Source organism: Paramisgurnus dabryanus, chromosome 2, assembly GCF_030506205.2.
Source record: "Paramisgurnus dabryanus chromosome 2, PD_genome_1.1, whole genome shotgun sequence".
NCBI lineage: Eukaryota > Metazoa > Chordata > Actinopteri > Cypriniformes > Cobitidae > Paramisgurnus > Paramisgurnus dabryanus.
In genome coordinates this window covers 10,155,284-10,299,462 of record NC_133338.1, presented here as the reverse complement: position 1 = coordinate 10,299,462, position 144,179 = coordinate 10,155,284, and the positions used below count along the sequence as shown (strand labels likewise).

Genomic DNA, 144,179 nt, shown 5'->3' with positions numbered 1-144,179 from the left:
GATCCTGTAAGGTGAGATGTCAGTGCAGAGCATGTCTTACTTTTATTCACACAGGCTTTTACGGGAATTATTTTCTCAAAAGGACACCTGAATCCTTAACAGTTCACAATCTACATTTACCAGGAAACTTTCGTTACAGAAGATAACTTAATTGTGTAAGTTCACTTACATGGTGTCATAAGTCTTATGACAATGAGTTTCACTGTACAGTAGATTAAACATTTTAAGATTATATTATTTATTTGAGCAAGCAACACTATTAACATTATTTCTCATCTTTCTAAGGTCAAGGATTTGAACTCCTATGTTTGTACAACTAAAACATATAACCAGAAAGCAATGCCGTGTTAATCACTCACAAAAGCCTAGAGGCAGGGAGTTTTTCACTGGTAAGCATCACTCACATTTTTTTTTATCATGGATATAAAAATCATGCCTTCACTGTTATTAGTGTTTTATGATTAAGTTCATGTCTACACTTTATTTGCTTATTTATTTTGATTGCATTTGCCCTTAAGGGTTAACTGGAGTGTCACTTTAGCAGTTGCGAAGTTGTGATATTGCAGCCTGTGGGGTTAAGAAGCATTAAAAACGCTAAGCCAAAACCTTTTATATTAAAAAATATATTTGGGAAAAACACTTTCTCACTTTCAGTGCACAAGGTCAAATAATATTGTAAGTTATTTGCACATTGGGTGGCATGAAGCGACTCCATGAAGTGTCACAAGTGTGTGACGCAGTGACGTGCTGGAAAAAACATTATATTACTCTGAACCCATTCATACTGGGCGCAATCAGTCGTGGAGTGATCGTGTGGATTTATTTTTATGCCCGGACTTGCTGTTGTTTCACAGAATGGCAACATAGGGAGCTCAAACACAAAAAACTCAATTGATATTATAGAGAAGACTGGAACAATGCTGAGCATAAGTACAAATATATAAATATTTTCTTGTCTTCAATATAGAAAGAGTTCAGATGCAAAAGCTGCTAAATGCCACCTCCGTCAAAAATAAAATAATGATTGTTACCAATTGCTCTCACACGTACTATAGTTCATCGAATACTTTCACATCAAATCTGCTTAATCCTGCTCTCAGGCCATTCAGAAATACTGTTTTTTTATGAAGAATCTATTAAAAGTATGCTAAAAAATGCTAATTAACAATTAATCAGTGCCAGACACACTTAGTGGGTTTTATATGTCATTAAAATAATTTTAATGCAACATTGTGATTTTCAGCCCAGAATAAATAGGCAATCAGTATCAGTGGCGGCTGGTGCTAAAAAAATTGGGGGGGCGCAAACACACTCAAAATCAAACTTTTACTGTAGTAATGCAGTACTGTTAATAGTCATTTATCAGGTGATGAATATCATTAGGCTACTGCTTAGCTAAAATGCTGAAAATGTTACAATTGAAATCAAACACACGAAATAGGCTAAATGTACTATGAATATGTAATGAACTAATATCAAGGTAATCATTCACTCACACACACACACACACACACACAGAGGTTGCGATAGACTTTTTCAATCTCCGTCAGTTTTTTTGATAAACAGCGTTGTAAAGAAGAGTCCGTCACAGTCAGTTATTATCCGTCATTTCATGTTTTAAGTATCTTCATTTTCGTTCACATGTCCATTTCTAATCATAAATTTACAAGTCAAATGTGTTTATTTATTTGTTTAGAGAACAGATAAACGGAGTGACAGTGGATGCGAGCTTTATACTGAACAGGCAAATATGAACAAATCAAATAACAAAATACTACTGCGATTAAAATATCAATAAACATGTAAAAATCTGAATTGAACTAAACTCATCTGAAACCATCTTGTGTAATAAATGCATGAAGGCAGATTAATGCAGACTCTTGTCATTAGATTTTGTATCTTTACCTTAGACAGGCGTCTGGTTGCATCATACCTGTAGTGTTTCACTTCAGAAGCGATGCGCAGACCAATCAGTGTATGACATCAAAATATCGCGAGAAAGTTTAGAAACCAGGGCGTCATTTGAGCAACACACTGCAACCAACTGGACATAAATAGAAATTACATTCTCAAGTTAAGTTGTATGGGCAATCTGCCAAAATGGCATTCATATTTTTATTTGCGAACGAACACACACAAAAAGAGACACTAAAGTTGCCTAATCCCAGGCTCGTACATTTCTTTTTGCTTTTATAGCAAAAGCACAAGCAAATTTTTTCCCCTCACAACAGACTTAAGTACATACAGTCCATCAGCTCAATCTGCATGGTTCGTGAAGTTCCCTTAAAAACTGTGGTTTTTCGTGGGTGCTTTTTTAAACTCTACAACAACAAAACTAACAACAACAAGTTTACCAAGCCACGGAATATACCGGATTATATATGAGCTCTCGATCTCATTATGTCCACGCAACGGCAGCTCAAACACGCCACAAAATTTCTTGTTGTGCACGTCTATCATGCATTCAGACTTTAAAATGGCAAAGAGGGAAAAAATAAAACTCAAGACTTGATATCCAGCTAGCCAACTCCGTTTGCCATGAGAAGTGGTGGAGCACACAGACTGCCATCATTTCACTCCGTTGGTCGATCTGGTCCAAGCTTCTTAATCCTTTATTTATTCATTCATCAATTGAATACCTTTTATAGGGTGATTTTGTAAGGATAAAAGCATATTTTCCTTTATCTCAAGATATTTCACTTGCTTTCACTGATCTGTACTGTAGCTATCAGGTAACACAGCAATCTGCAACACGGTTATGAGACTCTGAGAACGGTCCAATCACAGGAGATAAAAAACATTAAAAACAATATTGATTCGCTTACAACAGAAGTGGGAGGGTTTGGGGCGCACAGTCCTGCGCCCCAGAGCGGATCCAAAACAAGCCAATTAGAGCTCAACCTCAGGTCACGTTTTTACCCTTTTTACTGACCTACATAGACACTCATTAGGAGTGCGTCCCAGACACACAAACATGACACACACACAACGAACAGTTTTGATTTTTGATTTTTTTAAATAAATTATAACATGACTAACAGTGAAATAGTACAACTAAACAATTTTATTTTGTATTAATTTGCACTATATATTTAACTGTTTGGTAACATGTTCAAGTAGCTTTCCCCTCTGGCCAACTTTAAGGGGGCGGCGCCCCCTAGTGACCAGCCGCCACTGATCAGTATACAAAGTGCTTGTTTATGTGTCCTTTCTTTTAAAACATTATTTTAGCATTATAATGTCACGTAGGTAAAAATATGATTTGCTTGAATACTTTGTAGGGTTGCGCAAGGCTAGTTGTAAGATGGACTGTTTACAATGTTGCACAAGGTTGAGCGGTTTGTTTTTCCGGTATTTTTTTCACGCTGCCAAAAGACGATCTCCTGCAAATTATTAGAAATGTATAATGTTTTTTCAGATAGTTATTGATGAACGAGTGTTTTATTTATTTATTTAGTCGGGACAGTGCACATTGATGAACAGCCTAACATTCCTGTAAAGACTGCAAATGAGCCAGATTATAGCATAAATGCTAATTTTCACCTGTAGTCCCGAGGCAGGAAAACAACAACATACAAAATAGTGCATCACGACAGAATATAACAATATACATTTAAACAAGAATCACATTAACACGCATTCAAACAGATTATATTACTTCAGTAAGATTAGTTAAAATGATGACAGAGGTGGGAACTTTTAAGAAATTGTTTAAGATGGTTTTTAAATGTACAATACGTTGGATATTTTCTAATGTTTTTTTGGGATCCTGTTCCAAAATTGACCTCCTCTGATAGACAGTACAGTTTGTCTAAAGGTAGTTTTTCTATCCGGGATCTCTATATCTCCTGAGTAAAGCTCTGGTACAATAACCTCAGACCTTTTTTTTTAGAAAGTGATAGCGGAGCAAGTCCATGAAAAACTTTATAAATTAAACAACTGTTTTTAAAATGAATAAAATGTTTAAAATTGAGCATATTGTATTTTCCGAGAATATTACACTGATTACACAAAGGTTTTTGATCAAATATTTGTATAGATTTTTTTAATAACATTTCTATGGGTTTTAATTTTTGTTGGCATTGTAAGTACATTTTTTCATCATATGTTCTTTTCGGTTTCTAAGTTGTGTGTGTAAGATACCAAAACCCAATGCTATGTCATATTAATCAGTGTCTTGTTGACTAAAACATAGCATCGTTTTGAAATGTCTGCTGCTCTTTGCAACTTTTTGGGTGATTTTAAAATATTTTGCCGTTGTTTTAAATAGGCTACACACAAATGACTGCTGGCTGCCAATAAAATAAATGTGCCTGTTTTATCAAAAATTGTGTGTCAAATTTATTTTTGTTCATATCTTTAATTTTGATTGAGTAAGGACATGTCAAAGATTGAAATCATAATGAAATGAATGGCTAAAATCAGACTTTGATGCTCACTATCTCAGAATTTGATTTTGAAACCGTAGTATGGTTATGACAGACTAGGTTATAATTGTGCTGCTTTTTCTCACATATTTAGACATTTGTATCTATTTATAATTTAACTATTGTTAGAAAAGGGTTGGATGAATGAATACAGTGTGGATACCTGTCTATTATAGACAGATATAAACAATATCCACTTCAATTATATAGACAAAATAGTATTGAAATATTTCCCTGTAAACTTAAGTGTTACAACTAACCCCCTGCCTGTTACAATTACCCCACCTATTGTCACGGTAGGATAAGTCCATCATGAAGTGTGCATGTGCGTGTCTGATCACTAACGATCTGAGTGAGTGCAGGTGTGCGTGATTGCTTTACTCCAGCTGGCGGTGGTTACCCAGACGGCATATATACTCACTCATTCTCTCCTCTCACTGCCAGATGATTACGCTACGTGTCTTACCAGTGTATCGTGTTCGTGTGTTCCTGTGGTCTCGTCTTCGCGTGGAGTTCTGCCTGTTTGTGTATCCGGTTTCACCCGGCAACCAGTCTTCACCCACAAGCACCGGGATTAGTCACCGCAGCCCTTGTCTGTTCAACCATTTCATCTGTGTCATCTCTTACAATAAACTGTGTTCATCTCATCCTGCATTTGCTTCCTAATTTACACTTTCAGTCATCACAGAATCATCTGGCCACCATGGAAGCAGCAGGTAAAGGATCCCCGGCTCGGTTTGAAAGAGTTTATCGCCGCCGCCATACATCGCTTCACCACCCAGGATAGCCGGGTTGAGGAACTGAGCCGGGGAATGAAGGACATGACAGACAAGGTGTCCGTGCTCACCCAGGCGATCCAATAGCTGACGCTCCCCACTGCGCCACCCACACCGTCTGTTCCTCCTACACCACCCGCGAGCGCGTCCCGTCAGGAACCCAAATTATCCACGCCAGAGAAATATGCAGGTGATCCAGAATGTTGTAGACCATGTCTATCTCAATGCTCTCTTCATTTTTTCCTTCAGCCCCAGACCTACACTACGGAGGAGAGTAAATTGGGATTTGTGTTATCCCTGCTGACGGGAAAGGCGGTGTGGGAGAACCACGACCCGTATACCCAGAATTTCGAGGCGCTCTCCGCTATGATGAGAAAGGTGTTCGATTGATCTGCAGTAGGGAGAGACGCCGCCAGGAAGTTGGCCGATCTACGTCAGGGTACACGGTCGGTGTCGGATTTTGACTTTCGCACGCTAGCTGCGGACACACACTGGAATGAGGAGGCGCAGTGGGATATTTTCCTGCATGGGTTAACCGGCCGCATACAATGCGAGTTACAACATGGGGAGATCCCAGCCTCCCTAAATGGTCTTATTGATGCTGCCATCCGAGTGGATATTCGTTTGAGAACAATTCCTGCTTACGACGATGAAGTGTTGTCCCACACTATTTTGGAGAGAACGCCCTCGTCGAGAGAGACTGCGGCCGGTTCCTCCCTGTCCGATCCGGAGCCCATGCAGGTGGGTCGAGCTCGGCTTTCCCGGGAGGAGAGGATTCGCCGTCGATCATTGGGGCTTTGCCTGTATTGTGGGGAGGCCGGACATCTACTCCATCGGTGTCCGGTAAAAGGCAGCGCCCGGGAGTAAATCTGGGGTTACTTTCGGGCGGAATCTCTTCAGCAAAGACCCCTCTAACATCTACCCTCCTCCTGGCGAAGCTGCGGTGGCGTAATACACATCTCACCTGTGACACACTACTGCACTCGGGAGCCGAGGGGAATTTAATCGATCATCACTTTGCACGTAAGCTTCAAGTTCCGTTGTCATATCTTTCCAAACCCATATCACCCTTCGCACTCAATGGAAGTGAGTTATCTGTCATCACCCACATCACAGACACCGTCACCATCTGTATTTCTGGCAACCACTCTGAGACTTTGCAGTTTTTTGTTACGGTTTCCCCTCTGGCTCCCATTGTACTTGGACATCCCTGGCTGCTCAAACACAACCCGTCTGTCAACTGGAAGCTGGGTACTATCACCGGTTGGAGTGAAGCTTGTCATAAGTCTTGTCTCTGCTTGTGTACCTGTCTCTGCGTCTGTGTTTCAGGAGGAGACGATGGACTTGACTAACGTGCCCGCTGAGTACCATGACCTGAAGGGAGTGTTCAGTAAGTCCCGAGCCGCTTCTCTACCTCCACATCGTCCCTATGACTGTGCTATAGAGTTACTGCCAGGTACGTCTCCGCCTAAAGCCAAACTTTACTCTCTTTCTGTTCCTGAGATGGAGGCCATGGAGAAATACATTTCTGATTCTCTGGCAACCGGGTTCATTCGCCCTTCCTCATCTCCAGCGGGGGCGGGGTTCTTTTTTGTTGGTAAGAAGGATGGGTCCTTGCGTCCTTGTATTGATTACCGAGGGTTGAATAACATTACGGTAAAGAATACTTATCATTTATCATTAATGTCTTCGGCCTTCGAGAGGTTGCAAGGAGCCTCCGTCTTCACAAAACTGGATTTACGCAATGCTTACAATTTGGTCCGCATAAGGAAGGGGGATGAATGAAAAACTGCTTTTAACACCCCTAGAGGCCATTTTGAGTACTGCGTGATGCCTTTCGGATTATCTAACTCGCCAGCAGTTTTCCAAGCACTCGTTAATGACGTGTTGCGAGACATGGTCGATCAGTTTCTGTATGTCTACCTGGATGACATACTGATTTTTTCTAAGTCTCTCCAGGAACATGTGCAACACGTACGACGAGTGCTTCTTAGGTTGCTAGAGAATGGGCATTTTGTCAAGGCGGAGAAATGCGAATTTCATGCACAGTCTGTTTCCTTTCTAGGGCACATCATTTCGACTGAGGGTGTCCGTATGGATCCGGAGAAGGTTAAGGCTGTGGTTGATTGGCCATCCCCAGAGTCTCGCAAAGGCCCTGCAGAGATTTCTAAGGTTCGCCAATTTTTACCGGCGTTTTATTCGCAATTTCAGCCAACTAGCCGCACCTCTGACCGCCTTGACCTCCCCTAGTACGGCGTTCAGGTGGTCGGATGCAGCCCAGACTGCATTTGCCAAACTGAAAGGCTGCTTCGTTTCAGCCACGATTCTCGTGGCCCCTGATCGTAAACGCCAGTTCATAGTGGAGGTCGATGCGTCAGATGTGGGGGTAGGAGCCGTGTTATCCCAACGCACATCCTCAGACGGAAAGGTGCATCCCTGCGCATTTTACTCCCATCGCTTATCGCCTGCTGAACGTAATTATGACATTGGTAATCGGGAGTTGTTGGCTGTTAAACTAGCACTGGAAGAATGGCGTCATTGGCTTGAGGGGTCGGATGTGCCCTTCATAGTCTACACTGATCACAAGAACCTAGAATACATTAAATCTGCTAAACGTTTGAACTCTAGGCAGGCTCGGTGGGCTTTATTTTTCGGTCGTTTCGATTTCACATTGTCCTACCGTCCAGGTTCTAAAAACACCAAACCTGATGCTTTGTCCCGCATTTTTGAGCGTTCCGATCGTGTTTCCTCTCCCGAGCCCATTTTACCGGAGACTCTATTCATCTCCGCGCTCTCATGGGAGATCGAATCGAAGGTAACTAAAGCCTTAGAAGGGGTAACGCCCCCGGCCCGTTGCCCACCGAACCGATTATTTGTGCCAGAGGGACTGAGATCAGAGGTACTTAAATGGAGCCATAATTCCAGTATAGCTTGCCATCCAGGGGTCAGTCGAACCAAATTTTTGGTTAAGCAACGATTTTGGTGGCCAGGGATGGCTCGTGACACACATGATTTTGTGTTGGCTTGTTCGGTTTGTGCTGTGGGTAAGTCGTCTAATCGTCCTCCTGACGGATTACTTAGACCGCTGCCTTTCCCTTCGAGACCCTGGTCCCACATTTCGCTCGATTTTATTACCGCCCTCCCACCCTCCCAGGGCAATACGGTGATTTTAACCGTAGTGGACCGATTCTCGAAGGCGGCTCATTTTATTCCCTTGCCCAAATTGCCTTCTGCCAAGGAGACAGCGGTCGTTATTGTAGACCACATATTCCGGTTACATGGCCTCCCAACAGACGTGGTCTCCGATAGAGGTCCCCAATTTATATCTAAATTTTGGCGAGAGTTCTGCAGGTTGCTAGGGGCTACGGTTAGTCTGTCTTCGGGGTTTCATCCTCAAACCAATGGTCAAACCGAACGAGCCAATCAGGACGTGGAGAGAGTGTTGCGATGTTTGGCTTCCAAGAATCCTTCCTCCTGGAGCCAACAACTCTCTATGGTGGAGTACACGCACAATTCATTACCAGTGTCAGCCACGGGCCTATCTCCGTTTAAGTGTAGCTTAGGGTACCAACCACCTTTATTTCCCAGTCTGGAATCCGAGGTCGCGGTCCCCTCCGCACACGCTTTCGTCCAGAGGTGCCGTCGCACTTGGAGTAGAGCACGTGAGGCTATACTCCAAGCGAGACTACGCACCAAGGCTAAGGCTGATCGCCACCGGTCTAAGCCTCCCGTTTACGTTGTGGGTCAAAAAGTGTGGCTTTCTACTCAGAATATTCCGATGCGTTCCGTCTCAAATAAGTTGACTCCCAAATTTATCGGCCCTTTCTCTGTTGCTAAGATAATTAACCCAGTAACAGTCCGTCTTAATCTCCCTCCTGTGTACAGACGAATTCATCCGGTTTTCCACATTTCCAAAATTAAACCCGTGTTTAAATCTCGTCTTAATCCGCCTGTCCCGGTTCCCCCCCGCCTCGTATCGTAGATGGGGAACCAACTTATTCGATTAATCGTATTCTGGACTCTAGACGGAGGGGACGCGGATTTCAGTACTTGGTGGATTGGGAAGGTTACGGTCCGGAGGAGAGAAGTTGGGTTCCTGGCCGGGACATATTGGATCACTCCCTTATTGATGATTTCCATCACAGGTCTAGGAGCCCGAGAACGTCAGGTGACGTCCTTGGGGGAGGGGGTACTGTCACGGTAGGATAAGTCCATCGTGACTTTCTGTGTTGTGTTTGTTTGGATGACTGAAGTGTGCATGTTCGTGTCTGATCACTAACGATCTGAGTGAGTGCAGGTGTGCGTGACTGCTTTACTCCAGCTGGAGGTGGTTACCCAGACGGCATATATACTCACTCATTCTCTCCTCTCATTGCCAGATGATTACGCTACGTGTCTTACCAGTGTATCGTGTTCGTGTGTTCCTGTGGTCTCGTCTTCGCGTGGAGTTCTGCCTGTTTGTGTATCCAGTTTCACCCGTCAACCAGTCTTCACCCACGAGCACCCGGATTAGTCACCGCAGCCCTTGTCTGTTCTACCATTTCATCTGTGTCATCTCTTACAATAAACTGTGTTCATCTCATCCTGCATTTGCTTCCTAATTTACACTTTCAGTCATCACACCTATGGGGTAAGTTGAAACGTTTGCACTTCTGTCACGTTTGGTGTAATTGTCCAAGAATGGTAAGTACTAGAAACAAACTTCAATTGTTCGTTTGTAGCAGAGATGTGTGTTTTGCTTCTTTAAAAATATAATTAATCAAACTCAAATATTTTTTTAATGATTGAGCCAAAAACAAAAAGCGTTAGGTTGTGTCCTGCTCTCCCCTAAAAATAACAATGTAACCAGAGCTCATTTTAAAGGATTAGTCCATTTTCTTAAAAGAAAAATCCAGATAATTTACTCACCACCATGTCATCCTGTGGGCGTGACCGCATTAGAGATAATGAGCTCAGCCAGGAAAAACTGTACTCTCTTTACTTCAATGGAGATTATATATTATATATATAGAAATATTTGTTTTTGATTATAATTAGCTTGTTTACATTTCAGGCTTTCTTTGGATATGTGTATCATGTTTGTGTGACGAGTATTCGCGGAGTTTAAACTAATTTTTGTAACGTGATTTGAGAAACAGCTGGCGGAGACAGAAATGTCTAAAAGCGTACCCTGTTTCGAACACGTAAGTGTTTGATTATTAATGATGGAGTATTTTAAGTTGATTCTGCTATGATAAAGAGAAAACACGTCAAAACGGGTCCCTGCGTTTTTGGACCCCTGGGGGTTAAACCACAACTTCTCGTCATGTAGATCCGGTCATGATGCGCCAGCTGACCCCACGCAATACGTCATGACGTCAAGAGGTCACAGAGGACGAACGCGAAACTCCGCCCCAGTGTTTACAAGCGTCTTGAAAGAGGACCGTTCCTACGTTGTTGTATGTCAACTGATACCTATTAATGTCTTTGTGGCAGTTTATTGTTTAAAATAGTCCGCAAATGTGCGTTTTATATATGTAACACTTGACCTACGTCACTACGCATTTATGTTAGGTCGCGCTGGACCAGACCTACACGAAAAGTTGTGGTTTAAAAGTACATATTTTTATTTTTATTGTCAAAAATGACAATCGTATTGCTAGATAAGACCCTTATGCCTCGTTTGGGATCGTTTATAGACCTTTGAAACTCCGTTGAAAAAAAGTGCTGAGTTAAGTATTAAATGTTGGGCTCTATTAAAGTCCATTAAAATGAGAAAAATCCTGCAATGTTTTCCTCAAAAAACATAATTTGTTCTGGACTGAACAAAGAAAGACATCAACATTTTGGATGACATGGTGGTGAGTAAATTATCTGGATTTTTCTTTTAAGAAAATGGAATATTCCTTTAAGTAAATAAATTTGGATGATTACCAATATCTTTATGTAACTTAGTATTACTTACAAAGTGCCAGGAACACTCCAGCCATAAAAGTAAAATATTTTAGTTAAAATATGACATAAATATCTAAACAATTCTTACATTTGAACTCATGTTTATATGTATAATGATAATTCAGCATTTTATATCATTCAAAGTAACATCCTGTGGTTCTTCAAGCACAATATTAATTTATTATTAAAGTTATCTGCACAGTTCTGTGTGTGCATGCGCGAGGCTCATTGTCTATTAGTGCCATCGCTTCATCAAATTGCAGTCAATCTGTAAAGGTCTTCAGAAAGAAAGAGAGAGGAAACAAACTCTTTATATATATTCTGGGGGAAACCTTTTATGAAAATTTTTCACACATCTCTCCTTCCTGTCCCTCAGATTAACACCTTCCTGAAGATCCATTACTGGACTGGCAAGGCATTCATCACCAGAGAATGCCTGGTAAGAAGATGGATAGAAGCAACCAACTGTTAGGAAGACATTTCATTAGTTCAACAAATCCTTTGTGTTTTATATGTCTTATCTCCTGTATGTGCTTGTTTTTATTACATTGAAATCATGCTCTTAAAGTTCCTATGAAATCAAAATAATTCTTAATTGGGGAATGGCACTTTCCATTTTCTGGATCAGTACTATGCAGCTCAACTTATTTTGCCTTACTTGGGCTTGGTTTGCTTTTCCATTGAGTTGAGTACTTATTCAGAGTAGGTGGGATTATAGGCATGATATTATATTTGCGCGGCCTACTGATGTGACATCATACAAAAAGTGGGAGCAACAGAGCATTGATGCATTCATTCATTTGTGTCAGTATGCCAACAAATTCAAAATTGAGGACAAGACAGGTTTAGACTCCAGCTTTTTAAAATTTAGCAAGGTGTAACTGTACTCTTACTCAAGTAATGAAGCTGTGTACTCTGTCCGCCTCTGGCAAAATCACTAAGGATGCAACTTGAAACATTGCAAATAACGAAAGTCAGAATGTAATAATGAAGAAACTAAACCACAAATTAGGGAGAGTTGAACAACAAATGGGTTGTATTAAGGAAGCACTTACAAGGGACTCAAGTTTAAATGTGATCCACGGTCGTTTTGCACATCGTAATTCACCTTTTGTGCACTCAGAGGACAATTTAATTTTTTTTATTTTAATATCAGTATCTAATTTTTGAAAGAGGTGAATGAATGACTTTGACCAACTGTCAAGAATAAAACTTCTTTAATATTGTTTAATAGGCATCTCAGGGTGAGACCCCAAGAACCAGATTGATAAAATGCCAAGAGTGCACTTTTAAAAAATATCTTCAAGGTGCTAAAATATAAAAAGAAAGATTGTTTGGATGTTTTTACAACATAAACCTCATTGTTACATTTCTGTTAAATACTCCATAGTTTTGATAAGATAACTATTAGTCTAAATTGTGAAAAAAAAAACTAGAATTAAATAAATGAACATAAACTTTTGAATGACATTGTATTTAATGCTTTGAACTGTTTAATATGTACTAATCAATTGAAAAGCCACACTGATAATTGGTCAATACATCAGCAAATTTCTGTAATGGTTGATTATTGATTGGGTCATGCCAGAGATGTTTGCTGACCTAGTGTTCACCTCACAATTCATGCTTTCTGACTTGATAGCAGCTGCCTCAGTGTTAACGCTCCAAGAATTTGGTGACAATGTTCACACTTCCATAGCCACTTGTTTCTGAGGAGAGCAAAATGGTAATCTGAAGTGGCTGGTGAGTGTTTGGATGGGCAATTTTGTGACTTGTTTTTCACATGTGTAATTTTTTTATCTCTGCTTCTTTTAACATCCATTTATTCCTTTGGCAATTATTGTTTTTATTGGCTGTTTAATATTTGCTCTCATACATTCACACACTAAATAAATTATAAAAATGTGCCAAGGTGTGTGTATTTGGTATATTCTCCACCAAACACATACATGATCTCTTTCAAAGAATTTGTGAATTTCCTATGTACAAAGGAATTTAAGGCATTGCTTATGAAACAAGGCAATGCTAGTGCTAACTCATTTGAAATTAGTTGTGAGGAAAGTCTCTCATGTGCATTACACAGGAAGCATTTTTTCTTTTAGTTAGTTCCAAATTGGGATTCTTGGTCAGTCAAGATCCACCAAATCTTCTGACACCCTTGACAAACCCTAAAAATAAATTTTATGAGACAACCTCGCCTTGGGCAACTTCATGCTCACCCTTCTTTCTTCTCAAATACATCTGCTCACAAATGTTGTGACACACACCATTTACTAACACATGCTCAGATCAAACCAGAGACCTGGGCACACACACACACAAATTTAAGTGCATATATTAGACTCAGACACATACTAATATCTGATGTCACAAAACTTTTCAAAATTTTAATTGTAATAGTTATGTTTCCTGCAAAAATTAGATAATCATTTGATCGGAATTTTTTTAATCGAGTTAATCGAGTAACTCGATGAATCGTTTCAGCCCTATTACTAATACATTATTTAAATCTTGTTAGCATTAGTTAATACACTGTGAACTAACATGAATAACCATGAACTTTAACAAAAAGTATTACCAATAATTGCATAGGCCTATAGAAATGTTATGCTATTTGGGGGTTAGGGGGCTTCGAGATACCTCCCTGAAATTAATTTTGAAGGTTGGAACGTCTACTTGTTATTAGATGCTTTTGCTTACTGAATACCTGGAAAAAGTATTGACTGCAAAAATTATATTACTGTCAGTAACCATGCAACATGGTAACTAGAGTCCTATTCGGACGGGATAAGTTTTACAGGGGTAGATGGCGCAATGTAATTTTAACACAGGACGTCTGTAATATTAATAGTCAATTCGAACGGGATTAGAGGTCTCAGTAAAACATTCAAAAGTGGGAGGGGTAACTTGTTTGTGCAGCGTGTCACCTCTCATCACATGCACTTTACCTTGCTTCCTGATATCAGATATGCAAACAACATGACACAGACGAGGAAAACGTGAAACACTGTGATTATTTTCAGTTTGGGGAGAATGTCAGTTTCAGAAACAGTTCCGTGCCTCTGAGAATTAAATTAGACTTTTTTTAAAGTTTGTGTCGTGTTATTCAGGAACTGACTTGCCACTGACTTGTTTTCCCCCTAGAATGCAAGTAAATGCTTTTTTAAGCACTTTTATTTTTAAAAGAAACTCGCAAATTAAAAGGAAATGACGCAATTTATGTGTATATTTACAGCGGGTTTTTTCGCACTGGATTAGTATTAACTGAGGTAATTTCTCCGGACCTTTTTACAGAAGGTAAAAGTCACCGTAATCTTTTCTGACATTGTCCGTAATGATTACTGACATGGAGCATTCGGACAGGACTAAAATCACTGAGAAGCTCTGATAAAAATTGCTTTACCCCACATCCCTATGTAAAACTAATCCCGTCCGAATAGTACTTAGGTCTCAGTATAAGTTTAAGACCACTGTCATGTTGGCATTAAAAATATATAAATTATACACTTAATACAGCGGTTACATGTGCACCTATAATAAATTGCTTAAGCTTTGTTCCAGTTGCCAAACTCAGTGGTTCTCAGACTTTCTCTGCGTGCGACCCCATTGTGAATGGTGCATCCCTTTGCGCACCATTTCAAAACTTTACATTTTATTTAAACAAAACATATTAAATTATACAATGTATTGCTGTTGGTTAGTAGCCTTATTTTACTGAGGTTTAATAACACATTTTTTTGATGAATTAATGTACTTTAAATGTTATAAAACGTGGCATCATCTTACGTTTGAGAACCAATGGCTTAACTTACTTAACCACTTTACCTTGAGGAATCCCTTCAGAACTCAGTTCCACTTCGTTTAGTAGATGTTTTAAGTCTGTGCTGACAGACTCTCAAACTCTCAATTTTAACAAAGGGAATGAGGCTTCTCTTTAGGTAACTCAATATACCAAAATGCAACTTGATTGTGGCAGTGGTGGACAGTAACAAAGTAAATGTAATACATTACTGTACTTGTTTTTTATCTTTATCTGTACAGCATACGCTTTGTTTTAAATGTTTTAAATGTGCTCTAAATGTATACTTTAGCGTGAATACACTGTTTATGCAAGTGTCAGTGCAGCAGTCTACCAGTGTATAATTTAAAGAGTGAAACAGCATTCATAAACGACGGAGGAAACCATGGACTCGCCACAACACCCATGGCCTTATTGACCCGAGTTGAAAAGTCGTCATCGACAAGAAGAACAAGACATTCTCTGCCTGCCCCGAGATGACAGCAGGTCACGTCAGCAGCATGTGCCGTAGTCTGCTCGTGAATGCTCACTGAATGACTTGGAGGAGAACAAACTGTTTACTAAAATCAGCTTAACCTCCAGGGCATCCAATAAGTAGGTGATTTTCTTCAGTAGAACACAAATCAGTCCCTCCAGTTTTTCGAGATTCTGCGTTCACGACACACAGCGCAATATCAACAAAATGTTGCATTATTTGCAATCCTGCATAATTTGTTATTTAATCACAAAATTATCACAAAAAATAAAAAGGTCTACTTTTTTTTACGAAATTATCTGTTATTCTGTTATGATACAAAATCATGGTGCTGTTGCCGTGGAAGTAAGAGTTGGCTTTGATTATTGTGCCTTGTGTATATGCAATGTATCCGAATATATTTGAATATCTAGGTGCCCCCTGCGCGCATCAAAAAAAGAAAACGTAATGGAGATTCAATTTATTAACAGTGACAGTCATAAACGGGGCAGTCTGCATTACTTTTTTTTTACTTAATGTTTGAAACAGCAGGTTATCAACTTATGAATAACAACGACTCAGAACAGGTGACAACTTAAACTGCAGCAGGAGTAAGGCATATAGCCAACCCAAACGAAATCCGCGCCCGCAGATTTCGGCGGAAAACTCCGCTGAATTAAAAAAAAACCTGCGGATATAATGCCCTTCATTGACAAGCACACACATCCCGCGCTTGAGCCTGTTTGTGAGAAGTTTGATATTTGAGATTAAATTAAACTTACCGCTGAGTTAAGCAGATCTCACTTGACTCTGTCTATGTGACGCTCGACAGTCAGCACATGATCATTTAAAATCCGTTTACAAGACAAATGCTGTTGTTGTTTAATATAAAGTTTACATCGTGTTGTAAACATGATGAAATTATCTTCATACATGCTAATTTCATAATGCAAAAGTATTAACACAAGCTTTTTATTCTGCTATAATATTTAACACTATAAACAATAATGTTATTTTTTATACAAACTATAATTCTATCTTGACATGCACATTAGGTTCATGTTGGTCCAATTTGATTCCCTCTCTTGCGCACATTGCTGTCGGTCTCACTCTTAGCCTCCTTCCTATTACGAGGTGTTACTGTAAAAAATGAGCTAAACATGGCATTTTAAATGCCTGTGTACTTACCTGCATACTCACCTGTAAGTCCGAGAGTTTAAGCCCTGTGTACTCCCTTGTATTCCCACCTGTAGGCCCAAGAGTTAAAAGTCATGTGTACCCACCTGTACGCCCAAAAGCTAAAGAATGTGTACTCACCTGTATACCCACCTGTACACCTAAAAGCTGAAGCCCTGTGTACTCACCTGTATACCCACCTGCACGCCCAAAAGCTAAAGCCCTGCGTACTTACATGTATACCTACCTGCAAGCCCAAGAGTTAAAGCCCTGTACCTACCTGTATGCCTACTTGTGAGCCGAAGAGATAAAGCCCTGAGTACTTATTTGTATGCCCACCTGTGAGCCGAAGAGATAAAACTCTGAGTACTTATTTGTATGCCCACCTGTTAGCCGAAGAGATAAAGTCCTGAGTACTTACCTGTATACCCCTCTGTATGCTGAAGGACTGGAAACTCTGTATTCTTACCTGCATGTCTACCTGTGAGCCAAAGAGTTAAAGCCCTGTGTACTTACCTGTACTCCCACCCGCAAGTCAAAGAGTTCACGCCTGTGTTCTTGCCTGGGGGCGGCCTCTACCAGCTGCCTGGAAGCCGAAGAACTAAAGCCTGCATCCTTGCTCGCAATCGGAGGAGTCACCGCCCAGTACCCTGAGTGCACGTTGTGTCTTTTAGCCTGGCCACAGAAGATTTTAATTATTTAACCCCCCCTCCCTTTTTATTCAATAAAGCTCTGTTATAATTTTATTCCTCTTGTCCGTCTGTTCTTTGGGTGTTTTGGGAACTCCTCTGGGTGGAAATAGAGGGAGGAGCATGACTCACAGTATTGGTGGTTCGCTCCGACCTGTAACACATCTGTCCACTATCATCTCAGCATTAGCAAACGTGTGCATCCCGCCTGTCAGCGCGTGAGGTCTGAACTGTTTTTCTTTCAGGCTTTGCACTTGAATGGGCACATACATGCATAAGAATAACAACACACAAGTAAACATATTTTAGGGAAAAGGTAGTTTTGGACTTGTGGCTATTTTGCATTACTGTAGGTCAGTCGTTTTCAAACTTTTTAAATAGTGACCCTAAAAAAATGTGATTAAGCGACGCCCCTCTTTCAGTGTTGGCGATAAGGTTGATTCATATGTTTCTATGAATATCAAACATTTCCGCGGCTGAAGTGGTTAATTATTTTAATATATTTTCCTTAATTCATCCTAGCAACCCAGTTTTTAAACCACTCTGTGACAGCTGTCTATGTTAATCAAAAAAACAAACATCTGTATCTTGAAATTATATTTATTTGTAATTTGATCGCAAAAATCACAAAAATAAATTGTGAAATCCTGTAGGGACTGACAAATGTAGATTTTTAACTCCAGCCGTTTTAGTCTGTCAGACTTATAATGCATGTTAATGGTAACAAAATCTGTGTTAAAAGACATGCAGAGACAAATTCAAATTAATCCCTGCGGCGGGGCGACACATCAGTGTCCTAAGACACGAATCGATCAGTTTGTGCGTGAATTTTTTAACCTTAATACAACACTATCCCCAAAGCAATATGTGCATTTTACCATGAGGGAGAGTATCTAGTTTTAGTCAAATATAGTGTTGTTTTTGGCAGCCTGTTTTCATTTTAGTTTTAGTCTAGTCTTTGTGTCAAGCTGTCATTTTAGTTTTTATTAGTTTTAGTCATGTCATACTCTTTTTAGTCTAGTCAAGTTTTAGTCGACTAAAATTCTTGCCATTTTAGTCTTATTTTAGTCAGATTATCCATTACTATTTTAGTCTAGTTTTAGTCGACGAAAACTGATGACATTTTAGTCTAGTTTTAGTCAGTGAAATTGTATTTAGTCTCTTTTTAGTAATGCAATTCTATTTAACCCATATAGTATAATGACCTAATAGTATTATAGACAAAACAATATTTTCTTTTAGCCAAACCCATTTCAAACAAAAGTTATATTATTGTTACCTTATAGACCCAAGAATACATTCATTCCAGACATGGAAGATGCTCTGATTTGAATAGATATTTATTTTACTATCCTCTGAGTGAGTGACTTGACTGTTCGTAAGAGTCTACATAAAAGTCTACATAATCAAAACAAAAGTAGTCTAAGCAAACACACACACACACACAAACAAGGTCAAATGGGTCCCACACAACTATAGTATGTGTGAGAATAGAAATATGCTATTGTTAACATTTATAATTGTATTTTGACAGCAGCACAAACTACAATCATACATATGTAATTATATATTATTATAGTTTATATTTCTGCATCTGTACGTTACCACCAGTGTACCTAATGGACTTTGGCTTAATCTAATGTGACAAAGCTGATCTTAAATGTCAGTATAAATCCAAGCAATTTTGGAGAATTACTGAATGTTTTTCTTGTAAGTAAATTAAAAGTCAGCTTTAAGAAAACATCAGATGTCTATTTCACGAGTTCGCATTAACATGTAATCGATAGGGAATGAGATCAAGCATATTTGGCGTGCTGTCCGAGGAGAGGGCTCCGAGCTCGGAATTTTAGCCCGAACCCAGAGTACTCCCCTCTCTTTAACTGTGATGAATGAATCTAGATGAGAGTGAGGTGATGGGGTGGCGGAGGGATGCTGCAAAAAATCTGTCACGGGACAGAGGTGAGGGACTGCCATTTATAGGCACCTCTTTGCACTGATTGGTTGGATCACATGACCATGCTCCTCCCGAACTTAGTTAAATAAACTTCATTAAGAAAAGCAAAGTTGGTATGTATGGTTATGTTCTCAACAGTACAGGTGTTTGATTGATTTAATACTCAAGTATTCAGCGAAGTATGTTTTGTTTATTTAAATAATAAATAAGTGTAGTTATTAAGCATATACAAAACAACGAATGTCTTTAGCATAGATATATTTACAATGTTTCAAAACGCAACGCAGCACAATGTCATTTAAACAACTGTTACATCAGTGGTGTAGTCTACGTGATACGCAGGTATACGCCGTATACCCACTAGAAATGGTCAAGGATTTCCGTATACCCACTAAAAATAGCGCGAGGATGCGTAACAGCATGGTTTTGTGACATATTTTTAAACTTTTAGTCATAATATAGATGTGAAGCACTGATCATTAGCATGCTACACTTGCCACTTTAGCGGGTTGAAATACATATTAGGCTAAATACTTCCTGTCGAACTGCGCGATCCGATCGGCGTATGAATTTCTATGAAATCAAATTACTATAGTGACGCGAAAGTGACTGGGGAGCAGACTGGTGTGACGCCACAGGGAAGTGACAGCAAAGCACCGCGAGAGCGACTCCAGTTATCACATGGAGAAATCTGCTTTGAATCGCTCTCGCGGTACTTTGACATCACCAAGAGGTCTGCTTAGCGCCAAATGAAGTCGACCCTGCAGTGTAGCTGCTCACGCGACACTGAGAAGTGAACGAGTGAAGCAGTGCTGCAACATAAAATACATAGAGCTTACAACGCACATGTGAGTACAACATTTAAATCATCAGTCCAGTTTATTACTTTATCTGGAGGTAAGGCTCCAAGTGCAATAAAATAAGCCCGTGATAATATCCTGATGGTTTTTAGCTGCCTTCAGTTCCTCTGCATGTGTTTGCTTGTGCTTCACAGTGTTAAACTTTCCTTCTCTGTGTTCATTTATATATCTGCGTTCAAGATCATCTTGACAAGATGTATATGATCTTAAACTTCTGTGAGGAAATTCATGTCTGCGTTGATGTTCAGTTTAGACTTGCAAATTTTAGGCTACAGGATGGTCTTGTAATAATAATTAAGTATAAGCCTATTTTCATTTTTAGACAATGCTTATATTATATGCAAAAAATAAGCTTTAATATCAATGACTATGCAAATTATAGTTAATTCATGGTCATCTTAAATGTGTATTAATTAAAAACATATAGTTGTCAGATAATATCTATTGAAAGAGTGAATATTTTTTTCTCCTTCAATGCATGTGTTTGCCACAGATTGAAGATTTATTTAATTTTAATTAATAGTTAAGTAACTTTTGTTCCTGAGTTAGATGTTGATTAACACTAAACCAGTCTAAAAATCAGTCCAGTTTCCTCAGCTGTAAACCCATTGGCTCTAAAGTCTTTTTTTCTTATAATAAACTGACATGTTGAGAACACATTCAGTTTATGTGTTTATGAGTACACTTTCAGAATGCTCTAAGTTACATGAATATCTTTACTGTATGCATCTGTGAGTGTGGTGGTGCTTATGAGGTGTCGCGCTAGGACGAGTGAGAGGGAAAATCACAGTATACTCACTACAAAAATCTAGACTACACCACTGTGTTACATGATATAAATTTGTACATTGTTATACTGGTGGTGTCAGCAATCAAAGCTATACATTTTAACAGGCTTGTTGAACTGACCTGAAAGTGATGCACGGGATTTATTTTGGACTTTTCTTTTACATTTGGAGCAAGAATGCTGGATCTTCCCGGTCGGAATCGCCGCGCGGCTACAGCTTTTCTCATGCAGTGGAAGCGTTTTGTGCAGCATTTAGTGGAAATGTGTTTATCTTCAACAGCGACTGCCATGAAGAGTCGTGTCCGTAAAAGGGAGAGGATCTTAGGTGCACGAGCAAGGCTTGTGGACCAACTCTGCTTCACCTCTGTAACCGCCCCCGTTTCTCCGCTTTCCGCATGTCTCACGGTTGCCGCGTACACTGTTTGAAATGCCCATTAACGTGCAAATGGAGGCGTATGATTTCAAAGCATCGCGAGAGCAGACTGCTCCTCATGCTTTCTACTCACTCTCGCGGTACTTTCATGTTTTGATTGATCTACGCAGCGCCAACAACACACGTGATCACCTGCAGTCAGGTGGTGGGGGCGCGCATAGATGGGGGCGCGGAGATGCTGAGATGGGTAAAAGACGAAATAACGTTATAACATTTCGTCTCGTCTCATTTTGGTCAACGAAAATGAAGAGACATTTTAGCTTAGTTTTTATTTTGTAAACCACTTTTAGTCTCGTTTTTATTCGTCAACAATATTGCATTATACATTTTATTATAGTCATCGTCACATGACCAGCATTTTCGTTACGTCTCGTCTCGTTTTCGTCACGTGAAAAAGGTTCGTTGACGACTATATTTCGTCATACTTTTCGTTGACGAAAGCAACACTAGTCAAATAAAAACGGAAAGTTCACTCTCAGTAAAGGGAATCCACCTGACATCCGAGTGAAGTGGATTAAATGCGCTCTGCAATATCACGCTCTTGATAATTGTCAATAAAATAAAACGTCATATACAAACCACATCAAATAAAGTTTTATACATGGAGAATATCTCGTGTCTGGAGCACCCACGTGATAGGTGCCTATGGCGTACTGTACTGTAAACAAAGTTACACTAAATTAAACACAGGCATACAGTAAACAGCAGTACTGTCAAAGTTATGGTTGAATTTAAAGCTGTGTTAACTCTTAAAGGGATAGTTTACTTAAAAGATGTAATTCAGTCATAGTATAGAACAGACTGTCCAAACCTTTATGAGTTTCTTTATTGTGTGGAACACAAGTTATTTTGAAGAGTGTTGGTAACCAAACAGTGTCTGGTCCCCACTGCTCTCCATTGCATTTTTTCCTAGTCAGGGAACACAAAATTTTTTGTTGTCAAAATAATTTCTTCTGTGTTTCTCTCAAGAAAGAAATCATTAAGGTTAGGAATAATATGAGGGTGAGTAAATGATTACAGAATGTCATTTGTGGATGAACTATCATCCACTATTTAACAGGAATATCACTATTTAAGTGTTTGTGCAGATTTGCTAAACTTTGGAGAATACAGTATTTAACATTAATAATGTTATTAATCACCATGTATGGTACATTTTGTTAAACATTATTTTATTCACGTTTATAATTATTTTTAAAGCAGATTATGGCAGGATGGGAAAAAGTGAGTGCAATGTGCAGCATGTTACCTTAAAAGTTACCAAGAGGGGTGTGTGTGTGCGTTCGTGTGTGCGTGCATATATTAAATTATATGTTAAAAACCAGTGTTCTAACCTTTTGGCTAGTAGACATACTGTACTAAAAAAAAAATCCAAGGTTGGGAGGTCTGAAACCCCCTTTAGGGTTACAGTTATTTTATATTTTAAAATGAAACAATATGTTATTTGAACAATTAAGCCTTCTTGAGCCCTCGATGTAGCAATATTTTATTTTTATTAATTAATTAGAATTCCAAGCACCATAGAAGTGCTTGTCCCCACAGTCATGTACAGAGGGAAAATGCTTTATTTTGAGATCAAAAACAGTGTTTTCTTTCATTTAAAATACAATAATGTGTCCATAACTGTCAAATATTTGATGTAAATTACATTAAAGAGCACCTATTATGAGATACATGTTTTTAAACATCCTTTTGTGTGTAGGTGTGTATTAGTACATGCTAACGATATTCAAAAAGTACATATCTCAAAGAAAACGATGACGCGAGTTAGCGTCTCTAACGTTCTAGGACTACAAAAAACACTCGGATTGTAGGCAACAGTTTACTTCCTGGGATTGGTGACGTAGACAATACCAACATTATCATAGTTCAGCCCTCTCTGCTTTGCTTGGGTACGCCCTCAAAGACGGGGGTGGAGAGCTCCGAAGAGAGAGCTAAAATGGCGGAGGTTGGGAGTCCATCTGTTTCGGGTGTGTTTGTAAACTCGTTTCATTGTTTAAGCGATTAAAGCTCTCGAGAAGACGCTGTCTCTTTAGATGCGAGAGCAAAATAACACTTTATGGACTTCCACAGAGGCATCATGTTTAATACGGTTCCGGCAAAATCCAGTCAGAAGTTGTTTGTAAGTTCATGGAGTTTTCACAATGACTGCTTCATGAACCGAAAATGGATTTACGCGACGTCTCCTCCTGAAAGTTGGATTACTGTGCACTTCTGGATCACAGGCTGTAAGTATCCATGTTTATTATTTATCTTTTATGTTACCAGTTACCGGAGCTTAACGTGTGCGTGTAGAGCTGAGCTTGCAAGCTAATTGTTTTGTGTTGTAATACTGTATTTCATACACAACGTACCATATTTACCCACGTGTATGTTGAATTATGCAGACTATCGTTTTTTTTATCGATGTTGATTTAGACGTGTTTACAAACTTGCTTAGTTACCAGCTAAACTGTTACCGGTAAAGTTTGTTCTCATGATCAAAGTTAAGAAACTCTAAGTACAGATGATTTTTCATATATATTTTACGGTTGTTTTTACTTGAAGCTTTCTAAGATTTTTAAACAAAGTAAACACGTCATGTGTGTTGCGTTGGGGCATGTAATATGTAATAGATGAACGTTTTAATGAATAGTCTAACGATTTATAGTCGTTGTACCCTATTGTTATAATATTTCTTTTTGACTGATTACATGTTTGTTTTATTTGTCTATATCCTAGATTCGCAGCAGGACACATCCTTCTACACTGTATGCAAACATGCAACATCATTACACACAGTACAAGGAGTCAGACTGGCATATGAGGAGCAAAGGTATGTAACACATATGATGTATTTAGCTAGGGATACCACTACCAGTCTTAAATGTATAACTGATGATGACAAAGTTTTTTTTCTCTGCATAATCATAGGAACCCAGGCAGTAGCATTGTTTCACAATGTTACCATCATCAGTGGATGCCTTTTCCTTCCATTGCCTGAGATTTCAGATTTGCAGCAAAAAAAAATGGATTTTCCCATTTATTGGAATGCTGTGCAGGTATTTAAGTATTTTAGTAACTGTGTTAAAAAAAAAAGAAGTATTTACTTTTATAATAAATGTGTTGCTTTCTTTATATTTTTACAGGTTGTACCTTGCAGCCATCCATTACAATGTCACCAACCTGTAACAAAAGCAGGAGAGGGAAAGTACAAGGCTATGTTCCCAAAACACACAAGTGACATACTGTAAGCAGTAATGTTTTTATTTCAAATATATTCATAAATAAAAACTTAATCACGGTTTAAGAGACCTTCAAAGGAGGATGTGATTGCATGCCATCTTCAGTGTAGGTGTCACGGTAGGATAAGTCCATTGCGACTTTCTGTGTTGTGTTTGTTTGAATGACTGAAGTGTGCATGTGCGTGTCTGATCACTAACGATCTGAGTGAGTGCAGGTGTGCGTGATTGCTTTACTCCAGCTGGCGGTGGTTACCCAGACGGCATATATACTCACTCATTCTCTCCTCTCACTGCCAGATGATTACGCTACATGTCTTACCTGTGTATCGTGTTCGTGTGTTCCTGTGGTCTCGTCTTCGCGTGGAGTTCTGCCTGTTTGTGTTTCCGGTTTTACCCGTCAACCAGACTTCACCCACGAGCACCAGGATTAGTCACCGCAGCCCTTGTCTGTCCAACCATTTCTACCATATCATCTGTGTCATCTGTTTAAATAAACTGTGTTCATCTCATCCTGCATTTGCTTCCTGATTTACACTTTCAGTCATCACAGAATCATCTGGCCAGCATGGAAGCAGCAGGTAAAGGATCCCCGGCTCGGTTTGAGGAGTTTATCGCCGCCGCTATACAGTACATCGCTTCACCACCCAGGATAGCCGGATTGAGGAACTGAGCCGGGGAATGAAGGACATGACAGACAAGGTTTCCGAGCTCACCCAGGCAATCCAACAGCTGACGCTCCCCACTGCGCCACCCACACCGTCTGTTCCTCCTACACCACTCGCGAGCGCATCACGTCAGGAACCTAAATTATCTACGCCAGAGAAATACGCAGGTGATCCCGAATGTTGTAGACCATTTCTATCAAAGCTCTCTTCATTTTTCCCTTCAGCCCCAGACCTACACTACGGAGGAGAGTAAAGTGGGATTCGTGTTATCCCTGCTGACGGGAAAGGCGGCGCGTTGGGGAACAGCGGTGTGGGAGAACCACGACCCGTGTACCCAGAATTTTGAGGCGCTTTCCGCTATGATGAGAAAGGTGTTCAATCGATCTGCAGTAGGAAGAGACGCCGCTAGGAAGTTGGCCGATCTGCGTCAGGGTACACGGTCGGTGTCGGATTACGCCATTGACTTTCGCACGCTAGCTGCGGACACACACTGGAATGATGAGGCGCAGTGGGATATTTTCTTGCATGGGTTATCCGGCCGCATACAACGCGAGTTGCAACATGGGGAGATCCCAGCCTCCCTAAATGGTCTTATTGATGCTGCCATCCGAGCGGACATTCGATTGAGAACAATTCCTGCTTACGACGATGAAGTGTTGTCCCACGCCATTCTGGAGAGAACGCCCTCGTCGAGAGAGACTGCGGCCGGTTCCTCCCTGTCCGATCCGGAGCCCATGCAGGTGGGTCGAGCTCGGCTTTCCCGGGAGGAGAGGATTCGCCGTCGATCACTGGGGCTTTGCCTGTACTGTGGGGAGGCCGGACACCTACTCCATCGGTGTCCGGTAAAAGGCAGCGCCCGGGAGTAAATCTGGGGTTACTTTCGGGCGGAATCTCTTTGGCAAAGACCCCTCTAACATCTACCCTCCTCCCGGCGAAGCTGCGGTGGCGTAATACACATCTCACCTGTGACGCACTACTGGACTCGGGAGCCGAGGGGAATTTAATCGATCATCACTTTGCACGTAAGCTTCAAGTTCCGTTGTCTACTCTTTCCAAACCCATATCACCCTTCGCACTCAATGGAAGTAAATTGTCGACCATCACTCACATCACAGACCCTGTCACCATCTGTATTTCTGGCAACCATTCTGAGACTTTGCAGTTTTTTGTTACGGTTTCCCCTCTGGCTCCCATTGTACTTGGACATCCCTGGCTGCTCAAACACAACCCGTCTGTCAACTGGAAGCTGGGTACTATCACTGGTTGGAGTGAAGCTTGTCATAAGTCTTGTCTTGTCTCTGCTTGTGTACCTGTCTCTGCGTCTGTGTTTCAGGAGGAGACGATGGACTTAACTAACGTGCCCGCTGAGTACCATGACCTGAAGGGAGTGTTCAGTAAGTCCCGAGCCGCTTCTCTACCTCCACATCGTCCCTATGACTGTGCCATAGAATTACTGCCAGGCAGTGGCGGAGCCAGAGGGCTATTTGGGGTGGCAATTGCCACCCCAGACGAAGTCCTTGCCACCCCTGTTGCCACCCCGCTGAAAACATTACTTTGTTTGATTTTTACGAACATTTCTCAAATCTCCCAGCGGACGTGAATGCATCCTACGCAGCACGCACAAGCGTGCTGTTGCTGCTATCTTTTCATTACGCTTGTTCGACTTCATGCGGCGCCACAAGAACCGACTGCCGGATGATGTCAAAGTTCCGCGAGAGCGATTTAAAAGCAAACTCCTCCGTATGATTTCGTGAATCACTCTCGCGGTACTTTGACGTAATGCAGCTGTCTATTCTCGTGGCGCCGCATGACGTCGAACAAGCCTATTGGTTAAGCTGACACGCAGCTCGTACTCCAAAACATAACGCGCCAACACGCACATGATCGATGAAGAGCGTTTTGCTGGTATGTACGGCTTTTATTGGTATTAAATTAAACGAAGTACTGTTTTAACGGGAAGTAAGGAAGACATTGCACTGTAGTGCTTAGCATTAATACTTCAATGAGCATTACTAGTCTTGTGAAACTGACTAATACTGTCACGCCTGCGTGAAGATGCTTAAAACAATAAAAAACTTGTAGTTAGCAAATGTTCAGCAACAATCGGGTAGGCTTATTCATATTGTCACGTGTAATGCAGCATATTGAACTTAATAAAACGACCGTGGGTATAGAACAGGGTTGTAAACAGCGCGCTTTTCGGCGCCTCACGCTTTTTAAACGTCAGTTTGGGTGACTTGGGTCTGAGAGGGTTGGATTATAATTTCACAAAGTCATCTGAAGCCATTCCATAGCTTAATGTGAGGGACAGAAGTCTATTTACATAAGTACATTAAAGTTAACGGAAACTAGTTCCCTCCTCCCTTAACATAACATGTCTAGATGTCTGTAAGCAATTTTCCTTGTGTTGTCAAATAGGCTAGACCTCAATATACTCAGATTTTGTCGTGGTGTATTATTTTAATATTTGTATTATTAGTAACGGTGTACTTATGGTAAATAATAACAAGCAAATTGTTCAAAATTTTGGTTTCTTCATGAGGTGTGTAACTATAGGGACGACATTACAAACTTCTTTCTAAAGAAGCAAAAGTCAGGTGCAGATCAGGTCCAAACAGATCCCAGTTGTTCTATTTTTGCTGTATACTTAATACATATATAATTGTGTACATTTTGGAAAATTAACAACTTTAATTTAATCTATATACAGTGTACTTGAACACTTTGTATATTGACCCCCCAAAATAATACCTCGCCACCCCTTTGCCACCCCTGTTTTAAAAGTCTAGCTCCGCCACTGCTGCCAGGTACGTCTCCGCCTAAAGGCAAACTTTACTCTCTTTCTGTTCCTGAGATGGAGGCCATGGAGAAATATATTTCTGATTCTCTGGCAACGGGGTTCATTCGCCCTTCCTCATCTCCAGCGGGGGCGGGGTTCTTTTTTGTTGGTAAGAAGGACGGGTCCTTGCGTCCTTGTATTGATTACCGAGGGTTGAATAACATTACGGTAAAGAATACTTATCCTTTGCCGTTAATGTCTTCGGCCTTCGAGAGGTTGCAAGGAGCCTCAGTCTTCACAAAATTGGATTTACGCAATACTTACAATTTGGTCCGCATAAGGAAGGGGGATGAATGGAAAACTGCTTTTAACACCCCTAGAGGCCATTTTGAGTACTGCGTGATGCCTTTCGGATTATCTAACTCGCCAGCAGTTTTCCAAGCACTCGTTAATGACGTGTTGCGAGACATGGTCGATCAGTTTCTGTATGTCTACCTGGATGACATACTGATTTTTTCTACGTCTCTCCAGGAACATGTGCAACACGTACGACGAGTGCTTCTTAGGTTGCTAGAGAATGGGCTTTTTGTCAAGGCGGAGAAATGCGAATTTCATGCACAGTCTGTTTCCTTTCTAGGGCACATCATTTCGACTGAGGGTGTCCGTATGGATCCGGAGAAGGTTAAGGCTGTGGTTGATTGGCCATCCCCAGAGTCTCGCAAGGCTCGCAGAGATTTCTGGGGTTCGCCAATTTTTACCGGCGTTTTATTCGCAATTTCAGCCAACTAGCCGCACCTCTGACCGCCTTGACCTCCCCTGTGTTCAGGTGGTCGGATGCAGCCCAGACTGCATTTTCCAAACTGAAAGGCTGCTTCGTTTCAGCCCCGATTCTCGTGGCCCCTGATCGTAAACGCCAGTTCATAGTGGAGGTCGATGCGTCAGATGTGGGGGTAGGAGCCGTGTTATCCCAACGCACATCCTCAGACGGAAAGGTGCATCCCTGCACGTTTTACTCCCATCGTTTATCGCCTGCTGAACGTAATTATGACATTGGTAATCGGGAGTTGTTGGCTGTTAAACTAGCACTGGAAGAATGGCGTCATTGGCTTGAGGGGTCGGGTGTGCCCTTCATAGTTTACACTGATCACAAGAACCTAGAATACATTAAATCTGCTAAACGTTTGAACTCTAGGCAGGCTCGGTGGGCTTTATTTTTCGGTCGTTTCGATTTCACATTGTCCTACCGTCCAGGTTCTAAAAACACCAAACCTGATGCTTTGTCCCGCATTTTTGAGCGTTCCGATCGGGTTTCCTCTCCCGAGCCCATTTTACCGGAGACTCTATTCATCTCCGCGCTCTCATGGGAGATCGAATCGAAGGTAAACAAAGCCTTAGAAGGGGTAACGCCCCCGGCCCGAACCGATTATTTGTGCCAGAGGGACTGAGATCAGAGGTACTTAAATGGAGCCATAATTCCAGTATAGCTTGCCATCCAGGGGTCAGTCGAACCAAGTTTTTGGTTAAGCAACGATTTTGGTGGCCAGGGATGGCTCGTGACACACACGATTTTGTGTTGGCTTGTTCGGTTTGTGCTGTGGGTAAGTCGTCTAATCGTCCTCCTGACGGATTACTTAGACCGCTGCCTGTCCCTTCGAGACCCTGGTCCCATATTTCGCTCGATTTTATTACCGCCCTCCCACCCTCCCAGGGCAATACGGTGATTTTAACCGTAGTGGACCGATTCTCGAAGGCGGCTCATTTTATTCCCTTGCCCAAATTGCCTTCTGCCAAGGAGACAGCGGTCGTTATCGTAGACCACGTATTCCGGTTACATGGCCTCCCGACAGACGTGGTCTCCGATAGAGGTCCTCAATTTATATCTAAATTTTGGCGAGAGTTCTGCAGGTTGCTAGGGGCTACGGTTAGTCTGTCTTCGGGGTTTCATCCTCAAACCAATGGTCAAACCGAACGAGCCAATCAGGACGTGGAGAGAGTGTTGCGATGTTTGCCTTCCAAAAATCCTTCCTCCTGGAGCCAACAACTCTCTATGGTGGAGTACACGCACGATTCATTACCAGTGTCAGCCACGGGCCCATCTCCGTTTAAGTGTAGCTTAGGGTACACCAACCACCTTTATTTCCCAGTCTGGAATCTGAGGTCGCGGTCCCCTCCGCACACGCTTTCGTCCAGAGGTGCTGTGCACTTGGAGTAGAGCACGTGAGGCTATACTCCAAGCGAGACTACGCACCAAGGCTAAGGCTGATCGCCACCGGTCTAAGCCTCCCATTTACGTCGTGGGTCAAAAAGTGTGGCTTTCTACTCAGAATATTCCGATGCGTTCCGTCTCGAATAAGTTGACTCCCAAATTTATCGGCCCTTTCTCTGTTGCTAAGATCATTAACCCAGTAACAGTCCGCCTTAATCTCCCTCCTGTGTACAGACGAATTCATCCGGTTTTCCACATTTCCAAAATTAAACCCGTGTTTAAATCTCGTCTTAATCCGCCTGTCCCGGTTCCCCCCCGCCTCGTACTCAGAATATTCCGATGCGTTCCGTCTCGAATAAGTTGACTCCCAAATTTATCGGCCCTTTCTCTGTTGCTAAGATCATTAACCCAGTAACAGTCCGCCTTAATCTCCCTCCTGTGTACAGACGAATTCATCCGGTTTTCCACATTTCCAAAATTAAACCCGTGTTTAAATCTCGTCTTAATCCGCCTGTCCCGGTTCCCCCCCGCCTCGTATCGTAGATGGGGAACCAACTTATTCGATTAATCGTATTCTGGACTCCAGACGGAGGGGACGCGGATTTCAGTACTTGGTGGATTGGGAAGGTTACGGAGGAGAGAAGTTGGGTTCCTGCCCGGGACATATTGGATCACTCCCTTATTGACGATTTCCATCACAGGTCTAGGAGCCCGAGAACGTCAGGTGACGTCCTTGGGGGAGGGGGTACTGTCACGGTAGGATAAGTCCATCGTGACTTTCTGTGTTGTGTTTGTTTGAATGACTGAAGTGTGCATGTGCGTGTCTGATCACTAACGATCTGAGTGAGTGTAGGTGTGCATGATTGCTTTACTCCAGCTGGCGGTGGTTACCCAGACGGCATATATACTCACTCATTCTCTCCTCTCACTGCCAGATGATTACGCTACGTGTCTTACCTGTGTATCGTGTTCGTGTGTTCCTGTGGTCTCATCTTCGCGTGGAGTTCTGCCTGTTTGTGCATCCGGTTTCACCCGTCAACCAGACTTCACCCACGAGCACCAGGATTAGTCACCGCAGCCCTTGTCTGTCCAACCATTTCTACCATATCATCTGTGTCATCTGTTTAAATAAACTGTGTTCATCTCATCCTGCATTTGCTTCCTGATTAACACATGACAGGATGATAACCTTATAGTGTCGTCTTAGATAGCACCAGCTGACAAAGCCTTGATATGCCATTTATCTGTATAGATAGCTGAAAGAAGTGAATTGAAAATTTTTTGAAAGAAGAGCACAATATGGTTACTAAAGTGTGTTTATTTGTATATTGTTTAACATTTAAATATATATTTGTAATAAATAAAAAAACTTTTGACTGAGTACTATATTTTCTTTATAGTTACATCTTTTGTTACTTTGGGTACTTTGTTACTATAATGCTACTTTAGTGTTATTAGTTTAAAAATGTAATAAAACTGCGCCTCAAAGGCCTAAATTCGGTACAATAAATGTTCTGTGTGTAGGGATTTAGACAATTTGTGCAAAACCTGGATGATGAATCAGGCAGGTAAGAGGCCCTGGAACCTGTTGCATTCTCCTTAAAACCTAATAAGTAAAAACATAGCACTTATAAGTAAGCAGTCTTTCATAATAAAGTTTACTATAGTAAAATAATGCAGAAATAACATTCATTTCAATGAATCCTTCATGTGCTACATTTGGTGTTTCCATATAGTTGCACAGTAATATAGTATGTAAGCAGTCTTTTATAATAAAGTTTACTATAGTAAAATAATGTTAACAAATAAAATAACCAGGGGTTAAATTGGGATTTGTTATGTGGGGGGGCTCTGCGAGGAGGGGTACTTCGAAGGGTAACATGTTTAATACTGATGGCAGCAAACCCACTGGTGTGTTTCAATGACATTCTGGACCTCTGATAGGATTTGATAAGTTTCAGCTTTAAATCTGTGCCAGAGGTTCACCCCAAATATTTTAAAAAGAGCATCTGAATTTTAAATGATGCAAATCTATGAGTTTGACACCCTATATCCATTTGTTCCACATGTCATATGCACAATTGATCACATTTTAAAGGAAGTTAAAAGAATCAACCTCCTTGAATAATTCTAGGCATAAGATGCCCAAAAAGACTCTTACATGTCTTATAAATTATAGCCATAGAGATTCCCTATGCTGGTCAGCAGCTAAAACAATCATATAGTTAGGTTTGATTTGTGTTATCAAAACACATTATTTTATTAAACTATGTCTATACAATGAGTTATATCCAGTGTTATCCAGTTAACATACTGTAATTAACTGAGTGACAAATACTAATCCTTTACACGTTTCTAGTCTTCTATTAAGTTTTCTCGACGTGGGCACCATTCTTACCTCTCTATCTCTCGCGTTCTTGAAGTTCTGAGTTTTTTCGCTTGAGTTGCATAACTTGCGTGAAGACGCGTTTAAAGGGGAAAGCGCGTGTTTTCGCGGCAATTGCGCCGCCCAATTCGCGTCATTTGCATTGCCCTGTGCGAGGACGCGCCTGGTTGCGTCTTTGCATTGACTTTGTATGTTATCTGCTCGCGCAAATCGTTAAATTTGCGTTGGTGAGTATGCCCTATAATGAATGGAAACGCATTATTCCCTTCACGTCAGTGCACACGCACCAGTGCAGCGAGTGCACGCGCACAAGCGCAGCTGGTACACTGGCAAGAGCAGAGCGAGACCTTCAGCCTATGTGCCAGGGCTTAGCCCCGGACGGTCCCTGCCCAATTTAAACCCTGAAAATAACAAATTAAATCGTTTTATAATCATTTCAAAAAATACTTTCTATGTGCTACATTTGATGTTTCCATATAGTTTGCACAGCAATGCAGTACATTATAATTACCTTTTGGATGTTTTTGCAACACATTTTCGTCTTCCTTCCATCATTCTGGCAGAGCTAAAGACACCTAAAAAAGTTAAATCCAATCGCGTTCATTGACGGACATCGTTTATATCGTAACGGCTGTCTAAACTCTCTGGATCGAGCTCGAAGTGGTAAGACAGTACAGACACCATCGTTTATAGAGAAATATAACTGCTTGTTAACATTCATGTCTGTGAATCTCAGTCAGAACCGGAAAACCCACGTATAGTCAGGGGCGTAACCTTCCAAACACACGCTGAACCCAGTTGACCAATAACAGTTGAGTAGGTCATCTAACCAATCCGAGTACACTAGACATTTTGGGAGGCGGAGACAAGAACTAAATCCGAGCGTTTCCCAGACAGAGAAAAATCAGTGAGGTATGTAAGCAATTTATAAGACTCATAATGCATTAGTTCAAGTTTTAACAACATGTATGTACTATGGGATATTACAATAACGTGCTAATTATTAGCATAATAGGTGCTCTTTAAAAGGCAAAATGCTAAATAAATATTATAAAATATATAATGAAAGTAGTGGTCCCCTGGAGTTATGTGCCTGGTGTTACTGTGTTTTTTTTCTTTCACATTAAATAAAATCTTTCACAAGTGACATGATGATAATTTTTAATTCATTGAATTCTGGTACACTTAAGAATCAAGCTTTAAAGCTGAAAAAATAAAAAAATATATTTCATAAACACCTTTAATATTGCTAAAGAAGTAAGGTAACACCAGTGACAAAAAAGGTCTATGCAGTCATGAAGTACATGCACACAAAAAATAAAAAATCATTAAGCTGTCATTTATGTGTACTTATAAAGTCAAAGAGTAATCTAATAAAGTTGAAATGTTAGAAAAATAAATACATTTTAAGACATCTTGCCACACCAAAAGTGAATGTTTCTGTAGAATGGCCCTCATACGACTGAAACGTTTGCAGTAAAAAAATCTACATTTGTGTTCTACTGAAGAAACAAAGTCGCCTACGTCTTGGATGGTTGATAAACATAAAAAAAATCATTTTAAGATGAACTATCCATTTAACTTAAGTACATGGCTTTTCGTCCACCACTGGATTGTGGTATCACAGCAGATTTACCTGCCCCAATCCACACAACTGTAAAGTATGATATAAATAAAAGCTATTTAATGTTATAAATGTCATGAGACTTACCTGTACAATTATTGTATTTATTATAGCATGGTTGTTATGAATCACCAGCACAAGCTGCTTCCGATCTTTTGCTTATGGATTTGATTAACTTTTTGGAAACAATTTCTCTGATTGCTGATATTGTTTATCAAAATACTTCTGATATTTTTAAGGACTTTTAATGTTGATTACAACTCTCTGTGTAGATTTGAAAAGCTCATATGCAAAACCCTGCGTCTGACATGTTTTTTTGTAAACTATTTTTTTTTATCAGACTCTTACTGGATTTTGCCAACTAGCCGATATTTCCTGAGGCTGGGATTAAGCAGATTCGAATCTAAAGTATTTGATGAATGTATAATATTTGCCGAGAGCATTCAGTTAATATCATTATCTCATTTTTGACCGATGTGGTTTAGCGGCTGTTGCATCTGTGATGCAGATCAATGACAGCTGTCACTGTCTTCCTAACCTTCTTTCTGTCTTTCTTGTGTGTGGATCATAAACCTAATGATTATTTTCCAGAAATCCTGATCAAGTCTTTGCCCTTATCACCATAATTGCAGATTTTCTGCACTGTTGATGAAGATTTGTCACAACACTTTTAAAGGTGCTAAAAAGGATGTTTTGTTTTATACATTGCAATATTACTTTAAACTGTCTTTTAGAGGTGTGTCGTTCATGAACGATTCATTTTGAACGAATCTTTAATATGACTCGGGACTACCGAGTTGTCTCAGAGAGTGATTCGTTCATTTTGTGTTGACCGCGCATGCGCATTGCGCAACATATGGGCTCTGAATCTGAAACAGAAATGATTAGTTCATCGTTCTCTTGAGTCTCGAGTTCGGGACAGGTTCGAGTCTTTTGTTCTTCCTGTCAGTCCCATAGAGGCTACACTACCAGTACCGGAAAGAGAAATGATTAGTTCACCTTTCGAGTTCGGTCGGGTCCTTTATATTTTGTATTTAATTTACTAAATATAAAACAATATAGGATACATTCAGACGCAATCAATAATACGAATCTAATGTTGTATTTAATGTGATATACCAGCGGTCACGTGACATAAGGACTCGGACCCGGCCGAACCCGATCTCAAGACTTGAATGAACTAATCATTTATCTTTCCGGTACTGACAGCATAGCCTCTATGAGGCTGACAGGAAGAACGAAAGACTCGAACTCATCCCGAACTCGAGAGAATGATGAACTAATCATTTCTCTTTCCGGTCCTGTGCTGTATATCATACGGCACAGCCTGGCCAAACACAGTGAGTCAGTAATACAGTGACGAGTTGACAACTAACATCTGTAAGTTAGACACGAGAGGAGGCGTACAAATGTGATAAATATGGAGTTCCGTTTCTTATATTTTGGCTTTGGCTGCATTACCATGACTTGTACACGAGGACTGACTTAGGAGTAAGCTAATAATTTCTATCTCTTGTGTATGTTTCAGAGCTTGTGTCAAGAAATAATGAAATAAGGATTTTTATTTCTCATAACTTGTTAGAAATGTCATATTTGTTTGCATAAGTGGTTATTTTGGGGTAATTTGTGAAATTATAGGTAATCATATTTTAAATGAACGAAAAGAACGAAATGACTCAAAAAAAGATTCGTTCATTTTGATAAACGAGATTCAAAGATCCGAATCAAAAAAATGATCCGAACTTCCCATCACTACTGTCTTTACTAACCGATAAAAGACTATTTATCAGGTGCACTGAAAGTAATAATATTATTATACGTCATCTGTGCACAAGGTAGGGCCTTAAAAAGATCAGCCAATCAAGAAGGCCAGTGACGGCTCAGGGCCACGACGAAGGCTGTCCCAATTTGAAGACTCCTTCACATGCAGCCTCCAAATTCAGCCTTTGTTTCCCCTTTGTGGACTTCAGAGGCTGCAGCCTTCAAATGTGCAAGTCCACGTCCTTAGAAGGATCCAGCCCCTGAATTGGGATGCACACACCATTGCTGCGTCCGAAACCGCCTACTTCATACTATATAGTACGCGAAATGCAGTAGGCGAGGCGAGTAGTATGTCCGAATACATAGTATTCGAAAAACAGTATGCGAAAAGTACCCGGATGACCTACTACTTCCGGTTACATTTTGCAGTGTGCATACGATGGACACTTCACTATCCCATGATGCCCTGGCAGAGGAGTTATCCAACGAAGAAGAAGAGGCATGCGGCAGTTTTCGTGCTGGAATGACATGACGTGATGACGACGTACGTCACGTGATGTAGCAACATGGCGGATGTAGTACGTCCGAATCTCATTCATAAAACCAGGATTCATACTATACAGTACCTACTGTTTTACCGGCAAGTAAGTAGGTACTTCATCTTATTCAGTACTACATTTCGGATGTACTATTTTGGACACAGCCCATGTGTTCTCTGAGATTCAATCCCATGACCTTTGCACTGCTAATGCAATGCCCCACCAACTGAGCTACAGGAACTAAGGTTCTGCTTAACTGTTCTGGGTTGTTGCCAGAATTTTGCTCTTTGGTAATGAGTTTTGTGTGGTTGCTTATTGGTGCAGGTAAATGTTTTGAAAAAAAGTCAAATTCAGGGGAGATGTGGCTTAATGCTTAGAGAGTTGGGCTTATAAACCGAGAGTTGCCCTTGAGCAATAACCTGTCCCCCATTGTTCCTTGGGAATTGCCGTGATAGCTGTCCACCGCTCTGTGTGGTGTTTGTGTGTTCATGACTTGCAGTGCGTGTGTTTACTACTGACTGGATGGGTTAAATATAGAGGTCACATTCCAAGTATGGGTTACTGTACCATTACATCACTATAACAAATGGCAACGTTTTATGCTTAGGGCTAAATTAGGGTTTAATTAAAAATCCCTAAACCTAAGTAAGCAAATGTTATTGCCATATCCAAGAAGTCGATATAAATTTGACTTCTATTTAATTTTATTTATAATTATTAATCTAGAATGATTGAATAGATTTTCGATCTCATCATCACCGTTCTCCTTGTCATTCCATACAGAACATTGTGTCCGGGTGGGGCTTAGTGAGAGAGTTCATGAAACGGTCACTGCGCATAACCAGACTACACTCTGACTCACTGCTGCAAAATATGCCATGGTGCATTAGTGTTGTGCTGAACTTAGGGTGGGGGTGGATAAGTGCAGTATAAATGAAACAGGCACATCTGAAAACTTAAGAAACTATGAGAGAGAGGCAAAGAGAGGACATCAGCGCACTTACTTGCACCTGCAACTCTGAATGAAGATTGCAAAATGGGATTAATCAAATATGTGACCCTGCCTGTACAAACCCAGTTGAAGTCTTTATTTGTGATTTTCTACATAAAATCATCCTACGTCTTGTAAAGAACATCTGTGAAAATACAACCTTGATATCTTTAATATTACCGAGTAAGACCATGGCAAAGACTGATATGTGAAATTAGTAATTAAAATTTGCTTATAATAAGATTATTGCCCACCTCATTTCAACATCCCACCATATTTTAGGAAAATAGTTACTACTGTTTGTTTTATGAATTGTATTTTTGTGTCAGTGGTCAGCAGTATTTATGTGGCTAGCGCCCCCTAGACACCAAGAGCTACTGGGCAAACATTACATCACAATGTGAACTGATCCTTTAGTACTGTTGTTATAGCTTCCCCTAAATTCCCCTTAAATCTGCATCCTTATTAATGTTGCCCAATGTATGTCAGGAAAAGTCCATTAATAAAATTGAATGATTTTCTCACTTTTTTCACTTGAGGGTGATTTTCTCCACTGTCCCCATTTAGCTCTTCTACAAAACTGATGCCAGATCAGAGATAAACTTCTCAAAGAACCTGAACCTCGGCTAAGCCCTGAATTTATTGTTGCAGCTGCATGACCTTATAAAAGCAAATCTCTAAAAAATATAGCATAGTTTGAGGGCAATTAAAGATGTTAGGATCAGTTTCTATTGACATATCAGAGTGACCTCTTTCTGTGCCTTCAGGCTCAAAGCGACCCAGAAACATTCCAGCTCAGATCATCAAAGTGTACAATACAGGATCTCTTTCTCCTGTAATATAAAATATACATTAGTTGTATAAAATCTTATTTATTGATTATTAAGGGTATGGTTTGTAAAAAGTCTGGACACCTGCTCTCCTCTCTTTCATTGATCATCATCAAGCATCTGATGCCTCCCGGCAGAAATCATTGATCATTGAGGGACCACAGAGAGACAGATAATGTAACTATGATTCATATGATTTTAAGTCATGTCTTCTGCAGACTGAGGGAGATGCATTTTGATGCTAAATGTGTAAAATCACCTGTAGCAGCCGTTTAAAATGAGCAATAGTTTATAGTACACACACTGTCACAGCAACCATAAAGAAAGGTCAGACTCAAAACTACTACAATAACATTAAATAATTAGTTTCTCTTTTCTCTTTTTTTTGGTAAATTTTTTCAAGATGGTGCCAGTGTACTCGGCATGCCATCTCTCCTCTGTGTCTTGGTCAGCAGTTCCTGTTCGTTTGGTGTCTGTTCTGTTTGTACTGTGTGTAGTGTTGCACTGGTATCTGGTAGATTCAGTGCTGACTTATGATCGCCAAGCTTTACTCTACATTAAATCCTGCATGGAAGTAAGTTACTGGCAAAATTGTAGCGTTCCTCGCTACGGAAATGTCGTAGGAAGAGGGGTTGTCGTGGCAGTGTTCGGGTAAGAATCAGACGGACTATAGCTTCTACTTTGCAGTCTTCAGCTCAGCTTCCCCTGGATACAATAACCCTGAAGGATTATAATATGGTGAGACGTTCTTGGGACTACAGGTATGGTTTTCATCTCTCAGTCTATCCGTTTCTTGGTGAGCCATCTATGCCCTGCGCTGCCGCGTTTACGACTACGTAGGAGAAAAGTGAAATATGTAAATCTGCGCCAACTAGAGTTCGTTCGGTTGGATCCGAACTTTTTATCATCACAGTCTTATCTCAACATGGCTCTAGTTAATTCTAGGTCCTTGTATAATAAGACTTTTATTTTAAATGACTTTTGTAACGGCCATAATCTGGACATGTTATTTCTGACAAAGACTTGGACCTGTGCAGGTCAATCGTCAGTCTTTGATGAACTTTGTCCGCCGGGTTATTGTTTTATTAATGCACCACATCATACTGGAAAGGGTGGCGGGTTGCTGTGTTTTTTAAAGAATCCCTCAGCATACGACCCGTTTCTTTAGGAAATTATTCGTCATTTGAGTTACAGTGTGCTGTACTGGACTCGGACTCCACTCTGGTGCTTTGTGTACTTATTTATAGACCACCCAAATATGACAGTGCTTTTATACAGGAGTTTTGTCAGTTTTTAACTCATGTAAAGCTATCTTATGATCGGCTGTTATAACAACCCAGTCTCACCCCATTTCGTCAATATTTGACGACACTTGACCATTCGTCAATATGTGACGCGGAGGGTATACCTTTCGCGTCATTTTTTGACAAACTGGGGACTTCAATACTATTACGTCCGCTGCATTCTCTTCTCCTATTTTCTTACCAATTTCGCGTCGGTTTAGGGTTAGATTTACATAATGACATCCCTACCCAAACCTAACTCTAACCCCAACGCCAGGTGACAACTGTTTCTAACCCCAAGGCCAGGTGACAACTGTTTAATTTCGCGTACACTGTTTAATTTCGCGTACACGGTTTAATTTTGCGTAATCTAACCCTAAACCGATGCGAAATTGGTAAGAAAATAGGAGAAGAGAATGCAACGGACGTAATAGTATTGAAGTCCCCAGTTCGTCAAAAAATGACGCGAAAGGTATACCCTCCGCGTCACATATTGACGAATGGTCAAGTGTCGTCAAATATTGACGAAATGGGGTGAGACTGTGTTAGTTATTATTAGGGGATTTTAATGTGCATGTGTGCTGCCCAGATCGACCTTTGGTCTCAGAATTTTGTAACATTCTGGATTCTTTTGGTCTTGTACAACATATTAATGGAGCAACACATGTCCACAGTAGGGATGTCCCGATCCCACTTTTTCATTTCCGATCCGATTCCGATACCAGAATTCCGTATATCAGCCGATACCGATATCTGCCCGATACTGTTGTAATTAAATGTGTATAGTGCTTTCTGCTACATCTAGTATCATTTTAAATGTTAAAATCAATAATTTAAAATGATTTACAAGTTACAGGAAACATTAGTAAATATTAATCATGACAGTGTTTAGGAGAACATATAATAGGTACGTTTGATCAATTAAGTATGCTAAATATTTTTTCTTAATTGCGTAAAACTGTCATAGTAAAAAAGCTTTAGTGTGCAGATGGTTATTTTGGGAATTATGCGCTTTACCGGACTTTTTATGCACATTCCGGGTGCAGATTTGATGCGCCTAAGTCATATACTGGGCTTTCTGGGTGCAGAAATGATGCCCTTGAAGCATCCTCTCATGGGAATCCTTGCACCGCAATGGAAAGTTTATAACTGTTAAAACACAAAGAGAATAGATGCATCGTGTGCTCAAGACAAAGTGAATTGCATCCATCCGACGGCTTACTGAGACTTTATAAAATCAGATCTTTAATAAAGCCTGCAGTTATCTTGTGTTCGCGTGTTTGAATGACGCGTTTCATCCGTCCGCTTCACCAGTGGATTATTAACTCAGTTTGCGAGTAAGTTACAATGTTTCTGTAAACTTAAAAGATCTTTAAATGTGCGTTTGATCCTTTACATGAAGCTATTCAGTGTTTTAAAAGACTTTAAATATAGTGCATAAACGTTTAATGGTGCTTTTATAATACGTTGTCCTTTTAATAGCTTGTCAGTAACAACCACGGCTAACGCACATATCGGAATTGGATCGGTCGGGTTGTGGTCCTCGATCTGATGTCCGATCCAGCCGAAAAGCCGGGACATCCCTAGTCCACAGGCACACTTTAGATCAGGGGTCGGCAAGTAACTTTGGCCGTGGGCCAATATTTTTTTAGCCAGTAGATGGCGGGCCAGCTGCTGTTCCCACACTTACGTGTCTTATTTTGAATTAGCCTAGTATAGGCTATCTGATCTTTTGTCAAGAAACATTGTCTTTATTTCCTATTTAAAAGACGAAAGACAGCATTAAAAATAGCTAAAAACATGGTTATGGATCCGTGTATCATTCGTTTTTCAAGTTAAAAACAAAATGAAAAATTAACCACCACGGGTTTTCTGATTGTGTGCTCAGATCAAAAAATGAATTACTGGATTAGACAATTTTTTTATTTAACACCTTTACAGGCATAATAAATCAATAAAAACATTAAAAAAAAAACAAGTAGGCTACTATAGTGGTAACATATTACAGGCATTTATGCTCTCATGAAAGACTCTTACAGTCCGACTTTTGAACTTTATTCCTTTTTTTATTAATATTTATACGGGACACACACATACACACCTAAGGTTAATGGAGGTCTGCGCTGGACTGTTGTTTTTTTTTTTTGTCCAGCTCTCACAAGATTCTATTCAGTAAACCGCTTAAAATACACTCTGTGTTCCCCGCTTTATTTCCCGACCTGACAGGTCCGCAAAACTTAACGTTAGATCTCGTTTCCAGAATCTCCATTCAAATGTCTCTAACGAAAAGAGAGAGATGAAGTAACCTATAACAATTATAAATGCTATACCAAAATTGTGTTCGTGCCAATATAAATATTATTTTAACATTGTACTGTCAGCAGAGAAAAAATAATGAAATATAAATAATAAATTAAATAGGACAAAGCCTCTCAGTCAAATTTCTAACCAGCATAAACCGATACCTTGTTGGTTGCAGAGTTGCTGTTCAAACAAATTGCTCCTTTGCCATTGCCAATAACGTTTTAAACGGAGGCAAATATCAAAGAACTATGCGTTAGGAAAATTAATAATGGCTTTATTTTAATATACATGTAAAACCATATGTGACCCGTCACGGAAACCATGGACACAAGTCGGCTGCACAAGTTTCGAGAAAATGAGAATCAAAGTTTTTTTTTCAAAATTTGTGATTTTCGTTTTATTGCAGAATCTGTTAGTTGAGATCACGAAGAAGCCTCTCCATGTTTGAGATAGCAGTTTATGTATATTTTTCCAGAGATTCTAGCATGCAGCGGGGGGCGTCATTGTCTGTGTGTATATTTACATACTGGATAAGCTTGTGTTTTCGCCTCCGCCCCCACAGGGAACAGCGTGACTACTGAATAAGGATAGTTCGCCCAAAACTGAAAATAATGTCATTAATGACTTACCCGTATATCGTTCTAAACTCGGAAGACCTCCGTTCATCTTCGGAACACAGTTTAAGATGTTTTAACTTTAGATTTAGTCCGAGAGCTTTCTGTTTCCTCCATTGAAAATCTATGTACGGTTTCCATGTCCAGAAAGGTAATAAAAACATCATCAAAGTAGTCCATGTGACATCAGTGGGTCAGTGAGATTGTGGTGAAGCATCGAAAATACAGTTTGCTCCAAAAATAGCAAGAATTACGACTTTATTCAGCATTGTCTTCTCTTCCGGCTCGAGCGTGAAGTCATGTGACTTGTAGTGACGCGGCTGCCCTGTTCCTCAGACATGTTTGCTTAGTTTTATTTATGTTTTTCAAACTGATAGCGTGCGTCTCCCCAGACTGTAAATGAAGCTCGGGCGCACAAAACAAAAGAAAGATAAAAGAAGCTGGGGTGGAACAAATAACAGTCAGCCGCATCGTACGTCAGCCGCGTCACTGACTTTATGGGGCGCCGCAGTCGGATGACGTCAAACTACTGCGAGAGCTCTTCAAGAAATCTTACGGAGTAGCTTAATTTCGACTCGCTCTCGCGGTACTTTGAGCTCTTGCAGCGCAGCATGAAGTCAAACTCATAAGTTACACAGAGACCCTATTTTAAATACAAAATTTGAAGGCGGGTTCATGTGTTTAACGGAACGCAAATACCGGACTGTAATCTGATATACCCTTACATGTTACGATGTAAATAGTCCTCAAATTGTATATTATATTGTATTACCAGAAGTTCATGCGAATCTGCGTAAACAATAGACTATATATTTCACGGATTATACGCATTTGTGGACAAAAATCATTGGATGATTCACACATCTGAAACAGACTGGATTCGACTTGTGATACCCACAAAGGTAAAAGTCCTGTTTATTTTTGCATGTTGTTCATTCGGACTTCTGTAATAAAATACTACATATGATGCTAGAACATCTGTATCTCAAAATGCCTTAACAGGGGGTATGGCTTAGCTAAATGAGATGTAAATGAGCCCTATTGTCTCTCCAGCCAGGGAAAAGGGAAAGTGTTAACTTTTTTCTTTCTCAAATTTCTCAGCATTCTCTTTCTTGAATGTGTTACATTCAAATGGCCACAACTTCTCCAAATCTTATCAGATTTCCATGTGTTACACATCGTTAGAAAGCTTCGAAACTGCACTTTCAGAATCTATGAATAACTCAAAATGCCCCAGATCCGACTTGTGTCCCTACTTTCCGTGACTGGTCACACATTTAGTCTTAATAATTAACGGTAAACAAACTTGACTTGCTGTTCTCGAACCCATGTCGAACCTTAAGGTCGGGCTCGAGCCCCAAGTTCAAGTATCAGAACAGAAGAAAAAAAATGAGTAGTGAATGAGACGATGAGAAGGAGGAATTGCAGCTGCGCGGAGGCAGTACTACAGTCTGTCCGTTTACTGGCTTATTGCAACCATAAACACCTACGTTTATCTTCAAATGGTGTCTTCGATAATGGTATTCTATAAAAATGAAGGCCGTCTTTTTTGGTATTCCTATTTTGACACTCAATAGCACAACAAGAGGTTTTCTAGTGAGTTATCTTGCTCGTTTAACTTGTGTGTAATTCATTTCCACTGTTTTTCTGCAACCACATTGCGCGCACAGCTTGCAGTGACGTAACTGTGATGTCTAAACGCAAATGATCTATAAGAACTTATAGTAAAAGATAAACAATCACAAATGTCAATCAACAATACTTTGTCTATGATTCTAACTAATGAGTTTGTCTTGAAGTGACTCTAATTTGCAAGACAACTTGCACACATCAAGTTCATAGAGCACCTTTTGAAAGGCCTCAAATGTGTGCTTTTGTTTTTTGGGTAGACGAGGTTCAGTGCATACACCAGGCCAAGAACAGCAGCACAGGCTCTACAAGATGATGTTGATGTCCTCCTGATCATCTTTCTCTCATTCATTACATCAAAAGCACAAAAAGTATATAGACCCCTTCTAAACACCTACACTGTTCTCTTGGATGAAGACATCCTGATTTTCACCCAGATAACAGATCAGGCAATGAAGGGACAACTTCTCTTGTAATATTAATGATTCTGATGTGACAATAATAATGAATAAGATATTATTGATGTTATGAAAGAACCTGCAGCAGGGCATCCATTTTTTGCATAAAATTCGAGCCAAGTGTTCCCCCATGCTAGTAAATATGGCCAAAAGTATAGGAGTGTAACGGTTTAACAGCTTGATTAATGTCAATTCTACTGTATGTGCAAAGTAGTGATTCTACAAAATTCTTAATTAATCTGAAAAACAAAACACAAAAAAATGTCTAGGATTATGTTAAGCATAACCACATAATTGTCTGTGATGGAGTTTAATGACAATGCAGAAAATACAGTTTTACCTGGAGAATATCAAACAGAGCCACCAGCGGTCTTTAATTTCTGCAATACTTGGACATAGTTCAACCACCCAATGTCTTAGGGGAGCAAACGGTTTTGACATTTTGTCTTTCACCACACTGATATTGTTCTTTTTTTCCATTACAGTCAGCAGATGGAGTCTCTTTTGCTACAAATTGTCCTGGTTTTCACCAGCTGGGTATGAAGGTAGAAAATTAACTTGTGTCTTACGAGGCTTTTTTTAGATTTTTTGCCCATTCCCTGTACTCAGGGTTCTTCTTCTTAAATGTATTACATGAAAAGTCAGGAAAACCAAACTTGCTGAGTTGTCTTCTGTTATCAGCCATTTTGTACTTCAGGCTCATTTGCCAGCCATGAATGCCAGTAAAAGAGCCTGGTTTATTCAGCAACCACATTGCGCGTACAGCTTGCAGTGACGTAACTGTGACGTTTACATGCAAATGGTCTATGAGAACTTATAGTAAAAGATAAACAATCACAAACGCTCAATCAACAATACTTTGTCTATGATTCTAACTAATGAGTTTGTCTTTAAGTGAAACTAATTTGCAGGACAACTTGCACACATCAAGTTCAAAGAGCAACGTTTGAAAGGCCTCAAATGTGTGCTTTTGTTTTTTTTTGGGTAGACGAGGTTCAGTGCATACACCAGGCCAAGAATTATTGTCGAATAAGTGCTTTAGCCACAATTTCAATGTACTTTACAGATGTGATGTGATGTGGATAGCCTTAACAAAATAATAAATTCTGTCCTTCTTCACAATTTGGACATTTAGAAAGCTACCATCTCTGTTGTAATCCTCCATAGCGTTTTTGACCACCATCTCTACTTCTGGAGAAAAAGATGGGATAGGGAACTCTTGAGGCCATGGCAGCCTCTCTGGGGTAATGTTTGGGGAAAGCAAGACTAATCCACATCCTCTGGGGAAACAATGTGTGACTGCTTCATCAACTAAACATGCACTACAGGAAATAGAATATTCTTTACATCATGTGAATTATGTACTGGCAGAAAAGTTTTCTTCATTTTCAGCAAAGAATGTCATAACATTAGTAGCAAGGAATACAACTTTGATGTTATCCTTGTACTGAATTTGGTCAGCGGATGCAAGTCATTAAAGTTAGAATCCTTATACTTAAGAGATAAATACTTGGACGGCAGGGCGGCGCCTTGAATGCAATATTTACAACTGCCTTTTATACACAGCTGTACACTTTTGGCTTAGCCTGATTTTTTAAGATGCATATTAGGCTTTTAATGACCCTATGTCAAAACATGTTTTGAAAATACAAATGTTCACAGCAGTCATGCTCTTATTTAATCAGAACAGGACACAATGCTTCAGTGTGACTGTGTAGGTGTTTTGTACCCAAACAATAAGCTGCCAGAGGATACCAATTACCAAGTTCCTTAAGTTAAACAAGGCGCATATTACAACTTGACTGAAGATATCAGATGTTCATCATACCAATATTTGAAAGTCTTGATAATGAAACGAATACTTCTGCCCAAAATGACTATCTGCGTCATTTCAGCAAAATCAGGTAACCCTCCAGTGCAACCATAAGGCAAAATCATTTCCATTTTATAAACTGTTCAACAGTACTGTAAGTTACTGAATTGGTTAAAGGGACACTTACTTGATTTGACATTTTTCTGCTGTACCTCTACATGCAGAAGCTCCAACTGCATATTGAAAACCTTACTCACATACAATGATGTCCCATTAGAACGGACACATTTTTTAAATTTGATGTATGTCTCACTACACGCTTGAAAAAGCTGTGGTTAGATTAAAAATGTATGTTCCAAAGTCCTACAGCAGGACCAAATGATTGACATCAACTGTCAATCTCTTAAAAGAAGTGCCAATTAGACACTTTACATGTAGTTCTAAACTTATAGGACTGACCTTACAAAGTTCATTAACAAACTCATTGATATTGTCTTTACTGAGAATACATTTATTCTGCCTTAAATTTGAATCAACAATGTTTCACACTACTGCTGTCAGAGAAGATATAAACTGGAATTCCCATACCAAGTCATCAATACATATAGCAGAGGCATTATCAACATACTCCAGCTTCAACAGGAGTATGGCTAATTTATCCAGAACAGTTTGACACATTTGGAATTGGGTGATCTGGAATCTGATCAACATTTTGTCCAGTGATATCTTCTGAATCCTCTCAGTGTGATTCAGCAGCAACTGAATTCTGCATGGTCTTTCTTATCACATCAGCCTTAAAACCATTGCGACAATGAGGATTGTGTTTTCTAAAGTTTAGGGGTTTACATGCAAGAAAGTTTCATATTACAAATGTTACAGATAAAGCTCAGCATTGCCCCTGGCTCCAAAATGTCTTTGATGATAAATGATATCTACTCAAATGTGTGGGAAGAACAACATGTCTTTTGAAAGAGTATGGGCAGTCTTAATGTGGGCAAGGTATAGTATGGCTGTGGGTAAATGGCCCATGCTTTAGTTTGTAGTGCCTCAAAAGAGCTCCCTTTGAAGTCCTGTCAACCGGCACAGTTTGCACTTCCACACCATTATTTAATGCTGCATTATCATTAAGTCCTAGATGAACTGAAAAATATTTAGACTGAAAATATCTAAAGAGAGATTTATAAAAAAGTGGAAAGGCTGTACTGGCATTGTGAAGAGACAGACGACACTCTATTAAATAAAATGAGATGTTTAAGAGGTGTTTGTACAATTATAACAATTATATGGCTTTTTTAAAGATTGCTTCATTTTGAAGTAATCACAAGCATAATGTTAAAAATACTTTGATGCTTTGTTTATCCATGAAATTGTTTAATATTTACATTGTTAAATTTTTAATAACCAAAAGAAACTGAACTGAGGTTTATTTACACAATGCAATAAAGCCATATATTTCAAATTAATGTAAAATGTATGATATTTCATCTCAGTGATACAGATTAGTACCATATTTTTCTGATTTCCACAGACTTAAAAATAAAGTTGTTGTAGCCACTTATACTACGTCATTAAATGTACTATACTCTTATATACATACCCACGATTTGCAGAACAACACACTATTGTTGCGACAGCTTGATGTTTTTAACCACACTTTTCTGTTTAAATGTTTTTTTCTTTTATGAACTGATTTGAGACTTATTGTGAGAGGGGCCTTTTGTCTTTGCATACACAGGGTTCCCGCGGGGTCTTAAAAAGCCTTAAAAGCATTGAATTTATTAATTTGGAAATAATACCTTAAAAAGACTTTTAAAAGTCTTGAAGTTTGATGTCTGGGTCTTAAAAATTGTGCAATATGTGATTTCTCCATATTGTATTTTTTTCTCTTTGGGTGACTTGTGTGAATTGTGCAAATCCAAAGTGGGTTTTTTTTTTGCGTGCAAGCACATCTCTCTGTTTCTCAATGGTGCGTCATGACGTGAGTTCAGCGTCACATGTTTCTGAACTTGAGCAGAGTTGTATGCATTAGAGGTTTTAACGGAGGACCTTTGAATCTAAAATAATAAGTGGATTAAGCTCTTTTAATCTGCAAGAGAGGAATTAAAAGAGAGGCACTTTTACTGCTTCCGCTCTATCTAAAAAAAGATAAAAAGAAAACTACATGAACCATTATAACACATCGATCACATTTATAATCTCTGGACCTGCAATTTCTATCATTAATATACTATACATATTATTGTATTTGTCACACGGTGACGATCTTTCCAGGGGCGGAACCGAAATTAGGAGAGTTTGGTTCCGCCCAGAAGTGTTTCCGCCCGGACTGAAAAAGACGAACACCGGACTTCCGGTAAGTTCCGCGAGCGGGAAAATCAGCGAATTGCACACGTGTGTGTAGTTAACATTAGCGGTTGATGATTGGAGTAAATGACGAGCAGGGCAGTATAAAGGATGATCCAAAACCACAGTTTGTTGTTCAGTTTGGGTTCAGTTGTTGGGCTCGTTTGGTGCTGTTGGTGCGTTTACTGCTGGGCTGTTTTTCCTCTCAGGCTGAAGCTGGTGTGGCTGTGTGGGACGAAGTAAACCATAGTGGTTGGAAGACGATTGGAGACTTGGATATTGAAACGAAACAAAAGGAGAAGCGGAGTTCGTGTGAGTGTTGCTATATTGAGGATATTGTGATACAAGTGAAATCGCTGTGCAACCCTGTTGGGGGAAGAGACGCTCTGTGTTGTGAGGCTGGGAGTAATCGCCTGTGTGTATTAAAAAGGAGAGCATCAGAGAAGATCTTACAGTGACTGTGAGTATGAAACATTGAGTTTGAGACACACTGTATACTAACCTGTTTCGTAGCGAACGATTCCAGGAAAAGGAGGACGGCCCTACCCTTAAACAGTGTGGTGGGTGAGCCAGAGGAAGACAACTTGGGCTATCACAGCGACGTGAATGCTGACTGGGCCGTGCACACCATCGTCTAAACGGACTCCGGTGAAGTGAAGGAAGACGGGGCGTCCTAAGTGTTGACTTTGAGTGCGGTGGGTGAATCTGTGTTGTTGTGGAAATTTCATTTTGACGTGGTGCTGTGTACTGCTGTGTGTGTATTGTCAGAAAAACCCCCGCCTTTACTAACCTCGCCGTGGGAGAACGAAAAGGCTGCCGGTTTCAGTTATTATTATCTGGCCTATGCTGTGAGTGAGCTCTGGATGTATAATATTACTGTGGTGTTCGTCAGCAGTCATCTTTTGTATCTGGGTTGTTCTGCAGAGTGGTGGTGAAGAGTTGGACCGTTAGAGGCTGTGTGAGTACAACTAAAGATTAATGCTGCTTGCACATACATCTACATAACGCTTACTGTTGCAGAGTGAGGTGGAGTAAATCTCGGCTGTCCCGAGGCCTCTTCAAAGGGGCGCCCCTGTCCAGTTGCTCTACAGTCTAGGAAGTGGAGAGGGCAGCGCTCGGCTCGGTGAGACAGCGTAGTATTTTCCCCTCTGAAGCCGCAGTAGCCGTTGGGAGGTTTTGCCCCCGACGCTGCCTCACTAAACAGTCTCGAAACATCTGGCAAATCGTGAGAGCTTGGTCACTGTAAGTCCACCACATTTCATCCAAATACAATGTCTATATAAATTGACTGTTATCTGACCAGGAGTGTTACTATGTGGAGAGTAAGAGAGAGAAAGAGAACGAGAAAACCCTACCTGTACCGTACTTACTGTACGTCGTCTCAAGTGGAGAGGTGAGAGAAAAACCAGCAGTCTGAATAACCCACTTTGTGTCTCAGTCCGCAGCCTGTGGAGAGAAAGAGAGAGAAAGAGAACGAGAAAAGCCCTACCTGTACCATACTTACTGTACGTCGTCTCAAGCGGAGAGGTGAGAGAAAACCAGCAGTCTGAAAAACTCACTCTTGTGTCTCAGTCCGCAGCCTGTGGATAGAAAGAGAGAGAAAGAGAACGAGAAAGCCCTACCTGTATCGTACTTACTGCACGTCGTCTCAAGCGGAGAGGTGAGAGAAACCTAGCAGTCTGAATAACCCACTTTCTGTCTCAGTCCACAGCCTGTGGAGAGAGAGAGAGAAAGAGAACGAGAAAACCTTACCTGTACCGTACTTACTGTACGTCGACCCAAGCGGAGAGGTGAGAGGAAACTAGCAGTCTGAACAACTGACTTTTGTGCCCCCGTCTGCAGCCTGTGGAGAGAAAGAGAGAGAAAGAGAGTGGAGAAAGGAACGAGCAAAACCTTACCTGTGTTGCAGATACTGTACGTCATTCCCGGCAGAAAAGGTGAGAGGGAGTCCATCGAAATATAATAAACTGATCTTCTGTGTTCTAGCGGCCGCCTTTAAAGAGGGAGAGAGGAGACATACACGTGACTCCAAGGAACACTTACGACAACCACCTCCCAGCACCACGTACTGAAGAGACCTGGTGTCGGTCGGAAAAGGGTACGTGACGAAGGAAGTTTTAAAAGCCCAACACTTATCTTATTGTTCACTCTGCCTCCAGGAGGAAGAGGAGGGCGCCACGGGAACCTAAAGCCAGGCGGAGGAGCCTGAGTCCCACATCCCCTGCAGTGTCGTGAATCCTGGACACTTGACTCCATTGCCCCCCCCCTTTTTGCACTCTTCCGTTCACGGCCCACCTGGAGGGCAGAACGAAGAAGTTTAGTTTTAAATCCCTTTCCCCTCCCTATTTCCCATATCCATTTTTTATTAATTTAAATAAAGTTTATGCTTTTATATTTACGTGCACTTGTGTTTGTCTGGTCATTGAGTTGGCTCTGGGCACCTCCTCGAGGTGGAAGTTAAGAAGGGGCGTGGCTTAGTTATAGCAGCAGCCATCCCCGCCTTGTGACAGATTTTGGCGTAGTCGGCAGGGCTCCACCTCGAGTTGAGTAACCAAGGTCACCCAATGGCCAATAACGAAGTGCCCGCGGCCCAACCCCGTGTCACGCCCGTATTCATGGGTAACCCGTGGATACAGAAATATGGAGGAGCAGAATCTGAGGTACGTCTGTCCGAATGGAAAGCCCAACTAGAGTACTTGGCTGACTTGCAAGGCCTAAGTGTGGCCCAGCGGTTACAGTTTGTCTTGAACTCCCTAGAGGGAGAGGCGCGGCGAGAAGTGCAAGCCGCCCCTGAAGCCATTAGAGCCACCACCCAAACAGTACTCCAGTTCCTCACCGAGCAATATGGTGACCACACCTCCGTAGCTGTCCTTCGCTCCCAATTTTTTAATTGTAAACAGGGCCCCCGCCAGCCCATTAGAGCCTTCGCCTTGAGATTGCGAGAGCAGTTTACCCGACTGCAGGGCCATCGAGATCATGGGCTGGGAGATGGAGAGGCCCTGTTGCGTGACCAGTTCCTCTTAGGTATGAGAGAAGGCCCGGTAAGGCAGAGCCTGAGGGTGCAGTTTCGAAGAGATCCAAGGCTCACGTTCGAGGACTTGAAGAAGGAGGCAGTGGCACTAGAGAGTGATGAAACCGAAGTTTGAGAGCCCCCAGTGTGTGCGTCTGTGAGTGGAGCAACAACGGCAATGCCAGAAGGTACAGAGTGGAAGCAGGCGTTAAAGATGGAGCTCTTGAAGGACGTCCGGGACCAGATGTCAGAGCTGTCCAAAACCCTTCTGGGGGAGTTGCGCCTGGGACAGGCGCGGGAGGAGACGAGGCCTGTGCCCCGAGACCGAGTGTATTCAGAGGGAGGCCGAGAGCCGCCCGACGCCCGAACCAATTCAACCGACCTCGGTTCGAATGGGACGAGCAAGGGAGACCAATTTGCAACCGCTGTGGAGAGCCAGGCCACTACAGTCGCCAGTGTGGGTCCCCGCAGAGCATCTGAAGGGGGTTTTTAGGTCAACCGGCCACAGTGGGTCGTGTGGCCGGGACCCCCGTAGAAAGACCCGTTGAGAAGAGAGGGCTCTAGGAGCCAGATGATCGGGCATAGCCCGGTAGCAGAAGTCAAAGTGTGTGGTAAGAAGATTCAGTGTCTGGTGGACACGGGCTCGCAAGTCACCCTGTTCGCAGAGAGCCTCTCACAAGAGATATTTGGAGGACAAGGAGTACATGGAGCGGAGGCCCCCTGGCTCACCTTGAAGGGCGCAAATGGCCTAGACATCCCCTACATTGGTTACCGTTTGGCAGAACTAGAAGTTCACGGCATAGTGGTTCCCCAGAAAGGAGTGATCATTGTGCAGGACCATTGCTTGGGTACACACCAAGCCCTCCTGGGGATGAACGTCCTCGCAGAGTGCTGGGAAGAGCTATTTCGGGCTAGGCCCGTCCCGAGGATACCACCTGCCGAGCGGCCCAAATGGGAATGTGTGGTGGCCGACTGTCGTAGGGTGCAAATGACCAAGGTCCGAAGGGACCGAGAAGAGGTAGGAAGAGTGGCTTGTCGCTTTGCATTGTCTGTTCCAGCGAAAAGTGAGGCCATCGTCTGGGTGAGAGTGCCACCACAAGGAGTGGGCCCTGAAGAATGGATGTTGGTCGAGCCCCATGGAGACTGCCAGCAGGTAGAGGTAGCTCGGAGCCTGGCGGCGGTCCGACGAGGACGGGTCCCTGTAAAGGTACGGAACGAGCACCCTTATGTGGTACATTTACACCGGCACCAATGATTGGCCCTGTTGACGACAGTCGCACCCCATCAAATACGAGAGGAGAGAGACGTGAGTTTCCGTCAGGTGTGCCCCTCTGTTGTTGAGGTGGCCCTGACCCAGGTAGATGCGCCCTCCAACAACGTCGAGAGAGGCATGCCTAGCCACCTTAAGGGAGAGTCCTTACAAGGGGAAGATTTAGAACGGGCACAGACACAGACCAGACATGGAGGCTGGTGGAGGAAAGACGATCTATAAAAGATAAAATCGGTACAGCCAGAACAAGAAATCAGAAATTGATAGAAATGGAAAAGTATAACAAGAAAGATAGAGAGATCAAGAAGAGCTGTAAGGAAGGACAAGAGAGATCAAATGGAAGAAATGGCAAGCGAGCTAGAAGCTGCCGCAACAAGAAGAGACCTTAGGAAGCTATACGACATCACAAGATGCCTGAGTGGAAAGAAAAACTTCCAACAGAAGAAACCTCTCAGAGGAAAAGATGGTAAACTCATAAGTAAAACAGAGGATCAGTTAGAGAGATGGAGAGAACACTTCCATGGAATTCTCAATAGACCCTTTCCAGAAGACCCCCCAGAGCTAACACCAGCAGTAACAGACCTTGAAATACGTATAGGACCTATCACAAAGGAAGAAATTAGGTATGCATTGAACAAGATCAAAAAGGGGAAAGCAGCCGGAGCTGATAATATACCACCTGAAGCATTGAAAGCTGGAGGTGAAGTGACAGTAAATGCCCTGCACTCACTACTACTCAAGATTTGGGATACAGAATCAATCCCCAAAGAGTGGAATAAAGGATTGCTGGCGAAACTTCCTAAAAAGGGAGATCTCAGCCACTGCAAGAACTGGAGAGGAATTATGCTACTGTCAATTACGAGCAAAGTCATGACAAGAGCAATCCTAGAAAGGATGAAACAAACAATAGACCTCAAGATAAGAGACGAGCAAGCAGGCTTTCGAGCCGGAAGATCATGTTGCGACCAAATAGCAACATTGAGAATAATAATAGAACAATCTCTTGAATGGAATTCTGGACTCTACATAACCTTTGTGGACTTTGAAAAAGCCTTTGACTCAGTGGACCAGGCCACACTATGGAGACTACTGAGACACTATGGAGTGCCAGACAAAGTTGTCAGGATGATCAAAGTGATGTATGATGGTTTTGAAGCCAGTGTCATACATGATGGAATAACAACACAAGGTTTTGAGGTCAAGACTGGAGTAAAACAAGGCTGCCTTTTAAGCCCTCTGCTGTTTCTCGTCCTGCTGGACTGGGTCACACGCAACTCATACGGAAGCGAGAAGACTGGAATCCAGTGGACACTAACCAGACAGCTGGAGGACATAGAATTTGCAGATGACCTGTGCTTACTAAGCCACAAAGTAGCACATATGAGACTGAAAGTAAACACCTTGAAGAGAAATGCAGAGAGAGTGGGTCTTAAAATAAATGTGGACAAAACCAAGGAAATGAGAGTTAAGACACCTGCAAATACTGATGTGATCAAATGTGGAGAAGAGACCATTGAGAGAGTAGACCAGTTTCAGTACCTTGGTAGCATAGTTTCAAAATCCGGAGGAACAGAAGATGATGTAAAAGCTAGGAAGAGAAATGGACAACAAATATTTTCCTCCCTAAATAAAGTCTGGAGGTCTAGAGCCATTTCCCTGAAAACAAAGATACAGATTTTTAATTCCAGTGTTAAAACCATCCTTCTGTATGGATGCGAAACGTGAAAAATTAACAAGGGTTTTTTGGCCAAACTACAACCATTCATCAACAAGAAGCTAAGACATCTATGTGGCATCTGGTGGCCAAAGAAAATTACCAATAAAGAACTGTGGAGAAAAACAGATCAGGAAGAACTGGAAACAAGCATCAAAAGAAGAAAATGGAAATGGATTGGACATACATTGAGAAAACCAGAGTCAAACATTACAAGACATGCACTTGATTGGAACCCCCAAGGTGCGAGACGCAGAGGAAGGCCAAAAGACTCATGGCGAAGAACTACCAGAGACGAACTCCAGAAAATCAACATCACCTGGAAAGAAGCCAAGAGGAAGAGCCTAGACCGTATTGTCTGGAGGCAGACCGTAGAAGCCCTATGCTCTGCTCGGAGTGAAGAGGAATAATAAGAAGAAGAAGAAGAAGACAGACACAGAAGCTGCAGGCACTACTCCGGAGATGGCAACACGTGTTTGCGACACATGACGAAGACTACGGATGCACCCAGGTGGTGGAACATCACATCCCTACGGGGGACGCGGGCCCAAGCCGAGAGAGGTACCGGCCGATTCCATCTACTTTATACACAGAGGTACACACATTATTGCAGGGCATGCTGGGGCGAGGTATCGTCCGGGAAAGTAGCAGCCCTTGGGCTGCCCCCATCGTACTCGTGCAGAAGAAAACAGGGGCTTGTAGGTTCTGTGTTGATTACCGTAAGCTTAACCTGGTAACCAAAAAGGATGCTTTCCCTTTACCGCGGATCGAAGACTCTCTCGCCAGCCTCACGCAGTCCGCGTGGTACTCCACCTTAGATCTGGCCAGTGGCTATTGGCAGGTGCAGGTGGCCAAGGCAGACCGGGAGAAGACTGCATTTACGACCCCCTTCGGACTATTTGAGTGGGACCGGATGCCCTTCGGGCTCTGCAACGCTCCAGCCACCTTCCAGCGCCTGATGCAGCGATGCCTGGGAGGTCAGTTGATGGAGTCAGTTTTAGTTTACCTGGATGATGTGATTGTCTATTCCCCAGATTTTGAGTCTCACCTTCGGCACCTTGAGGAAGTATTCCAGGCCATGGAGAAATACGGATTTAAATTGCAACCTGAAAAGTGCCACCTGCTGCGACAAGAAGTTAAGTTCCTGGGCCATGTGGTCAGCGCTGCAGGAGTGTCCGTAGATCCTGAAAAGGTCTCCGCGGTGAAGGATTGGAGCGCCCCGAAGACTGTGAGACAAGTGCGATCCTTTTTGGGCTTTGTGGGGTACTACAGGCGATTCATCAAAGACTTCTCGAAGATCGCTAAGCCTTTAAATCAGCTACTGGTCGGCACAGGCCGCCCCCGGGGTCGTGGGTCGCCCACTGTAGCATGGAGCACCGACTGTGAGGCAGCTTTTCAAAAGCTGAAACAGGAATTACTGCAGGCCCCCATTTTGGCTTATGCTGACTTTACAAAACCGTTTGTCCTTTATACGAAATTAGGAGAGTTTGGTTCCGCCCGGAAGTGTTTCCGCCCGGACCGGAAAAGACGAACACCGGACTTCCGGTAAGCGCCGCGAGCGGGAAAATCAGCGAATTGCACACAGTTGTGTGTAGTTAACATTAGCGGTTGATGATTGGAGTAAATGACGAGCAGGGCAGTATAAAGGATGATCCAAAACCACAACTTCCGGGAGACGCACCAATATCCTGGCCAGGACGCGTCCTGGAAGAATGGCATGTATATATATATGGATGGATGAGTGGATGGATAGATAGATAGATGTAGAAGGATAATATTTGTCTAAAGTTATATTAGTAAGGTCTATAAGTTCATCTGGACGAATTATGTTTTCCCTTGGCTTGTCTTTATATATTTTTTATTTATTTATAATTATATTATTCTCATGCCCACTCTCCCAATAAAAAACAAAACACGAAAGCAGTAGTTTGCCTCGTTCATATCGGTTGTTCACTGTAAAACTACTATAATGCATGACAACACAATAAAAGTAAAAAATCAGTTGGAAAGGAAATATTACAACTTAGATGTACATAACTGAATTGGAAATAAGTTGATAAACTGTTACTGGTTACGAGGGGGGAGGGACAACAGTTAGTTTTTACGACAGTGTGTTTGAAAGCTTTTACTTCCAGACACTAGGGGGAGCTCGTAAAGAATTAATACTCAGACTTGCCTGGTTTCCCTTTAACATTGTTCAGCAAATTTTCTTGTGGCCTACTGAAATGTTTTTATTTTTCACACCGGCTTGGTTTATCATCTTTTACCCATTCTACGTTTGAAAAAAAATGAACACAAGTTCAAGGATTTTGTTTGTCTTTGCTGGTAGGGATGTGAATTTTTTATATAAATGGTCTTAAAAAAGACTTGAATTTAACTTGAAAAAACCTGTAGGAACCCTGCATACAGTATGAATGCAATATTACACTGAACCATTATTTAAAACGTTTTTAAAAGTTACAGTCAGTATTCCTCATATCAGGCTTTTCGTCATCAAGTTAACAAATCCTAATGGAATGTAGCACATTGAGGATTTGGGGGGGGTTAGCCACAGCATTGTTATGGGATATGACATTCGTTTACATTTTTCCACAGAACAAGTTAACATTAATTAATAACACAATTCAACTAATAAGCTCAAATAGTGACGCTGCTAAACTAACTGCCTATTATTGTAGGGGTGGTGATGGCGCAGTGGATAACCCCCAATTTCCACCGACTGCGGATCGGCGGCTGAGTCAATCGGTTTCCATTTAAGTCTTTGTGTTTATTTCCACTGACTGTGTTCCGAATCCGTCACAGCTCCGGCCATCCGCAGCCCTCCGGCACAAATACGCAGAGCTTCTATTTTTGATGGATGCCGGACAGCTACGCAGGGCGGAGCCATGACTTTATCGCGTGATCATACCTGAATTTGCGAGATCTCGTGTTGTGATCTGGGCTGGTAATATCCCAACATGTTGCTCGCTGCTCAGCTCCATGCACAGAGGGTAGACGCACATTTCACCAGGACAGCGCCACCCGGCACTCGTTGGCCAGTACAATGGACACAGTAGCCTATCTGTACAGATGTGAAGCTAAGATTCATCCAAACAGTCGCTAAGTTTGGCTAAATGGGTCTAAAAGCTAGATGTAGCAATAAGGTTGCTAAGTTGGCAAGCAACACTGCTTCAGCCAATCCCCTATTTTTAAGCAAGTAAGCCACTGATTAACATTGAATTTGCATACAAGTTGAAAATAAAAATGAACACGAAAATTAAAACGAAAATGAAAAAGAAAAACAGAACATAAAATTAAATCTGAACTTTACATTTTAATTTTGTTCCTATTATTGCTTGGGCATAAATAAAAAGCCTTTAAATAAAATGTATTTAAAGATTCCTTTTCAAGCTTGCCTTTTTATTTTAATATTGTCAGTCTTGACTCAAGATTATATTGAAAATGAAAGGTCAAATCATCAATTTAATTTAATTTTTCAATTTGGCCGGAATGATGCTTCATCACGTTAAAAATGAAAATGAAATAATTTAATATAATGTTTTAATTTTTATTTTAGCATTTCATTTTCAAATTTGGGACATATTTTGCGATTTTATTTTTTATTTTATAATTTAATTAATTATTTTATAATTTAATTAATTAATTTTAAAAAGTCCAAAAATACCTTCCATAAGTGCAGAAACATGAAATAAAAGTAACTGGCGGTAGATGTAATGTTTCTTCATGCAGCATCAGGTGCAAATGGGTTAATCTGTCACAGGTCGGAGCGGACCACCCCTATCGTGAGTCTCGCTCCTCCCTCAGTTTTCACCCCGAGGAGGTCCCAAAGCACCCCAATGACAAGACAGACAAGGAGATATAAAATGTAACCAGGTTAAATTTATTTAAAATAAAAGTTCTAAAAAGGCTGCCGTAGTCAGATGAGGGGTTGGGGGAATTGGGCGCAAATGCCCGGGCTCGTCCTCCAGAACTCGAGAGGGCAGGAGAGGGAATGCCCTTTGCTAGGCCTTGTGCACGCAGGTAGGTGGTCCTGATTTTCCGTCCTCACTTCACCAGGCGACAGCAGGTATCTTCCTTACGACCTCTGGCCCTGGGCTTACAAGAGGGAGGTGACAGTTGAAAAAGCAGAGGTAAGTTCGTCAACAGAAACCACAACTCTTACTGAAATTTTATCGGAAGGCTTACGGTCCATCCACTGATCCTTCTGTGTTTGTGACACAACAGGAGTCCAGGAGGGGACCGCTATCCCCACTCCAATGTGGGGCCAACAGATATGCAGGTGAGTATACAGGGCCTTGAACTTCCTCAGTAGGTAAGTATACAGGACCTTTAACTTCGACAACAGGTGGGTGTACAAGGCCTTTAGCTTGGGACAGCAGGTAAGTAGAAGGGGCTCTTAACTTTGGGCAGCGAATAAAGGTACTGGGCCTTTGACTCAAAACAGCAGGTAAGTATACAGGACCTTTATCTTCGGGCAGCAGGTAGGTATATGGGGCCTTTAACTTGGGGCAACAGATAGATGTACGGGGCCTTTAACTTCGGGCAGCAGGTATGTATATATACGGGCCTTTAACTTTGGCAGCAACTTCAACCGCAAACAATGCATACAGTGGACTATAGCTTTAGCAGGCTAAGAGGTTATCCCGGTGAATCCTTAGTAAGCTTAACTTACGGCGTGTGGCGGACACACTGAGCTGTCGCTGCAACAAGCAAGAAGGCTTGACACAGGTGAGTGCTTGGTAAGCGGGACTTACGGCGGGCGGTGAACACACTGAGCTGTCGCTACAACAGGCAAGGAGGCGTACACTTCTCAAACCACACCGGAGAGAGGAGGCGAGTGTGGGTTTCTTCCTGAACGCGGCAGTCTAGTTGCAGGTCAACTTCCCGATGCTTTCACTTTGTAATAATCAATGAGAACAGTCCCACATCGACACGAGCCCTTGGCTCCGGACCTGTAGGTGAATAGCAGAAAGCACACACTTCACTCACATTTGTCAACTCCTCTAGATTTTCGGTGAGCATACAACACCTTTCTACACAGGCATGGGGGATGAAACCAGTCTCTGGATCGTGCACAGATAGGAAAACGGCCGTCCACTCCCACCACTCAACTCCTCGTGTATAGGGCTTTTTACTCTGCCTAGGACGTGATTACTGGCAGGCAATTAGAACAGCACAGCACTCTTCTACGTGTACTCACTTCAAATAAAGCACCCACTGCAATCTTCACACTTAACGTGACTACGGCCAGTACCACAACTTCGGCCCGGTATCAAAGTCCTGGATACACGGGCAACGAGGGCTGGAGAGCAGCATCTGAAAGCGTGGATGACACAATCCTGAGCCTCCTCCGCTTTTCCCACGCCTCACAGCGGCTAAAACAGACTGGGTGGTAGATAAGCATCCATGGTTACGGTACGAAACTCAGAAAAAGATGGGGCAGAGACAAGGACAGCAGTAGATCACAGAAGGGGTTTTGGTATACCACACTGTTATATGCAATTCACAATACCTCTCAGCAGATGCACTATTACTCCGCCTCCGCTTCTTCCTTCAGATTTTCTCGTTATCTCCGTTCGGCATCTCCAGTTCCTCCAAGACACAGTGAAATCATATCAACACTGCACATTCATGATCTTCCACTTATCTCAACTTAAAAGTCAGCTTTGTGTCCGTTCGCCCCGTCTGTAATCCCCGTCAGTCTTCTCCTGGTGTACGCTCAACCCGCTTTGCTCACACCAAACTCCACATGGATATGCTTCACCCGCAGCACAACTTCACCCAGAACAGACTTCACAGCGGAATCAAACTTCCCAGCAGAATAAAATTCACCCTTCTGAAAGTGTCGTTGCCCTATTTATGGGCCTCCTCTTCTTGTGAAAGCCAATCACTGATCGCCCCATTCGTTCCGCTCACCTGTTAGATATTAACCTTGATTTTGTTTGCCCGGAGTCAGACGGAATCGGCATGGTGTTTGTGAAAATCGGTCCGGGCGGAACTATTTCCGCCAACTTACGTTCCGCCTGCATTTGTCACTCCGTGACAAATAATTTGCTGCCTCGTTTGTACACCAGTGGCATGTAGTGCATCTCTTTGTTGAGGTGGATTGTGTGAATACCTTCATCCTCCTTTTCTTCCTGATCCTCCAGCACAGTTGCACTTACACTGACTGAAATGTTGTGTAGCATGGCTGTAACTACTGCTACTGCACAACATCTTTCTGGCTTCAGAAGCAATCATCCAGCTGATTTATACAGGCGCTAAAAATGCATCTTCTAAAGCCAATTCGAGCGGTCCACTACATACGTGTGCAATGTTGTACCTGTCCTCTGCCTGCGTGGTGGGGTTGTTGACTGGATTAAGAAGATATGTTCTAAAAGGGTAGCCACTGTCTCCTAAAAAAAGCTTTGCACAAACACTCCTTTTTCTGTGTCTTGAACCAGTGCTCAATTGGCCCACAAAAAAACTGTCCTACCATGTGTACTACCAGGCCACTTTGCAACCACCCCTGTGGTCCACCACCACCTAGACATTGGTAGCTACATAGACAAATGAAGGCCTAGTCAAACGCTGATGGGTTGGTGATGGGGATAAGTGTCCCGTTGACAAGACCTTTTACTTGGCATATCAGCATTCAGCAATGACAAGGAAGCTTTGATGCCCTCCTATGACTTTGTGCCTGGTGAATGGCATACAGATATAATCTGTGGCTTGAAGGAGCAGGATGTTTGTGACTGAGTGAACACACGACACACTAATATTTTACTCAGCTTATATCCATTCCTAACCACTCCAGAAAAAAATGGAGAGCCACCAGGAGCTCAATTTTTGCGCTAAGGGTAGCTCCGTCGAGTTTGTCTCGACAAAGTCAGACCAACAAGTTTTAAAAGCTGCTAAATTTGCTGCCATGGCATTCAAAATTTTCAGATTTGCAGCCTCTAACATGCAGCCAGGGGACTAAAGTTCTAAGGTATAGCTAAGATTGGTCCAAACCAACCTTACGACAGTATGACTTACAGATGGTACTTCTAACTAAGTACGTTTTAGGAAACACTTATTAATAATAAGATACAGCTAAAGGTATAACTTAAGAACGACGTGGCTTTCGGAAGGTTTCTGAGCGGCAGTGGTTCATGTAGGTTGTCTACAAATCGGAAGGTTGGTGGTTCAATCCTCGACTCCACCAGACCAAGTGTTTAGGTGTCCTTATGCAAGACACCTAATTCCAGCTGCTCCTGACGAGCTGAATGGTGTGTGAATGGGTGAATGTGAGGCAAAGTGGTCTGTGAAAGCGCTATATAAATGCAGTCCATTTACCAGTGTAAGAATGTATAGTCTGCCTTGACACAGATTCACTCAAACTTAGTTATTTAAACAAGCTCATCCCCTTAAAATGCTTAATTATTATAGAGGTAATCTCAGTCCAAGTGTAACAGGTTGGAGAAGCGGACCAACCCTGGCGCGGGTCACGCTCCTCCTATTTCCACCTCGAGGAGGTCCCAAAACACCCCAATGACCAAACAGACAAGCATTAAAATTTAACAGCTTTTATTAAATATTAAAATGGTAGATGGGGGGGATAAATATAAAAAAAATATCTCAGTCCCTGGGCCTTCGTAGCAGGGAGGGCACTAGGGTGCTCTGGGCCCTTGGCTGGGGGCCACAGCCGATCCCTCTCAAGTAACTGAAGCTTTTCCTCTCACCCCGGTGACTCATAGCGGTGTGCCAGGTAAATGTTTCACAGGTGCTGGACTCGGGCTCTCTCTCCTTCTGCAGGCTTATAGCTGTAACAATGGGAATTACTTTTTGGTTTTCTTTACTCACAGCAGTCTAGTAAATCAATGTCCTTCACCACCGTTCCACTGAGTCAGGCCAAATCCAAGGGATGATCGAAGAAGCGTTATACTTGGAGCTCCAATACAGGGGTCACACACAGCATATACTGTAAGTTATTTCACCGGCTTCCACAGCCTCTCGTTCTCCCACGGCGAGTCCAGTGAAGGGGGCTGCTGACAATATAAACACCGCATCACACTGCACTAATTCAAAGCGGCTCTCACAGCAAAGGCACAGACTCACCCACAGCACTCCTCACACTCTACGTGAAAAATGTCACAGCCCCGTCTTCCTCGAACTGTTCCTGGGACCGGTTGGCGTTGTAAAGTGCAGACCAGTAATATAAACGTCGCTGCTGCGGCCCCTTACTTCTCCCTGGGTCGTTACTTCCCGGCTCTCCCACCACTCTGCTCCGTGGTAGGGCCGTTAACCTAATCACTGAAGGCTCACAATGCACGTTGAGCAGGGCAAACTCCACAATAACACACTGTATAAGACACCGAGTACTCACAATAGTTAATGATGTTCTCCTTTGTTTCCTTCTCCTTTTGAGCAGATGAAATCCTCTTCGCCCGTGTTCCAATCCACTTCTACAGTCTTCTCCAGCAGCACTTACGGTGAGTCGTTCCTCAACAACACTCAAACACATCAATGATGTACATAGATCAATTAGTTTCCGATATCTTCATATGAATCGTATACTCAGACTCTGGCTCTGTTTCCTTCTCTGCTTCCTTATCCAGAAGACCTCTCCCAGATCCTCACTCTGCACACCAGAATGGTTCGACAGTACGCCCAACAATGGCACAACACTGCTACCACACAACACTCTCTTTGGTTTGGTGCTCCTTTAACAATCGTGCACAACTCCTTCCTTTCGTCTCTTACGGCCCGCACTCTTTCCGCTCGCTTCAAAAGCGATCCCCGGATCATCTGCGCCTACGGACTCTTCAGAAGGCGTGTGTGTTGTAATCCGCCCTTGGCGGAAAGGAGCTTTCCCCGAATCAACTAGGCACTAGGCGGAACTGCATCTGCCCCAAAATCAACCGCGCTCACTTGTGTTTCTGCAGATCTATATATGTGTCTCTTCTTACACACATCCTCCAATCCCCAGCCGCTACGTTTATTACGCATACCTGCCTTTAATCGGGCTTGATTTGCCTCACGGCGTTTACCGGAAGTTCCGGTGTTTCCGCTCTTCCGTCCGGGTGGGAACACTTCCGGGCGGAACCAATCTTCCCCATCTTTGGTTCCGCCCCTTAGAAATCGTTACCGTGTGACACAAGCAATATACTGATAATATAACCTAAAGTGATATTTTGATAATTATACTATGGAAGCAGAATTGAGAATTCGAGAACCAGCACAGGTCAAAGGGGGGTTTATGATAATAAAAATACATCTGTCTAAACATCATCAGATCTGTTGGGTGAGCACACAGTTGGATATCATGGTAGTCTGATCCATGGGCGTCGGAAGCAAAAAAAAAGTGGGTGGGTCCCCACATCTACCCCCCCACCCATGTTTATAAACATATTTTAGTTAATTAAAAAATTAATTAAAGTTTGATTTATTAGGGCATTCGTCTAGTGTAGTGGTCCCTAACCACCGGGTCGTGAACAAGTTGCCACCGGGTCGCAAGAAGGTCCTGAAAAAATGTGTATGATAGCTACGTAATCGGATATTTGGTCCTTAAGAGCCAACTTCAAATAACATCAATCATTTCCACTTTTGTACTAATGTTATCTCTTAACCAGCGCATGGGCGATAACATTGCTGTCATAAGAGTTTATTAATCATTTGCAAATATACCACGCAAATAATGTCAATACGCAAAGGCGTTCAACTTTGTGATATCGCAAATGAAAAGCAATTGCAGGCTTCTGTAAAAAAAAACTTCAAAATTATCCAACGATCGTGGCACCATAATCAAAATAAAGTCTTTAACTGCAGTAATAATATTTTAACGGGTACAATTTAAACGTAGGTTTGAAAGGAACCTAAACATTTAGTCCTGTGTCAATTATCATTAAAAGCATACATACCTTCCGTGCTTTTATGAACGCGCCCAACCCCCAACCCCCAAATCCTTTTTGTCGTTTATTGGCTGGAACACTTTGTTTTGTTTTGTGGTGCTAGGTTTGGCCACTATTGGCGCTTTTCCATTGCATAGTACCCCACGGTTTAGTTTAGTTTGGGTCGGGTTAGCTCACCTCACTTTGGCGTGGTTAGCTTTTCCATCGAGTTTAGTATCACTTCGTAGTGGGAGGGATTATAGGCGTGTCGTTATATTTACGCTGCCTACTGCTGTGACATCATACACATGAGAGCGTTGTTGTACATTCCCATACATTCATTTATTTCTCAGTCTGCCACAAAATTAAAATTGGCCACCACAAATAGATGTTTGCACATCGCGTTTATAACTACCTCTGTCTCACATGACAGTTTCTGTTCAAACACCCGACCCGTGGCGTCAGTCGACGTCGCTCCGCTGAGCCTCATTCAAGTTGCATTTATGCATTTATAATGCAGACGTGCACGTCGCGAATGTGCCGCCACAAACTGCAAGTCTGGAATAAACTGTTATTGTGTCCCGGATTCTCAACCTGTGGATGTTTTTCATCGCTAAAAGGGTGTTTGGAAACTTATAGCAGAACACAGATAACAACATGTTTGCTTGAGACAGCGCAAGCTAGCAGTAAGCTAAAGCTAATATTTACATTATAACGATGACGCTTCTCTCAGACCAATCAGTGACCTACAGTGTTTTCGCGTCACGTTTGGTATCAGCTCGGGTCGCTTGGAACCCCAACCGAGGTGGTACGAAAAAAAGTATCGGGTACTACGTACTGCACCCAATGGAAAAGCTCCCAAAAGTAAGCTGACCCGACCCAAACTAAACTAAACCGTGGGGTACTATGCAATGGAAAAGCGCCATATGTTGATATTGCCGTTTGTGAAGCCTGGGATGTCTACAGAGATCGTGTTTTTTTGCAGTTTGATCAGCGGGCAGGCAGCAAGCAGATAGTGAGGAGATGTTTGCTGTATGTAACAAAAAATGTTTTATGGTCTAAAACGCGTCAATTCACTTAGAGCGCCTTTAAGAAACTCCAGGAACTCCAGTACTGAAGCCACTGGGCAGTTAACTGGGTTAATGTGCCTCTCATTACACAAGAAAGTAAGAACTCTCCACTTTAAATATAGTTTCCTGGTGGAGGGAGCTCTAATATTAAGAATGGTCTCAACAACCTCAGCTCAGAGACCCTGATTCATGAACTGATCCCCTTCAGGGGCCATACCCACAATTTCCACATTTCCAAGTGGGGGTTAAATATGGCACTCCTTCTTTATAACTACTGTTAGCAGAGCGATTGGGGGAAAAGCATACAAATGTTGCCTCTGGAACGTCTTCACCATAGCATACAGTCCCCACGGACTTGGTGTAAGGGAAAGACATAGCGGGCAATGAGTTGTCTCTTAAGACGCAAACAGGTCTATTTCCACTGTACCATATTTGGTACTTGGCCACTCCAAAAGGTGTATTTTATTTTTCTGAAGCCATTCTGTGTAAGTCGTTGTTCTGTTGCATCACCCACCTTTTACACTGTTTCAGTTGACTAATTCACAGCACTGGATGCAGAAACTGGATGAAGCATTGACTGTCTCTTAACTGTGGGGCATGAGCTATGCATGTGGATTTCCTCAGCTCTTTTCAGCTAATAAAATAACAGAAGAAAGACGTCTCCTTCTAATACAGTTTATACAAAATATGATTATTTGGTTTCAATTTCACTTTTAAACATCATTTAAAAGTAGACATTCCATGCATTATGTAGACATTTATCTTTGTTGGTCTGACAAGTATTTGTTAAGTTATAGTACATTTTCTGAAAGGACTTCAATAAGGAAGAGAGAACAGAAAGTGCATCATGTTTATTTTCTTAATTTTGCTAAAAGCACGACATTCCTATTTTTATTGGGAATGGGCACAAAAAATAGACGCTAACATTTTAAATTATGTTTAAATCATATCTGTATGTCCAAGAGTCTCTTTGGACAGTGATTGAAAAATAAGAGGCTGCTGCACACACCGCCGTCGACCATGGGTCATGTTGCTATTTGTTTATCGCTGTGATCTTTAACATGTACTAACACACACTTACACACCAAAGGAAACGATTACGTAAGTCAGTGGCGAAGCCAGAAATGTTCAAGTGGGTGGGCCTTTATAAAACAGGGTGGGCAAAGCATAGAATGTACATAAATTGGGAGTGGTTACGCCCATGGCCGGCGTATATTTTTTTCCCCAATGTAAGTGCGGCTTTTTTCAAAACAGCCAGCAGCTTGTCCATTTTTTCCGCGCTGTGGTCTTAAAATATTCAACTCTGGATGAAAAGCTTAGCTTGTCAATGTAAGTTCTCACACAGCCGTCTAATCACAGTGGGTGAAAGGGCGGGACTAATATCACAACAACCAACCGGCTCACAGCTCAAGTATCACAGCAACCAAAGCGCTTGGCTGAAAAAACAGCTGGCATTTGGCGTCCTCCAGGCGTTTTCTGTCGGGTTTAAAAGCTTTGGTGCACGCTACCTAAGCCAAGTTACCTTAATGCCATGCAGGCAGCACAATGTTTCAAGGGGAAATTTATAAAACAACTTAAAACACCAACCAGCTTGTCTACAGTATATGGGCAGGTTGGGCTATGCCTGTTTTATACAGTCTATGAGCAGTGCCCCACCAAATTATTAATCCACTTGAAAACACAGAACTCAACATAAACTGAATTAGTAACGGAATTAGTTTTTACGTTATTTACGTTGCGTGAACGTAGATCCGAACAATATGTCATTCCTCCTCAGCAAAATGCATGACGTGAAAGCGTCATAGGCTACGACAGATTCAGGGGTAGTGATTTTACTAAAGAACTCGTTCGAAAGATTGTTATTTAATGAGACAATGGCCATCAAACAACATGGCCCAATACAAAATTGCATGTGTTGTCATTTAAGTGTAAATATTCCAACAACATTAAATCATACAGCCCCCTAAATAGTTGATTGGAGTAATACTCCTGACTATAAACTGTAAATAATAATGACACCACTATAAACATTAAGAAAATGTCTAAACTCACCATTACATGTCCTGTAGTCTGAGACGGGGCTTCTGGTTCATAATAACAAAGTCCAATATGATCATAATGTCCCTTCGCGCAAAGAAAAGCAGAAATACATTTCTCAGACGAGCATTTATCATCGATGAGCGTAACGTTACGAGCGGTTTTTTATACAATATGTGGTGAAGAACAGTCTTTCAACACAGCATGAAGTCATTATCAACGTAATACGTGCTCGTTTCATTCCAACATTTCCATGAGTGATGTAATAGTCTCCGTCTCCAAAAGTAAACAGGCATAAGCAGATGTCATCGTGGAAAGGTTGTTAAACTTGATGATTTGCGACTCGCTGTTTTCAAATTCAGTTCAATCGCGCGTAGGCGGAACTAACAATGACTGACGAATCATATTCAACGTTTCATGTTGACAAGCGTGTGCACCAATAGGGTAAAAGAAAACTGCGAAACTGACTGAACATGCAAACTTGCACTTAAATTTTTTATTTTAATTATATTTATAATTGTATTACATATATGAAATTATAGGGTGATAAGACGCATATTCGTAGTACTAGTATTTATTTTTGTTAAATTATTTACACATTTCTCTGGAAAATGGCCTTCTGATTGGGTGGGCCACAACTCAAAGTGGGCGGGCCCAGGCCCGGCCAGGCCCACCCGTAGCTTCGCCACTGACGTAAGTTATCGTTTCCAACTTAAATTTCTTTTCTTAGACTACAACAGACCCACGGATTGTAGGCAAAAGTTTACTTCCACGTGGACATGACAGTCATTATAATAATTCGCCTGCGAGGTATTTATGCCAATCACAATGTACTGGTAAGCTGGCCAATTGGGGACACTGCACTTTTCAAATTGGTGAGCTTTGTACAAAATCAGAGCGTTTGTGGGAGGCAGGCAACAAAAATGTACAGTATGTGGAAAATTATGTTTTTTTTTTACCATAAACCAAGCAAACATTGTATTATACCAAAAACACAAAATAACATTGTTTTTTAGCAACTAAATAGGTGCTCTTTAAATGCCACAATATTCCAAAACAAATCAGTTTTTCATTTAAATTTAATTGCAACTTAAAAAGAGGTTATCACTGTTTTTAATTGTTTTGAGTAACAACTGCGGCTGATCTAAAGCTCAGAACTAATGGGTCTGCACTTTGTAATGGGGAGCAAATCACAAGCGTCATTGTGCCTAGTGTGAAATTATCCAGTGCAAGAATAACAGCAATTTGTTGGTTTCTTTTGGTGGGACAATTAAATCCTTAAATATTTTCCTTCCCTCAAAGAAGTTGTAATAGTTTTAGCACTAAAAGCTAATGGATCCTAATAGCATTTTAATAGAAACTATTTAGAGAAACCATCAAGAAATTCTATTGGTTTTTCATTGTTTTTATTTCAGCAGGGTTTGTAGTGTCAACCCTGCTGAAAAAACCAGCTTAAACCAGCCTAAGCTGGTTGGCTGGTTTTAGCTGGTTTAAGATGGAAATAGCTGGTTTTAGCTGGTCTCCCAGCCTGGTCAAGGTGGTCTCCCAGGCTGGCCAGGCTGGTCAAGCTGGTCTCCCAGGCTGGCCAGGATGGTCAAGCTGGTCTCCCAGGCTGGTCAAGCAGGTCTCCCAGCCTGGCCAGGTTAGTATTATGGCTGGTCAAGCTGGTCTCCCAGCCTGGTCAAGGTGGTTCCCCAGGCTGGCCAGGCTGGTCTCCCAGCCTGGCCAGGCTGGTACTATGGCTGTTCAAGCTGGTCTCCCAGGCTGGCCAGGCTGGTCAAGCTGGTCTCCCATCTGGGCAGGCTGGTCAAGCTGGTCTCCCAGCCTGGCTGGTCAAGCTGGTCTCCTAGCCTGGCCAGCTTAAACCAGCTAAGACAAGCCAGCCGGACCACCAAGCAGGCATGACCAATCTTCAACGTTGAAATTTGGTTGAAATAACCTCAGTTGTTTTTCAACATTGAGACAATGTTGAAACAACGGTGAATGGTAAACGATTGCAAAAGGTTAATACAATGCTTAAAAATCAACTTTGAAATTTGGTTAAAATGATGCCAGTACGGTGAATGGTAAACGATTGTATTATGACATTTTAATTTGTGAATCCTTTAGATAAAAATTTAAAAACTCATTTAATGAAAATACTTATATTTTATGTATACTATTTGATTGATTTTAACACTGGTGGGGCATGTGATTTCCATATGAATTCAGGAGATGGATTAGGCTGGATAATTTTTTTGTAAGTATTATTATGGTTGTTTTATTTTTATTAAATTTTCATCACAATGTCTAAAATATAACTTTTCAAATATACATTTTAAGAATACCATTAATAATATAATAACATCCAACCTTTTATCGGCTTTCTTTACGGTGCCACAGACAGCTCCCTCAGCCTTTTGTAAGCAAACCATGCCCATGCGGGCCCACTGTGGGGTATACTGTGGGACAGTGTGGGCAGGGCAAACTCACACCACATCCCAAATGGGCCCCCAAATTATCATTGGTTGTTATTATCTTAGCAGATAATTTTCTTTTGATGTTTGTTGTTAAATCAAAAACTAGTTACTACACTTTTATTATAATAAAACCATTTTGTTTTTTTGTTTTTATAAATCTCTGTCCATTTAGAACAAAATGTGCAGGCATGCTTATAAAATAATTGAACCCACCCCCGGGTGAAGATCTAAAAAGCTGTTTTAAAAGCACAATATTTCTGTTTATTTTAATACAAGAAATATTTATTGTTAAACAAGTTCTAACTTTCAGTTCAGTCTGGACGTGGGACATCTTTTTTTACCATCTTTATTGTTTTTTTAACATGTTGTCTTTTGTTATGTGTTATTAGCTATGGTTATTAGTCATGTTCGACTTCATGCAGCGCTGCGAGAACAGACATCATACGTTGATGACGTCAATGTATCGCGAGAGCGAGTCAAGAAATTACACTCTCGCGGTACATTGACGTTATCAACCTGTCAGCGCAGCAAGAAGTCGAGCACACGTATTTGCGGGCGCGCGCCTCCGTCCTCGTGAGTTCAAAGTGGATTTTAACCGTTTACCTCCGACGACAGTTTTCATTTCTATGGCAAATTCTAAGGTAAGTTTTTATTAATTCCTGGTTAAGTCATTAAAATCAGTTCACAGTTATGTTTATTTTGTTTTTAGTAACAGTTAATTCGATATGACTAAAATATTCTGAACTTTAATGTTGACTGTTGATGCAGTGGTTTGACTGAGCTCGTGACGCATCTGAGCTAATGTATGCAGATCTTTTATTTGTCTTTACCTTCTATAAAAATGTGTTATCCTCGTTCTTCAAATTTATTTGACATTGTTTAGATAATTATAACGCAAGTTATTTCAATGTAGGGTTTGACGCGTAAATGTAAGGTTATTTAACTTACAGTACGGGCACACAGTTTACAGTAGCCTGTTAAAACGGTTAAGAATTTAAACAGAAGCCATCAATTCTGGATTAAGTTAATAACTATTGTATATTTATGTTCACTTTTCTTTACAGGTCATTTTCTTGTTGTGTTTTGATGTTTTCCATTGGCTGAAGAGTAAGTATTACTTTGTGTTTATATTTGCATCCAAAACATAATTGCTCAAAAAGTGCATATCTGGTTTCTCATTGTCATTAGGAAAATATAAGAAAATAATTTAGGATACAACAATTATTGTTCAGCACAGCAATTCATTTCTTTTGTATGTCACTATTCCTTCTACAGTATGTAGGCTTACATATTTCAAACCCTTTGTTTTCAATAGACAAAGACACAAGTTAATTCATAGTTCAGAGTGGATGTTGATGCAGGTTTTAGAGAGGCTTCATATTGACATATAAAATTGGTCTTTGTGGTGGTGTACATAACAGCATCTTTATGTATTATGGTTTTAATCATAATTTTTTAAATGATGGCTATGTCCATGAGCTACCACCCACCATTGTAAAGCACCACCAAGCTAGCATTTTGTAATAGAAATCAATAATTTACTATTTTTTTTTTTGAAGCATCTCCCCTACAACATTACAATGCATTTAGTATTTGTTTTGTATTCAGATCAAATTCTACTAATCATAATAACTAAGATGCAGTGTTTTGTATTTCACAATTTATATTTTCTTTTGAAAAGGGGCCATGACTTGTTTTTTATTTTATTATGTGTTTTATATTGGAGGCAGATTACCATGCAATTTGAAGAAGTGTGATAAAATACACAGAGGTGAAGTCATTTGTCTTTCCAGATGCCCAAATCTGTACCACTCAAAAAGTAATGAAGTGACAGTGTACCATGACAAAAAATTTAAACATTCTTTATTTCTTTCAAAGTTGTACTTGGGCCACAGTTTTTTGTATTTCTAACCAAAACATTACATTTATGATTGTATACTAATGAAATATGTTTTTCTTTTTCTGAACTTTATCAAATGCAATGATAGCTAAGATGAGCCTGAAGAGGAGATTTGGGAAGTCTTTGCTTTGCCAGATCACCTGTGGTAAGTTTGTAAAACATATATTAAAAATAGGACCAGAACATCTCCTAATCAATTTTTTTTTATCAGGTCGGGATGTCTGCTAACAAGATGCCTTGTTGGTCTGGGCAAGTTTGAAGTCTCTCACAGACAGTCCAGAAGGTCTGGAGTCCATCTTAGCTTTTATTGGTAAGTGACTGCACAAAAGGCTGTTTGACCCACACGTAAAGCAATTAGTCAATATTTGCTCTGTTCAGCATCTCTTTGGGGGGGGGGGGGGGGGGGTTTAATATTGATATGACCCAAGTATTCCGACCCTTTACTCAGTACTTAGTTGAAGCACCTTTTGAAGTAGCAATCTTTGCAACTCCTGGATTCATTTGTAACCAAAGCGATCAGAAGCACCATTCACTTCTATAGTATTCTTTTAGCCTATTATGGAAGTCAATGGTGCTTTCCGGTCAGTTTGGTTACAGACATTCCTTAAAATATCTTCATGTCTTTATGCGAACCCATCAGCAACCATCAAGAGAAATTGGAGGCAGCTGAGCTAAATTGCAGATATTGATGCAAATGATCTGAATATGTGTAATGTAAATATAATATTGCAGTTTTCTTTTTTCATACATTTGCAGAAGTTTCTAAAATTCAGTTTTTACTTTGTCATGGGGTATGTTTTGTAGATTTATGAGGAAAATATCTAAACAATTACAGTATCATGCAACCACCTTAAAATTTAAATGTGAAAGGGGTCTACCCCGAATACTTTCTGAATGCACTGTAGGTGATCTTGATTGAGGCTTATTGTCATCTTTGTAAACACAACAGCTTTCTTCCTTCATCAGATGGCTATGCTATGTTTCTAGACAGACTATTAAAGAACACACACACACCCTGATGTGCAATAACAAGATTTTTTTTATACATGGGCTAAAAATGCATAATTTTTTGAAAATGACTTTTGTTTCCTCTTTAGATGCTGTCATCAGATTTTAAGTACAGTATGAGCCAGAATGGAAGGGTGTTGGTGGCCATAAGAAGACTGTGAGCTAAACCTACAACAAAATTCATATTTGCAGTTTTCCTAGAATATTTTTTTCTATTCAGATGAATAAAATTACTTTAAAATATTATTTTGTTTTCATATTTTATGTTTTTATTCTGTATTTGGAATATTCCACTTCTGCACTACTAACTGGAAACCTAACTGTTTGAAAGAATTTGTTTTTATCTATAAAAGATCAATTTTAACAGCTGCTTTTATGTTTATTTAGAAAGGGTAGGCACATGCCATCATTCACAAACTTTACCTACTTTAGGTGTTTAGTTTTATGGATGGGGTTGTACTGTTGGTAATGAGCAGCAAGTTGCATTCTTGTAATAATTACACTAAAAACATGATATGTACAGCAAATCATTTGGTGAGTATTAAAATGTAAAGTAAAAATCTATATTTAGTGTTAAAAAGTGTGTTAAAACTGCGTCGCGATATCAACCTTGATTCACCTTTGTTGAAAGTGTGATGTTGAAACAACATTGAAATGTTGTGAAATCAACATTGAAACAACGTTGTGAAGTCAACTTTGATCCACTTTTGCAAAACCAAAAGGTAATTCAACATTGATGCAACGTTGGTCCCTGACGTTGATTCAACGTTGAAATGCCGGCCGAGAATCTAAGACCAGCCTAAACCAGCTAAAACCAGCCTGGCCAGCTAAGACCAGCTTAAACCAGCTAAAACCAGCCTGGCCAACTAAGACCAGCTAAAACCAGCCTGGCCAGTTAAGACCAGCCTGACCAGCTTAAACCAGTCTGTCCATCTTAAACCAGCTTGACCAGCTTAAACCAGCCTGACTAGCTAAGACCAGCCACCCGACCAGCTAAGACCAGCTTAAAGCAGCCTGGCCAGCTTAAACCAGCTAAGACCAGCTTAAACCAGCCTGACCAGCTAAAACCAGCCTGACCAGCTAAAACCAGCCTGACCAACTAAGACCAGCCATCCTGACCAGCTAAGACCAGCCTGACCAGCTAAAACCAGCCTGACCAGCTAAAAAAAGTCACCAAAACCCCTCTTAAACCAGCATGAAACATCCAGGCTGGGAGACCAGCTAAAACCAGCTTGACCAGCTTAAGCTGGTTTTAGCTGGTTTTTTCAGCAGGGAAACTGAAGTAAATTTACATTTGTCTTGAACATTTGAGATTTTAAGCAGCCATTTCGAATTTGTCATAATTTTTATGTCATTTTGACCTCATCAATATTCAAATAAGAACGTTAACCCAGGTTTTGCAGTGTAAATCATTGTTAACACTGTTAACACAGGGTAAAGGTTGTAAAATATAAAAACAGGATTTACAGTTTACTGATGGTTAAGAATGACCATACAGTAACATGAAAAGCCCCAAAAGGTGATTCAAATGATTTAAAAGTAAAAGAAATGGTGATCATGTTTAAGAAAGGTGGTCAATGTTATTTTTTAACTACCTCAATGCAGATGAAATATATTATTTTGCTCCACAGAGGCAGAAAACTGTGTGAGTCTAGGTCTATTGTTTGACTGACAGGAGGAGGGCCACCATGGAAACAGGGTCAACAAACTAGTGTGTCTACGGAAGCAATGAGGTGAGTCTATCACTACCACTGAATTGTTATCAGTATAGTACTACTAGATTAGATTGGTACTAGTTTAAAAAAAAAAAATGTGGGGAAATGTGAATATAGTGTATAGTAGAAGTTAAAGGTCCCATTCTTCCTGTATTTTTGAAGCTTTGATTGTGTTAACAGTGCGCAATATAACAAGTGTTCATGTTTCACGTGTAAAAAACGTATTGTGTTTTAGACAACTTACTTATCTGTATAGCGGTGTTTTCACTGTCCTGAAAACAGGCTGATGTCTTTCTTGTTCTATGAGGTCCCTCCTTCAGAAAAACGTAACGAGTGCTGATTGTGTATCTTGTTTAGTGTGTTGTGATTCCACAGCAGCTTAGCTTAGCCTGAGCCGTTTGAGCCGACTCACTTATTCCTGTGGGTGGAGTCTATTCAAACACTATTATGCTATGTTTAGACTGCACGATTTTAGCCCTGATTTTGACTCGCCTACAGTTTTGAGAGCACACAGTGTGAATTATCAAACATGCATTCTAAGAGAATGGCCGACATATCTGGCATGCTGGACCTGTCAGCGATTCAAAATGTGTTCTGACTGAAAATAACATCGGCGATGACCTACAGCCAATGAGAAAGCAACATACAGGCAGTTGGAGGTTCAGAGAGGAGTTATGAAGGTACAAACAATATTATCAGCAAGGATGGCTTTGGTTCAGAAAAGGGCTTCTTTTATTTTTATTCTTTTCACTGCAAATGAGCATACATGCAATTTGTATGGCAAGCTTCTTGCAGGCTACCAATTTTAATAATAATTCCAGTCTCACGTAAGAAGTCTGGTCTTGCAAGTGTAACCTCACGTTGTTTCCTTGTCACTTCTAGCGTGCCATGTTGCCAACCCTCACAAATTCAGTTTGAGACTCACGCAATTCACCCCATTGTCAAGCCACACATCCATTTTCTCACGCAGGCTTGTGCCCACCATTGAGATTCCCGATGAATGTAATAAAAGACACAAAATAATTGCCTAATATGTCTTACTGTAAATACTGTAAAATGCCTGATCAGTCTGCGCGGCACCATATAAAGTCAAACACACAAAGCGTCAAGGTCTGGATGAAAAACAGACCTGCCCGGATTCCACCCAGAGATATCCTCAGAAAACTGCAGATTTAATTACGCCTGATCCGCGTGTGCATGTAAGCAGTACAAGCCTGCGTGATGTTTGCTGTGACAGGTTTTAATAAAAAGAACAAAAAATTAATTGATATTTGAAATCTATAAACAATAATATATTTATATACATAATATAATGATATGGTCTTGACATGCACATTATCTCTCGCTTTAATTTAATATAAAGTGCTTTTTGGTTTGGTGTAATTTGAGTGTGACACTCTCTCTATCACCAATCAATCATAAATCATCACTTCTCCATCACTTCTTTCTCAGTGCATGAATCAAATCTGCTGTAATCTGCAGTTATATACATTTTACAGAGAACAGTATTCATTAGATTTTAAGAACTTTTTTGTCACTTTTATCAGAAGGAAAGCATAATAGAAGTGGATAAAGTAATAACAGAGACTGTAAGCTCAGATATATAAACTCAGTAAAAGCTTTTATTTAAGTGTTATTGTAAAATATGATTAGATTTGTACTGTAAACCATTTTCCAAGTATTTTCCAACAACTTAACACAGAAATAGCTCAAATAAATTATCAATGCAATGCCGATCCATCATGCAGTGTGAACTCAGCAGGGACTGAATGCTACCCCAGATAGTCATGCAGTGTGAAAAGATCTGTGACCAGCTACTTTGAAAATCATGCAGTCTGAACTCGGCATTAATTTGATATAATTCAATCGGGATTGTAAAGGGGTTTGGCTTTGAAAGGGGAATTCTGTTAAAGAAAATATATCGCGTCGCAGTGAACTTTAGGCTTTATCATTTTGCATGTATTATTTATCCTATTACAACAACATTACACACTAACTAAAGTTTGAAAAATGGGATCAGGAAGAACGTGACCTTTAAAACCCCATATGGAAAGAGTGTAAACAATAAAATGATAGTGGTTATTCAATAATATCTGCTTTTCTTGACACGTACTGTAGTTATTTGGATAAATCCAGTTCCGGGGTTTGGCGGACACATGAAGTTGCACCCAACAGCGACGTGTTTCACGCCTCCGCGTGTGGAAGCCGCTTGTGGTTAAGTTTGAGTCTGAAGAGTGCCCAAAAACCACTCCATACTGACAAACAAGTTTGTGTTTCTTATAACCTTCTTTAGTTTTCTGTAATAAATTCAGCTTTATTTAGCTATCATACTTTGCAATTACAAAACAAAGTTATAATGAAAGTCATTGCATTAGATGTTTATTTTGCCTAAATGTGCTTGCTTCTTTAATTACTGCTATTAAAATAATCAGGGCCCGGTTCCCCGATAACGTTCACTCTTAGCGCGCTAAGAAGACTCAAAAAGATATATCTTAGCAAAGTTGTTTGTGTTCCTAAGTGTGTTCCCCGAAGTGTCTCTTAGGAAGCTTCTTAACACGCTGCCTCTAAGTACGACGTTACAATGTCGCTGTCCCGAGTGAAAGTGCTGAATTATTTGCGATCGATCATTCAGGGATCGATTTTCCACTTCACTTGAAGGTGCATTACGGCATTAAGAAAGACAACACGTTCTATACAAATGGAACATTACTCAAATTATTCCAGTCACATTTATTTTAACATAGTTTAGTTATCCGTAAAATATAGACTATTAATTAAATGACCAAATGTCAGTAATACGGGTAGACGAACCGGGTATCCCTCGCTATTTATCCACCCTCCTTATCCCGTTGTGCCACTTGTGCCGCTTCTTGGCATGGGTTTTGACTTTAAAAAAAATATGTCATACACTTTTATACAAATGTTAAGGTACTTAACAATCAGAATTGATTGGCAAGCAGCTGCAGTTTTTCTGTTTAATGCGGTATTGCTTACCATTAATGTTTTCAATAAAAAGCAACCTAGTTAGATAGAGAATATGGTCTGAGAAGATCTCCATAATGAGTTGTCTTGGAAGGCGTTTTTTTTTTATTTAGCCACGTCAGGCAAAATGTCAAAAGGTTTAAGGAATAAAAAAATTGGCATGGACTAATCAGTTACGCGGCCGGTGTTGTGTGGAAGTCTGTTCCCCTTTGTTTCCCTTTAGTGTTTTTATAGCATTTTTATCACATTATACGTTTATTCTTTATATACATTGAAAGTTTTAATGGCTGAGATGTATATGTTTATGTAATGTATCTTGACTGTTCTTGATTGTAAGTCAATTATTTTTACAGTATGAATCATATTATATGTATAATATATATTTATTATGTTTGGAAACATAACAGTTTTAAAACAAACAGTAGAGAAAAAAAGAAAAGAAAAGAAAAAGACAGGCTATATGTTAAAAGACATAAAACTGTCAAATATGAAATATTTAATAAATTGTATAATAGAATACATGATATTATTGCTTTTTAGTATAACCAATTGAAATCTTTAATCTTTCTAAATAAATTATAAATGTAACGTGATGAAAACGCTATAAACATAGAGGGAACAGACTTCAATGAGGAACAAACACCGGCGCCGTCTTTGATTCATTAGTTCTGATACCAAATAAAGTCAACTGCATAAATAGTCCTGTATCCATTGCAAACATATTTTATTACAAGTCTTAAAAATGTCCATAACATAAAATCATTGTCAGCATACCATAGTTTGACTTGCACTGCGCTGCGCTGATTTCTAAAGACTGCGACGATAGCGTTTTGCACTCAAACAACGCTAAGAGAGAGCTTACGAATGGTCCAGACCAACCTTACGAAAGTGTGACTTACAGAAGATATACTTCGCGTACGAACGTTTTGGGAATCATGCCATAGAGTTAAGAGAGAGGTTAAGGTATAGGTTAAGAACTACTTAGCGATAAGAACGTTTTGGGGAACCGGGCCCTGTTTTGTATTTTTTGTCTAATCCAATGTATTTTGTCTAAGTCAATGTATGTGTGTGTCAGGGTCTCACTGTGCTCCATATAGCTGCACTGCATGGACACCTAGACTGTATGGAGCTGCTGCTGGACGCTGGTGATTTTGTGGATGTAAATGCTAGTTGCCCTCATGGACGCAGACCTATACATATGGTGCTAACTGCTCTGAGTAGACCTAACTCACACATCTGCCTTACTTTCCTGCTGGAACATGGAGCACAGCCCAATGTGTATGATTCAAGTGTATTTTACCAGTAATCACATACAATAATTGATCAAACACTGAAACAGGCATAAACAGTGTCTAAGTCATGTCACATAAAAGAAAACTTTTAGTTTTTTGTATTTATAGCAGAACTGATGAAGGGGTAACGCCGCTGCATTTGGCTGCTGCAGAAGGCCTGAGAGAATGCACAGAGACACTAGTGAGAAACAAAGCAGACACAAATGTTCGAGACAATAGAGGTCATACACCACTTGACCTTGCTCGTATCTGGGGCTACAAGGACATTGCCAGGTACCCTGTAGATTGAAGGATATGATCTGGTATCTTGATTCCCAAATACGTGATTATTGAAATATAGTCTCAAAATGAATTCCTTCAGATGACATTACATATAATCTATGTGGTCAGATATGCAAATGAACATGTCATAGAGAAACCATTTATTGGTGTTCATGAATAAGCAACCCTGGCTCATTCGCCATACGTACCTCTGCCTACGTTTCTGCACAACCTAAAATAAAAATACATAGCTCCTGGTACATATTGCTGCATCTTTCGATGTAATGTCCACTAGAGGCGTTTGTTTTTTATCTGTTTTGATGCTGGATTTTAAAAATTACTAAGCAGAAACATAAACCAATTAAACTTGCTCATCTTTGTTAAAGGAACACGCCAACATTTTAAGAATTTATTTATTCACTGTATCCCCCAGAGTTAGATAAATCCATAAAAACCTTTCTCATCTCCGTGCGTACTGTAACTCTTTCTGACGCAGCCCCCGCTAGCTTAGCACAAAGACTGGAAGTGAATGGCTCCAGCTAGCAAACTGCTCCCAATAAGTGGAAAAAATAGAGCAAACATTTTCCTATTTATGTGCTGTGATTTGTATAGTCACATCATGTACAAATAACAAGGTTGTATGAGACACAGACATCTTTTAACCTTATATATACTGGGAACTGTTTTCTCAGAAGGCGAAGCACTGCTACTTGGGCGGAGTGATTTGCACAACTCTGATGGAACTCTCTGCTCCTCACCAGGGGGCTTCTCAGGTGCTGCGAGCAAATCACTCCACCCAATAGCAGTGCTTCAACTTCTGAGAATATAGTTCCCAGTATGTATACTGTTAAAAGATGGATGTGTCTCATATGACATTGTTATTTGTACTCGGTGTGACTATACAAATCATAACACATAAATAGGAAAATGTTAAATGTTATTTTGTCAAATATTGGGAGCAGTTAGCTAGCTGGAGCCATTTACTTCCAGTCTTTGTGCTAAGCTAATCTAGCGGGGGCTGCGTCAGAAAGAGTTACAGCACGTACGGAAATGAGAAAGGTATGTATGGACTTATCTAACTCTGGGGGATACGTTGAATAAACTAAATTCCCAAAATGTGGGCGTGTTCCTTCAAGTAGATTTGTGCCATTTGGTACTTATTAGGTCATGTATGACTATGTTGTGCTGATGACAAGCATCACTATCTCAGTAAAAATTCAAATTCCTCTGCCATCATCCACCTTGACCACCTGCCTGGAGGAGATAAAGGCGTGGATAAAGCAAAATTCCCTGCAGCTAAATAGCTCCAAGAAAGAAGCAATTTTAGTTGGCACCCCATATCAGGTCTGGTCATCATTTATTACCAGCATTGCCATTTCTGGCCAGGATATTTCACTCTCCAACCTAGGTGTTAATATGGACTCCTATCTGACTTTCGAGGCTCATATCAATAATATGTGTAAGACCTCCTTCTTTCACCTCAGGGATATTGCCAAACTCGGTCCCACACTCACTGGGAGAAAAGCTTGTCCATGCCTTTGTCTCCTCCAGACTGGACTACTGCAATGCGCTTCTCATCTGGATCCCTACTAAAAGTCTTCAGAGAAGAAGGGGCGCAAATACGACCATATTACTTCTATCCTTAAATCACTTCACTGTATAAACTTCAACACATGCCTTATGCTTTGTTTCAGAATTTCTCCTTAAACCCCCCAGGAACAAGCTCTGTACAATGGGAGATTAGGCTCTCTGCTCCGCTGCTCCCAGATTATGAAATGCTCTCCCTGACCACCTGAGGACACCACAGACTATGAATGCTTTTAAAAGCGTAAAAAACTAAGTTTTTTACTCTTTTCCTAACCACGTTTGTTATTTTTAAAGTTACCAGTCAGCGGCAGCATTTTTTATGATTTTCACAAAAATTTAACTTACAGTAAATGTTCTTTAAATATATAAACATACAATATATCAAATGAAAGAAAAGACCCTCTGCAAAAAAAATTTAATCTTACCTTCATTTGTTCTCTTTTTATCACCTCCCAAATATGGGTTGATTTTTAAAAAACATTTTGTTTTATCAAAAAGCGGAGATAACTGCATTCACAGAGTTTGTACTGTTTTTGGATCAGTGGATGCTTGTGTTTTATATATTGGGTAAGAGCTCCACCTAGTGGATAATATTGGAAATATAGATTGCCGTTAAAAATTTTGAATTAGCAGGGAAGATTTTTCTGTTAATTGATAAGATAACTCGTCAATGGCTGGGAAAGAGTTAAAAGAGCAGTTGATACATTTTTAATATTAACTTGTTAAACTTTCTCTTTTTTTATTTGTTTTAAAGCACTTTGAGATTTTGCTTACAAATTTAAAGTGCGGTATAAATAAAATGTATTATTATTATTATATATTTATGGTCATATGCGTGCAAACACGTGGCATGCCTAAGCTACTTACGGTGTCCTTGAGGTTTAATTTCAATGGAACACAGCCGACTAAAACATACAGATGCATTTTGATGATTCATTGCTGTCCCTTTTGTAAGTCGGCACTATGATTCCTGTAAACACCAAGTGTCGCTGAAAGCGATCAATCCTGACAGTAAAGACATCACATGTTTATCCACCACAGTCACACAAGCATTAACTTAAGAATATACAGCAATAATTTTTAGTATTGTCTGCTTTGTAATTTTGGATGAACCTGCATCAAAACAAAAATAACAAGTGCCTTCATTGTCTCTAGTGGACACTCCAACCGAAAGATCCAGCGATAGGTATTAAGAGAGAAACGTATTTCAGTTTATGCAGAAATGTAGGCACATGTATGTAAATCCAATGAACCTGTGTAGCAAATGAGCATGTGTCTGTCTACCGGCAACAGGTTTCTTAAAGATGCCATGTGGAAAAAAGACAAAGAGCAGGAGATGGAAAAACTCAAACAGCTGCATAATCTCAGGCAGGACCTGGTCAAGAGCCATACAATGGCAGAGAGCAAAGATAAGGTCTATTTAAGTCTATTTATGCATTTAAACCACTGTGCTTACAAAAAGATATTACTGCACAATTTCTTTAGGCAGTATTCAAGGCACAATCTATTGAGGGTTGTCTTGCACAAACAAAATGCTCATTCTGTCTCCCTTCTTCAGACATCAACAATATTCAAATAATAGTTTGCAGGGACAAATGATGACAATACAATGACAGTACTTATGTATTATAGATGATCTGTCTGAGACTGATCCTCTAAAAAGCATTCAAGCTTTTCAGACAAACATGTAATTCTTCTAATAACATCTGTAACTTCTGTGCTTACTGGAACATTTCCATTTGCATGTTTGAAATTCAAACCTGACACAGGGTTTTTAATAACTGAAATGACCATACTGTGCATGTCCTGTAAGTAATATTTTAAACTCTCACGTCTCCTTATTCATAGGTGTGATTGGCAAAGGACAAAAAAGCAGGAAAATATACGGCACACCTACCATGACGTGGCGACACACACACGCACACACACACACACACACACACACACACACACACACACACACACACACACACACACACACACACACACACACACACACACACACACACACGTATATATATAAAATGAAATACAGTTGAAATATAATTTAGGCTCAAAGTTGATCGATCTGAGTGTCCAATCATCAATCTGCGTGGGCAAGTGCCACCCTGACCATTATGTAGCCTTGCCACTGCATCAGACTGAACAAAATCATTTTGTGCATTTAAAGGTAAATACATCAATGTGGTGCATTTTGAGAGTAAAAATAAGTGACTAGATCTATAAGGATTTTTATGTTCTTCTAAACAAATGTATGCCCTTTTAGTAAAATCTTTGGTTGCATATGGTAATAATAAGGCACACAAGCCACATACACAATTTGATAAATGAGATTCGCTATTTACATGTTAAATGTTTATAGAACATGTTAGTGGGGGCATTTAATACAGATTAATTATTGATTACAACATTTGTTACTTAATTCAAATGTTGTGAATTTCTGGAAGGGCAGTCAAGCGCATTTGTCTTTTGCATAGTTCTTTTGGCACAGTCGAGCTACGCATTTCACACACACACACACACACACACACACACACACACACACACACACACACACACACACACACACACACACACACACACACACACACACACACACACACACACACACACGCACACGCGCACACAGACACACACACACACACACACACAGGCAAACCAGATCCATGAATGTGTGTGTTTGTCATTATATTATTCTGTAATCACAAGCATTACTGCCAGATTCACCATTAAGAGGACCAAATACAGGCGTGTGTTTGTCAGGATGACGTTGGATCTGATTTGCGTGGATGCGTGCGTATGTGATTACAGAATAATAATGCAAGCAAACGTTTTGACACAAACGCAACTTTGTATTGATATTGCGAGACAGCATTTCACCTCGACGAGAAATCTGATATTCACATTACTGGCATAGCCTGATTTGAAACGGACAGTTTTGTAAAGGAGCAAACACCTGGCGGGTTCTCTTAATTTTCTTACTACTAAAATGCTGTTTATCTCTGCCTATTCCTTCTATCCATGCCCAGCGCCACTGATTTAGGTCCTTTATCAATTAGGTTGTCTTACCTAGGCTTCATAAACTTACTCTTCATCCTGCTGACAACGTTAACTTGTTATGACTTCTCCGCAGCCGCGCGGCATCTGTAGCTGGATCTCAGCCACACCTCAAAGACCCCTCCCCATTCTACTTCTGATTGGCTAGTTTGTTAGTTTGGTTGAGAGTGAAAGATGTGTTTCTCTCATACTATTTGTAGGCGAACGCATGATTTTTTTTTAATTCGCAGCCAACACCACATGCCGGAGATCTGACTGCAAGCTGTTTGGTGAGCTCTGCTTTGAATGAAGTTCCATCGTGACAAATAAATAGACTAATGCGGAGTGATATGCGGTTATTTATAACGGTGCCTTGCATACCCCCCCCCCCCCCACACACACACATAAACAATTGGATTTGCATGATTCACGAAAGCCTCATTTTCAGGTCGGAAAAGCCGGAATTCCGGATTTATCCGGAAGAATCACACCCCTGTTATTGATTTCAGATGATCAGGCTGGCTGTTAACAAACAAGAGCTATCAGTATGGGCAACGAGGCCAGGTTGTTCTCAGAGGAAGCATGCCATAAATGTCAAGCAATCATCCAGACATGCCAACTGCCTACTCACTGAGCCAAAGATGCCAAACAACCGCACAAAATGTCACCCTGGCACTCCAAAAGAAAAATGGAACATCTCACCCATCCCTTCCAAACCTCCTCCAGGCAGCATTAGCCGATCTCAGGGGGTGCGAATGGGAACTCATCCTGATGAATTGCCATCTGAGCCAGATTTGAGTTGTAGTGTGACGCTTGGCTGCCGTAAAGATAGGCGTCCTCGCTACATAGCGTCGCAAGATGGCATTTCACATTTATTGCCTGACCTGCCGTTGAACATCCTCCTGAAAGCTTTGTTCCCATCAGCATTCCCATCACGGATTGATTCTCCCCAACATTTCCAAAGTTCTAGTGTGCTGGATCTGCCTCGGTTGGGCCGGTCCTTAAAAGCAGATGCCTCACCATGGACTGAGGTGGCCATGCATCTCGCAGAGGAGTTGCAGTTAGGCCACTACTAGAAATCAAATGTGGATATGCAATTGGCTGAAGAGTTCAGTCAGATTTGTATCAAGTACAAAAATAATTAAATGAAAAGTTAAAACGCTAATCCATCTCGCTTTTCAAGTGTGAAATAGTGATTACTGGCCACTGTTTGTATAAATTGAACTAATAGGGCAGTGCTTGCATATGAAAATAATGTATAGTATCTACTGTACTTAATATGGTATATGAAACAGTATGCATTATGCAACGATATACTTTTTAAACATTTGTTCAAAACATGAGAACTCATAGCAGCAGATATAAAATACAGATGCAGAATCTTCAAAGAAATTTAGACCCTGGTGAAACATCAACTGATTAAAAGACATTTGTGTTTTATAATTGCATGGATTTGTTTTTCAGAATTCAAGGATGTCAACAGCTAAATATGCTTTTTCCTAAAATAATGCAGTTAAGATATTTACCAGCAGAGGCCGAAGATATAGCCAAACCTTAAATGAACAGTATGTAGGATTGTGGCCAAAACTGGTATTGCAATCACAAAACTTGTGGCTAAAACTGGTACTGCAATCACACAACTGGTGGCCAATACACAAAATGACAACATAAACATCAATTGAGGGCTGCAACTCCACTTTTTAAATGACAATATCCTGGCCAGACCACTGTTTTCAGTGATATACAGTCTTGTTCAAAATAATAGCAGTACAATGTGACTAACCAGAATAATCAAGGTTTTTAGTATATTTTTTATTGCTACGTGGCAAACAAGTTACCAGTGGGTTCAGTAGATTCTCAGAAAACAAATGAGACCCAGCATTCATGATATGCACGCTCTTAAGGCTGTGCAATTGGGCAATTAGTTGAAAGGGGTGTGTTCAAAAAAATAGCAGTGTGGCATTCAATTACTGAGGTCATCATTTTTGTGAAGAAACAGGTGTGAATCAGGTGGCCCCTATTTAAGGATGAAGCCAACACTTGTTGAACATGCATTTGAAAGCTGAGGAAAATGGGTCGTTCAAGACATTGTTCAGAAGAACAGCGTACTTTGATTAAAAAGTTGATTGGAGAGGGGAAAACCTATAAAGAGGTGCAAAAAATGATAGGCTGTTCAGCTAAAATGATCTCCAATGCCTTAAAATGGAGAGCAAAACCAGAGAGACGTGGAAGAAAAAGGAAGACAACCATCAAAATGGATAGAAGAATAACCAGAATGGCAAAGGCTCAGCCAATGATCACCTCCAGGATGATCAAAGACAGTCTGGAGTTACCTGTAAGTACTGTGACAGTTAGAAGACGTCTGTGTGAAGCTAATCTATTTTCAAGAATCCCCCGCAAAGTCCCTCTGTTAAAAAAAAGGCATGTGCAGAAGAGGTTACAATTTGCCAAAGAACACATCAACTGGCCTAAAGAGAAATGGAGGAACATTTTGTGGACTGATGAGAGCAAAATTGTTCTTTTTGGGTCCAAGGGCCACAGGCAGTTTGTGAGACGACCCCCAAACTCTGAATTCAAGCCACAGTACACAGTGAAGCATGGAGGTGCAAGCATCATGATTTGGGCATGTTTCTCCTACTATGGTGTTGGGCCTATTTATCGCATACCAGGGATCATGGATCAGTTTGCATATGTTAAAATACTTGAAGAGGTCATGTTGCCCTATGCTGAAGAGGACATGCCCTTGAAATGGTTGTTTCAACAAGACAATGACCCAAAACACACTAGTAAACGGGCAAAGTCTTGGTTCCAAACCAACAAAATTAATGTTATGGAGTGGCCAGCCCAATCTCCAGACCTTAATCCAATTGAGAACTTGTGGGGTGATATCAAAAATGCTGTTTCTGAAGCAAAACCAAGAAATGTGAATGAATTGTGGAATGTTGTTAAAGAATCATGGAGTGGAATAACAGCTGAGAGGTGCCACAAGTTGGTTGACTCCATGCCACACAGATGTCAAGCAGTTTTAAAAAACTGTGGTCATACAACTAAATATTAGTTTAGTGATTCACAGGATTGCTAAATCCCAGAAAAAAAATGTTTGTACAAAATAGTTTTGAGTTTGTACAGTCAAAGGTAGACACTGCTATTTTTTTGAACACACCCCTTTCAACTAATTGCCCAATTGCACAGCCTTAAGAGCGTGCATATCATGAATGCTGGGTCTTGTTTGTTTTCTGAGAATCTACTGAACCTACTGGTAACTTGTTTGCCACGTAGCAATAAAAAATATACTAAAAACCTTGATTATTCTGGTTAGTCACATTGTACTGCTATTATTTTGAACAATACTGTATGTATTTGAAATGAAAATGATTTCTTAATGTCTAGTGGCATATCAGGGCTGTTTTATGATTAAATGATATAAATTTCTTACATACTGCTCCTTTAAAGGGACACTTCACCCATTTGCATTAAGCTTTGTATAGTTAGAACCCCAGACATGTTTTTGAATGGTCATGCATAATTTTCTCAGTTGCCGCTGAGACAGGAGAAATACAGATTTCAGTGTTGCACTTCCTTCTTTCAATGATGTAAAAATCATCATTTTGCATCATTGAAAGAAGGAAGTCCAATATCTTTGTTGAGGGAGTGAGACTACAAACACCCCTTTTCTCGGTCAAATAGGCACCAAATTCAAAATGTATGTTGAATTTCACCTACAAATAACACACTTTCAATAAAGATTAATGTTTCTACGGGTGAAATGCTCCTTTAACCATGAGTACACGTGACCCTGAAAGTGAAAACCAAGCTCAAATCATACTAAAAAATGTAAAGAACATTCTTTCCTTTATATCTTTAATATTGACTAAGGGTTATGTCAAAGATTGATTTCAAAGATAAATTTTACTTCAATTTCAACTGTTAAACTGTCTAGATTTGAGTGTAAGATGAACTTTGAATGAATGCAGTTTGAGGGCTGAAGGTGTCAAGGTCAATTCCAGTGTTACCCAGGTCACTGAGATATTCAATGATGACAGCTGTTTTCTTCCCAAAGGACACTTAGCTCCATTTTTGGACCATAAGACGGCCCTTTTACAGTGACCCAGGACCAGTTTCCTACATGTTAGCTCTAACCATACCCATTATGAAACAAGCCACAAAATATCACAAGTAAAAGGCAGCTTCCACCCAAACCGTGTCTCGTACCCTCTTAAGTGAATCATTCCCATGTGTTACTATGAGCTGACCTTTCATCAACCTCACACTCCAAGTGTTAACTTCAGTCTGTCAAGTAAAGAGCACAAATGTGTTTGTAGAGACTTTTTCCATCCCGACCATTGTACCGTCATTTTATTAGAAATTTTTTACATTTACAGTTTAAATAAAAATCTGCTTTGATGAAAGAGCTATATTACATCATTAAAATTTCGAAAAAATTAAAGTAAAATTTCACCACATTTTGCTGAATCCAACGTGGCATAGTGTCAGTACCCTTTCAAAAAGTACACCTGGAGTATAGTTTTTAGATATACATGAGTGTTCATGCACAGTCGAACGCACAACCTTGCAAAGTATGATTTATTTGACTAGTACATGTACACGTTCCACTCATGTGCATTGTGAAAAAATGCAATACATCTCCTGGCCCATATACTCTTGTATGTGCATGCATGACCTACGGGTACAAAATATGCATGGTTATGAAAATCCGGCTATTCTGATGATGAAATTCACTTCATGCGCACTGTACACACACCCTCGCGTATATGTTAAAACAGAACTATACTTCAGGCTGAAATGTGCATTTTAGTAAAGGGCACATATCTGTACCCAAATGGTAATTGGGACCTTTTTGAAGGGTACCGTCCCAGTGACAGCTTTTGTAATTTTTGACACTGTACATACTGTAATTGTGTTTACCTATCAAAAGTTCATACAACCAAGTTTTGTTTTATTTTTGTATGGCACACAAAATTAAGCAGCCTGCAACATAACATTTTAAGCAATATTTCACCAAAAAATCTAGCTTTTGCAATCTGCTGTCACACTACCAACTGGTAACATTTTATTTGCACGAACCTCTGCCACTTTTACAAAAACTGCTCTATTCTAAAAAACGTTTCAGATGTTCAATTTCCAGTTAATGAAAATATATCAAAACATTAATTGGAATGGTGCAAGTTTAAAAGAATAAGTAAACAAAAAAATAACATTCACCCTGTTGTTCCAAATCTGTTTACTGTTTGTCGTGAATCAAAATAAGAAATTTACCAATTAACAATGTCTTGTCATAAAGTTCCAAAATAAGCATTACAAAAGGTATCCTTATACTCTACATCCAAAGTAACGTGAAGCTACATATGTGTGCAAGAACAAATGTAACCAACAAGATTGCTTCTTTGTATTTAATAACAAATTAATTGTGAGTTGCCAAGAGAGCTATTATATGGAGACAAATAATTCCAGACATTTAAGTTACAGAAAACTCGTTGTACGTTTGTTATTATTTTTTAACCTAAATGGATAGTTTACCCAAAAATTAAAATTCTGTCATTTCCTTATTTTGTTCTAAATCTGTATGAATTTCTTTTTATCTGATGAATACAAAAGAAGATATTTTGATAAATGATGGTAGGCACACTGCTGATTGTAACCATCGACTTCCATAGTAGGACAACAAATATTTCAAATATTGTGATAAATTATAAAGAGGATATTTTGATAAATGATGGAAAGCACACAGTTGACAGTACCCATTGAATTCCATCATATTTGTTTTTCCTACTATGGAAGTCAGTGGTTACAATCAGCTGTGTGGTTACCATCATTTATCAAAATATCTTTTGTGTTTATCAGAAATTCATACAGGTTAAGAACAACATGAGGATGAGAAAATTATGACAGAATTTTAATTTTAAGGTGAACTATCCCTTCAACATTTCCCTCCCTATTGACTATCATTCTATAAATACGCAGCATGAACAATTTGTTCAGAAATTCTTTCTTTGTGTTCTATAGAATAAAGAAAGTAACACAAACTTTCATTCAGAGAAACATGGTGGTGAGTAAACAACAGAATTTTCAGTTCTTAAACCATTCTTTTAACGATAAAGCTTACAACGAATACTTGCAAGACACTATGCCGACAGTGGACTAACAGAAGAACATACATTGGATTTGGGGTAAAACATTCCTTTAAAATGCAAACAAAAACCCAGACACATCGATTTATTCATGAGCATAAACACTGCCTTTAAAATTGACACAATTAGAAGAAAATCACCAGGAGCTTCTACAGGCAGCACTGCCATCACGACCGAAGCCAAAGCCCTTCCACAATAATTCATATACAGACACCATCAAATGTCAAAAGATTAAGCCTTTAAAGATTAAAGACTTCTGGAGTTCTCTTATGGCTTGGGACGCCTAAGAAAAATTAGCTGGCTACTGCCGTGACTCTCGCATAAATCGACAAGTTCATTCCAGGAGTTTTATGTGCACTTGTTTAGATATGGTCCTTTCCCTTGGCTACAGATTCATCCCATGATAATCTTCACAAATCCCCCCTCATAAAATGATGATGCTGTTCATCTGAAGGAGCAGGTGATCTGAACAACCCCAATGCCAAGCCCCATTCGTCTGATATGTATTCACTTAAACTTCTTTAGTACATCTTCTGTCGGCTCGGCAAAATGGCTTCCTTCACAACTGAGAATATGAGCAGGATGCCTGAGCGTTTTCCCCGCTTCCCTTTTGTGAAGTAATTTGACACCACATCATCTAAAAAAGCAAAATAGAAAACAATGCATGTGAGCTATATATTGTATGCAAGTCTTTAAAAAAGCCACAAAAACAAAGATTTCTTAAATTTATGCTGGTTTAAGTCCATCAGTATATCGCTCATCCTGTAAAGTCCCTGGAAAGTTCAAAAGTTCACACGTTACATTTGCATTAGGGATGTGACGATAAATGCCTTGTTGATAATAATTCTGAATTGCACAGCCAATATTATGCACAACCATTTCATGTACTACGGCTTTTGATCAGTAAGTCCATATCAATCTGAAATCACTGCTAGTTTGAGTTGTTTATAACAGTGGTTTTCAAACTGGGAGCCGGGGCCCCCAGGGGGGGCCGTGAGATGGTGACGGGGGGCCCCAGTTTTATGACATTTTATAAAATACATTCATTTATCATGAATTCTGTGTAATTAAACCTAAAAAATAATAAGCCAACTTACCAACAGTACTACGTCGTATAATTTTATATGTTTTGTTTAATTAAAATATTACATTTTAAAACTGTTTTTGTCATAAATTTTCTTTCGGGGGGTGCAAAAAAATGCACTGTACTCAAGGGGGGCCGCACGCTGAAAACGTTTGGGAACCACTGGTTTATAACATGCATTGTAAAAAGCAACAATCATCAAACATAATCATTATACATATTCTTTATTATCATAAAATACCTGAAAAGGTTTGAAGAACGGCAATATAAATATATGCTTAAGCCTTTTCCTGGTTATGCTTGTATAAATGGTTCTTCTTCTGCGGCCCATATTGCATTTCTGCACGAGAGCGCCCTCTGGCTTTTGTATATAGCAGCATTTCACCGGAATTCATTGAGAAGCATAGCTAGCATCATCTGCCCATTTATCGTTCCATCCCTATTTTGCATGTATGTGTCTGGAAGATGCTTTTATCCAAAGTGACTTACAGTGAATTAAAAGGTATATACAATGCTTTACCACTGCGCTATATACGAGCACATTTAAAGCTTATTTAACTCATTATTTTTTTTAAACAAAACAATGAAAATGAAAACAAAACAGCACTGCAAAAAATGGCTTTCTTGCTTAGTATTTTTGTCTTGTTTTCAGCAGAAATATCTAAAAATTCTTAGATCAAGATGTATTTTCTTGATGAGCAAATGACCTAAGAAAATAAGTCTAGTTTTTAGACAAAACATATCAAATTTAAGTGAATTTGTGTTTAAAACAAGCAAAAAAAATCTGCCAATGGAAATTTTTTCTTGAATTTACTTAATAAATTGTTATTCCATTGGCAGATTATTTTGCTTGTTTTAAGCACAAATTCTCTTAAATTTGATACGTTTTGTCTAAAAACTAGACATTTGCTCATCAAGAAAATACATCTTGATTTAAGAATTTTTTGATATTTCTACTGAAAACAAGACAAAAATACTAAGTAAGAAAGTCATTTTTTGCAGCGAGTTAAGCTTGACACTCACCTCCCTGCTGCATAGTAGATGGCAGGACATTTTCCCCAGCAGAAAGAGAAACGAAGAAAGAGAATGGGATCACCCACAGGCACATTGTGAAGTATGCTAAAACCTGAAAACAGAAAGACACTACGTCAGGTATCTCACTGAATTTCATTAGGGCGAATTTGACATAGATATCTTTCTCATGTAAACCCATATTTCTTCTGCGGAGCACAATATGCAAGGAATTTAATGATAAAAGCAGTGTGAACAATACAGCTCAGAATCCGTATGATGTTGTTTTAAACTATAGCGCACCATGTTGCATTAAATGAGAAATATTTGGCGCAAATACCAGACACAATGAGTATGAGAGTTTTACTGTCATTATGAAACTATATAATGTGGCGATTATGACGTGTTGGAGTACGATTTTAATATTAACAGCCGGCATAACTGTATTTAAAATAGACATATTTAAATTACATTTAAACATTTTTAAGAACCTAACCCAACCCCTACCACTAAAAATGACTAATTTATAGATTAAATGAAACACAGAATACAATACAATAAAACTCCATTCTGCATACAAGGTTATTGTATGGCTTTAGAAGACAAAATCAATAAATGACAGTTTGGAACTAGAATGTGTTGTTTTAAGCACCTCCATTCTCTACCTATATCCATTATATATCCATTATAAAGGGCAGTGGTTCTCAAACTTTTCGGTGTCTGCCCCGCCTTGTGAAGGGTGCATCCCTTCACGCCCCCCACAAAAAAATTTTTATGACATAAAACAATCTCAAATGCAGAATTTGAATTAAACAAAACATTTTAAATTACACATTGTAGTGCTGTTGGGTTGGTAGTAAGGATGGTATCGTTTGGGGGTTTTCCAATACCGGTGCCTAAATTGATACTTTGAAAAATATGTCACAAAAAGACGGTAGATGAAAGTACAGCATATAACACAACAAAAATATTTCTGTGTGTGTCACAGTGCAATATATCTATAGAATTCCACTGAAGAAGGATATCATACTCGTTTTATATTAACTTCAAATGATTACTCCATAACTCAAAGTGTAACAGCTAGCGTAATTTCAAGTGCCTTCAAATCGCACATCTAATAATCAACCTCATCGCAGGATTTATGGTTCAGAATGTAATTCAAGCTGTACTTTTGAAGTCCAAAAAGAATATCACATGCATAAAGTTAAGGGCATACCTCAGAGAAAGGATAGTACTCCTCTGCAAAATACTGGAAGGCCATATAGTGGTTTAACACAACCAGTACTGTACATGGGGAAAATGCAAGAATAAGGATGAGAAAAATAACGAAAGCCATAAAAGCAAATACTATTTAAAAATATATAAATGCGCTGCTGCGTGTATATATTTCTATATACTTTATCACATACCACATGAGAGGATAAAGTTTGGTGAGGTGAGCATAATGTAAGGAAACGTCTGCAGCAAACCAAAGTACACCAGGTTAGTGAAGAGACCGATTCCAATCATGAGTGTGGGGAAGCCCTCAAACAGGTAGAGCCCAACCAGCACAGCTGTGGAGAACTGAGAGAAAAGAATCAGTTAGCGCTCTTTAAGTATGTGCAAAATTGACATGTTGGTTGCAGTGAGTAGTTTTCTACAAAAAAACTAATTCAGGTTTTCGTTCTGTTAAATTTGTACCATTTTTGGAAGCAGGGGTGATTTTTGGGCTGAGCCCTAGACTATTTTGGTGTTTTTCCATTGCATATTATCCAACAGGTCAGGTCATGTCAGCTCAACTTACTTTGAAGTGGTACTAAACCCAATGAAAAAGCTAACCAAACCAGATTGGGTGGCATTATAAGCATGCCGTTATATTTGCGCTGCCTACTGCTGTGACATCACACAAAAAGTGGGAGCGAGCATCGTTGGAATGCGGCGTTTCCCATATATTCATTTTTTTTGCAGTCTGCCACAAAATCAAACTTGACAACCATAAAAGATGTTTACCCATTGCGTTTATCACTTTGCCTATGTCTCCGAGTCTCTGTACAAACACCCATGGCATCAGTTGGGTGTGGATGTGCCGCCACAAACCGCAAGGAAAACACTAGGGTGGCCATTCGTGCCAGTCCTGCCGGACACGTCCCCAACATGTTTTCAGGTTCGTTCTCCGGAAGTCGCGTTGGTTGACTGCATACGTCGTCAAGGTTTAATATTTTGGGTTTAATTTCAGAAAAGCAACCGTTACATTTCAAGGTAAGAATGAAACTACAATGATTGTATGTCTTAAAAGAAATAAATCTTAATTTTCGAATGTATTTTAACTGAAATGTGAGAACCTCGATGACGTATGCGGTCGAGCAACGCGACTTCCGGAGAACGAACCCGAAAACATGTTCGGGACGTGTCCGGCGGAACTGGCACGAATGGCCACCTTAGAAAACACTGATATGATGTTCCTGATTCTCAGCCTGTGGATGTTTTTCATCACTAAAGGGAGTTTGGAAACTTACAACAAAGCACAGATGACAACCAGCTTGCTTAGCACAAGCACGAAGGTAAAGCTAATCAAGCGTTTAGCAATGACGCTGGTAGTGACGATTCTCTCAGAACAATCAGTGATCTACAGTGTGTATCAGCTCGCTTGGAACCCCAACCAAGGTGGTACTACAAAAATGTATTGGGTATTATGTACTGTACTGAGGGGAAAAGCCCCCAAAAATAAGCTGCCCCGACCCAACCCGTGGGGTACTATCCAATGGAAAAGCACCATTTAACTGCAAGAAGCTCCACAGGTTAAGACTGCATGTCCGAGATTGTTAAAGTTTAACACCAGGGCCTTCGGTGCATACAGCACACGCTGATCACTAAAGCTGCGTCCACATTGTTAGCGACTAGCAATGGGAGAGTGAAACAACCTCATTTATTCTAATGGAACCATTAAGGCACGAGTAATCATGACCATTTGCAACAGGAAGTGGGCATGTCCATCGATTCAACAAAGTTGTTAAAAGAGAAATCATCGAAATCATAGAAATGTTGCAAATGTGGATAACAAAATATAACAGACAAATGAAACATATATAATTAAAAATATATATATTAATACATATTAAATTGAAAAAATATCATATTGCATTGTTTTTCATTATTGCATAGCCCTACGTTTATCCAAGGAACACACCCACATTTTGAAAATTTAGCTTATTCACCGTATCCCCCAGAGTTAGATAAGTCCATACATACCTTTCTCATCTCCCTGCGTGCTGTAACTCTGTCTAAAGCAGCCCCCGCTAGCTTAGCACAAAGACTGGAAGTGAATGGCTCCAGCTAGCATACTGCTCCCAATAAGTGATAAAATAAGGCAAACATTTCCTATTTATGTGTTGTGATTTGTATAGTCACACCGTGCACAAATAACAAGGTCATATGAGACACAGCCATCTTTTAACAGTATATATACTGGGAACTATATTCTCAGAAGGCGAAGCACTGCCACTTGAGCGAAGTGATTTGCTCGCAGCACCCGAGAAGCCCCTTGGTGAGGAGCAGAGAGTTCGGTCCGCCCAAGTAGCAGTGCTTCACCTTCTGAGAATATAGTTCCCAGTATGTATACTTTTAAAAGATGGCTGTGTCTCATATGACCTTGTTATTGGTACGCTGTGTGACTATACAAATCACAACACATAAATAGGAAAATGTTCGCGTTATATTTCACTTATTGGGATCAGTATGCTAGCTGGACTCATTTACTTCCTAAGCTAGTCGAGGCTTCGTCAGACAAAGTTACAGCACGCACGGAGATGAGAAAGGTATGTATGGACTTATCTAAGTCTGGGCGATATGGTGAATAAGCTAAATTCCCAAAATGTGGGCGTGTTCCTTTAAGTTGTGATGCAAAAAAACAGTTTCCAGGTCCAAGCCTCCACTGATTTCAATAGAATACAATCTAAATAGTAATTTATGATCTCTGTTTATTTATATCATGCATTTAGGCTAACCTTTAATAAACTCCCGGTGAACACTACATTCTCCAGGCTCAAGGCATACAGGACACTAACATTTAAAAAATATTTTTAAGATGAATCGCTATATTGTTATTTAGGACTTTAGTATGGCGATAGAGAATAGGATCATGATTTTGTCCTAATTTTAAGGCTCACCGTGAGTGTATTAGTATTTTTTGCTGTTAGCTTTAGCATCTGATCACTACGAAAAAAGGGATTGTTGTGTGACGCCAGACTTAACAAGCAGATATTATAACTGTTACTCCCAACCTCACTGAAAGAGATGGGTGACAGGGTGACAGTTGCTGGCGTGTGCATGCAGCTTAAGGCCCACAGCTGCTATATTTAGTTGTCTGGTATCAGCCTACAAAAACACCAAAGGAAGCCAGATCATTGTTATTGCTTAAGTCTATGATATGGGTTTTGCTGCTTAGGGGCCATGACGATAGGGAGGGACCCTTAAAACTTTTTAAAAACTAAACGAGTAGACATGTGCTTGATAATGACTTGCATAACGAAACTGAACTTCACCACAGAGGTGATACTCACCATAATCATATATTTTATAATGCGGCTGGTGGCCACTGTGTACTCCTCTATTAATTCTGCCAAATAATAAAGGCCCGCAGCTGTAAAGACAAAAAGCAAACTAAAAATACAGCAAGTGACATAGATACACACAATTATTGTGCCATAAAAAGGCTGATTAAAAACAATCAGTTTAGTACACACACGACTTATATGCCAACATCACTCAACAGTAAACAAAGGGTTGATTTTATTTCCAAAGGACACAGGTATAGCTGCAGGCGAGGCAGGTGTTGGGCTAACCATATTAACAATCATTAAGATTAACACTACGTGGACATTTGTACTCTTTACCACGCCTTCTCCAACCGTAATGTACCAACCAGTGAAAGTAGAGTCCACATGCAAAAACTGACTACCATGCCAATTGTTATGCACATCTGAGTTAAGTTATATTTCTGCAGAGCCCTCTGACACTATGTAATGTTACCTTACTGTAGATAAAATTGAGCGGAGCTTTAACTGATGAGGGTAAGATTAAAGTAACCATTACAGTGAAAAACATTAAACTACGATTGTATGGTGATAATGCTTGTGTCTAAGCAAAATGGAGATGACAGCATCTCTGTATAAGCTCAGTCTGCCTGCGTATTTCACTCATAAACATACTTTCTATAAACCTACTTTACCACATGCTAATAGAAACTGGTGGAAACTCGTTTAATTTCGCACTTTCTACAAAAGCGTGCACGTTAATATCACTAGCACTGCTTTATTCGTCGCTGCAACGCTAGCGGTTAGCACTCCCGCTAACTGCAACAGCATAAAACTCACCAATAGCGAGGGTAACAAAACATATCTGTATCACCAGCGACAACCAGCTGAGTAAATATATAAACCACATCTCTTAAAAGCTAGTCAAATAAATAAGCAGTTAGTAAACAGAAATGGGAGATGTGTGTCTCCGAAAGCTAGATTAACAACAGAAGTGACCAAAGTTTCCTTAGACGTAGCGCGACGAGCAAGAGAAGATTATGTGGGAATCTGATTATTGAGGAGAAACAGCGCTCACTCTGGCTGGAGGCGGTATTGCATCTTTGGAAAATTAGACAAGAGTCTACTGTGCAAGAACTTTATCTACACATTATCTCATTCTTTATTGTTGCTATTTTAAAAACAATAGTGAAGTCTTAAAATACTAAACAACACAAAGAGAACATGCAGTGTTAGTTATGTAAGAACAAAATTCACATATAGACACATTTTGATCCTCAAATCAGCATTTAGTTGTTGTTTATGAGGTCATAAGAAACAAATCCATTCAACTGTGTCCAGACTTAGATGGACAGACAGATAGAGTTTATTTATTTATTATTTTATCTGTTGGATGGTCAGATTTCACTCAAGCTTCTCACTTGTTTTGGTCATGCATATTACATGCACACCAACCCATCTTCTCACCTTCTGCCCTTTTCACACATATACACCCATAGTTATATACACACATAAATCAGACACCTTTCAATTTCAGGCCAGAAGCATGAATTCTTTATAATGTTTGGAAGATGAAAAGCTCACTTGGACTGGAGGAATCCTTACAGAATGAAATGGATTTTTAACGGAAAGCGGTGAAAGTGGGTGAGAGTGAAAAATAATTGTACTCCATTTAAAATGCTTTTATCAAAGAATTGGAGTGTGGAGGTGTTAGAAAAAAACATTTTAGGTGTTTCTAGATGGATGAATAAACTAACCTAAAGGCTTTGACACTGTCAGCATATACAGAATGGAAAAATATCCAAAGTTTTAAATAATTCTTACTGTTTATTACAGTCACATAATTAAATTTTTGTTTTATATTTTTTGTGTCCAAACATTATTTTAATTCACAAATATTCTTATTAAAAATTTGACTCCTTGCATTTTTTGTAAAACTATCTTTTGCAGATATGCAATCACTGTTGTGTAAAACTCTTTATTGTTTAAGCTGTGTAGTTTACAAGACTAAAATCTATATTTAATGCTGTGAAAATACTTTAAGGCATAACAGATGGTTCAAAATACAGCTATAATGCAAGTAAACATTTTTTAATCTATTGCTATACATTTGATCTTTTAGCAATGATCTCAAACATGAGACCAATTTTACAAAGGTCTGGATTAAATATTATATCCTTAAATTTTCCAGCTGAATTTAAAACAAAGCTCTGGTAATGTAAAATTTGCCACACACAAGCCTCTGATTATAGCCTTAACAACACATCTGATAAATGACAAATTATCAGGGTTACAAAGCTTGTACATCTGTACACAAGCTTTCTTATATTTTCTTATGTTTTTTAATTAAGGTAACAAAGTCACCAAAACAAACATTTAAATAGTTTAATTTCTCTATTAAACTATAATTCTACATGCACGTTTAGCTACATTTTCTCAGTTTTTACTGAAATACAAAATGACACTGTCCAAATTAGGCTGCATACATTATGCTGAACTCTCTGCCCAGTATTTTACATATAGTTCATCTATAAGTGATTAATCTCAGTTGAGGCTCTTTCTCCATATTTCAACCTGCTTCTGCTGTTATTACACAATCATATCTTAGTCTTCCTCTTCTATCTCATCTTTCTTGTCCTTCCCTCTTCACTTGCCCTGGATCTGTTAGAATACAGCTTAATGAATCGTTTAAAAAGCTTTCTTGAGCCATAAACAGTAATCAGATCTAAATTTTAACACCTACACATGCAGCTTCTGAAGAACTGAACTCTGACCTGTACTGATGGTAAAAACAGTTAATCAATCTCCCTCATACACTGTAAAAAGTCTTTGCTGCCTTAATTTTTTAAGTTTAATCAACTTTAATTTACAAGTCATTTCATTCAACATAGTAATAACAATTAATCTCTAGTAAAGATAAATAATAGTAAATTGAAATGACTTGTAAATTCAAGTTGATTAAATAATTGTTTACAGTGTACTATCAAACACAAACATTAAAAACTTTAGTATTAAAGTATTATGGTTTTGTCATGTTTTGAACATGAACCATGGCCACCTATTCTTTGAAGAACCTGGAAGTATCACTTAAATACCTCAACTGCTTTTTTAAACACTCCCTCATATTGACAAACGTAATTGTAAACGTATATGATCACATTACAGTTTACTCTTTTTTAGTAGATTAGGTAGCAAACTACTTTGAGATGTACTTTAACTTTTAACGTAACTAGTAATATAGATTTTCAGTTTTATACATGTAAGGTAAAGCTTCTGTAACCAAGAAAGATTCTCTATTGTATTGTATTGTATTGTATTGTATTCTATTCTACATTTCCTTCCATTCCATTCTATTAATTGAGTGAACAATGTAGAATCCAAGGTTATGGTGGTTTTCCTTAAAGGTTTAGTTCACTCCAAAATGAAAATATTGTCATTATTTACCCTCATGTCGTTTCATAACTGTTAGACCTTCATTCATCTTTGGAACACAAATTAGGATATATCTGATTAAACCAGAGACTGCCTGAGAGCTTTCTGCCCCCCCCATTGACAGTGATGTGACTATCCTTTTAAATAGTAGTCCTGCTTACCTGTTACATACAGTATATAAAATATTTTAAGTTAATCAGAGGTTTATGGCTAATGGCTAGCAATATAAAAAGGGCCACCCTATATTTGCCAATATTTCAAAAAGTTGGGTAATATTCATGGCAGTTAGTTTATAGATAATAAAAACAAAACCATAATTTGTATCAATCACATGGAGACATTTCATATTATATCAAAATTATATAATTCATGCAAAAAAACTTGTATTTACACAATATATTATATAGTCACTATTAGTGTACTTCAGACTGGAGAAAAATGTGTATTATTTTTTCTAAGTTATTTCTGTGGTTTTTCTTGCCTTGGCATGTACTTTAAAATATGGGTTTTACTGATTACAGAGCAAGAACACACAAATTTATAAAAAAAACACAGTTTTCGGAATATCACATCATGTTCAGATGTGATAGCCCAATTGTTTTCAGAGCATACCTCATTTTGGAGCTTTGAAAATTTCAGAGGAGAATCTGTACTAAAGAGTCACAGCTTCATTATACGTCTTATAGAAACTCAGACTCTCATACAACACCAAGACAGACTAATTGCAAAGAAAAGTTAGGCGTACTCATAGAAAGAAAGAATGTCTTTTATTACATTCATAATTCAATTTCGAATGCATGGGTCCTTGGCTTTTTTATTAGAAGGTAACGGGGCTAAAGCTTTATGCAGCCTTGTGACATTTACTTTAAACAAATTCTGGCATCTGTGAAAAGGAAATATGTGTCCAAGTCGTACTTAGTTCAACATCATGTTTCTCAAAAATGCAGAAGTTCAAACTAAAAGACCCCTAAACCTTACTTATCTTCCCATAAAATAGACTCAGAGGCCTTTATGCGAGAGGCTCTCTTCTCGCGGTTCTGCTGAAGTCGCCTGAGGACTGGGGCGCTTTTACTCTCCCCCGCCCAGGGTGAAGAGTTCACTGCAGGTGAATCTGTGAGAGGAAAGATTGACACAAAGTTTTACTTAATGGCTCTGCAATAGTACAGCTCACAAAAAAACATTCATAACCAATCAATAACAAACAAGAAGATGGCTTTTTATCACCACTTTGAAGGATAGGTTATGTTTCTTCTTCCTACTTGTTCAATAAATCTAATTCTGATAAAACACACTGGCGTGGAGCAGAGTGAGCCTATGGGCCAGGGCTCAGCCTCAGGCGGCCCCAGATCAATTTAAACCCTGGCTATATTTTCAGTGGTGTATAAAGACCTTTCAAAATGAACTGTATTGTTTTTATTACTACATCTTATTATTAGAATGAGCCGTTTTTATCTACATACACCGCGGGTAGCCTTACATGGAAGTCATCAATTCATTCTGCATGTTTCTACAGTAGTCCTAAATGGACAAACTGTTCTATAGAGCGCATTTGGTCATGATTTTGTCTCAGATGATGCTGTGTTTGTCCTTTGGCAGCTATCAAAGCTATGCGTTTTAAAAGGGAGGGGTGAGCTGTGGTCTTCTCGGGTCCAAAGAAATGTACCCGACCCGAAATTCCCCGGATCACTTTTTACCCAACATGCCTGAATCTCTTATTTTTTAAAGAAAGACCCGACCTGAGACAAAACTGACAAAAGTAGACCAGACCTAGTGGCAATTTTTCTTAACCTGACTGTATGTAAACTGCAGTGACGTATGTGCAGTCTACAGCCTCGCACACACCAGTCAGACAGAAAGAAACCCTGGTGGCCAGCTGCTCCACTTACTGTTATTTGTTATCTGATGACGACACTAAGGTAACCGCTACAGTGTGCATTCAAAATTGATTGACAGGTCTGAAAAATTTACTTACATCCACACAATGTCGCGAGTGCTCTTGGAAAACACCCAATGATAGTTCGGGTCTTCTCAGTTCCGTTCGGCAAAAACACATTCATTTTAAATGACCCGAGGCCACTAATATTATACCCGACACGTGTCCGAGATACATGTTCAACTTTTAGACCTGAACCTGGTCGGGTCTCGGGTCGGACCTCAGATTTTCGGATCTAAGTGGACATATGAAGACTTCTACAGTGGACTGAGCCATTGCTTGCAATTCCTACTCTCACCTCTAGATGCCACTAAAAATCTACACAGTGGACCTTTAAAGGTGTCAAAGAATGCATTAATACAACATGTTACAGTGTAATCTGATATATAGTATGTGACTTTTTTAAGTGCAACATTATCCAGAGACTGTTTTACAAGTCCATTTAGGATTTGTCCACAGAATGAAATGGTCGATTATTACCTTATTTGAAAGGGTCACGAAATGTTAAGCTCTGCTTTGATTGGCTGTTTCTCAGAACAGCTCATTTCAGTAGCTCGCTCTGAGTGCTAAGTTTGTGTTTTTTCAGTATAGACCTGCAAAATGTAACTGTAATGCCAATAGTAGAACTTTAGCCTAAATGCTATCATATATCATTAACTAGCATATAGCGCTAATTCAGCAGTCAGTTTATTTTTAGCATTGAAACAGCACTGTAATTAATTTAATGTGTCATTTAATGTTGGGGCTTACATCACAACTGTAACATCTCAGTGGGTGTTATGTTGAGATTGGACTGTTTTCCAGCAGTGTTTTGTATGCACAAGGTTTACATAAGAAGGAGGAAACAATAGTGTTTAAGGCTCATCATATGTCATTGCCATGACCTCTTATTATTCATCTATGCCAAGTTAAATACAATTTTACACTCTAATGGTAACTTTGGTTTTCTTAATACAGATTCATCCTTTGTTCTGTGATAAGAGATACAGGCTATTAAACGTAATGAGGGAATACAGTGCATATTTATTAATTAAACATATCGGTGGAGTGTTTTCGGCACTGTGATTCTGCTGTTTTTATACGGCACCTTTAAATTAATAAAAACCTATAAACCAATAATGGTTTTAACTTGCTCACTGGGTGTTGACAGTATTAAGGCAGAACTTAAGCCATTGCACTGAAAAACTATAATGTCAAGCTGCTTTGAAACAATGTTCATTGGGAAATGCGCTATATAAATAAATATAATTGAATAAAAATTTATTTTGTTTTGTCCAATTATCAGGTTCTTTAATATAAACTATTACTTTTTGATTTCTCATTGTATAATAATAATTGTTAGGTCAAATATATCTGTACATTTTTGCAAGTTTGTGTTTATGCTTTAAAGGTAAGTAATTAATTGGTAGAAATTTATTGTTTTTGTATTGTATTTATTCTTAGTTTAATTACAATTGGCTCACCTAATGTGCAGTACATGTAAAGTTAAAGCAATCAAAGTTAAAAAGAGTTGGTTTACATTCAGGTTGAGATTAAATTAAACTTGTCAGGGCTGTATTAAAGTAAATACCTTTGGGTTTTGGTGAATCAGATGGAGTCCCTTTGTCATCCGCTATGGCCCGTCTCCTTCTCTGGAGCACCATCTGAAGCTCTGCCTCCCCAACATTCCGGCTGAAGCGTTTTTTAGATTCCCCTCTCCGAGGTCCAGACCTCTTCATGGAATCCTGATGTGACCAGAGTAATGAAGTCAACTTAAAGCAATAAGCCACAACTTTTTTGCAAGTTAATTACAGGTAATGGCATTTAGTGTCAGGCAGTTTAAGGTGTAAAAAACAACACTGGCAACAGTATTACAATTAAAGATACTAATATTAAATATGTTATAATATTAAATAATTATTGCTATAAGAAAGTTTTCTGCAGCTATTATATTGTTGTTGAGATATGTAGAATATGTTGTTTACATAACAACACATCTTAGCATATTAAAATCTCAACTGATTTGTGGTCACTGTTTGTAACAGTATTTTACATTTTGCTTTTTCAAGAATTTTAGAATTCTTGTCTGACTACTGGTCTGCCATTATCTGTAAAAAAAAATGACTCGGTAAGCAGTGGTTGAGAGATCTTTACCAGCATCCCCTGTAATTCTAATACAGCTGATTTCCGGTTCTCAGATCTTTGTTCCTGTTAAAGAGTTAAAGAAATTTACGAGTCAAATGTGCCGAAGCACTAGTAGATTGCAAAAATGACTGAAAAACTTACTGTTAAATTATTGAAAAGCAATAATGCAATTCCACTAACCTTCCATGCATTTTCATCCTCTACTCCAGCCTGAAATGAAACCAAATTGTTTGTTAAATGGTTTGAATCAAGTCAGAATCAAGGCCTAAATATAGGGATGCACCGATACCGATACTGGTATCGGCCTCGATACCACATTTTCTAAAGTACTCGTTAAAAGTCCCCCGATACCTGGAATCGATACCACGGTCTGAGAAATGTCTATGTTTGAGCGGCGTGTAAGGGGTTAATGCCTCTTGTGTTGTCCAAAGAGGCAGAGTTTACAACAAACTGGAAAACTATTTTTTTTGTTAAATTATATGACTAAAGCTGTTACCTGTAAATTTAAATCATGTTTTTTTATTAAGTACTCGGTATCGGCAAGTACTGAAATGCAAGTACTTGTACTCGTACTCGTATTCCAAAAAAGTGGTATCGGTGCATCCCTACCTAAATATTTTAAGCATGTCTTTTGTTTTATTTAAAAATTGGCACCCAGAACAACACTTTCAATATTTATTACCACATACCGGTATACATCAAGGTTTTTAAGATAACAATGTTTACATTTTTATATCACTTAAATCATTCTAAACCAGCAATTTAACAAAAAATGTTTAAGAAATTATTGTTAGCTCTGTTAACATACATAACCTGGATGTTAAGTGTTAAGAATATTTTGGAAATGTACCCCACTGTCAAAAGTACTGAATGTATCCCGTGTGCATATAAATATAGTATTTCTTGTTATTTTTAGATTTCGATTATAGTCATACAGTAAATGGGAAAAAGTCTCAGGACTGAGCATTGATGCTTTCATTTCCTCTGCAACACCACAATTCATTCCAGCAATTTATTTGTGCAAAGTGACCCACCTGTGGTGGTTTAAGAATAGGTTTAAGTACAATTCCTTTCTTGATTCTTTCCATCATCTCATCCACAGCTCTGGACTTCATATCATCTATCTTTTCTGTGAGTAAATCAAGACAGCATTCATTTAGGAAGAGCAGCACATTAAAAGCACAGTTTTTTATTTATTGATAGACGACAGGAAAGTATGGGTGGAGAGAGGGGTAAGGGATCTGCAAAGGACCTCGAGCCGGGATTCGAACTCGGTCGTCGGAAGTGCGTTTGCACCATATGTTGGAGCGCTGCCCACTACACATTCGGCTCCGACAAATTTGAATTGTATTATAGACATTTATTAAAAGGTTAGGTAGATTCCTTGATTCTGGTCAATAGCTGTGCTGGTCAATATTCTATAATAATGCACACCCAAGGTGGTAATGCGGCAAGGCGCGAAGCCACGATTACCACAAACATTACTCTGGTGGTTATTTTAAGACATTTGACAGGTAAGGTCAGAGTGGAATCCAATGGAATCGTTTTATACAGCAATGGCGGATCATGGAGCCTCTCAAGAGTTCCCAGAAGTTACTGTCAACTTCAGAGCTGCAGCAGAAAGACTACATGTGATGAAGTTGATGAAAGTTTTTAAACTTTAGACGTTTAAAAAATAAGATTGTTTGTTAGCAATAGATGTGAATCGAATTACTTTGTGCATCAGTGCGTTTGAAGTGGATTATTTCTCATTAAATTAGTTAATTTAGGGGATGTTAGAAAACTGGTTAGGCTGAGGATAACATTAGCAGCACATAACAAACCACAAAAAGCTTTTTAATGGTAACTTTGGTTTTCTTAATACAGATTCATCCTTTGTTCTGTGATAAGAGATACAGGCTATTAAACGTAATGAGGGAATACAGTGCATATTTATTAATTAAACATATCGGTGGAGTGTTTTCGGCACTGTGATTCTGCTGTTTTTATGAAATTAAATGCAATAAATTAATATATGAATATCTTTTATTAATAAAATTTATATATTATTAATACGTTCAGGGATTAATAATACTTAAAAGTGATGAAGATGGTATTTCCCATTAGATGTTTATATTAACAACAAAAAGAAAACACTAAGCTAGTGATGTGACTGGTATGCCATTATCTGTAAAAAAATCACATGGAGGTATATTTATTTTATAATAAATTAAATAAAGAAGTGCCTTATGAGTCCATTTTTTTAATCTTGTTCTTTGTGCTGTGTATATATCTCATACCAGTTTGATTTATAAATACACAGTCAATTGTACATTATAAACATGCATAAACATTATAAGCTTATACATACACAATGTGATGCATTTTAAAGCTTTAAAGTTGTTGGAGGCAGTGTAAAACATGTTAACAAGGCACGTATCAGCAGCATTTGTCAGAAAACATTGTTGATAAAACAACATAAAAATACTACCTACAAATATTAGTGTGATGTATAAATAGAATATTGTAAATCAATGCGTTTCTTGACTATTAAGAAAAATCACAGCTCTTTGCCTCAAACTCAATGTATTTCAAAGGCTCCCTATGAAACTAACTGTCTCACGTGACGGCCGAGCTTTTGGATTTACAGTGGCGCAAGTCTGGCTACGTCCGAAAGCTCTAAAATGATGCCTCTGCCTTCTAAGGCAGCATTCCAGGACAGAAAGGAATCAAGGAATATCCGAATCCAATGTTAGGTTTACTTCTTGTCTCCTGAGATACCTTCATTTCCTGTCCCACAGTTCTATGCATGTACAGAGAATGTGATTGGTCGAGCCTGGTTGAGTTAAAAAAAATTAAATGGCTGCCAAGGAAGCGGGTGGAGCACAAATTTAGTGTTAATAAAGTTATTTTTTCTCTCTTTTTCCACCCTTTAATTAGAATTCCATTGAGAAATTAGTATTGTAGTTTTCAAATATGGGATTAACAGGATTCCATTTTGCTGCCTATAAAGTTTGTCCAAATACTTTTCAAAATATATTTCAAAATATACAAAAATGGCTAAAAAAAATATTGATGAAAAATTGATTTTTGTAAACATATTTTAAAATATACTACAGGACATATATTTTTGGAAATGTTTGTGTATATTTTAAAACATATTTAAAATTATATTTGAAAATATATATATTTTTTTGCCTTATGGGAATCACAATCGAACAATATCAATAAACTTAATGAAATGCGACTTTTATAAAAAAAACTTTGTTTTAGTTTTAAAATAAACACACATTGCTAGACAGGAAGGGACCACAATCTACTTTATATTTTAATTTAATATTCTTCCAAATTTATGCATAATTTGTAAAAGAATAATTAAAGTGTTTTTCATAATATACTTTAACAAGTGTTAAAAAATTAGAGATTTTGGTTTTGCGGATTGTTGATGAATAACAGCTGGGAATTATCACAACGGGCTTAAGCAGTCACGTCACGTCACAGGAAAATAAGTGAACAGTATCCCAATGTGAAGTGAGCTAGGGTCCTTACCAGTGCCTAAACCTTTGTACTTAATTTATTGATTCACAACCTCGGGAGCTAGGGAACTGATTGAGACACAGACAGGGACTATTTTTCCCAGCGAAAGCAAGGCTTATAGTGATTTCACTTTAGGAAAGTTCCACTGATGCTTAGTTTTAATATTTGTATTCTGTGGTAACCATTTTATAAAAGCAATTAGGATGAAAGGTTTGTGCTGTGTCGTGAATAAATAAGGGCTGAAGGGGTTGCAAGCACTCTGTTTCCTGTTGTGCCTAACAATTCCCTTTAGCCATGACTTATTCCACGATTCTAGTACCTTATTGCTGACTTTAAAAATCTCTTACTTGCAGGTTCGGTGGTGTCTCCAATCTTCTTTTTGTTCCTCAAGGCCTTTAATGGGCTAAATATACAAACAAATGTATTCCCATTAGGGGAACACTCTGGAAAAGTGACCAATCTATCACAGGGCATTATAAATACACATAGGATAGCGTAAATAACATCAGATGTGCAGATACGGTATGTTTAAATATGTTGATGTTTAAATATCTTGAGAGTTAAATTTTTTTTGAAAAATATGTTGTGTTCTTACTCTGTGACTGTTGAAGATGGAGGAAGTGGTGGTGGTGGAGGAGGGGGTGGTGGTGGAGGAAGTGGAGGAAGAGGCTGTGGGGATGCCGGACAAGCTGGATATTCATTTTCCTCTTTTGATTGGTCAGATATAAGAGAAGGAAGTTCCTCCGACTTTCTCAGTTTATCCTGGAGCTGTATGACTAGTTGTCAAATAATGACAGTTATACAGTTAAAAGCAGGGCCAAAAACTAAAGTTTTGCTACCCTGCCAATGACCGGTGAGTTTTTTACCAGCCATAAATATTTTTACTGGCCATGAAACTACATCACTAACTAAACATATTTAAGTAACACTATGCAGTAAGGTACTATGTTTTCATATTATTTAGCTTCATTAGTTAACCTGAACTGAATATAAAACTTCTACAGGATTTATTAATCTTAGTACATGTTAATTAGCATTAACATAAACATTTTAAACTTCAAACATTAGTTAATGCCCATAAGCTAACTTGAACATACAATGATTAACTAACACTTATGTCAACTAACATTAACAAAGATCAGTAAATTTTGTAAAAATGTATTGTTTGTTGTAAATTCATGCTAGCTTAGTCGATATATGCCTTCAATCACCCATTCCAATTTCACCTCATCCTTCTCACATGTCTGTATTCACATACAAAGCCAGTCTCTTTAATTTATCGTCATTGAAATGCTTCGAATTTATAAAAATGTCACCAGCCAACTTGGTGTGTGTTAAAGGTATAGCGGACGATTTTCCCAAATTTTTGAAAAGAACAGCCCCTCCACTTTTTAAAAAAAAATGCACATGCGCAACACTCTACCTGCTCCCGAGAGGGAACGCCTATTATCGTGTGCACGAGAGAGCATGAACGAACGAGCCTAGTTATTCTCTTCGCTCTGTATTCAAGTTCATGTCATTTTTGACATAAAAATCTGAAATACTCTTTATTTAATCTGGTTTAAGCTACAATGATATTAAAGATTGCAAATGGGATTTTTCTTATTGGCTATTTAATAAAATATAAGGTCCTGTTTCAAATGCAGCATTCATATGCATTAAACATACTTTCCACTTGAAGTGCAGTTAAAGATTGCTGGGATTCTTTCAGCTGTGCTTCCAACTTGCTTCTTTCTTTCTCACTGATCGCCAGCTTTGTTTTTACAGCTGCCAGATCTGATAAAGTGCTGAGCTCCTCAGTTGCTGCCTGGGATTGTTTCACCTGTATTTTGTCAAATTAGAGCAATAAAAAGAGAATAAAAATATTAAAAAAAACTTTTTTATTTGTAATTCATTTTCTTATTTCAACAAAATGTTCACAAAACCACTAACCACCGAATTTGCAAGTTTTCAATAAAAATGGCACATACAGTTTGATATTATCTTGTATACTCTCACAGATTAATGCATACCTGGGTTTGGAAACAGAGTCGTATCTCTTCCAGTACTTTGCCAATATCAGTGATTTGATTCAGAGCTTCTTGTAGTTGTTTCTCAGTCTCTGCATTTTGTATGAGGGTTACGGTCTGTTTTTGGGTTTCCTTCTGTTTCACAAGAATCTGGAGGGGTCAACAAATCACCCAGTCAATCACCTCACCTGATCAACTAGAATGTTTCTATAGTTAAAATGGTAAAGCATGGCAGTACAATGTACACTTTTAGTGCACTGTAAGTTGCTTTTGAATAAATAGTGCCAGACAAATAAAGATGTTTCATCGGATGCACATACATTGTCGAAGTTACGCGTCTGGGCAGAACTTAACTTCTCTGTTTGTTTATTGGTCTGACTAGTGGCTGAACTAAACTTTGTATCAAATACCTAGTCAAAAAAAAAAAAACATTTGGGGGCCTAAAGATGAGGGGAGACGGCGATCATGTATCCCCGCTATGTGGGGAAGGTTTGGTAGCCGATCTGTTGTTAACATTGTATACATTATATAGTAAACATTTTATACAATAATATTAACTCAGTGTAGCATTTGATACACTTTAGCTATGATTTGAACTAAGGTAACATATCTATTTGTTTATTTTGCTTGTTATCAGAAATAAACTACTCTATAAAGACTCTGCTGTTATTGATTCTTCGCGGAGTTTACCGGAAGATGCAATTGTCACATGAAAGCCGTTTGTTTATGTTGTTACTGCTGAAACCATCTATATGCTTTTTAATTTGTTTTAATGCAGTCAAAAATACTTTTTTAAATAATGCACATTATCAAAAAAACTTTTTCATTTCAATGTTTATTTGAAGAGTTTGGTTCCAAAACGCAATAAATCCATTTTTACTAATTTACGTAAAAATGTGTTTTCTATAGGCTACCTCAAAAGTGACAAGCTGAAAAACAATTTTTTCTGTTACAAACGTTCACATAACATATTTAGGTTATAAAAACATTAAAAAAATCAAATACATAATTTCATTTTCGAAGATTCATTATAAAAAAATTACCCCCCCCCCACAAAATGCAATAAATCCCTTGAATCAATATATAAATGTGCATTCATCTTTGCCATGTTATACATTTAGTTGACTAGTGGTATACACCAATTTTTCCCAATCCTGGTCCCAGAAGGTTTTAGATGTCTCCATATTTAAAACACCTGATTCAACTTATCAGCCTCCTTCAAAAATGGTAAACATGTCTCCCTAACAAGCTGATGAGTTAAATCAGGTGTGTTAAATAAGGAGACGTCTTAAACATTCTGGGAGGGGTTCCTCGAGGACCAGGATTGGGAAACACTGGTATACACTGATTAAAAAAAAAAACATTAATGTCATTAATAAAAACACTTACTTTGTCATATTAAGAACAACATCATTGCTGCTGTTATACTTGAGACATCTTTGCTGAACTTTTTTGACAGTGATCAGCTGTAAAATGTTTTGATCCTGCTCGATTTTCATAGACTTTGAGTAAAATAATGAAAAGTTTTTCATAAGATGCCCTGGGGTCAGTGTGTTAGCATGACAGAAGCTTGATGCTGTCGGGAGAACAAGCAACAGCTGACATTTTCTGTCTCCCGAATGCCTCTTGCGTAATTTATTAGATTTTGATGGCTTACGTTTAAGTATTATTTTGTTTTTGTTTGTTTGTTGATCACAAAGTACAAAGTAGATGAGGGAAACTAGAATTTCGTGTGCCATTGTTGTTTACAGTGCGAGGAATGGTGTGATGTGATTTTTTGGCAGATTTATTGCGTTCTGCAGAAAAGGAGGAGTAGAAAAAAGGGAAAAAGGAAGAAAAGATGACAAAATAACACGGCGGATATTGGATTTTGCGTAAAATTAAGAATTTACTTTTTAATACTGACCAGATAATACTGATTTTGGCGGTAGCTTATTTAAAAAAAGACGTTTATCGCATTTTGGAACCGAACTCTTAATTTACTTTTAATACATTTAACTGTCCTTAGACCTATTGTACATCTGTATGCTGTACATATTTCTTTAATAAATGTTCTTGTAATCCTGTAGAAAGATAATAATATATGCACCAATCCTTACAATAACATTATTTTACGCTCATACCGAAGAGAAATACATATATCTGTCTATCTGTCTGTGAGGGACAAAAATATAATTTGGACCATATTCAGATGCAGTACTAATAGCAATATAACTTGGATTGGGGTATAATAAAAAACAACAACAGCAGAAGAAGAGGGAGAAGAAGATAACTAAAAATGCAGAAAAATGTACAGCTCTGTGAGAAACAAAATTTTGATTTGCACCATATTTAGATTCAGTATTAATAGCAATATTTGAGAACAATAAAGAAACAATAGGATTTTGCAGCTCGCATTTCAGAAAAAAAAATCTGTGAGAAACAAAACATTCCATTTGCATCATATTCAGATGCCATATTTAAAGCAATAATATTCAGATAGAAAATAAGGGAATAGAAAATAAAAAGTAAGATTACAAAAAGCTCATTCAGTAAAGAGAAACAGGAAGCAGGAAAGAGAAATGAAAGTTCGTCATGTGTCGGAGTGTTTCGTCTCTCACTTCTCACCTCCATTCACGCCCCTTTCGTTCAGCTAGCAAAAACCACATATCTAAACCACCAACCAAGACCCCTGTGGCGCCACAATTACAGGGAAAAGCGTATGTGCTTGACAACGACATGGCACATCCCTTTGTGTGATGACGGCCTATATTTTCTCCCTTTCGAATTAGTCCATCATTAGAGCCTCTGTGTCTACAAAAATACTGAACAAGATAAAGATGAATGTGTTTTCAAAACAGAAAGAAAACACACAAATGGAAGGGGTGGCGATAAAGATGTGTCATTCAAGCTGTGTGGTGTGTGGCCACACATTCGGAACGAGATTGAGTGCTGTGTGAAACATCGGGGGTCCCTTTCACAGGTAAAGGCCCCCTGTTGGGACCCCCATTATGTCTGTGTCTCCAAATGGGGAACAATAAACACAAAGGCGACAATGCAGATGGCGGATAGGAAGTGTCAAACAAGGACAGGGGTTTAAAGACCTGCCGATTTTCAAACTGCCATCTTGATGGGTGCTAATTATGCCATTACTGATTACTGCAAGATGAGGGATGCCACTTTTAGGCTGAGATGCTCATTTGGAGTGCATGAATGTTAAGCTTACTAGTATTAACAGGGCCAGCTGGACTGGTATGGTCAACAAGACTAGTGTTTGTGTTTTCAAATTAAACCACCTCCTTTCCGTGTCTTTTTGTAATGTTATGTGTTTCATTTTGCTGTTTCACAGTTATGAGCATGAATTGAACAGATATATGAGGTTGTTTACACCTGGTATTAACATGCATTTTGTTTGATCGGATCACAACTGGACAGCGCTAAATACAGGTCTGAAACGGTTGAGCTCATCCACTTCTGACCACATTCTGAGGCTGTTTACACTTGGCATTAACATGCGTTTTCATCGATCGGATCACAAGTGGACGAGAGAGACACATTACGTTTACACCTGTCCTGGTATTTAAATCCGTCTCTTTTGTCCACTTTCGACCGCATCTGTCCTGAATACTGTGAGGGGGGGGTCTGTGAGACGGTGGGCGAGTCTCTCTGCTGTCATTCAAACCCGAGCGGGAGTAATTATGAGTTTATATGGACGCAAACTATATTATGTCGGAGTCTGCTGCTTGTTTAGCAAGTATACATGCTGCACAGTGTTTTGTACGTTTATATGTTGGAGCTTTCTCTGAATTTTCAGCGCAATTGATGAAATAGGATCGCGCAACTTTCACACAATTTCAAAACGAAACTACGGAGATCAGCCGCTTTAGTTGTATCAATGAAAGGCTAAAAATAGCGCTGTTCACCGTATGTTTACACCAGAAGTCAAAAAAAGACGTAAAACTTGTGTTTAATACCTCAGATTAGATAAATGGGCGGAGAGAAGGCGGTCGCGTGTGGCTGTTCGAACGCATTCAACCACATATTCGTTCCGCAACTCCAAAGCGATCCGATCGAAAGTGGTTTCGACTACCTCTGGATGTGGTTGAAAGTGGTCGAAAGTGGACGAGCTCAAAACGTTTTGAACACCGTTTACACCTGGCATTAACGTCGTCCACTTGTGATCCGATCGACGAAAACGCATGTTAATGCCAAGTGTAAACAGCCTCTCTGAGGTATCATTTGATTGGATTGCTATTGTGGTGCTCAAACACTTTGGAGCACATGCACATACATTATGTCTAGCTTGAACACAGTGTACATGAGCATTTTTACACTGGGTTTGTTTGATGGGTCCGAGCGCGAGTGCGAATGTTCCCGGGGCCCTCCACAGAATTGGTCTTTTTTCACATTCTCTCGATTCTATTACACCCTAGTTCCCACGCGTAATCACAAATGCACACGTACAAGAGGATGTGAAACACATTACGATTTAGCATATTTTTGTTTTTTAATATGTTGGTGTTATCATGCACAGCAGAGAGAGCGACAGCCTGCGCATATGTGCTCTGGAATACAGAATTCATCAGTTGTGATCGTGCATCGTGGAAACTAATGATCGACGTCATTGGCTAGAACACACGCGCAGGTTACTTTGCTTCCTGGACAAGTGTGCACCTGAGTGCAAGGTACTTTCACATTCATGCGAATCGAGCCACACTGCCATTTCAACCGAGCTTATACCACCTCCCTCTCGTTTAGCCTTTAAAAATGACCATTTGACTAGTTGTGCTCTGTTTGTTTCCAACAGTAAGTTTAGGATTACCTCGTGTGCAAAAACTTCAGCATGTTGCCGGAGTCCTTGCTCCATTTCAAGCTTTTGGGATATATCTGCAAACTCTTCTGTAACAAGCTGGGACACTGCAGACACAAATAAATCCAAAGTAAATATTTTGTTTTGCAGGTGCCCATTCATACTGTAATGTGTTTGATCATTACTAACCTCTTTTCATTTTATTCACAGTTCTGCTTTGCTTGCTAAGTTTCCTAAGAATCGCCTCCTTCTCCCCAACCTCCAGCACCAGCTTAAGAACATGATGAAAGTGTAAAATTAAATATATTAATTTTTATTAAATTAACCATCAACATTCCATGCCAACACTCTGCATATATTATCTGAACCAGCTTGTTTTCTGCAGGGTCACACGTGGGCTGGTGCTTTTCACCACTGTCTCGGGGGCTACATTGCTAACCCTGTTTTTCGGGGGAATTAATTACTGCTTTAAATGCCAAATGCAAAATCAGAATGTAGAATTGTTTGCAAATGGAAAATCAAGAAATGATAAATAGTTTAAAATATCCACAGCTATTTTTTTATTCCAAGTAGGATAAATTAGCAGGAATATACTGTACTGTATGACAATTGATAGGTGGGACACATAAGTTTGTTAACACCACCTAAATACACAGCTCTCTGAAATACTTGATTCTTTATGGTTTTACCCAGAATTCCATGGTCAGATTTAACATTACATTATCATTTATCCTAGTTAAGTAATCCAGTGAATGACATGTTAATTTTTTTGGTTTGAAGTGTTCACAACTGCAGAAGTAAAAGGTGCAAAAAATGTCCCAAACTGCCACTAATCTGTTAATTTTATGCTCTGGATGCCGTAGCCTGCTATACCTTTTCCTTCAGATCTTCATTTTCTTTTTTAAGTTGTTCCACCTGCTCACAGAGTTGAATTTTCTCCCCAAGTAATCGGTCCATTGATGACTGCAACTCTGCACAGATTTTGACAAAGAAAACAGCAAAAATCATAACTGTCTACCTTATCCTTGGACAGGATTATTGGAGTGCTTATTTTTAATTGACTATAAAGTCTCACCTCTAATTTGATTTTGACTTATTAGTAGTGGATCTTCAGCACTCTCCTCAACTGGGTCCTCCTCAGAATCTGTTACAACCTTAAGGTCAAGGTTCAGGACAGAGAGGTTTTCCGGCATCTCCTGAATCAGTGGAAGAATGGCTTGGCTTTTTCTCTTTAATACCTTGTAATCCTTTGTAACCTGTGGGTTCAAGATAACCTTATTAAAATAAGCTTTTTTATTAGAAGAAAAGGGAAATGCTATTGCTTAAAGATGGCTCCTTGTGATTGAAAACACTTTGGCCATGTTTACGCCTGGTATACATGGGTTTCAGCTGACGTCACTCACTTGTCTTCCGCCATTTTGAGGACCTGAAGTGGTCGCAAAAGAATTAGAAGCTATGCCTTCAATATGTTGTGAGCATCAAAATCGCTATTTTACAACACTAAGAAGGCTCGACACAACATGATATTTTGCTCGAAGTATCGCCTGTGTCTCTACACGTGAACTCGAGCATTGAGAACATTGTTTGTGAACAAAGAGTTTACTAAAAAGAAGGTTTTGAACAACTGAATTTGGTTGATTTGGCTTCCGCTCGCCGCCATCTTCCCAGTCAAGATGAATCGATCTGCGAATGCAACGTAAGGAGGGAGGAGAGTAAAGATGGATAGCTCCTAAAGCATAGTTCCATATAAATGCACAGATAATTCGTTGTTTTGTCGCAAGTGAAAAACAATATTGACCTTCTAGTTGAAAAAGGAGCCTCATATTCATTCGCATTCAGAAATCGATTATTTCCGTCTGGCAGAGATGACGAGCAGACACCATAACAGCCAAAATCAGTTGTACAAAACTTTCTTTTTATTAAACTCTGTGTACACAAACAATGTTCTCAATGTTCGCGTTCATGAGTAGAGATCCAGGTGATACTTCGAGCAAAGTTTCATGTTGTGTCGTGCCGCCTTAGTGTTGTAAAATAGTGGTAGTTCGTTAGCAGAGAACAGCGGCTGGAAGAACGTATAAGGGATTGAGTAGGCATCACACCCTAAACAAGATATATTTTTTTAAAGTCGCGTTTCTTTTCATGACAGTCGAGGTGCGACATGTTGTCTTTCGTAGCCATTTCCCGTATCCATAAGAATCATAGACAGTAAAAGATAAGAAATCCGTAAATCGTAGCAAGCCAGCCAATGCTTGTCAGTAGCCTACTGGTACTCGGTCGGTCCTCAAGATGGCGGCATGACGTAAAAAGTCACATGACTGAAACCCATCTATCTGGATGCGTTTTGATCAATCGGATCGTGGATGAGAGAGATACATTCGTGTTCACACCTGGTGTTTTAATCTCTCTTAGATGACTTCTGTTGTAATTACTCTGTGGGGATGGTCTATGGCTGAGTCCCTCTGCTTTCATTTAAACACCCCTGCTTGTGTTGTTAGTAAATATGCTGCACAGAGCTTATATGTAAAGAATCAAAAATTTGACCTTAAAATCAAGGAAAATCTCAACACTCATATGCTTTTTTAATCTAGACTTGAGAAGGAGCTTGTTTTACCGAAAGTGGTAAGGCATTCCTCTACGTAAGCAATAGGTTCATTTCAAATAGGTTTCAAAACAGTCTTCATGGGACGTTCAGGAAATAATTTTTCCCACCCAACACCCACGCTATTATTTTAGCTTTAGTATGAAATGTTGGATTGCTTGAACAAACTTGGGAAGTGGTTTGTGAAACTTGAGAACTTATGGTTTACACAAAGCATACAGAAAAAGCCTAATTAGTTTTGGTGCATGTTGATTATTTGATGGAGTCCAACTGGTCATGTCAAGTTCAGTTAGGAACACATCATGCAGCTTATAAGGGAAATGGGGGATGTGAAATAATAAAGAGAACAATCAGAAGGTTGTCTCAATATGTAAGAAAAGAGAAGTGTAAATACCTTTAGTGCAAAGGCTTCTGCAGTCTCCCTGCAGGAACGTTCAATCTCAAACTGCACCTCCAACATATCCAATTCCTTGAGCAGTTGAGAAGAAGCTGAAACACGTTTCGCAGAAGAACATTACATTTCTGAAAAGTTCAGCTTTGTTTTAGTTATGTATTAAATATGGTAGTTGAAGTCTCAAAAGACAAAAGATTTTCAGGACGTCTTTCAATTTTGTAGTTTTACTTCTGAATTGATATTTGAGGATACTGTAATAGCAAATGATGGCCACAAATGTCTCACCCTTCTCCATCACTGACAGCTTTTCATTTGCCACATTTCTCTCCTTCTCCAAAATCTCACACTGTACAAGAGATTTTAAAATGAAAATAAATATTCATAAATTAATGGAGTAAAATAAGACAACCTTCTTCACTAAAATATGGAAGAACACTAAGGGACGATACTGTCTGGAGAGAATTATTGGATGTGTTTAAAATAGCTTACTACTATATTTCTGAAAGGCATGTGCATGTTGCGTGAACTATTTAAGTATTCAGTAAAATTGAATGACCTGCTACATTTCCGATAATATACAAAATACAACAGTACACTGGGTATTTTATACCTTAATGCCATACAGTGTTCCAATTGACCTTCTCATTTTAGTGTGAATAGAGAACCTGAAGTAAAATATCTTGCACGTCTTGGACAGACTGTGAAGAATTATTACATTTATGCAGAAATATAAATGTGACCATTTTATTATTAAATATTGAGTATTGTTTCACATACAGTACTATTAAAAAATGTAAGCAGTATACAGTGTTGCCAGTGAACTGGTTTTCCAAACCTACTTAAATTGAATAAAGAAAAATTACCTGAATGTCTCTTTCATCCTCTGAGGCACTGTCCTCCTCCGAATCTGTTACAACAACAGTTGAAGATTTCAGATGGTTTATCTTATTCATAAACTGCTGTATTTTTTTTATATAAAGAAGTATTCATGGAAAACAAGGGGTATATTTGTCTTGTGCAAGTAAATGAATGAATTTCCTTCATAGCTGTGGTTTATAGATTTCAATACATTTATGATTCTCATTTTGCTGCGACTTTGATTATATAATTGCAAAAAGTAAGCTAAAAGCATTAATTTTGTATTATGTTGTTAGGCTTTGCGTACTGAAAAATCGAACATGTATCAACATCTTCTAGAGTTCAGAATAAATGACAATTCGCAAAGAAAAGAGCAATTATCCTACCTGAAATTTTGGAATCTGACCCAAGATTCCACATTGTTTCTAAAACTCAGTGAAAAACTGAGAAAGTAAGCTACAATATCCGATCTTGTAAAGTGCTGCAGTTTGTTTCTGTTTCTGCTGAACTCTCTTTGGCAGTATGTAGAACTGAAACTTTTATCACATCTCTAGTTTTCATCCTTCCCATTTTGTTACGTATACTGGTACAAAAAACAACTGTGCTTTGTACTTTTTGACTAAATGAACAATGTCTCTTTTGAAAGAACAGGTTAACTTAACATGTGAATTAGAGATACTGGCCCATGTGATAGACCAGTCTAAAGCAATGCTTTTGTCTCAGTGGTTCTTTTTGGCATGCCCTCCAAAAAATTTAAATTAAGCAAAACATATTAAAGGGGAAATATCATGAAAATCTGACTTTGTCCATGTTTAAGTGCTATAATTGGGTCCCCATTGCTTCTATTCCCCTAGAAAATGTGAAAAAGATCAAACCTGTAACTTAGTTTTGATAAACCATTTGCTGCAATCATGTGGAAAAAATTGGTAATTGAAATTTGGCTCCCTTGTGATGTCAGAAGGGGATAATACCGCCCCTTAATCTGCACTATCCAACCACGGCACTGCCATTTAATGCAGAGATCAGCTCAAAAGACACACCCAAAAAAACGCGTTTGCCAGATACTCGCATAATCACATGCGTAATCAAAGTTTGCTGTTAAGGGAGTGTCTTGTGTGTATTTTGTGAACATGAGCGGCTCTTTTATTATAAACAATTTTGATGGGTGTGCAGCAGGCACTTATTTTGACAAAACACGTGATGCACGCAGGTTCTCTCGAGGCGCAGAAAACATTTTTTAAAAAGGAGCCACACACATGACACTCCGAACACTTATTTTGAATTAGCACCCCTTGGTTGAGCAGTCACGAGCCGCCACTGGATAAAAGAGATGCTCACGTTTACAAAATACTTGCAAGACACTCACTAAACACTAACCTCTGATTACAAATGACATGAGATTAAGTGAGTATCTGGTTAATGCGAGTGTCACTTTTATCATTAACCCTTTAGACACGTGTGCAGCAGGCACTTATTTTGCCCTTATGCACATAGGTTCAAATGACGCCCCGAACACATATTTTGACATGATGAGCCACATACATATCTGGCTAAATACATGTTGTGACGAGCTTCACATCGTGCACCCTCGAAAAAGAAGTCACCAGCCCCCACTGTTAAATGTATACATTTATTCAGAAATATGTTTTCCTGGGAATGGAACTTATGATCTTTTAAGGAGAGTTTGCCGTTGTGCAGCAAACAGAAATAAACACATACAGCCATACTCTATGTATTTGGACCTGGGATCATAACATTGTATAAAAAACAAAATCTGGAAGTATGTGGAAATAGTCAATTCAACCATAACTTGTGAGTTTCAAATCGTTTTTACGCATTTTAAAACTGGTTAATTGTAATGGTTTTGTCTTGTGTTTTGCTGTCAGGTCTTTTATCTTGATATCATGTTCTGTTTCTAGTCTTTTATTTTGAAATCTTGTCATGTCACACTTCACCATTCACTTCCTGTTTGTCACTATAAAACCGGTTCATTCTCAACATCACATTGCAAAGTATTGTTAGTTGTAACACTGCATTACCAAGCGTTTCTGTCCTTGCCTTGTTTCCTGTATTCTTGTTCATGGTTTTGAGCCTTGCCTGTTTATTTGGATTACGCTTTTGGATTACCCTGCTTGGATTTGTTTGCCTGCCCTTTTGGGATTATATAATAAACTTATCTCCATTTGAATTTGTTTGATCTCTGTCTTTTTGTGTAAGCAGCCCCTTAGTTACAGAATACTTAGCCTTACCAGAATCCAGCAGAGGTTTGCAAATTCCAGCCGGCAATGAATCCAGTGTTTTCTTTGTTTGAATTACCCCAGGGCAACTGCCCGATTGCGGATTACATCAAGGACTTCCTAAATTTATGTTACCAGGTAAACTATAACGATGCTACACTTTATGACACCTTTTATAATGGACTTAATAAGGAATTATGCCTGTGTGTGCCACATTATGCTCTCCCTTCACTGTGGAAGCTGTGGATGAGGAACACCACAGTCCCACAATAACATTAACATCACAGCCAGCTCAAGTCATGCCTGTTTTACCAAAGCCAGTGCTAACCATGCCTGTATCTAAGATGGCCGCCACCATGCCTGTCTCTGTTTCCAACATGGCTGCCGCCTTACCTGTACCTGTACCCAAGATGGCTATCGCCATGCCTACACTTGTTTTTCAGATGGCTACTGTTTTACCTGCACCTGCTGTCCAGAGAGCTGTTACCATGACCACACCTGTCTTCCAGAGGGCCACTGTCATCCCTGAACCTGCTATCAAGAGCCACTTCACAAGATGCCTGTCACACCGAGACACTTCACAAAATGGCTGCCTTACCATACCATACCATGACCGTAGTTTGATGGATGCTCAGTTGATGTCTGTATGGACAGCTAGGATTTTAAGTCCAGTTACGTCCAGTTCAATGGCCCCCTTTGGCGACGGAGGTATGTCCTTTGAATTCTGTGCTTCCTGTATTTGCCATGGCCCTGTGGTGTGCGTGGTCTGTTTTCTGCTCTACTGTTTCATGTGAAGATTCTCAAGCCCATGAATCTAAATCATCTGATACACCCATCACGGCTAAAAGGTTCGAACCTGTGTCCCCTGCACATGCTGCCACGACTTGTAGGTCTGAACATGAGCCTCATACACTAGTGAATCACCTGGTTCCCCTGAGTTGCCTGGTTCCCATGAGTCGCCTGGTTCCCCTGAGTCATCCGAGTCCACTGCACTTTCTTTTATGGCTGAAAATGGCTGTGTATTACTTCTATAGACTGTTTACCCTATCTAAGATGGCTAATTCTGACCTCTTAGCCTGATCCAAGATGGCCGATTCTGAAATCTCTGCTTGTCTTAAGATGGACATTATTGAACTCTTTAAAATCTCTGCTTTTACTGACCTGTTTTTTGCTAACCTGGCTATGCCAGCCTCTCTCTCATCTGTCTCTGTCTCCAGGTCCAGAGCACCACCAGCGCCACCCTGGTTTTCAATGTCTCCTGTGCCTGTTCCCATGACGGCTGAAGCTCCCCTTAGTATTTTTGGGGGGGTAGTACCTGGACGCATGGAGGAGGCAGAGATGTGGCCAAGGTGTCCAATCTTCCACGTCTGCCTCACGATCCTGGCCCAATGCTACACCATGATCCAGGTCCACCATGGCCTAGTCTGCCTCATGATTAGGGTCCGTTCTGGCCACATGACCCAGGTCCGTCCGGATCTCACGGTCTGGGACCACCTCTGTTATCTGTCCATGTCCTGCCTCTGCCTCAAGGCCCTGGCCTACCCACCCACCCACGGTCTCTTTGTTATTATAGTTTTGTCTTGTTTTGTAGGCTCCAGGAGTCGCCCTTTAGAGGGGGGGGGGGGGGTTCTGTAATGGTTTTGTCTGGTGTTTTGTTGTTAGGTCTTTTATTTTGATATCATGTTCTGTTTCTAGATTACCCTGCTTTGATTTGTTTGCCTGCCCTTTTGGGATTTTATTATAAACCTCTCTGCATTTGGATTCTATCGCTCTGTGTTAGCAGCACCTTTGTTACATTAATTTGGCTATTTTTTATTTGTGAGCATTCATATGTTATTTGTGAACATATTCTTTTTTATGTATATTTTATTCTCACAAAAATACACTTAAAGCTCAATTGTTTTAAACAATATTAAATAAAGGCCCGTAACAGTGCATTGTAAAAAAATATAATTTTAAAGTCATTTTAACTTCCTATTATTTATCTTAACTACAGATGAGTTGTTATAACTAATAATATATAGTTGAAATAAGTCAACTTAATGTTATGCGTTGTAGCAGCTCATTTCTAGTCAAGATAAATAAATAGTAAATTGAAATGACTTAAAATTTAAAGCAGCAAGGTAGCAGGCATCTGTGGGTTTTGGGTTGGCTACATTTTTAATATAATCAATAATTGAATATGCATGAATTTATATCTATTGTTCATACAATAAGCTATAGTTAATGAATACACAAACCCCATATTCACCTTTACAGTAGTCAGACAGCATTAGGATTAAGCTTGACTAAAAGATAGGCTGGCCAGGGGGTCAGGGGTGGTTCAGTGGGTCATGTTATGGGAGGGGTCAGAATCATTGAGTGTTTACCCAAACAACATTGATTAAATCAGTCAATATCAGCTGTGCAGTTTACAAAAAAATGAATCAAAAACACTGTTTTTAATAATGTTTTTACATATATAAATGAAACAATACCAGAGAGAGAGAGAGAGAGAGAGAGAGAGAGAGAGAGAGAGAAGGGGAAAGATGGGTCAGAATCAAGAGTGTATGATGCTAAGAGATGTGACAAGGCAGCCTGCAAGATACGAGTGGCCCCCTTAGTGATTCACTGCACTTTACTTTCAAACCCTGGTGATGCCAAAAGGGCAGGTTATTTATAAGAATACTGACACTTTTTATTGTAATAAATACCTGTTCATGTGATATTTTTCCAATATTTTAAACCTTTATTACTTTAAATGTTGTGCTCTATTTGATATTATATTTAATTATTATTATTTAACATCACTGGTCACTGTATAAAGAACAGTGTGCTACAGGAGGACCATGTTGGACCCCCTTTTGCCTTCAGAACTGCCTTACTTATTATTTTGCACAAATTCAGCTATGAACATGAAATGGCATAATTTAGTTACTACAGATTTGTCAGCTGTACATTTATGATGTGAATCTCCTTTTCCACCCATCCATTACAGGGAACTCATTGATATTTCAGAAAGCTGCAAGCAGCTATTAGAAGTTGGGAACATTGTGATTATAGAGGCACATACAGTACATGGTCAGCAACAATACTCAGATACTCAGTCTATAGAAATTAAACAATACTCAGTTGAGGTTAATGGGCCCCCAGTATACTATGAAAATATCCCCAACACCATCAGCAGCGGCACCCTGGAACGTTGATACAAGGCATGATGGATCCATGCATTTATGTTCTTCACACCAGTTTTGACACTTCCATTTAAATGTTGGACCACAAATAAAGATACATTAGCTCAGGCAGTGTTCTTTGTGGCAGGGTGCATGGAGCCTATTCAGACAGCATATTGGACCAGAGGCAGGGTCCACCCTGGATAGATGACCAATTTATTGCAGTGCCTGGCACCAGCAATCACTTTGAGGCTCTTTACACTTGGCATACGTTTTCGTTGTTAATGCCAGGTGTAAACGGTGTTGAAAATGTTTGAGCTCGTTCACTTCGACCACTTTCAACAACATTCAGAGGTATCTTTTTTTTGTTTCTTAATTCTGATGTTCGAACTTGATCCAGTTGATTATGTTTATGTCACAAGGTGACGATCTTTTAGGGGCGGAACCAAAGTTGGGGAAGTTTTGGTTCCGCCCGGAAGGTATCCGCCCGGACCGGAAAGGAAGAACACCGGACTTCCGGTAGCGCCGTAAGAGGGAAAATCGGCGAATTGTATGCACCTGTGCCTAGTTAAGAGGAGCGGTTGGCGATTGGAGGACACGCTAAACAGGGCAGTACTTAAGATCAGTTGTAATCACAGTTTGGGGAGCTTTTTTGGTGTGTATTGAAGCGCTGTGTTGGGCTCGTCTGGTGCGTTGCTGGTGACTGTCTAAACTCTCTCTCTCTCAGGCTGAAGTTGCATGGTTGTGAAGACATCGTGAACCTTAAAGGTTGGAAAGTAAACCGAGCACGTTGTGAACTGAGACAAAGTTAAAGGAGTCGAAAAACGGCGTTGGTGTGAGTACCAAGATTTAATTGGAAACGTATTGTATACTGACCTGCCTTTATACTAGATACCTCCAGGAGAAGGAGGGCGGCCCTACCCCTAAGATAGCGTGGTGGGTGAGCCGAAGGAACACATACCGAAGCAGTCACAACGACGACACTATCAACTAGGCCGTATTATTCATCGTCAGATCCGATTAAAGCGAAGTGGAGGAAGACGGGCGTCCTTTGTGTACACTTGTGTGGTGGGTGAGTCCTTGTGCTGTGGAAACTTTATTTTGACGTGGTGCCGTATATTGCTGTGGATTGCTGTGTATTGCTGTGTGTCTTGTCAGACAAACCCCCGCCTTCACACACTTCGTCGAGGGAGGACGAAGAAGCTGCCGGTCCTAAACTCAGTACATCATATGTTGTGAACGTGCTTCAGGTCTAAAGAAATGGTGCGGTGAAGAGCAGAAGAACTGGCAGATGTGTGAGTAGTATCAGGGGCCATCATTGTGGATGTTTTCAACTGTATAGTAATTGTTGTTGCAGAGAGAGAGAGGTGTAAGAACTCCACCGTCCCGAGGCCTCTACAAAAGGGCGCCCCTGTCCAGTGTTCGATTGCCTAACGGCAGTGAGGAGAGGGCAGCGCTCGGCCCGGCGAGACGGTGTGACGTTTCACCCCTCTGTAACCATCGAGCTAGTCGAGAGGGTTCGCCCCCGACGCCCCGTAGGAACTGCCTACCCTATCTGACGCATCGCAAAGACAAATTGTCGTAAGTCCGCCAGCTTTGATATAATTAAGTACCAACCTCTTAGGCCCGTTGATTTACAGAGACGGAGAACGCACCATACCCGATTGGCACGAGAGGAGCAACACGAGAAGGAATTGAGTGAAACCTGTACTTATGGTACGCTGTGTCCAGTAGAGAGGTGAGAACGAACCCAGTCTAACTAACTGTGCCTCTGTGTCTCAGCTGCTGCCTGTGGAGAAATAGAGAGAAAGAGTGAGCACCACGAAAACGAGCCGTGTGGATCCTGTAACTTACCGTGAGCTGTAGTCAGCGAAGAGGTGAGAACGAACCCAGTCTAATTAACTGTGCCTCTGTGTCCCAGCTGCTGCCTGTGGAGAAATAGAGAGAAAGAGTGAGCACCAAGAAAACGAGTCGTGCGGATCCTGTACTTGCCGTGGGCTGTAGCCGGCGACGAGGTGAGCGTAAACCAGGTCCCATCTAACTGCGCCTCTGTGTCCACATTGTTGCCTGTAGAGGAAGAGAGAGGAAGAGTGAGTGACACGACAAGTAACTGTGTGAGCACGAGTGGAGAAGACGTCATAAGGAGAGCCAAGGTATGCAAAAAGGACATTAATTCCCACACTCATCTCGCTTTGATTTCTGCCTCCAGGAGAAAGAAGGAGGGCGCCACGGATAGTCAAGGCCAGACCGGAGCCTGAGTCCCATGCCCCCTGGTCTATAGTGTCCCGGACCCCCCGCCGCCCCCCACTCCCTGTCATTCACTTGGCCGTGGCCTACCTGAAGGGCAGAGCCAGATTTATTAGTTTTAATTCCCCCTTTCCCGTTTCCCAAGTACATTTTAAATATTTAAATAAATAAAGATTGTTTTATACTTACCTGTCCTCGTTGTTGTCTGGTCATTGGGTTGGCTTTGGGGACCTCCTCGAGGTGGAAGTTGAGAAGGGGCGTGGCTTTAGCCAAATAGCAGCCAGCCCCTGGGTGTGACATTTACATGGGTAAATGTATTTTAAGTTGCTTCCATATGATTGGCTGATTAAATAATTGCACCAATTCAATTGTACCTACTGTAATTGAAGACTATTGATATAAAGAAAATGCTGCGGTTCTATTACCAACAGAGAAAGGTGCCATGCTCAGTAGACCCCTCTAGCACAGGATGTCCCGCTTCTGGGTAAAAGAGCCAATTATCAACCTCGTCAAAAGACTACAGTGTGTACACTGTTGTGAAGCACAGTACCTGAAGCAAATAAAAAAAAACTATGAGCTTATTAAACAAACTTCATGATAATAAATGTCTGCAGACATTGCAAATATTCTTTTGAAGGGCATTGACTTAATATTTAATATTTTAATGTTTAATCTTTACAAATTTATTATAAATTAAAAAAAAACTATTTTATTTACTTTTTGGATGATCCGGATGCAAAACGTACCTGCCACTGATTCAGTTATAAGAGAAGGTTACATCTTGCTGGGTCTCTGTGTTTCTCATTCTTCTGGCTTTTCTAATTTTACTAAAATAACTTTTATCACAAAAAATACTTTAAAAATATTATCTTGCTGCTACCAATTATATAAATGATTAACGAGAGTTATGCTGTTATCGGGTCATTGTCAAAGATAATTTGAGCTTGATGTTCAAATGCAGTTTGACACAAGATCCCAAGGCACCTCATTATTTATGATTCCTGTTTGCCTCTAGGTGGCACTCTGACCTTATGAACAGCAACCTGTTGCTAATGGCTTACTTTTTTGACAGTCAACAAGCAAACAATTACAGCCTTATGTCATAATTTGAACATAACTTTTGATAATATTATAATAATTGGGGGAAAATAAAGAACAGTTACTACCACGATCAATATTTTTTGTTTTTCTGAATTTACTAAAGATGTGTGTTTAAGTAAAATTTCCATCCAAGTACTGAGGATATTTATCCCCAATTCCAAATAAGAACATTGTTTATATTCGCAGAAAATGAAAACTGGACAAATGGACAAAATAACCAAAAAGCTGCAATGTTTAAGACAGTAAATATTTCAAAGGAAAGTTCAATACTAATGTTTTTTAAACAGCTATCATGGCATGCTCTCCGTCTTTCACATTAGGGTTGGATGACTTTATGTCACTCCTGAGGCTAGTTTTTGTTGGAATTCAATATATACTGGAATCGAATGAATGATAAAGCAATCATAAAGAAATGATAATTGAAGCAAAGGGATGTATTATTACTAATATCAAATTATCATTTATAGCGATTTATTTTACTAAACACAGGTCTCACTTACGCATGCAGCATTTTAACCATGAAAAGTAAAGTGATAAGAAAAATTACCTCTAAGCTTGGGCTAAAATCTGACATGTTATTATTTCATTAAAAAGTTAAGAAGATTTGTTATTAATTTTAAACTACATTTCCCTTGAAATAGGCCATATTATATGTGATAGAAGTGTTTAGAGGAAATGTCTTTGGGGTGGTTTCCCGGACAGGGATTAGGTCAAGCAAGGACTTGGTTTTAGTTTAATTAAGAAATATAGTTTTTAAATACATGCCTTACTAAAAATATTATTGGTGTGCATTTTATGGCAAAACAAAGGGCACTGATGTATTTTAAGATATGTCAGTGCAAGTGTTTTTCAGTTTGGACAGCTCTTACATTTATTTAAGTTTAGGACTAGTCAAATCCCGGTCTGGGAAACCACCCCTAAGTGTTTAATTTTTACAAATTATGCGGTTTTGGTAAGGCAGTACTTATGTACTACCCATTATTAAATGTGATTCAGAATAGAGATTTTTGTCTTGCACACAGTGGCACAGACAGTATGTCAGTCTGGAAAGAGGCGATGGATGGGACAGAGGAAGGTCTAGACAGCACATGATGGCACAAAGACAGATATCCTCTGTTTCTCAATGATGTCTTCTTAGGAAACAGAGTCTGGCACAAAGTGGTACAGTCACCAGACAGCTGTGTCTCATGGGAAATGTGAGTGAAAGCGAGATATAGAAACTGGGATGGAAGATGAGAGCACTGGGAAGAGAAAACTGGGAGCAGTTTTTTATATTAACTGGAAGAAAAGATGTCCTAGAAAATCCTAACTGTTTAAAGTCTCAATGAAATTAAAATATAAAAACTGTAATTTTTTTGGAAAATTGTTGTATATGACTTATCTGTGAGCTTCATTAAAAAAAAATCATATGCCCTCATAATCATAAACGCAAATCTCCCCTTCTTGAAACCATCTCTCTTGACTTCCCGTCATATGTTATGGCACATGGGTGGCGTCTAGGAAAAGAACACAGCGATTCTAAAATAGCAACATGACCCAACTTCAAACGATCCAATGCCCAGCCCTACCTTTTATCACTTCACTCAGATATACGTCACCACGGGTAAAATAAGACAAGCGCTTCTTCCGTTTCATGGCGACTTTAGATTTTTCCTGTGGTTACAAGTTTTTCCCCTATCCTCCACCTGTTTTGGTTCATGTTTAAGCCCCTTACCTCTGTCTCCACCCCCATCCTGACATTCATTCGATCAGCTTAAGGAGGATATAGCTCTGTATCAGCTACAATATCTAGTATTTATTTTCTTTATTTCTTGATCTCATCATTTTTCTGTCCACCGGCTCCTAAGATTTAGTTTTGACATGTTTTATCCTTGTGACAAGTAATTGTAAATTTTTATTGGCAAAGCGTAGATAAAGACAACAACAAAACAGTAGTTCACAACAACTTAAACCCATTTATTCTCCAAAGCTGAAGGGTCGCAGGAGGGCTGAAGCCTACTTCAACAACTTGGACAAATGCCCAGGACCAACAGTACAAACGCTAAACAGTATATATGTTGCATTGTTTTTGAATGATGCAGATATAAGTTTAAAATGTAAATCAAATAGCACAATAATGAAATTCTTTGTATTGCAGTACTGATACAAATGATACAGTATTGATACAAATTCAGTTTTATGAGGTGGGAGGGTTGTTAAGTGTACTTGAAAGTGAAAGATAAAATGGATTACATTAATAATTGCTTTTAATATGTATAAAGGTCTTTAAAATAGATGATTACTACAAGGGCAATAGTAATATCGGCCAAAGGTTTGTAGAGAGAAACATCATCTCTCTCTCCCCCTCATTCTCTATTGGGACTCCCTTAAACCTCCATTAATTCTGACATGCAGAACCAGTGATGCCGTAAGGGTCAGGACCCCACACAGCAGGGCTTTAGTCCGGCATAATCACACATCTGCGTGCCAGAGTCCAGCGCTGCCCACTGAGTTTCCCTTCCTCTTCACTGCAGCTCCACTGCCCTGCATTCAACACGCTGACACCCTCCAACACCCCCGAATCAGCCAAAGCTGAACAACTGTCTCACCGGCTTTCAGATCTACCTCAAACATGCAGGAATAAGCACCAGTACTAATTGGGCAGCTGTGGGCTGTAGGAAAGGACACATTTATGTCGTTCTGTTTCTTCTTTGTGCATGTGGTTAGCTTACACACAATCTTAACATTTGTTTACAGTTTGTCTGTTTTGTAAGATTATAGGCAAATGAATGCCAATGAATAATTCTACAATGAAACATTTTAAAACATTTTATATGGCTAGAAATAATCTATTTTCCCATTGTTTCTTAATTATCTTCATTTTCATAAATATGCTTTGCAGAAGACAGGGAGCATTGAGACTTTTACGGACCATGTCTGTCCATTCAATAAGACCAAACTGTTTTGTAAAGTCTGACAAGAGAGATAATGTGTTGTTGACCAAATCACTTGTGAAAATGCAGCCACCTGCATTTTTATCAACTTTACCAATTCTGTGTTGGGAGGGTTTATTCAATATGTTATTAACATACTACTCATACTTTTTACATTATTATGTTCAATTTTTTAAAAAAAAATATCTTTTTTTTTCTTTTACATTTATTGATTAATTGTGAAGTGTCTTAAGTGATTTCCTTAAGGGAAGTTGGTGTCAATTTAATAGATTTAATAGCGTCTCTTTTATCATAAACCCTTTAGATGCATCTACAGCAGGCACTTATTTTGACAAGACACGTGATGCATACAGGATCACTAGATGGGCAGAGCACATATTTAAAAAAAAAAGGAACAACACACACGACAGTCTACGTAGACCCTGTCCCAAATGGCGCACTTCATGTGGACTTTCGGTCTCGTGGACTTAAATTGCGCGTGCTCGCTTAAGGACGATTTATAGTCTTGCGTAGGTCCTACGCCGTAGCTGGCGCGCACCTCACAAAATTTTTAACAGCGCATCAGATCTACGCGGACCGCAAGCGCTGTGATTGGTCCACCAGAACCCCTCCCGTCAGGTAAAAAAAACTGCGTCATAGGTATTTCCGTTTGTGACGATGAAAACAAAGATGAGCCAAGTTGAGGAGTGATTTAACTCAAACTGCATCAAAAGTCGCTGTTTATTTACTTCCATCATTGCTGGTCTTCTCAAATTATACACAACAAGTTGCTGTTTCTTCTTCGTTTGTCGGTTAACTTGCTTAGCTTCTTCTTCTGTGACTTCTGCTGCTGCTACTGTGGTTACACGCGTGATTACTGCCTACCAGCGGTCTGCGGGTGTGTTTGCACGCGACGCAAAAGTATAAATGAAAACCGACGCGGAACCTACGCCGTCGCGGCTACGCCGTAGGACCTACGCACGACTATAAATCGCCCTTTAGTCTACGAGTCCATAGGGTGTCCCATCTGTCATTTTTACGCTTCGAAGTGGGCTCATCAGCAACCCCTTTGCCCCCTTGATGCAGTCTTCAGCGAAGCCCGCACTGCAGTCTTCAGCGAAGCCCGCACTGGAGCAAGCTTTGCACACTTTACCAACACAGAAGTCTTTGCGAAAGAGCAATCAGACCAATCAGATGATGGAAGGGAGGAGTTCACACTGACAGGGCAACTTCTCTTCCTAATTCCGGCGTGACGCTCAAATTTTTGTCTCAAAATACATCTCCGGTGCACCCACATGGACTCGCATCAAGGGTCTCTAAAGTCTGCACTACATGATGTCATCCAAGTGTGGACTCTGAGGAGGACCACAAGTCCGGAGTGTGCCATTTGGGACAGGGCTGTACTTGTTGTGATGAAATTCGCATCAAGCACCCTCGAAAAAAGAAGTCACCGGCCGCCAATGCTACTCATACTATTTTAGTAGTAGTACTGTACCCTGCATAAAATAATTTACCTAGTTTTACAAACAAATTAAATGTATTTTAGAGATACTAACTGCAGAATACAGTTTTAATATAGATTACTGTTCAAATTTTTATTTATTATTTATTTAACATATTGCGTTTTTATTTCTTCCATTTCCGTTATTTAGTGAGCAGTAGCTCATGTGATACTTTATCAATAATTTGGAGTCAATGTAATTGATGTCCGAACCGGATAAAAAAGCCTGCTCTCACTGTTAATAATAATAATACATAACTTTCAAAAACACAAAATAAAAAATAAATGCTGAAGCGTACAATGTAGACCTATTTGCAACATTTAATCGTAGCATTATTACATTTTTACAGATACAAAAAGATTTACAAATCTTTCATACCATGAAGATTGCTGTATAATTTCCGTTTAACCATTTCATCAAAAATGTTATCACTCTAACCCTACCCCAAACCTTACCCTAAACCCAAACCCTTTTTAAACAAAAAAATTAATGTCATGCATTATTTTTGTATCCTGCAACGTAATGGACAGACACTGTATGAAACTTTTAGAAACAATAGTAACAATATAGCATTTAAAATATATTTTACGCCGCTAATACAGTCCCACCCCTAAACCTACCCCAAACAGTTTATTAAAATCATGTACTGTTAGAAATAAAAAGCATAACAGACAGACAAGTGTTATCACACAATTTTTTGTAAAATGCCAAAAGCAGTAACAAAAGTACTTAAAATGACGATGTTGTGCAGCCACGGTCCTCTCTGGAGTATATGAAGTACAGAGAAGTATTAAAATCTTAAAATAATCCCTGTCCGGGAAACCACCCCATAGAGCTTAGTCTTGTTTAATATTATATAATTATCTGAAAGTCATGAACAGTTCATTAGGTAAATGAGTGAACTGTCTTAAAAAAGTCTGAAAATACAACTTAAAACATGTCAGTAATATTGGTAAGAAACCCCAATGCCCACAATTTTAATATTTATGAATCAGAATATGTACAAATATTTACGTATGTAAAGCTGTTAATATGTATATAATTAACATATTAGTTGTGCCTATACATATATATTATATATGTAATAATCACATCACAGCAGATTCCCTTCACAAACAACCAGAGTCTCAACTTAGAACACAAGATTTCTCTCGTGGTCAAGCGTGACGTCACATATACATTTACATTTAATCATTTAGCAGATGCTTTTGTCCAAAGCGACTTACAAATGCGGTAAACAATAGAAGAAATTATTCCAACACAAGAACAGCAATACATAAGTGCACTGGAAATAGTCTCATCAAGTCCAAGGGTTGGTTAGTAGTTTTTTTTTTAAAGAAAAATAAAGGAAAAATAGAGAAAGATAGTAAGTCCTATATTAGGAAGTGAGGTAATGGTTTTTAGCCGATTCTTAAGGACAGCTACAGAGTCAGCAGTTCGTATCGCGATGGGCAGATCATTCCACAGTTGTGAAACAGCTCCTGAGAAGGTACGCACTAATGTTCAGAGCAAACAAACATGACGGACGACAGGCATGAAATTGCATTAATACTGCTTTTTACATCTCTCATGTCCATCTCACTTTGCACAGTGCCTGCTGTAGCATGACTGTGGTTGTTAGGCTTTTGTCTTTCATTAGCTCACTTTCTGATTGGGTATCGCTTTGTTCAATGTGACAGATTACAGTACAGCATGTGTGCACATTTGTCCTTGCGGTTTTACCCATACAACAGGATTACTGATCGTAAATATTCAACATGTTGGGGGGCAGTTGTAGGCTTATGGTTAGAGTTGTGCTTGTAACCAAAAGGGTGCCGCGTTAAAAGACTTGTAGTGCGTTTGTTCTCTACTCACTGGGATGGGTTAAATGCAGAGGTCACATTTTGAGTATGGAAAAACTTGACTTGACCGCCATGCTTCTGGGCAAATTCAATTCCTAAAACTCCTAAATTCAGCCTGATTATCTGTTAGTGAGTGGCAGCCTTTACTACGATCATATGGTGATACATATCATTACATCCCTATATCTTTCTATTGTCACTTAGTTTGGTATACAATGATATTAAGCAAAAGCATAAAGAGCCAATAACTGTTAATGAACTGAAACCACCACATCATATTCTGTCATACTCATACTCAGTCAGCCTCCCAAAACATCTTAAATTTTCGGAATGGCTCTTGTGTCTTCCCGCAGTGGCCAAATTGTGGCTCTTGGCTGTTAGTGCCTGCCAGGCTTTCTTTCCTCTTTGTGGCCTGCACAAAGGGGGCCGTTGCCCTCTCGCAGGCTACGTTACAGTCTGTCACATGAGGCAGACACTCTAGTCCTGCCGCGCTTTATTTGCTGTGGCACTACAGATTACTTCCACAGTCTATGTCTGCACTGCACATCCAACTCAATTAGGGCCTATTAGTTTATCCCCCAGGTCTCTATATTGCCCCCCTCTCCTTTACTCGCTGCATCCTTTTCCTTAGTTTCTCAGCCTTGCTTCCACATTCTATTTACCCTACAAGCTTTTGACTGGTCATCTGCTTTTGATTTGTTCGTTTTATCTTGCCGCATTCACTTACTATTTGATTTCTTTCATTTCCCAAGAAGTTCAGATTGTTTCTGCCTTCCACATACCTATTCCTCCTGCCCGCTTCCAAGACCACAAAGATGAATATAGTAATATACACATGGGGTGGTTCCCAAACTTGGCTTAACCTAGTTCCAGACTAAAATGCAAACTCCTAACTTAAAAAGGCTTGCATTGACATATCTTAAATTACATCAGTGCCATTTTTTCGTCTCTATATGCACGCCAGTATATTTAGTTAATTGTAAAGTGTGAACATACCAAAACATGAGCTACAATTTTTGTTAAAAATAGCTTGTATAAAAAAGTGTTTTAAGGCTGTAGTCAGATATTAGTCAATGACGAAAGTATTTTGGCTCTGGCAACCCCCCCATGCACCGCCTATGGATGCGCATCACTGCTCCCTGGCATGATTTTGGACTCCATTGTGTGGCTTTCATTGTCCTTTCAGCCCCAAAACTTGCAGTATTTCCTCTAGTTCACTGCACGCCCCTTTTCCTTGGCCTCTGCACACCTGGTCCTGGCAAATTAGAGCCCTGATGAGCAGGAGAAGGGAGGGGGTTGAGTTGGGTTTTTAAGCATTCCGACAGAGTAAAAAGTTAATGATGCCGCTTCTGCAGGAATATTGGCAGGAAAAAATGTGGAACAAAAAACTGATACTGGTGCCAGCAAGCAGCAACAAAAGAAACACTAAACCGTAAAATGTGCAAAAAGGTTTTTGACTTCTGTTTTCTGAACCTCTCCTTATTTACTGTTGTATGACTTATAAACTTCATTTTCCAAGCATAGCTGTCTGGTCTAAAATGTAAATGACCGCCTCTGAAACAAAGTTTTGCAAAGAATTAATCAAGACCAAAATCAACTTGTTTCCCTCAATTATTCTTTCATGTAAATAATCAAAATTTGCACAACACTTTTCTCTACTCTTCTCTAGCTCTCTCTTTTTCCTATAATAAAAGCCATATGCCCGCCTTCTCTACAGGGTCTAATCTGGCCTGACAGCTTCCTCTCATAATTGGTGCTAACACCCAGATGGACGGGGCTCTAATTTGCTGTTCCCAATAAAGAGAGGCGGCGGAGGGGCGGCGGGAAGGGGGAAGCCTTGATTTGTTGGTTATAGATACAGAAGCCATAAACACCCCAGGCCTCTGGGCCGACAGTTTGAGTAGGCTTTTGTTCACACATTCATTGAAAAGAAGTCCTCCTCCCAACACTCTGCAGTTCATGACACACTCTCTTGCTTACACAGACTTACAATAGATTTGTCTTTTGTGTATTATTTAAACTTTCCTCCAAAAGATTTCAGTAGCTGTAGCAGCATTGACATGCATTTATTTGTGTGTGTGTGAGTGTACACACGCAAGGATGGGTGGCCATAATTGAAACATTGTTTTTAGGGCAAATGCATGACCTCCATCTATTAATGAGGTCACAGGGAATAAGGTCTGGGTCAATGGTCAGATAGGCAGATGATCTGAGGTGTACCTCTAATTCAGGACCAGAATGTAATGCTGTCTATCCACTTTACATTTAGAACAGAGTTCTGAATAGGTACTTTTAAATGTCTGTATTTTTACTGGGGTATACGTAGACTTTAGAAGTATGACGAGATTTCGTGTGATGAAATGCTGGCCGTTTCTCAATGGTAGATACTCTTATTACAGAATATAAACAATTATAAAGTTTACTATTATATTTAGTTAATCATAAATTGTTGTAAAATGCTTATGACTTGCGAATGTAATGCTCAGTTAACTAAAATTAACCAGGCTTGATGACGTATACAACCTGCATATGGGACCTCCAGAGGATGCAGCTTTCTGCTTGAGAAATGGTCATTGTCTCCCGATATAAGTATAATGTTAAGTTTGTGGCAAAACCTTTTACAGTGCATGCATTATATTATGTCTTTAACTCCATGTGCATTTATGTTTGGGTTTCCAATAATGAAACTTGGCTGTAATAGCCTGTTTAATGTTTGTTTGCATAAAACAAAAAAAAACTGATTGAGAATCTTTCAGAAGCAGGTTTAATTTAATGTGATACATACAGTCTACTAGGGGTGTGATGAGACTCTTACTCCATGAGCCGAGACAAGAGATTGCGTTCATGAAAACGAGAAATATTGACTTGTGTAGCTTCATGCTAAAAGTTCCGCCTTGTGGTCAAATGCATTTCTGTTGTGTTGTGGCTTGATTTTGTTGTATCATGCATTGATTCCGTTATGTTGTGACTTCAACCCATTGTGTTGTGGCTTTATTTAGTGGTGTTGCGGCTTGATTCAACTATGTTGTAATCTTACATTTCAAAAGTTTTTCTGTGAAGGGCTGAATCAAAGTTTTCAAGCTGAACATGCATGCAGGGATGAAACAATGGATCTCTCTCAATATATCAACATGGCTGTTAAATTAGACAATCCAACAACTCAAAGTGCTTCAAGCCTTTCCACCTCTGATTCCATTTCCTAGTAATTTAAACCATGAACAATGAGATGCCATGCAAATACTTGCCCAAAGAGTGCAAGTGACATTGGCATGAAAGGTAACTAGGCCATCAGTGTGCTGGACTCCCCAATAGTCCCCAAAAGACAACCATTGCTTTACAAACAAAAATAAGTAAACTTCTCTATTACACTACCAGTAACAGTTGAGTATATTAACAAACTCTATATTGACTTTATACACAAATCTGTTCCAAACAGAAAGAATTTTATTATATCTACAGTAATATCTGCATCAAGAATCAAATCATTTTGGATCATCCATTGTTAACCATGCAAGATCACTATGAGGTGAACTCAACAATTGGTCAAGTTATTGTCATCAGCACTGCTTTAAATTACTCTGTTTTGTCACTACAATAATTGAAAGCCCCAACATTTCAGTTTAAACCAAGAGAAATCTGCAGAATTTGAAAACGTTTTCAACAAGGCCAAAGCAACCTAACTTCCCCTGCATTGTCCATGGGGTTGTGTTGTTGATGTTCTGCCCATTGTTTTTCCATCCATTAGCAGGGTTTATCTATTATCACTCCTGAGACTTAAGCTATGGAGAATTATGCCAAAGACTAGACCGAGTTCCAGAGACTCGAGGAGTATCTTGTTACACTCATGTTAGGGTCCACCAAAGACCTAATAATGACATTCCTAGACTCGGTAAGCCTGCACATAAATTTAAACATTAGTTTCCTAAGCAAAGCTCCGAAAGTGGGAACATTACAATTCACAAACATCTTGCTTGCACTTTCCCACCTTGGGCACTTCAACAAAATTCTAAGAGCATCATTATATGCCACCTTTATTTTATTCATCTTTCCTTTACTATGGCGACACCATAGATGTGCTGTGTAAAGTGGAGTACAGTAAGCTCTAATGTTTTGTTGTAGTACAGATACCTACTACCATTAGTTGCTTCTGCCCTGGAACAAATGTGTGAAGCTTGCATTTTAACCAGATAACATCTATAAAGCACATACAACCTGATTTATATCAGAGAGGGAGATAAGTGGAATTCAACACTAGAGGGTACTATGAATATAAGGTAGTACTGTTTAGCCTTGCTAATGCACCAGTTGTATCAATCCTTCATAAATGAGATTTTCCTTAACGTCCAAAATCTGTATTATCTTCTACATATATTCTTTTTTACTTACAGACCAAAGGTCAACACATTCAACATGTTAAAACTGTTCTTGCTCAGCTACAACAAAAGTAATTGTTAAGGCAGAAAATAGTACCACTTTTCTAGGATACAACATCAGTCATCAAGGGGTAAAGACTGATCTGTCCAAGGTCAAGGCAGTAATCTTGGTCATGCAACAAATAAAGAATACAAAGATTCAAGGACTTTCTATAGATGATTCATAAAAAACTGTAGCATCGTCGTCGTTGACTTTCCTCTTGAAAGGAAAACCCAAGCACTAGAGGAGTGAAAACTTTGGCTGGAGGAGATGGCTCAATTATTTTCTTTCTTTATTTATTTTTTCTTCACCCCATTTCAGCATCTGTGGATATATTCATGTTGAGAACCGGTTAATCCATACACAAGTTAATCCACACAAGTTGATCCATACACAAGCTGGGGAAGGAGTCCCTGAAGTAAACCCACCCTGACACGGGGAGAACAAGCAAACTCTACAAAGAAAGGCCACCTGACCTACCCAAGGCTCCAACCAGGGACCTTATTGCTGTGAAAACTTTTTTAAGTTATAATAGACCACAAGAATTTAAAAATATATTAGAAGTGCCAAGCACCTGAACGACATGTATGATGTCATTGTTCTTTATTCCAGTACACATATATTGCAGTGCCCAGGGAGCAAGTAGGGGTAAGGTTCTTTGCTCAAGGGCACCAGAGTTGATCCTGCCTTATAAATCGAACCCTTTGGGTTACAAGACAGACTCTCTAACATTAGGTCATGACTATTGGTCAGATATACCCTAACAGTGCCAGCTAAGGTCTTAAATAAGATGTTCACCTTATTAAGATTATGTAGTTTTAGGAGGGCCCCAGTTAGAGATGATTCTCTTTTACAGAATGTAGAAATAGAGGCACCAACCACCTTGTTTATTGTATACTGGTAGCCAAAGTGTCTGACATTAGAGCTAAACTAAAAGTGTTGGCTAATGCTAATGATTGTTATTGATGTCAACACTAATGATACTAGACTCTACCAGTCGGAGATCCCTAAAGATAACTTTAAAGAGGTGTGTGAACTTGTAAAACACTGTCAAAAAATTGAATATGTTTTGGTCTCCACCCCGTCTATCAGGATGAAAATACTTAAAATACTCTATCCTAAACTATATTTAAAAACTGCCATGCTGTTTTTATTTGCTTTTTTGTGTTTTATTTGTCTCTATTTTATGTGAAGCTGCTTTGAAATGATGAACAATTGTAAAAGCGCTAAAAAAAATTATATTGAATTGTTTTAAAACTGTCTGCAACATGTTTTTAACTCGACTCCGATACATCAAAGAGTGATACACTGAAACAAATTTAAAATATATATAATTGATTTAAACTGTATGGAATATATATTGGCATATATCAATAGTTAAATCAAGTTAATAGATGGTTGGCACATAGTGCTGAAAGCATGGTCAACTCTTATATTGTTTAATGGTAGATTTCTTATTATCTAAAATGATATCCAGATCGCCCTTCCATTAATCAAACTGAACATTTTAAAAGAAGACATAGCATGGTCACACCAAACCCACACTATACCCCATAGTGGAAAATAAACCTTTCAGATATTGTTGTGTAATGTGCAGTAGTGCATTTCATTGCAGTGAAAAGCTAAAATGAATATAGAGATACAAGGTTTAATTGGTTTTGAACAAATGTTAAGGGACACAAAGCCAATTCATGGCATCTTTGTAGGAGTGAGATGAAGAAAAGCAAAATACATAAAAGACCAAATCGTCCTTGGGTTTTATAGTTGCACTACATGTGTAAATTGAGGTCACAGGGTCTAAAAAGATGGGTTTGGGTGAGGAATTGGCTTGTTCTCAAAGAAAAGGTGCAATAAACATTTTATTCACCACACTGATGTTACCATTTGCTGAAAGCCAAATAATAACACAATATTTTACTGAAACTACACAGATTTTTGTCAGTTAATGTCTATAAATCTTAAAAGTGACAAAAAATATCAAATATAAAGTATTATATATAAATGTGGACTTTAAACACATATGGAAGTATCTACTTTTTGGAAAGATAAAGATGTTTCAATAATTTTCTCTAAAGACATAATGCCATACGATTATAATTTAGATCATAAAGTGAGTCTTAAATTTTAAATTCTGATTTGATCTATGCAATCTGATCTATTAACTTCTTGTATGTCAATAATAGACACATTTGAGTCAATAAAAAGAGCAATGAAATTTTTACTGTGTATTAATCCTAACGCCAATTGGGGTTCTATAATTTTTTGGTTAACATGCAACACATGAATAATTATGGAACAGCTGTGAACCAATGAGATTTTGTGTGTATGTTTCAGTATCATTTAAGTGACTGCTTTAGTAAAATACTCCTTATTGTGCCGACTACTTTGTGTATTCAGTAACACTTGAGAAAATAAGCTGTTTCCTAAATCCTGATATTCACCGTTCATTACAGAGTTTTGATGTCCCTTAACAATGTCTTGTTGTGAAAGCTCTCCCTTCCTCTTGTTTTTACCAGGTGCTGCCCCTCGTTTTAATGCCATCATGCCCTCTTCATCTCTCTAGGAAGTATCTGTGTTGTTGAACAAGCAGCTGTCTTTATTCAAACTCAAGCGTTTGTTACACCTTCTTGTTCCCTGTGAATGGGCCTCTGGTTAGGAGCGGGTTGAGAGGGTTGAAGATAATAGAAAAGATTCTCCCATGAACCAAACCTTCAATCCAATCAAAATGCAATAAAACATGTATACATCTCCTGTGCCCTAATGAACCACATAAAGTTGTTTAAAGGGAAACAGTAAAAGAACACTTTCCTTCCCCCATGTCATTATGAATAACTGAATATAAATAGATAAACTAGGAACAAGTAGAAAATTTGATAAACAATACATTTCAATGCATAACCCACAGCTACGTATGAAGATGCCACAAAATTAGATAATGATATTATGTTCATCATATGTTTATCAAATCGCTTCAAATCCGCTAAAATGAATAGTTCACCCAAAAATGAAATTTCTCACATAATTTACTCACCCTCATGCTGTTCTTAACCTGTATGAGTTTCTTCATTATTTTGAAAAATATATTTCATAAATGATAGCAAGCACACAGTTGATGGTACCCACTGACTTCCATAGTATTTGTATCTGCTAAAAGCATATTGTTAAGCAAAGATCTCAAAGTGCATGAAAAAAATGTAAAACGACTCAGGATCATATTCAAACTTGTGTCCCTTGTGAGTACTTGGACCTGAATATAACGTAACTGAATATAATGTACAGTAGCAACCGCATCTCATCTCCCTCTAATGTATGGTCCAATTTCTTCATTTGTACTTTTTGAATTCTGAATTTTATCATTCTAGATGCATCTTTAGTGATTTCCAACTGTTTACTGTCTGTTAAAGAAGTGGAAGTTTTTACCAAAAAAGCACACAGTCAGTCAAATTTGTTAAATACCAATGAAATAACTAAAGTGATATTTATGAAAGTAAACCATATCAATTACAGACTAATAACCTTTTCATTGCCATTAAAGTTTTACTGAACCTTGAATTAAAATTTACTGAACCTAAACATAAGAGCCTTGAAAAAATGCTAATTTGTCAGATGTACTTGCCTCTGAACTCTTCATATTAAGTTAATGCAAGTTATGGCTTGGGTTCCTATTACTCTGCTCTTGACTGAATAACTTAAGTTGCCTTATTATACCTGCTCCCGATGCTAAACTCACAGTATTCCTTGTAAAATAAAACAAAACCTTAATTTTGGGGGTGAGGAATTTGGCTACTGAACTTGTAACTGAACTGATAGTGGCTACTGAACACACTGAATGTCTAGTGAAAACCACAACTGGCCACTAAGCCAAAACCATTCACACTTGCCCAAGAAGCCTATGAAGGCATTATTTGAGGAATGCAGTATTATTCTTTAATGGCATTGTCGGCCACTTGTGTGAAGTATGTCAAAACAAGCAGCCTTCATCTTTCTTCAGCTGAAAAAATCGGCTCATGTTAGGGGCTCTGGCAGGGCCCAGGGGTCTTCCTGCAATTAACCCTTCTTGCACCCCTTTGCATTCTTTTATCCCTGGTCCCAGTCTACCTTCTCCCTGACTAATACAGAACCTTCACAGCTGATCCATGTCTCCCCATCAACCCGCCCCTGACCTTTGACCCTGCGCACCTCTTGATGGGTCACATGACTCGTGCAGGTGTGGAGAAGACCCCGGCCCCATCAGTCCCCAATTAGTGACCCTAATTAGTGATGTAACCTCCTGCAGGGTCACTGAACAGGGTCTAGGGAGTATAGACAGGCAGAGAAAGAGGAAGGTATTAAAAGAGAAAAGAATTGGAAAGAGGGAGGGTGTCAGTTGTACAGTGATCCGTGGTTAAAGGTTTGAAGACCAGGACCAGCTAAAAAGTGGTTTACACTGGTTGCCAGAGAAGGCAAAATACAATAATGCAGTTGGTTGTCTTGAAAGATGGAGATTGTTTAATGGGGCTTTGTGTCAGTGTAACATTTCAGATTTTTTATAACCATTCTATCAAAAATTAATGCAACAGTAAAATGCTGTTTTGTTAATATAATTGTTAAATATAATATAATATAATATAAAAGTTCACGGATGGACATTTGATTTTTTTAGGGGGCACAAATGAGATCTATTGAAGCAGTCTAAACACACATCGCAGGACTCGACATCAACACTTGTCCACTTATCAGGGACAAGTGGATTTTTTTTAAAAGGCCAAGTGAAAGAGAATTTTACTTGCCCGACCGGACAAGTAGCCTGGCTGGTTAAAACACCAATAACAATCACCAAAACACGATAATGATTCTGCATCCTTTAGTCTCAATGGCGACCACCGAAAGTGCATAATGTAATTACGCTAACAAGGCTGTGCTGCCTCTCGTGAAGAAAACTAAATAAATGTGCGCAGTAAACACAAAGTGAGTTAACAGTGTGTTAACAAAGTGAGTTCAACTCAGTTAACATTCTGGGGTAAAAATGTAGTTTTTAATAACATGAGACAGTTAAAGGTATAGCGGAAGATTTTCCCGAATTTTTGAAAAGAACCGCCCATTTAAAAAAAATGCACATGCACAACACATTTCCTGTTCCCGAGAGGGAATGCCTATTACACGTGTGCACAAGCTTGGATAAAATTTTACTAGTACTAGCAAAGATTTTAAATGGATTTCTTCAAATAGCATACCAAACCTGTCGAGTAGAAACTTCGCGACATCAGTGGAAAGCCCAACCTGTGCTTTTAGTGCACTCCAGCTTGTGAAACATTCTGGTCTCGTTTCTTTCTTTAGATGCCTTTCTCTTCTTGTCATCCAATGTCGTAGACACTTTTTCTCCTGCGACCCTCAGACATTTTGAAAGAACTCGGTGAGAATGACGAAATTCAATGAATGGCTGAAATCGTAGCTCACCACACATATACAACCTAATGTGAGCATGTGCAGAAAGCAAAAACTACATAGGGACGAGCATGTACGACGGCCTAACGTAAACATATCACCAGAATGATTGACAACTAGGAGGACCAATAGCCTTGATGATCCACCCGGTAAAAGAAAATCCTCTGCAGTACCTTTTAGCAACATCACATCACAATTGAAAACATATTGGTTATGAAACACAGATTTCATATGATAGTTCACTAAACAAGTAATTACAACTAACGTAAAGCGGTGGCGCTATGCTTAGCAAACAACCAAACATTTCCGAGCTCACTATCGGCAAACCAATCAAATACGTTAAAATATATATTTTTTAAATTAGACCAAACAAGTTTTTATTTTTATTCAGGAGTTCAGGTGAAGGGAGGCTGCAGGTTTGTCCAGGGCAGGCACTAGTGACTCACAGGGCTGGCCAGGCCCCTAGTGCCTGCCCATGGTGCCGGGACTGTGACTAGATGAGGATGTAGTTTTTCTTACCTCCCTTAAACTCATCATCTTTCCTTTCTGCTTCCCTTTCCCTACTTTGCACAAAACATTTCTGATGTCCATCTACAGGAGCCAACAGTTATTGAGTCGAAATAAGATATCATTATATCATTACCATTACAAATATTATATCATTATGATTTTGTCATGTTTTCATAAGCATCAGTTGCATCATCTGGACGTTTGTGCATAGACAGGTCACTTTTACAAGCGTGAATTGGGTAACTACGTTGCATAGTTTTGTTGGTGACGCGATTAGCAATGTAAATTAATAAACTGGCGAGTAAACTGATAAAACTTGAACTTGAGATTTACGGTATGGCAGATTTACACTGGGGCACATGCCCCTAGCAATAGGGATCTAGCATCAGACCTAAAAATACACATCAGCATGCCTCCAAAAATGGTAAAGGATTTCAAACTCTGCTTCAATATACAATTATACATAGAGATAATTTCATATGAGATGACTAAAGATGTCTA

At 39.5% G+C, this 144,179-nt stretch overlaps 3 protein-coding genes and 1 long non-coding RNA gene across 4 annotated transcripts; 2 read left to right on the top strand and 2 right to left on the bottom strand.

The window, feature by feature from the left end:
* Positions 1 to 70,464: 70,464 nt before the first annotated feature.
* On the top strand, positions 70,465 to 73,421 carry LOC135783555 (uncharacterized). Its single transcript, XR_010545668.1, has 5 exons — positions 70,465 to 70,790; positions 71,214 to 71,256; positions 72,138 to 72,194; positions 72,261 to 72,359; positions 73,147 to 73,421. It is a non-coding gene; the product is annotated as an uncharacterized lncRNA (long non-coding RNA).
* Positions 73,422 to 77,353: 3,932 nt separating this feature from the next.
* ankrd53 (ankyrin repeat domain 53) lies at positions 77,354 to 85,006 on the top strand. The gene is made up of 5 exons (XM_073813333.1): positions 77,354 to 77,374; positions 78,830 to 79,032; positions 79,155 to 79,319; positions 82,188 to 82,308; positions 84,440 to 85,006. The coding sequence occupies exons 1-5, from the start codon at positions 77,354 to 77,356 to the stop codon at positions 85,004 to 85,006; spliced, it is 1,077 nt and encodes a 358-aa protein (XP_073669434.1).
* A 4,149-nt stretch (positions 85,007 to 89,155) lies between these two features.
* Positions 89,156 to 97,717, bottom strand: tex261 (testis expressed 261). The gene is made up of 6 exons (XM_065294314.1): positions 97,526 to 97,717; positions 96,713 to 96,792; positions 93,584 to 93,737; positions 93,391 to 93,458; positions 92,187 to 92,289; positions 89,156 to 90,716 (listed from the first exon to the last, which is right to left on the bottom strand). The coding sequence occupies exons 1-6, from the start codon at positions 97,593 to 97,595 to the stop codon at positions 90,601 to 90,603; spliced, it is 591 nt and encodes a 196-aa protein (XP_065150386.1). The 5' UTR covers positions 97,596 to 97,717; the 3' UTR covers positions 89,156 to 90,600.
* Positions 97,718 to 100,870: 3,153 nt separating this feature from the next.
* shtn2 (shootin 2) lies at positions 100,871 to 118,858 on the bottom strand. Its single transcript, XM_065294479.2, has 17 exons — positions 118,726 to 118,858; positions 118,345 to 118,388; positions 117,767 to 117,827; positions 117,482 to 117,576; positions 115,564 to 115,744; positions 115,362 to 115,459; positions 114,678 to 114,759; positions 114,501 to 114,595; positions 109,703 to 109,849; positions 109,359 to 109,512; positions 108,286 to 108,466; positions 108,038 to 108,093; positions 105,209 to 105,303; positions 104,355 to 104,384; positions 104,184 to 104,237; positions 103,621 to 103,774; positions 100,871 to 101,228 (listed from the first exon to the last, which is right to left on the bottom strand). The coding sequence occupies exons 1-17, from the start codon at positions 118,757 to 118,759 to the stop codon at positions 101,092 to 101,094; spliced, it is 1,698 nt and encodes a 565-aa protein (XP_065150551.1). The 5' UTR covers positions 118,760 to 118,858; the 3' UTR covers positions 100,871 to 101,091.
* Positions 118,859 to 144,179: the final 25,321 nt, after the last annotated feature.

What these genes read in the sequence shown, in the direction of transcription:
- ankrd53 (XM_073813333.1), top strand. Translation starts at nt 77,354, where the DNA reads ATGTCGCTGTCCCGAGTGAAA. An exon ending in TGTCGCTGTCCCGAGTGAAA is followed by an intron (nt 77,375 to 78,829) that starts GTGCTGAATTAT and finishes TGTGTGTGTCAG; the next exon opens with GGTCTCACTGTGCTCCATAT. An exon ending in GGCTACAAGGACATTGCCAG is followed by an intron (nt 79,320 to 82,187) that starts GTACCCTGTAGA and finishes TACCGGCAACAG; the next exon opens with GTTTCTTAAAGATGCCATGT.
- tex261 (XM_065294314.1), bottom strand. Translation starts at nt 97,595, where the DNA reads ATGTGGTTTATATATTTACTCAGCTGGTTGTCGCTGGTGATACAGATA. An exon ending in TTATAAAATATATGATTATG is followed by an intron (nt 93,738 to 96,712) that starts GTGAGTATCACC and finishes CTTTTCTCTCAG; the next exon opens with TTCTCCACAGCTGTGCTGGT. An exon ending in ATCTACTATGCAGCAGGGAG is followed by an intron (nt 90,717 to 92,186) that starts GTGAGTGTCAAG and finishes TTGCTTTTTTAG; the next exon opens with ATGATGTGGTGTCAAATTAC.
- shtn2 (XM_065294479.2), bottom strand. Translation starts at nt 118,759, where the DNA reads ATGTGGAATCTTGGGTCAGATTCCAAAATTTCAG. An exon ending in CAGAAGCCTTTGCACTAAAG is followed by an intron (nt 115,745 to 117,481) that starts GTATTTACACTT and finishes TTGAACCCACAG; the next exon opens with GTTACAAAGGATTACAAGGT. An exon ending in TAGAATTACAGGGGATGCTG is followed by an intron (nt 103,775 to 104,183) that starts GTAAAGATCTCT and finishes TGGTCACATCAG; the next exon opens with GATTCCATGAAGAGGTCTGG.